At 42.3% G+C, this 129,564-nt stretch overlaps 2 protein-coding genes across 4 annotated transcripts; both read left to right on the top strand.

Moving 5' to 3' along the window:
- The first annotated feature begins 2,428 nt into the window (after nucleotides 1-2,428).
- Nucleotides 2,429-3,948, top strand: LOC107129719 (tyrosine-protein phosphatase non-receptor type 11-like). Its single transcript, XM_045392412.2, has one exon. It carries the CDS (start codon nucleotides 2,779-2,781, stop codon nucleotides 3,628-3,630), a length of 852 nt encoding a protein of 283 aa, XP_045248347.2. The 5' UTR covers nucleotides 2,429-2,778; the 3' UTR covers nucleotides 3,631-3,948.
- A 17,166-nt stretch (nucleotides 3,949-21,114) lies between these two features.
- On the top strand, nucleotides 21,115-109,018 carry TMEM150C (transmembrane protein 150C). 3 transcript variants are annotated; one of them, XM_005554935.4, is made up of 8 exons: nucleotides 21,115-21,205; nucleotides 86,870-86,959; nucleotides 88,100-88,153; nucleotides 88,285-88,317; nucleotides 88,418-88,485; nucleotides 95,022-95,149; nucleotides 101,646-101,823; nucleotides 106,448-109,018. In XM_005554935.4, exons 1-8 carry the CDS (start codon nucleotides 21,126-21,128, stop codon nucleotides 106,654-106,656), a joined length of 840 nt encoding a protein of 279 aa, XP_005554992.1. In that variant the 5' UTR covers nucleotides 21,115-21,125; the 3' UTR covers nucleotides 106,657-109,018. The 3 variants fall into 3 exon arrangements, with proteins under 3 accessions (XP_005554992.1, XP_073895927.1, XP_005554993.1); XM_074039826.1 differs by lacking the exon at nucleotides 106,448-109,018 and adding an exon at nucleotides 105,974-106,099; XM_005554936.5 differs by lacking the exon at nucleotides 21,115-21,205 and adding an exon at nucleotides 21,377-21,473.
- The last annotated feature ends 20,546 nt before the right edge of the window (nucleotides 109,019-129,564 follow it).

Raw genomic sequence — 129,564 nt, forward strand, 5'->3', positions numbered from 1 at the left:
CCCCGTCTCTACTAAAAATACAAAAAACTAGCCGGGCGTGGTGGCGGGCGCCTGTAGTCTCAGCTACTTGGGAGGCTGAGGCAGGAGAATGGCGTGAACCCGGGAGGCGGAGCTTGCAGTGAGCCGAGATCACGCCACTGCACTCCAGCCTGGGAGACACAGCGAGACTCCGTCTCAAAAAAAAAAAAAAAAAAAAAAAAAAAAGTGCTGGCATAATAATTAATCAAACTGCATAAAAACTAAGTTAGTTAGATCCCTACCTTGTAACAGAAATTTAAAAATTCTAAATAAGGCCAGGTGCAGTGGCTTACACCTGTAATCCCAGCACTTGGGGAGACCAAGGTGGGTGGATCACCTGAGGTCAGGAGTTTGAGACTAGCCTGGCCAACATGGTGAAACCCCATCTCTACTAAAAATACAAAAATTAGCTGGGCGTAGTGGCAGGCGCCTGCAATCCCAGCTACTTTGGAGACTGAGGCAGGCAAATCGCTTGAATCCAGGAGGTGAAGGTTGCAGTGAGCCAAGATCTCACCATTGCACTCCAGCCTCATCAACAAGAGCGAAACTCTGTCTCAAAAATAAATAAATAAATAATAAAATAAAATAATAATAGAAATTCTAAATGTATCGGAGCATTAAAAGAAATAAAACGAAACCACACACACATACACTAAAAACATTAGAAGAAAATTGAAAGAATGTTTGAATAATATTGGGTTGGAAAATACCTTTCCAAGTAAGCCTAGAAACCCAGAAGCCAAGAGAGAGAGAGAGAGAGAAAGAGAGATAGAGAGAGATAGAGAGAGATAGAGAGAGAGAGATAGAAAGAGAGATAGAGACAGAGATAGAGAGAGAGAGATAGAGAGAGAGAGAGAGAGAGAGAGAGAGATAGAGAGAGAGATGGAGAGAGATAGAGAGATAGAGAGATTGAGAGAGAGATAGAGAGAGAGATTGAGAGAGAGAGATAGAGAGAGATACAGAGAGAGAGATAGAGAGAGAGAGATAGAGAGATAGAGAGAGATTGAGAGAGAGGGATAGAGAGAGAGTTAGAGAGAGAGAGAGAGTGAGAGAGAGATAGAGAGAGAGAGAGAGATAGAGAGAGAGATAGAGATAGAGAGAGAGTGAGAGAGAGATAGAGAGAGAGATAGAGAGAGATAGAGAGATAGAGAGAGAGATTGAGAGAGAGAGGGATAGAGAGAGAGTTAGAGAGAGAGAGAGAGAGATAGAGAGAGATAGAGAGATAGAGATAGAGAGAGAGATAGAGAGTGAGAGAGAGAGATAGAGAGATAGAGAGAAAGATAGAGAGAGATAGAGATAGAGAGATAGAGAGAGATAGAGATAGAGAGAGAGAGAGAGATAGAAAGAGAGATAGTGAGAGAGATAGAGAGAGAGAGAGCTAGAGAGAGAGCTAGAGAGAGATAGAGATAGAGAGAGATAGAGATAGAGAGAGATAGAGAGATAGAGAGAGATAGAGAGAGAGATATATAGAGATAGAGAGATAGAGAGAGAGAGAGATAGAGAGAGAGAGATAGAGAGATATATAGAGATAGAGAGATAGAGAGAGAGAGAGATAGAGAGAGAGAGATAGAGAGAGATAGAGAGAGAGATAGAGAGAGAGAGATAGAGAGAGAGAGAGAAATATTTAACCTTAAACAGTTAAAAATACTTTTATGTCAAAAACATCAAAACCAAAGTCAAAAGGAAAGTAATAAACTGAAAAAAATTTTGTAAAATATATAGCAGAAAAGGGATTCTCGTCCCTGATATATAAAGACCTAAATTTTTTCCAATAGAAAAATAGTAGTCAGGGAAATGAAAAGAAAATATCAACGTGGCAATGTAAAAAGCTTTAAAAATAATGATAACAATCAGTCTTGGTGGGGTGTAGAGAAACTAGTATTTTCATATATTGCTGGTAGTGGTACAAATTGTTACCACCTTTTTAGAAAGATATCTGAAAATATATATGAACACTAAAAATATTTACCTTTGGCTGGGCGTGGTGGCTCATGCCTGTAACCCCAGCACTTTGGGAGACCAAGGCAGGCAGATCACTTGAGGTCAGGATCACTGGCCAACATGGTGAAACCCCATCTCTACTAAAAATACAAAAATTAGCTGGGTGTGGTGGCTATAATCCCAGCGCCTGTAACCCCAGCTACTCAGGAGGCTGAGGCATGGCATGAGAATTGCTTGAACCTGGGACGTAAAGGTTGCAGTGAGCCGAGATTATGCCACTGCACTCCAGCCTGGGCGACAGAGCGAGACTCCGTCCCCCTAAAAAAGAAAAATATCTACCTTTTGAATCAGAATCTCACATTTAGGAATTTTTTCGGAAATAAATGATTTTTGAATAAATGATTCGCTGTCAGGAACTGAAATACAACACTGGTGGAGGAGAACGGTTTGATTATTTGACAGATCTTGCGGAACATTACAAGAAGAATCCTATGGTGGAAACATTGGGTACAGTACTACAACTCAAGCAGCCCCTTAACATGACTTGTATAAATGCTGCTGAAATAGAAAGCAGAGTTCGAGAACTAAGCAAATTAGCTGAGACCACAGATAAAGTCAAACAAGGCTTTTGGAAAGAATTTCAGACACTGCAACAACAGGAGTGCAAACTTCTTTACAGCTGAAAAGAGGGTTAAAGGTAAGAAAACAAAAACAAAAATAGATATTAAAAACATCCTGCCCTTTGATCATACCCGGGTTGTTGTTCTTGACGGTGATCCCAATGAGCCTGTTTCAGATTACATCAATGCAAATATCATCATGCCTGAATTTGAAACCAAGTGCAACAATTCGAAGCCCAAAAAGAGTTACACTGCCACACAAGGCTGCCTGCAAAACACAGTGAGTGACTTTTGGTGGATGGTGTTCCAAGAAAACTCCAGAGTGATTATCATGACAATGAAAGAAGTGGAGAGAGGAAAGAGTAAACGTGTCAAATACTGGCCTGATGAGTATGCTCTAAAAGAATATGGCGTCATGCCTGTTAGGAACATCAAAGAAAGCACCACTCATGACTATACGCTAAGAGAACTTAAACTTTCAAAAGTTGGACAAGGGAATATGGAGAGAACAGTCTGGCAATACCACTTTCGGACCTGGCCGGATCACGGAGTGCTCAGCAGCCCCGGGGGCGTGCTGGACCTCCTGGAGAAGGTGCACCATAAGCAGGAGAGCATCATGGATGCAGGGCCGGTCGTGGTGCACTGCAGTGCTGGAATTGGCCGGACAGGGACTTTCATTGTGATCGATAGTCTTATCGACATCATCAGAGATGAAGGTGTTGACTGCAACATTGATGTTCCCCAAACCATCCAGATGGTGTGGTCCAAGAGGTCAGGGATGGTCCAGACAGAAGCACGGTACCGATTTATCTATATGGCAGTCCAGCGTTATATTGAAACACTACAGCGCAGGATTGAACAAAAGCAGAAAAGCAAGAGGAAAGGGAACGAATATACGAATATTAAGTATTCTCTAGCAGACCAGACGAGTGGAGACCAGAACCCCCTCCTGCCTTGTACTCCAATGCCACCCTGTGCAGAAATGAGAAAAGACAGGGCTAGAATCTATGAAAACGTGGGCCTGATGCAACAGCAGAAAAGTTTCAGATGAGAAAACCTACCAAAACTTCAGCACAGAAATAGATGTGGACTTTCACCCTCTCCCTAGAAAGATCAAGAACAGACAGAAAAAAGTTGATGTGAAGACAGAATTTGGATTTGGAAGGCTTGCATTGTGGTTGACTACTTTTTGATAAGCAAAATTTGAAACCATTTAAAGACCACTGTATTTTAACTCAACAATACCTGCTTCCCAATTACTCATTTCCTCAGATAAGAAGAAATCATCTCCACAATGTAGACAACATTGTATTTTATAGAATTTCATTTTAAAGTGAGGAAGCAGTTAAATTGTGCACTATATTTTGCAGATTATGGGGATTCAAATTCTAGTTATAGGCTTTTTTTTCTTTTTATAACCTTAACCAGTTTAATTTTTTTTCCTCATTGTGGGGGATGATAAGAAGAAGAAAAGATTTGGGAAAATTAAGTATCAACATCCTAGAAAAGTGAGAACAATCTCATTTACCATCATGTATCCAGTAGTTGATAATTCATTTTGATGGCTTCTCTTTTTGGCCAAATGAGAATTAGGCCAGTGCCTGAGACTGTCAGAAGCTGACTGTTCTACCTTTGCATTGGCATTAAATAGTCATAGAAAAAGAATCACAGATATTTATGAATTAAGAGGTGTAGCTTTTTTTTTCCCCAGCCGATAGTTTAGCTGTTGACTGAGAAGGTTGTGGTGGGAAAACATTTGCCATATTTTCTTTGCATTTGAGTAATTGTCTTGTACTTAGAAAAAAGGCATCTATGAATGACCAGTGTTTTTGGTTGTCAAATGTTGCCAACAAGCTTACCCCAAAACTTTATTGGCTTAAAAAATGCCCCACCCCCAACTGTTCTTCAGGCTGAGCTGGGCTCAGCTGGGCTCAGCTGGGCTGTTCTTCTACCAACCGGCAGGTGGCCACTCATGTGGTCAGCAGGTCGGTGGAGAGACTGGGGTGGCTGGGCTTCTCTCTCTGCCTGCACTCCTGCATCTGTCCTTCTCTGTGTAATCTCTCTAAGTGGCCTTGCTGGCAGGGTAGCTAGACCTCTCACATGCAGCTCAGAGTTCCCAAGAGCTTGAAAGAAGTGGCCAGGCCTTCTGAAGGCTTAAGTCCAGAATTGTCGCAGCATCCTTTCTACTGCCCTCTATTGATGATGATGATGATGATGATGATGATGATGATGATTTTTTCTAATCAGAAGAGAGCTGGAGTATTACCTCTACTTACTAAACAAGTTATAAGCCCAGCCCAGATTCAAGAAAAGGGTGTGAAGTGGAGGTGCAGTTAATGGGGGGGCCACTAGTCTAACAGACGGTCACAACCCCTGCCATGGAAAACCAAGGATATTAGCAAAAGTAGAAGTTGCTAGTGACCTTGGGAAGCTGAAGCTGTTTACAGTAGCTGGGACAAGTTGAAAGTCAGACTAAGAAATAAAGAGAGGGCCTTCAAGAAGCTTCCTGAATGATTTCTGCCAGCCCTGAGCCTATTTTTAGAACCAGCATTTGGGGAAACTGATTTTGTGAGGATGGATATGTTTAGGGACACAGGGCTTTTGAAAGCAGCACCACCTGACTGGGGCACCCCCAGACTTGGGAAATGTGACTCTTTTAATGCCACTGGCTTTTAGTCAGGCCACAGTGAGAAGGAACAGCCCTAACAGGCCTCCAGTTGGGTTGAATGAACTCATTTTTGTTTTAGCCAACCGGTAAGATTTGCTAATGTTCTACCTTAAGAGCCTTCTCCAAAGACATCCCTCTTTGTCTCATGTGTTGAAACATCATTCAGTGTGGATATTTCAATGAAAATATCATTGGTTGACTTTTGTAATGGTAACAGTAATAAAATCTTTGCCGTGAAGTTAGGGTCTCTTTGGATTCTTCTGACTTTGGCTGCTGCAAGGAAGGCCGAGATCCAACCCTGATAGTATTTCCTTTCTGAGGTCTCTCAGTCCCTTGAGACCCTGAGGTAGTTTGGCTGCCATTCTCACAGAAAAAATGTATATTAGACCCCACCCCCACCCCCAATATTCATTGAACATTGAATTGCTTCAGAACACAGGTTGACCTGAAGGTATTGCCTTATTAGGGAAGTGTCATGACTGCTGTCTTCTAGTCAAATTTGTAAAGAAAAAGATTCCAGTTCAGTATTTGTAGCAAGAAGCTTGAATCCTGTTCTTTTTATTGCATTGTGACATTGACTCATTCTCCATTTTGCTTTGGTTTTGTCTTGACTTGACTTTGCGGGTAAAGTCTTTCACCAGCACACAAGAGTTTGATTGTACAAATATATCTCCTGCATTAACATCTCTGCCTGTTGCTTAAGATCAATTGTTTTTATACTCAGAATGGAAATACCTGATCTTGGCTAGCTTTGTTTGTTACATTGATTTCATTTAGATTTCCCTCCACAAGGTCAGCAAACTATCACGTTCTTGTGTAAACTCAGGCCAAGGCCAGAGTTATCATAGTCCCTAGGCTGCTAAGGCTTATCGTGTGTTTGGTAAAAGGTGATTGCAGGTTCTCAGATGAGGTTACTTTAAATGGGATAGAATCAGGCAGAGTGACTGGGATGATGGAGAAAGCTCAAGCTGCAGGTTTTAAAAAAAGTTGTAGAAATGAATAGTTCCAAAGACGTGGTTTCTGAGGAAGTCAGAGAACCGAGGGCCAGAGCAGTCCTTAATGGGTGAATCAGGTTATTTGGAAAGTCGGTGTGACAGACACATGGATGCCATCTACTTCTAGGTTGCTAGTAGGTATTAAATACGCACAATATTCCACAGCTCACTGAGAATTTTAAAATTATAAGCAAAGGATTTTATATTTTGGGGTGAAAGAGTTATCTGGCACGTGGTATTGGGGTTTTTTAAAAAAGCTACATTTCACAGTGTTAATAACTTTTTAAAAAAAATAACTAAAAGGCACTTCATGTCTAGTGTGTGGCCTTTCTGAAACTTATGGTCATCTCTCCCACTGAAATCAAGGTCTTTTCAAATGTGGCTAAATGGGGATGAGAAAACATGGGTAGGACTTTCTTGGTGTGTGTGCATTCTTTAAAGAGCCCAGTTGCTTCAGGGAAACAGCTAAGAAAATGGTCAAGATTATTTTTAGAGGTTATTTTATTGGGGATTTTAAGAACTAATGACATCTTGAGTTATTTTTAGTTCAGGGGGATGTGGAAAGGCTTGCAATTATGAAGTGTTTTGTTGTAACCTAGTATCCATAAGGGAAACTTAAGACTGTAGACATAACTACAAAGCCAGTGCAGCTTTTGGTTTCTGTATGTGGTTGGGGGAATCAAGTTTTACATTTGGCAAGCACATGGCCTCCCTGATGTCACGATGCCTTGGTTAGGATCTGTATTTACTCTCAATTTTGTTGAAATCTTTTTTCCTTCTTCCTCTTGGAAAGTTCCAAAATACAGTTTATTGGATCATTCATCACTAAAAATGTGTTCCTTTTTCACTACAGGCAGTTCACACAAGGCAAAAACTATTAAACAGTTGGTTTTAGTGTGTCGTATAACTTTGCTGTATATTAAACTAATTTTGACAGGTTTTCATCCTAAGCCTCAAATCGTGTAATTAATAATTTGCCTGTTTATTTATGACCTAATTGTGATTCTTTTATTAATAAAAGCTAATGGGAAAAGGATCCCTGATTAATAAATAAATAAATAATAAATAAACCATACACACGTAAGAGTGTGTGTGTGTGTGTGTGTGTGTATATATGTATATACTATACATCGTTACATTGTTAATAGTGGCAAAAAACGGAAACAGGTATTTACCAGTAGGGCTATGGCTAAATAAATTGTGACACAACCAAATTATGGAATATTATTCAGCTGGTAGAAATGACTGCTCAGCTCATTTTTTGAGGCCCCGATACCAAAACCAGACAGAAACATCAGAAGAAAAGAAAACTACAGACTGGTATTTCTTAGGAATATAGATAAAAAAATCTTCAACAACATGTTAGCAATCCAAGTCCAGCAGTATATTGAAAAGATTATACATCATGACCAACCAGAATTTATTCCAGGAATGCAAAATTGATTTAACGTCTGAAAATCAATCCATGTAACACATGAAATTAACCCATTTATGCCTGAAGTTGCAATTTTTTTAATTTTTGCAATCAGACCTTGGCAATGACCTTAAGCAGTAGGATATAAATAACTCCCACATGCTTAGGGTTCCAATAATGGAACACCAGGCATCAGTAGGCTAATAGAATTAAGGACAAAAGTATGATCATCTCAATAAACACAGAAGAAAGAATTGACAAAATCCAACACTGCTTCATGACAAAAGCACTCAACAACTAGACTAGAAGAGTATTTGTGAAACTTGATAAAGGCCACCTACAAAAATCCCCACGGCTAACATAATATTCAATGATGAAAGGCTGAATGCTTCCCCCCAAGATCAGGAACAAAATAAAGATGTCCATTCTTGTCACTTCTATTCAACATTGTGCTGGAGGTTCTAGCCAGGGCAGTTAGGCAAGAAAAAGAAGTATCAGCATCCAAATTGAAAAAGGAAGGTGTAAAACTATCTCTATTTGCAGATGACATAATCCTGAATATAGGAAATCTTAGGGAATGCACGCTCACACACACAATACCAGAACTAACGAATAAGTTTAGCAAAATTGCAGGTTGCAAGATCAACATACAAAATCAATTGTGTTTCTGGCCAGGCACAGTGCCTCACGCCTGCAATCCCAGCACTTTGGGAGGCTGAGGTGGGCGGATCACTTGAGGTCAGGAGTTCGAGACCAGCCTGGCCAACATGGCAGAACCCTGTCTCTACTAAAAATACAAAAATTAGCCAGGCGTGGTGGTACACACCTGTAGTCCCAACTACTGAGGCAGGAGAATCTCTTGAACCTGAGAGGTGGAGGTTGCAGTGAGCCGAGATTGTGCCACTGCGCTCTACCTTGGGCGACAGAGTGAATAAGACTCTGTCTCAAAGAAAAAAAAAAAATTCAATTGTGTTTCTATACACTAGCAACAAACAATCTGAAAACAAAATTATAAAAAACGATGTATTTATAATAGCATCAAAAATAATAAAATACTTAGGAATAAATTTAACAAAACAAGTGCAAAACTTATATCTGAAAACTTCAAAACATTGTTGAAAGAAATTAAAGAAGACTTAGATAAACGGAAAAAAATTTCATGTTCATGAATTGGAAGACAAATATTGTTAAGATGGCAATATTCAATACAATCCCTAGCAAAACAACAGCTAGCTCCTTTGCCAAAACTGACAAGTTGATTTAATAATTCATATGTAAATGGGAGGGACACAGAATAATCAAAATAATTTTGAAAGAGAATAAAGTCAGAGAATGTCTTAGTCTGTTTTGTGCTGCTATAACAGGGTAGCACATGCTGGGTATTCTGTGAACAGAAATTTATTGGTTCACTGTTCTGGAGGCTAGGAAGCCCAAGATCAAGGAGCCAGCATCTGACAAGGGCCTTCTTGCTGCATCATCCTATGGCAGAAGGGCAAAGAGAGGGCAAGAGGGGCAAAAAGATGGGACAGAAAAAGAGTGCAAAAGCGAGCAAGAGAGAAAGAGTGCATGTGAGCAGGAGAGCAAGAGGGGCAGAGCCCTCTTAGCCTAATCACCTACCATTAGGCCCTACCTCCCAACAATGCTGGGTTGGGGATTAAGTTTCTAATACATGCTCTTTCAGGGACACATTCAAACCATAGTGGAGGACACAGACCTCCTAATTTTAAAACTTACCACATTTATCAAGGCAGTGTGGTGCTGGCATAAGGTAAACAGATAAATCACAGAATAGAATTGAGAGTCCAGACACAAACCCTCACATTTATGGTCAATTGATTGTCAACAAGGGTGCCAAGACAGTCCAATGGGGAAAGGAAAATCTTTTCAACAAATGGTGCTGAGCCAACTGGATAACTTCATGCAAAAGAATAAATTTGCACCCTTTCCTCATGTCCTACACAAAAAATAACCTAAAATGGATCAAAGGCCTAAACGTAAGAGTTAAAACTATAAAACTCTTGGAAGAAAGTATAGGAGTAAATCTGGCGGCCTTAGGTTAGGCAAAGTCTTCTTAGATATGACACCAAAGACATTAGCAACAAAAGAAAAAATGTAGCTAATTTGGACTTCATCAAAATAAAAAACTTCTGTACTTTAAAGGATATCATTACAAAAGTGAAAAGACAACCAGAATAATAGGCTGTCATACATACATACATACATACTTATTTATTTATTTATTTATTTATTTTGAGTCAGCGTCTCACTCTGTCACCCAGGCTGGAGTGCAGTGACCCAATCTCAGCTCACTGCAACCTCCGCCTCCCGGGTTCAAGTGATTCTCCTGCCTCAGCCTCCTGAGTAGCTGGGACTACAGGCGCCCGCCACCATGCCCGGCTAATTTTTTTGTATTTTTAGTAGAGACGGGGTTTCACCGTGTGAGCCAGGATGGTCTCGATCTCCTGACCTCGTGATCTGCCTACCTCGGCCTCCTAAAGTGCTGGGATTACAGGCGTGAGCCACCTCGCCTGGCCAGGTTGTCATGTATTTAATAAGAGACTTGTATGAAGAACCATCAGAACTCAATAGTCAAAAGATAACTCAATTAAAAATGGGCAAAAAATCTGAGTAAACTTTTCTTCAAAGAAGATATATGAATGGCCAGTAAGCACATGAAAAGGTGTTCAGTATCATAGCCCTCAGGAAAATGCAAATCAAAACCACAATGAGATACCACTTCACTCATTAGTATGGCTATAATTTAAAAAAGACTTAATGGACAATCACAATTGTTGGCAACTATATGGAGAAATAGAAATTCTCATACACTGCTGATGTTAATTTAAAATGGAGCCTCCAGGACAGTGAGCCAATAAATTTCTATTCACAGAATACCCAGTCTGTGCTATTCTGTTAGAGCAGCACAAAACGGACTAAGACATTCTCTGACTTTGGCAATTCTTCAAAAGGTTAAATATAGGGTTCTTGAATGACCCAAAAATTTCACTACTATATATATAACCAAAAGAAATGAAAATGTATATCCACATGAAAACATGTACATGAATGTTCACAGCAGCATTATTTCTAATAGTCAAATGACGGAAACAACTCACGTGTCTACCAACAGATGAATGGATAAACAAAACGTGGTACATTCTTTCAATAGACTCTACTATTTGGCAAGAAAGCAATTAAGTACTGATGCATGCTACAATGTGCATGAATAAGTTAAAGAATCCAGAAACAAAAGATCATATATCATACAATTCTATTTATATGAAATATTAAGAATGGGAAAATCCATGGATACAAAAATTAGTTTAGTGGTTGTCCCTTGCAACCTTAATCTACTTTGGGGGGAAGCGGGAAATAATGGGTATAGCATAACAGGACTGATAATAGGTATAGAATTTCTTTTTGAGGCAATGAAAATGTTCTAAAATTGATAGGGGTCATAATTGCCCAGTTGTGTACATATACTAAATATCATTGAATATACCATTAAATGGTATATTGTATGGTATATGAATTATATCTTAATAAAGCTGTGATTTTTTAAAAATAAATGAGTTAAATTTCTATGTATTGACTTGGAGGGATGTCCATGGTATACTTTTAAGACAGAAAAGAGAGTTCTATAGTAATATACATACCGTAATCCCACTTTTTGTTTTAAAATGTGAATATATATATGTACGTGAACAAATTTTCAAAGGATGCATACCAGACTGTTTGTTCACACTGGAAGTAGGAAGGAAGGGGGAGGCAGCAAGGGGAGATTATTAACTTTTTATTAGACATATTTGGATTTTTTTCACTTTTTTTTTTTTGAGACAGAGTCTTACTCTGTCACCCGAGTCATCTTGGCTTGCTGCAAACTCCGCTTCCTGGGTTCAAGTGAATCTCATGCCTCAGCCTCCTGGGTAGCTGGGATTACAGGCACGTGCCACCACGCCCAGCTTATTTTTGTAGTTTTTGGTAAAGAAGGGGTTTCACCGTATTGGTCAGGCTGGTCTCGAACTCCTGACCTCAAGTGATCCACCTGCCTCGGCCTTCCAAAGTGCTGAGATTACAGGTGTAAGCCACCACACCTGGCCTTTTCACTATTTTTTTAGAAAAAAACTTTAGGAAGTTGATTAATTTATAAAAGTTTTGGTATACTTGTTGAAAATAAATGCCTTTGGCCGGGAGCGGTGGCTCAAGCCTGTAATCCCAGCACTTTGGGAGGCCAAGATGGGTGGATCACGAGGTCAGGAGATCGAGACCATCCTGGCTAACACGGTGAAACCCCATCTCTACTAAAAAATACAAAAAACTAGCCGGGTGAGGTGGCGGGCGCCTGTAGTCCCAGCTACTCAGGAGAATGGCGTGAACCCGGGAGGCGGAGCTTGCAGTGAGCTGAGATCTGGCCACTGCACTCCAGCCTGGGCGACAGAGCAAGACTCCGTCTCAAAAAAAAAAAAAAAAAAAAAAAGAAAATAAATGCCTTTGACCAAAGATATTTAAAACCCAAGAAAGGATCCACCAGCATTCATGTAAGATTGTAACAACCGAATTTCTCCCTGTGAGTGACATTCATACAAGGTAACTCTGTTGCTTCCTACAGTTGCAAACACTAATGGATCTCCTTTTTTACCGTGCCAGTTAAACTGAACTCCAAACAATGGTTGGTTATGATGTTCCTCGAGATTGTTTATATATTTGAAAGAATATTTGCATTTCTTTGACTTCCATTTTCCCTTTCCCCAGCTTTTCCTTTCAGTTGCCTTTGGTGTGTTTGTAGGTGGATCAGGGCATTCAGTGTTTGTTAACACTTTCTATACTGACGGCGTCATCATTCTCATCTCCAAAGAGGTCCAGGTTGCTGTTCCGTCACTGCTTAGCTTCTCAGTTTCACTTTTTAATTGGGCATGTAGGATATGTATTTTTTAAAAGTGAAATAAAGAAAGAAAATCAAATCATTGAAAAAGAGAGTGGGGACAGAAAGAAAGGGAGATTGGAGCAGGGGAGAGAGTGGAGGCTGAGGGAAGGAAGTAGGGCAATTAAGCATACTAAAGGTGACCAGGACTTGCCCTAAAAGAGTAGAAATAAAAAGCAGACAGACTCCCAGGATGCTGTAAAAGTACGATTAAGAAATAGGACTTAATTCCTGAGTGAAGATGAGATGGTTTGAAGAGAAAAGGAGTTGTTGCTAACTCCCAGATTTCAGGCTGGTCTATGAATAAGGAGGCTTCCTAGAGTGTGGTTTTGAATTGGAGGTGCTGGCTGGCTGATCACATAAAGACACAGGATGGATGAGTGGTTTGCAAAGAGATACCATTAGACGGAGGGAGAGACCAGTGGTAGAAGAGACAGGACCACACGTAGGATGCTGAGGACCACGTCTGCACAAGAGGAGCTTCTTGTGAAGGAATATGTGAGAAGCAGAGAGGAAGAAGGATATCCAGGAGATTGCAATGACATCCCAGGAACAAAAGGATGGGTGAGTTTCGAGGAGGACAACAAGGAGTCTGCAGCAGTTAGCTGAACTTGTGACCAAACGGTCATTCACTGTAAAGCTACAAGGAGCATTTTTGACAGAGGAGGTGTGGAATTGAAAGACTAGTGGGGGCTGAAAGTAAAGCAAGGACTGAAAGTAAAGGGGAGGTAGCAAGTGAAAACTATACTTTTGAGAATGTTCTCATCGAAGGGAATGGAAGTGATGAAATTGGAGCTTGATTAAAAAGGCAGAATCTACGGAAGGTGTTTTTAGGATGGAGGAAATACCCATATGTTTGTAGGCTAAGTGGAATGACCACTTGAGAGGGAGGGATCAGGTACCAAAAGAGAGAGTATTAGGAGACGACAGAATGAAGAATAACAGCTGATAGAGTTTGGCTTGGGAATAAACGCTTCTTCTTTATTCTTCTAAGAGGGTGGAGAGAGAAAAAGAGATGAAAAAAAGACACTTTTTGGTGGAGAGAAGTTGAGAATATTTTCCAAGAGCCCCCAATCAGGGATGATATTTAAAATATGTAACAACCAGTGCAGAAAAGACACCAGCCTGTCAGACACTGGCTGCCCACCTCAGCAGATCCAGGAGGCCTCCTTCTCCATTTGCTGTTAACTCTTTAGTTGCCGGATCATAGCAAGGTCTCAGGGTAAAGACTGGGCAGTTGAGCGGCAGACAGCAGAGTGGGACAATAAAACAATCAGGCTGAAGCAAGAGCACTTGCTTAGAACTTTAAAAAACTGAATAAGAATTACTAAAAGTCCTCAAAAAAAGATATCATACTGCAAAATAATTAGTAATCAGCTCTCTAATTTAGGAGGTTTTTTTAAATCAATAGAGAATGGATGACTTCCATAAGCTTAATGCATGTTGGCAAAAAGTCCAAAGAGGGGACTGATTAAAATCAAAATTGCTTGCTCTTTTGGCTTATTCTCTTGTAGCAGACAAGAATCTCCTAGCTAAAATAGGGAAAATGGAGTAAGATAGGGAAATTTTCAGAACACAGGATCTGGTTTTCATTTGCAGCTCTCCCTCTGAACACCAGTCGCAGATGGCTTTGCAACTCTGTTTCTCACCGAAGGAGGATGGCAGGAGTGATACAGGAATTCAGAGAATAAAGGAAAATGCTCCGGAATTCCCAGATCACAATTGCCAAGTGCATAATATGGAAACTGCCACCAAGGTAACATGTCACCTCCAAAGGAAGGCATCACTGTGCTTGTCAGTACCTCATTTTGGAAATACTTCTTCCTTATCATTCCAAACCACTGCAGCGATCTCACGCCAGATATGCTGGTCTGACGGCTGCTCACCTGTGGAACGGTCTGAAAACTTTGTCCTTGATCTGTGGTGTGCTGTAGCCTTTCCAAATAGAATTTTCTTACGGAAAGAGGCCTTGACAATCATCTTATCCAGGCCCTTTAGAGATGAGGAAACTACAGCAGATGCTTATTTAATAGAAGGTTAAGTAACATATAGATTCCTGACTCTTTTAATCCAGTATCCTTATTTCTAACTTAGTTGTTGGAAAGCTTAAACTATAATTTATATACATACAAAGGGAATTTCTTGACACATATGACATGCTAATAATTCAGGTAAGATGCCAGAATGAGACATCCTCAGAGGTTTTAAGATATAATATGGAGTGCATTGTATTTGAATGAATAGCTGATATGCTGACCCAGCTGGGCTCATGGGTACAGTCAGAATGCAGCTGTATTCTCTTCCATTACATCTGCTCTATGGGGCCTGTTTTCCTGTCCTTCAGATGACTGAATACACAGGCCCTGTGACATTTTAGGCTACTCCCAAATAATTAAAAGACCTCTGATTACTTTTAGCCAAAAATATACTCTCATTTCAGTAATTAATATGCATAGTACAGGTCGAGCGTGGTGGCTCATGCCTGTAATCCCAACACTTTGGGAGGTCAAAGTGTGCGGATCACTTGAAGTCAGGAGTTTGAGACCAGCCTGGCCAACATGGTGAAACCTCATCTCTACCAAAAATATTAAAAATTAACTGGGCATGATGGCACACACCTGTGATCCCAGCGATTTGGGAGGCTGAGGTTGGAGGATCACTTGAACCGGGAGGCAGAGGTTGTGGTCAACAGAGATTGTGCCACTGCACTCCAGCCTGGGTGATAGAGTGAGACTCCGTCTCAAAACAAGGGAAAAAAAAGGTTGTTAGAAGAGATAAGATACAGGCATACCTTGGAGATATTATAGGTTCGATTCCAAACTACTGTAATAAGGAGAATATTTCAATAAAGCAAGTGTCTCTCTATCTCTCACACACGCACAAATATATATGCATAGTACAATTTTAGCCAGAAATTCATTTTTAGGTATGTACCCAAAGGAATATAAATCATTCTACCATAAAAACACATGGACCTGTAGGTTCATTGCAGCACTATTCACAATAGCAAAGTCAGGGAATCAACCTAAATGCCCATCAACAGTAGACTGGGATGGGCATGGCGGCTCAAGCCTATAATCCCAGCATTTTGGGAGGCCGAGGCAAGCGGATCACTTGAGCTCAGGAGTTTGAGACCAGCCTGGCCAACGTGGCGAAACCCTGTCTCTACTAACAGCACAAAAAATTAGCTGGGCATGGTGGTGCACGCCTGTAATCCCAGCAACACAACAGGCTGAGGCAGTGCTTGAACCCAGGAGGCGGAGGTAGTGGTGAGCCAAGATTGTGCCACTGCACTCCAGCCTGGGCGACAGAGTGAAACTGTCTCAAAAAAAAAAAAAAAAAAAAAGAAAAGAAAAAGAAAAAAAATAGACTGGATAAAGAAAATACGGTACATATACACCATGGAATATTATGCAGCCATAAAAAAGAATAAGATCATGTCCTTTGCAGCAACATAGGTGGAGCTGGAGGCCATAATCCTAAACAAATTAACGCAAGAACAGAAAACCAGACACCGCATATTCTCACTTAGAAGTGTAAGCTAAACATTGAATACACATAGACAGAAAGAAGTGAACAACAGACATGGAGCCTACTTGAGTGTGGCAGGTGCGAGGAGGGACAGGATTGAAAAACTCCCTATTGAATACTATGCTTTTACCTGGGTGACAAAATAATCTGTACATCAAACCCCTGTGACACACCGTTTACCTATATAACAAACCTGCATGTGTACCCCTGAACCTAGAAGTGTTTTTAAAAATGTGTGGTACAGTAAAATAATCTTAAAAATTCCACACTTCAGTGGGAAAAGGTGAGTAATGGTAGGCTTCCTGTGTTCTCCTTCCAGCCTAGTGCTTCCACCTCTTTCTACTCTCACTGGCTACCCGGTTCCTCCAGGATGGAAGAGGGGAAGAAAGAGCTGAGGAGTCGGAAAGGTGTTGGATGGCTCTGGCTACCATGGCTACCTCTGGCCATGGCAGATGTTTCCAGCTGACGGTTTCTCTTATGAGCCCTGTGGTGGGTTTGTTGGACATCACTTACCACAGCCACCCTGCTGGGGAGCTTCTTACCACCCATTCATCCCCTTGGCATGAGCAGGTTCATTTTGCCTTTGCTTCGTTGCTTTAGAGTTTTACCCTGGACCCTGAACATTTGGAGGCAAACCTCTGGCCTCTTGCTGCAGAGACCCCTGCCTTTCCAAGCAATCCTCTTGGGTACAATCAAGGCCAATCCTGCCCTGAGTCACTCTCTTAGACTTGTCTTCTGTGAGAGTAAATTACTTCCCTGACCACAGTCTCTACCTGATATTCAGGCCACTTTTGCTAACTCTGGTCCTTTAGGTTTCTCAGGCATGAGCCAGGCACCAGTCCGTGGTACTCCCCAAACTGCAGGGGACATCCACGGAGCTCTCCAAGAGGTCTTCCTGAAGTCTTTCTCACCAGACTTAAGGTGAGAGAAAAACCCCGTTCCCCTCCCTGTGGTAAGTGCAGAGAAAGGACCTCTTAGAATGCCTATGACAGGGTAAACGAGAAATTCAGGAACACTCCTTTGGAAATCCTACATAGTAGTCCAGAACTTTGTTTGGAATGTGAGTGTGGTTGACAACTATTATCTGAGCCCTCTCTCAAAATGGGACTAAAATAAAGGCTTCCATTTAACATCCTGTGACCAGATGTATTCTCACGATCATTCCAATTGCTCTTACAAGGTTTTGTGTAATAGACAGTTTTGATAACAATAAAATGCCATTCCAATGATGGAGTCTCACTCTGTCCCCAGGTTGGAGTACAGTGGTGTGATCTCGGCCCACTGCAACCTCCCACTCCCTGGTTCAAGCGATTCTCCTGCCTCAGCCTCCTGAGTAGCTGGGATTACAGGCATGCACCATCACACCCAGCTAATTTTTTGTATTTTTAGTGGAGACAGGTTTCACCATGTTGGCTAGGATGGTCTCGATCTTCTGACCTCGTGATCCGCCTGCCTCAGCCTCCCAAAGTGCTGGGATTACAGGTGTGAGCCACCGCGCCCTGCTGACTTTATTGTTTATCAGAGACTACTTGGATTACCAGTTGTTGGATAAGGTTTGACAATAACTTTGTTATACAGAGATTTTTATTATAACGAGAGTCATTGCAATTGGACCAGCAGCAGGGATTTACAGAATCCCTGAGAGCGTTATTTATGAGCTGTGCTTCTCAATTCTGTTTTTTCAAATGAATTAGGGAAGTGATTTGAATCATAAAACAACAAAAACAAATTGACTGCCCAAGAGAAAGAAAATGAGCAAGAATATAAAATTTCTTTGTAATTCTAAATGTTGTGTAGTGGTTTCAGTTAGATGATAAATTCATTTATATCAGGAAAAACTACTCCCCTCCTCCCAACTCAGATAGATGGATGTTTGTGTTGTTCACCACAGTTAGGACATCAACCCTGTAGAACAACACGGTGTCGAAATCAGGATGCCTCATTGTGGTTCTGTAGAATGTTGATGTCTCTGAGTGTGAATCTCCATTTGACACAAAATTTTACAAAGTTTGTGGCTGGCAACTCTTTCTGGGGCTTACACTCTATTTCTTTAATGCCCCAGTCTCTAACTCTGTGCTTGGCTCTTTCCTCACAGCCGGAATCATTTTGGAACATATCAACAGATTATTTAAAGGTACAAAATGAACATTTGTATGTATTTTTTAAAAAGACAGCCAGTTGTGATCAAACTCCTTACCATCGGTAGGACACACACGAGAGTTCTGAGATCAGAGGAAGAGAGTTCACATATGAGAAGGCAGAACCAAGCTCAGTGGTGTAGGGGTTCTTGGGAACAGGGGGAGTGCTGCAGGTGTTAGACAGAGAACCTGAATCCTTCACCACCAATAGCTATTCCAGAGACGGTCTTTGAATTGGAGGCGGAAGTGGACAGAACCTTTATTCAATGTCACATTTTACAATGGATCAATGTGACAACCTCCCAAGTGATGCCAAGGAACAGCACATCCTCCGAGAGCTAGCTTCCTATAAAAAGGAGTAAGAAGAGGATGTAGGAAGATCCTCACAAATATGTGCTTACCTCATCAACACAACAATTCCTAACTCTCACTCCCCAAATACTCAGGACCAAGCTGCCTTGGGGCCTTTACTGGTCTTTGTGAGGTAGAAGCAAGTGCTGGCTGGAAGCCTTCAGAGATTCATTTAAAATTCATCCCCCCAAAAAAATACTCAAAAGAAAAAAGAGACAACCAGTTCTGGAAAAGTATTTCAGTCTTACACCCATATGTGATTTAAAATATCCAAGGTCATATTGAGTACATGGTGGACAACAAATTTTAACAGATGGAATACCAAGAAAAAGGCACAGAGAAACCCGTGTTTTGCTTGTACTCTCGAAGCTTCACTCGAACTCTCATGACATTCACAGAATCTGCTTATAGCAACCAACTCTCCTTCATGGCCAGCATTTTAACATACAATTTCAGCTGGAAATATCACTGTCAGGAATGTAATTCATTCCTGACTTTTTGGGTTTATTTGGAGATGAAGGCGGCGGTGATTTAGTGGTGCTGAGGCATGGCACTGAGCCTGCGATCCTCACAAACTCAAGTTGGTTTTTTTTTTAGGAAACACAGGCCTGGCTCTAAATGAAAATGAAAATGTTGAAATAAATTAAACCTGGTGCAAAGGCTCTCAATCCTTCCACAAAAAAATGGGGGAGGGGAAAGTAAGGGCATTTTACAAATTGGGAGCCCTATTCCCAAGAAAGGCAGTGACATGGCATGGCCATGTCAGAATCACCTACAGTTCTTTGTCAGAATACCTATGTTCTGGTTTCCCCCACCATCACCTCCAATCAGGTTTTGACTCTGGGTCTGAGGTGAACCCAGGCATCTCTATTTTTTCTAAAGCCTCCACTGGTGATTCTGATGTAAAAACAGAATACCGCTTCTGTGTTTGAGGGACAGCTAATAATATTTGGCTGGATCTAGTTCCAAAAGAATGAATTGGAAGGTCTAGCTAGAGGACTCTTTCTATTATTGCAGAGAGAAATGAATGGCATGGGGACAGGGAGTAGACGTATTATCAGAGGTGGGGTTCATGGATGGGCCTCAAGCAATTCTTAACTTTGGGGGAGTCAGACCACTTTGAGGGTCTGATTCATGTGTAGTTACTCTCCTCAGAAAAATACTCATAAGCTAATCCCCAAAAAATAATAAATTCATTTATATCAGGAAAAACCACCCCCCACCCTCCAACTCAAATAGATGGATGTTTGTGCTGTTCACACAAACTGTTCCCACAAAATTGAGCATATACTTTCAAGAGAGTCTAGACTCTCTTGAAGTTTTTGCTTTTGCTGTTTTAATTGAATGGATAACTGTCTCACTCATTAAAATAAGGAAAACAAGAGAAGGCAAGATCCCTGGTCTCAGGAAGCTTACAGTCTAGTAGCCAGGAGAAAACAAGAAATCAATATACAGAAAAAACAACAACAAAAAAAATCAATATACACATAGTAGACGATAATCACAAGAATTGTGGGAAAGGGAGAGTTCTGGAACCGAACATTAATTGCAGAATTTGAACATGCCGAATTGGAGAAGATTCTTAGAAACACCTGGTTGGGCCTGGCGCGGTGGCTCACTCCTGTAATCCCAGCACTTTGGAAGGCTGAGGCGGGCGGAGCACTTGAGGCCAGGAGTTTTGAGACCAGCCTGGCCAACGTGGCGAAACCCCGCCTCTACTGAAAATACAAAAATTAATTGGGCATGGTGGCGGTCGTCTGTAATCCCAACTACTCAGGAGGCTGAGGCGACAGAATCGCTTGAACCCCAGAGGCAGAGGTTACAGTGAGCCGACATTGCGCCTCTACTCCAGCCTGGGCGACAGAGCAAGACTCCGTCAAAAAAAAAAAAAAAAAAAGGAAAAAGAAAAAAGGGAATGCCTACTTGGAGAGACAGCAGTTTAAAGGACACAAGTGTGGTACGGAAGCCCCCAGAAGAATGGAGGGCAGACTGACAAAGGCGGGTTGATAAAGGAGAGCCCCCTGTGGGAGGGGCCTGTGTTTGGAACCTAGGCTCATGATGAGCCTGAGATAAAAGTGGCATTGATCCATGCTGCTGCAAGAGGTCACTGACATGGTGCCATGGGGTCCCATGGTAGGTTGGGGGTCTGGGGTGGGGGAAGCTGTCAAAACGCTGATTAACATAGTTTATGACGGACTCAGACGAGACCCGGGGAGGAAAGCTGCAAGCTGGCGCTGGGAGGGCGGCCTTGGTGTCTGCTGTTCATTGCCAGGGTCAGAAGTTGGCTCTGTGTTTGTTCAACAGGATGGTAAAACAAAAACAAAACAAACAAACAAACAAAAAAACGCGGGACAGCGCTGAGTGGAGGAGAACTACATTCAGCCAATGGGCATGAAAACGAATTTTAGCTGCTTTGTGCAAAAACCCTAGGTGTGCGGACGAAAGGGAGCCAGGCAGAAGGTTACAACAGGTCAGGAATAAATAACCACCAGGCGGAGGATCCCAGATTCCGTCCTTCCTTTTGTTGGATGAGGAGTGCCAGGCAAACGCGTCCACAAAGGCTTCGGAAGGAAGCGGCTCGCCTGTCCACACCCGGCTCCTGCCCCGGGTGACTATTAGGGGCCCCGGGGGGTGGCATAAGCCTGAGACCCAGGGGATCAACTCTCCCCGAAGGCCTAGCAGCGGGGACCCCAGAATAAGTCGGGGGCGGGCCCCGGCGCGGCAGGAGGGGGCCGGGCGGGCGGGCGAGCAGATCCCACCCCTTCCTGAAGGAAGCGCCCTCCCCGCCGCGACTGCTGCCGCCGCCGCCACCGCCACCGCCACCGCCGCAGGTCACAGCCCCTCGAGGCGATAGCGGCCCCGCCGCACCAGAGCAGGTAGGCGCGGCGCCCCCTCCCCTGCCCGGGCCCGTCGCGCAGCCGGGGGCGTCCGGCCCGGCCCCGCGCGCAGCCCGCAGGCGGAGACCGGGGACGGCGGGGGCTGCAGCGCGGCTGGGGCGGCTGGGTCCGCCCGGCTGCGGGGCCCTGCTCGGCTGCGGCCCCCTCCCATAGCGTCCTGGGCGCGGGGCCTCGCGCTCGAGCCCTCCGCGGGCGCACGCTTCCCGGCGAGTCCCGGAGTCTGTGTCGGCTCTGCCCCGCGCGCTGCGAACGCCCGAGCCGGCGCGCCTTGGTCCCAGCAGCCGCAGTGCTGCCAGCCCGCTCGCCCGCTCGCCAGCTGCGTCCCCGGCCCCGGCCCCGGCCCCGTCCTTTGACAGGTGTCCCCACCCCATCATCTCGTTATTGGGTGGACTCGGGTGAGAAGCGACCCCAAGTTTGACCTCCCGGTCCCTGCACTTTGCCGTTAGCCAGGTCAGGCTGGCTCGGAAAGCAGGGGATCCGGGAAGGAGGCACTAACTTGCTTTGCCCTGTGTACCGCCCTCCACTCTAAATGCACAGTCTTCTTTCCTTTCCTGGGTGCACACTTGGGAAGAAATGGGAGTTTTGATTTTTCGGCGGGAGGCGGTGGTAGGTGGGTTACCTAGGCTCTTTGGTAATCCGCTGCAATGAAAAGTGATTAGCTTTGGGTTCTGGAGAGAGTCCTTGAGTGGTTTTCCCCTCCTTAAATGAATCAAATGGAGAATGAGAGGGTTTTCCCATTTTAAATTCATACTCCTTTTCTCTCTACTCATTCCTTTCCTCCACCCCTACCCCTGCAGCACTTTATGATGTCCCAAACATTTCACTGATCCTTTTGGTCAGATTTAATCCGGACACACCGCCTTTCACGGTCGGGCCAGGATTGTGACTGCATGTGGGAACATAGCTCAGGTAGAATGGAAGTGCATCTTCCCGAGTGAACCCATTCCGATGTCCTACATGCGAGGTCCTATTGGGGAACCAGATATACTAATGCCATGTTGAAAAATAAAACCAAACAGTTATTGGATCTAAAACAATAACAAAGCCTAAATGGCAAGATCAGTTTCTGCTTCTTTCTCTGCTTGAACCAAAGACATTTTAATAGTGCAGGGCTTTAACTCCATTCTGGGCAGCAGTTCATCGAAAGGATAGTTGAGTGTGGATGTATAAACTCCATCGTAGCAGTCATTAAACTGGCCTGCTTAAAGTTTTCTATCAAGGAAGAATTGTTAGGCTCATATATGTGACCTATCAAAGAATTTTAGTCTCAGCTCTCATGTATCAAATCCCAAACTTTTTCTTGTATGTGTTCTAGAGACTCCATATTTCCAGGATTAACTATAGTTGTCATCTATTAATGAGCTAGAAATGTGAGTTTAGTCTTCAAGGCATAAGCATAGGAATTTTAATGGTGCGTTCTTTATACATTATTTAATAAATGTTGCAAGTCCCCCAAGTTGGAAGCTTACAAACTGGACATGGTAAATAAAAGGGTAAAGAAGTTTTGCTAACAATAATGACTAGTTGATAGATGTTATGACATTCGCAAATATATTAACGTATTTGAAAAACACTTTAATGCATGTTTATTATAATCTGCCATTAGCTGAATGCAATCTGTTTGGATTATTTAAATCGGCATTTAAGTCTTCAGAGCAATTGCTTAATTCATGCATTTCTCACAAATGCCTTTTCCCTGTTGCTTTGTGGGGGGATAATTTGCTCTATGGAGTAATTTTTTTTTTTTTTTTTTTTTTGCGTGAACACAATAATGCGTTATATTTAGGCTTTGTTGTAGATCTACCACAATCATGTTCACAATGACCTTGCAGGGGTTTTTGTGCTCACCTTACCTGCTTTGCAGTTGTCAAGAGGGAAGGCCCTTTGCTTTACACTCTTGTCTATCTTCCTGCATTGTCTCCCTTGTGACCCACACCTCTTTAGTACAGTGGGTCAGATTAGCAAGGCAGCCTGGAGTCATGAGAGAGGAAAAACTAGCTGGCCCCTGCAATCTCAGCCATTTGGTTTCACTGTAATCTGGCCATTTGGGATCAGTTCAGTAACCAATTAAGCAAAACAAACACTGACAAGATAATGTATTACTTCTCAGTCATCCGCTTTCACAGAAGAATCGGTAGCGCTCAGAATCAGCAATACAGTGTGATTAGGTTCTGGTTAGGGTCAAATGATACGTATGCTGAAGTTCCCAAAACATTGTACAAAGTCCAAGTGTTATTGAATCTGGATCTAAGTTCATGAAAAGAGTAGGACTAGACACAGGTGTGTAATAAGTGTGTCCCTACTTTTTTGTTTGTTTTTGAGACAGAGTCTCACTCTCTCACCCAGGCTGGAGTGCGGTGGCACAATCTCAGCTCACTGCAACTTCTGCCTCCCGGGTTCAAGCGATTCTCCTGCCTCAGTCTCCCAAGTAGCTGGGATTACAGGCGTCCGCCACCATGCCTGACTTTTTTTGTTTGTTTGTTTTTCTTTTTTTTTTGTATTTTTAGTAGAGATGGAGTTTCACCATGTTGGTCAGGCTGGTCTTGAATTCCTGACCTCAATGGAACCACCCACCCTGGCCCCCCAAAGTGCTGGGAATACAGCCATGAGCCACCGTGCCCAGCCCCTGTCACACACGTCCCTGTGAAGAGAGTCCACCAACAGGCTTTGTGTGAGCAACAAGGCTGTTTATTTCACCTGGGTGCAGACGGGCTGAGTCCGAAAAAGGAGTCAGCAAAGGGTGGTGGGATTGTCATTAGTTCTTACAGGTTTTGGGATAGGTGGTGGAGTTAGGAGCAATGTTTTGTGGGCAGGGGGTACATTCTCAAGGGTGGGGAGAATTACAAAGAACCTTCTTAAGAGTGGGGGAGTGCAAAGAACCTTCTTAAGGGTGGGGGAGATTGCAAAGTACATTGATCAGTTAGGGTGGGGCAAAAATAAATCACAATGGTGGAATGTCATCAGTTAAGGCTATTTTCACTTCTTTTGTGGATCTTCAGTTGCTTCAGGCCATCTGGATGTATACGTGCAGGTCACAGGGGATAAGATGGCTTAGCTTGGACTCAGAGGCCTGACAGCCCTTACTTATTTTAACTATAAATTTTTACTCCTGGAGCTGATGGTGCCATGTATCCTTATATTTTTTCATAGTTGTTTAACTATTTTCGAACTTATTCATAAATTATTGGAACTTTAAGTTATTGTTATCACCAAATATCATTTCCTGGTATGTTTAAAAAAATTTTTTTTTCTGGTGTGTTTAGATTTTGAAAGACAACTTGTGGCAATGGAAAATCAATCATCATGCAAAGAGATTTTAGATCAGCTATTTGGAATATTTTGAGATAATTGTGAAATCTTTGGCAGTAGCCTTCAAATTCAGCCCCAAACTGTTCTGAGTCAAACCAGCTCTGGTAGGTAGGGCTTGAAGCTCTTTTACCAAGTGAGAAATGAATATTTTCCTTTTTGGCATCTATAAACAGCCTGTTCCAGATCAGTGCTGTCCAAAAGAACTTTCTGCACTGATGGATGTGTTCTATAATCCGTCCAGTATGATAGCCATGAGCCACATGTGGCTATTGAACACCTGAAATGTGGGCTAGTGTAATTGAGGAACTGAATTTTAAATTTTATTTAGCCTTAATTAATTTAAATAGCCACATGGGGCTAGTGGCTACCATATTGGACAGTATAGTTCTAAATTTTCTCCCCACATTTCCTAGAGAGATAGCACTTAAGGGCAATTATCTTTTAATTAGAAAAAAAAAGTGGCAGTTGGCATTGATAATACTAGAATTGAGATTTGACTGCATAATCCTATTGCTATGAAAAACCACTTGTGAGGCCACGTGCAGTGTCTCACACTTGTAATCCCAGCACTTCGGGAGGCTGAGGCGGGTGGATCATGAGGTCAGGAGTTCGAGACCAGCCTGTCCAATACAGTGAAACCCGTCTCTACCAAAGATACAAAAAAAATTAGCTGGGCATGATGGCAGGCACCCGTAATCCAAGCTACTTGGGAGGGTGAGACAGGAGAATGGTTGGACCCGGGAGGCGGAGGTTGCAGTGAGCCAAGATCATGCCACTGCACTCCAGCCTGGGTGACAGAGCTAGACTCCATATCAAAAAAAAAAAAAAGAAGAGGAGGAAGAAGAAAAGAAAAACCACTTGCACTTGCTCTGAAGAAGATATTTTGTGGTGAAGTTCAACTCTACTCTAAAAACAGTTTCTCTTTTTAATTTCTATATGTCTGCTAGCCCCAATAATAAGCATCACCCAGAGTTGTTTAGATGCTTGGCCCCTCATGTTAATGTTCATGAACTGGAGCTTATTTGCTCTTTTGCACATTATAGATCATGTATTCTTAGAGTCAGTTTTTTTACGTTTCAATTTTTCAAGGGAGAGGAGGTTCAGGGAAAGGTAGGAAGTAGGTAGTGATGCACATCTCTCGCGTTCTTCCCTTGATTACAATCACAGAGACCCTGTGAAAAGTCTGACAAATGGGTACTCCTGGCTCCAGGAGCAGCTGAAGTCTCTGCCTCTGTTGGGCCCTTCTTGTCTGGTTTCTTTCTCTTGGGTTTCAAACCCAGATCCTCTTGCTCAAGTCCAGCCTGTGGAGATTACCAAATCCACTTAAGGTATAACCTACCATTATTTTTAGTAAAACCATAAAAATGGGATTTGATTTAGCATCAACCATGTTGTTGCCATTTTTAAACTAATTTGCTCTGATTAAAGCCATTATTTTGATCATGGAGAGGGACATGTTGTTCATTAGACTGTTTTACAAGACGCTGCCTCTCATGTTTCTTGGGTGAGTGATGCCCCTCACCCAGCATAGGTATCTAGGGTACTTCTCTCCAGGCCAGAGCTCAGGGTCCTGGGGGTTCCCCTCCTCTGGAAGGGACTCTCCCTCAATCAACTATTTAAACATTTATTGACTGTGTTTGTGTCAACTAAAGTATAGATTGAAATAACCCCCAAATTTTCCCTGTCTTGAAGGTATTAACACCCCGTGATAACATTTCCCAGATTAGTGTCCATCCCGTAGCGTGATGGGGATGCTTGAATAAATGCTCCATGTATTCTTATTTATTTATTTTTTTTGGAGATTTACAATGCACAATAGCATGGTAAAGCCTCTGAGATGAGATACATATACTTATTTAACTTTTTATTATTAGTGTTTTCTGTTCTTTTCTTTTCTCTTTTAGTAGAGACAGAGTCAGGCCAGGTGCGGTGGCTCACGCCTATAATCCCAGCACTTTGGGAGGCCGAGGCGGGTGGATCACAAGGTCAGGAGATCGAGACCATCCTGGTGAACATGGTGAAACCCCGTCTCTACTAAAAATACAAAAAAATTAGCCATGAGTGGTGGTGGGCACCTGTAGTCCCAGCTACTCGGGAGACTGAGGCAGGAGAATGGTATGAACCCGGGGGGTGGAGCTTGCAGTGAGCGGAGATTGCGCCACTGCACTCCAGCCTGGGTGACAGAGTGAGACTCTGTCTCAAAAAAAAAACAAATAGAGACAGAGTCTCACTCTGTCACCCAGGCTACAGTGCTGTGATATGATCATATCTCACTGCATTCTTGAACTCCTGGCCTCAAGGGATCCTCCCACCTCAGTCCCCCAACAGCCCCCCAAGTAGCTGGGACTACAGGCGTGTGCCACCATGCCTGGCTGTTAGTGTTTTCTTTTTTTTTTTTTTTTTTTTTTTTTTTTTTTTTTTTTTTTGAGACGGAGTCTGGCTCTGTCACCTAGGCTGGAGTGCAGTGGCGCGATCTCGGCTCACTGCAAGCTCCGCCTCCCGGGTTTACGCCATTCTCCTGCCTCAGCCTCCCGAGTAGCTGGGACTACAGGCGCCCGCCACCTCGCCCGGCTAGTTTTTTGTATTTTTTAGTAGAGACGGGGTTTCACCGTGTTAGCCAGGATGGTCTTGATCTCCTGACCTCGTGATCCACCCGTCTCGGCCTCCCAAAGTGCTGGGATTACAGGCTTGAGCCACCGCGCCCGGCCTGTTAGTGTTTTCAAAACAATTTTTCTTACAACACTTACTGTAGTATTTTTCAAATTACGTTTCTTGGGTCATAAAATCAATTGAACAGGTTAGGATCAGCATTTTTCTTGATGAAATAAAATGTGTAATAGAAGTGGTCACTGTGCATCCTTCTTAGTGAGGGTTACTAGTGTTTGATGAAACTTTGGCTCCTCCATGTATAACAAGTACCAGGCCACAAGGCAGTGGAGAGTAGTGGTTAAGAGCACTAGAGAGGCCAGGCACGTTGGCTCACGCCTTAATCCCAACACTTTGGGAGGCTGAGGCAGGTGGATCACTTGAGGTCAGGAGTTCAAGACCAGCCTGGCCAACATGGCAAAATCCCATCTCTACTAAAAATACAATATTTGCCAGGCGTGGTGATGTGTGCCTGTTATCCCTCCTCCAAGGAAAAAAAAAAAAAAACACTAGAAAAACAGGGCCCTGAACCCTTAGGTTCAAATCCTAACTCTGCGTCACTCAGTCCATATGTAATAAGCAGCATATATGCATATTTATTATTTGTATTATTATTACATAAGTGTATATGTGTATACTGGTTCATGATGTAAAATATTGCCTATGAAACTAGGCTTGGGATCCACTTCAGGAAACACTGACCTAATACAAAAATAATAGCTAACAGTGAGTAACATTATTGCGTGCTTACCAAGTCCTCCATGCTGAATGCTTTGCGTCTGTTATCTTGTCTCTCACAACAGTCCTTTGATGTAGGTATTGCCATTATCCTGCAGTACCTACATCCCAGTAAGTAGTGAAGGCAAAATAGGAACCCCGGCAGTCTGGTGACGGCCCAAGCGTTCAACCACCTCACCTGCCATCTTACCATGTGATAGTGATACATAGATGGACATCTACAAAACTGTGAGGTTCAAAAATTGTAGAGCATTGTACAAGTACAGAAATAAGCTGATGCCAGTTATTTTCTGTATAAGAGGAGGCCTGATGGGTGACAGGGGAGTCACTTGCACATTTAGGCAGGAAGAGACCTCACTGCTGCCTGCCTGTGGTCTCTGAAGGTTAATGTCCTTGAAAAAGCAGCCGTATGCCCAAAGAAATGTGCTTGTCCCAGAGACTGACTACAGATTGTGTCTCCAGAGCTGTCTTCCTTCCCTCCTAACCACTTCCTAACTTCTGCACACATTTGTTTGTACAAATAGGACAAATGGTCTAAATAGATACGTCCATCTTATAAATCTACTACTATTTACTATATCCTAAGTTGTCTTTTCAAAATCACCTCCTGCCCACAAGTGCCTCGTGACATAGTTTTCATAAAATAAATAGAAAACAATGTTGTTTTAAGAATTTCACATGACAAGAGAAGTCTTGAAAGTGAGGCTGGAAATATTTTTTCTCCAGTGCAATCTAGAAAGTAAAACTGATTTCATTTTGGAAGTAGATTTCAGTTTTCCTTAAAGGTCAAACTTAATGTAATTGGATCACTTGAAGTCCATAAACTTTGTCAGGTAGACTAGAAGAGGCAACAGCTTGCCATCATGCTTACTTTCCTTTAAAAAGCACAGAAGCTGTGTCTAACATGTGAAAAATTCTAAAGCTATTCAGATTTTGTTCAAGGCTGTAGAATCGTCCATCTCTGAGGACAGTGATCCAGACTCTATCTGTGGAATACAAAGGAGCAAGATGAACTGCCTTTGAGAAAACATTGAGAGTTGGGGAATACTTTTAGACAAGTGTAGACAAAGCTTAAGAAGTAACTGTGCTTAACTATGGCAGTATAGGAAATTAGCCCATTGTTTAAATGATGTTATTTAACTCTGAAGCAATTATAATGAATTATAATGACAATCAACTGAATATAAACATAAAAATCTCCAAAAATAGCATAGCTTTACTATTCATCAAACATTTCATTTATTAACAAAGTAGATTCTTACTCTTTTTTTACACTTATGATGACTTGACTGCCAAAGAAATATTTAAATGGCAATAAGTGGAAGTTTTAAAGCATAAATTAAAACTGTATGTAGCTAAAATTAACATTATGTATTTTTTACACTGTGCTGGTTGATAAAATAGTCTTTCAAGTTATTTTCATTCTGTTGATTCATGAGTGAATAGTGTTAATTAAGAAATGTTGATACCATTGTAATGCAATCCAAATAGAAATAGTATTTTTTTTTTACTGAACTTGGAGTATTTGCAAGTTAAAATTAGAATTCTGTAATATAATCATCCTGGAATTTCTAATGGAAATATATCTCCTGGAATTTCTCCTGGAATTTCTAAACTCTAGTTTGCACTAAAACTTAAAAGTATATTTATATAGAAACACTGATAACTAAAATATACCTATATGTAGTAGCAGGAATATTAACTTGTGGGTGACATTTTTTTCTGCCTTTGTGGTAGTATGTTCCCACATACCATAGACTTCAAATGTATGGCATTTTGAAACATTTTCCAGTCTTGTCATTGACAGCACAGTGTTCACAAAAACCATATTTATCTCCTGTATTTTTCGCAGCTAATAGAATTGTTCTTGAGAAAGCTGATTATCTTTTCTATGACATTTTGATTGGTGTTTCCCCATTTTAATTTCAGCTTACATGTGGCATAAAATTGATTTATATGAAAAGGAGTGGCTTGCCATTTTATAACAAAATTTTCATTGTATATGTATGCACATAAAAATAAAGACGAAAATTCTCCATTAACTGATTCGCAGAACGATATAGTTATGATCAAATAGTGGCACATCGTGATCTTTTAAGATCAAGCCACTGACCCAAATCACTTACAGAGCCATAAATGCAGCAATTCAGAAATGTTGCTTTTTATTAGCTATCGGACAATATTTGTGAATTCCCTAGCCACAGACTCTGGCTCAAAGTAACTTTTTTTTTTCACTCTTCTTTCTTGTTCATAACACAGGTTCTAACTTATTTTATCACATGGGAAATTAAAGAGGATTGTTCTGGATGATAACTTCTCCCCTGTTCAGTGTCTCAGAGTTAGAAAATGCCTTTGGAAGGCACGCAATTTATTTCTTAGAGTCTTGGCTTGACCACAGCCATCACGGAAGGATGAGACTCCATTCCACTTTGGCCTATGAATGTTTTATATTAGTTCTCGACATAATGTTTGCCCAGGCCAACTTAACATGACTCTGATGTTTTACCTTAAGGCTTACTTTAGTTTCATCTGGCTTCTATTTTGCTTGCTTGTTGCATATTTACCTTGCCTTTCCAAATAAATCATTATCTCTTTGTGTTTAGAAATTTTATTAAGTAAATGTTTTTGTCTTAGGGCATTTGATGGTTTTTCGATAGGAGTCAGCTATTCTGTAAATAAAGTCCAATTGGAACACAGCCATACCCATTGTTTACATGTTACCTGTGATTGCCACTACATGGACACTGAAGAGTTGAGTAACTGGAACAGAGATCATGTGACCCATAAAGGTGACAATACACTGGCTAGCCTGTTATTGACTGAATTTTTAATTTTGATTTATTCAAATTTTAATAGCCTCTGTGGCTACTGGACAGCAGTTTCAGATGGAACACAAAGGTGTGCTTTCCTCCAGGCCAGTTAACTATGTGATTTGGCTTCTTGTGCTGCCCTAAGATGCAGCACGCTTCCACTGGGTTCTTCAGACAGACCATTGACCTTTGCCCATGGCTGGCTTGGGCAGACCCTGGAGTGAAGAAGTTCTTGATGAGGTGCTACCTTGGACAGCACCACAAACCCGGAAGAGATGGCAAGCGAGGCAGGGGGCAGAGGTTCTCAACCATGGCTGCACAGTAAAATCATCTGAAGAACTCTACAATTCCAGCTGCGCCCCAAATCTATTAAATCAGAATCTCTGGGTGGGTCAGGGAGCTCAGACACCAAACTTTTTTTTTTTAAAGCTTCCCAAGTGGTTTCATTGTGCTCTACTGGCTGGGCAACATCACAGGTGAGCAAGGTAGCCCGTGTACGTCAGAATTCCACCATGTTATCACAGGCATGCGTATGGGCAGATGGGCAGGGAAATGGACACATGAAGGCCAGTGGACCCCTAGCTTAGCTTAACAGGAAGGCTGTGGTGGGGACTGAGCTGTTTTCCCACCTGGTTTCTCTAGCACCAGGGCCTATTTGCTCAGTAGGGCCAAAGTGTAGATTTGTGTGTGACAGGGGTGAGCTTCAAAGAAGGAAAAATGTAGGATCTTCCAACTCACACATCCAGTGCTTTCCACTTATATATTCAAAAACATTTATAGAACATGTTTTAATCCATTTTTGTGTTGCTATAAAGGAATACCCGAGGCTGGGTAATTTATAAAGAAAAGAGGTTTATTTGGCTCCTAGTTCTGCAGGCTGTACGAGAAGCATGGCGCCGGTATCTGGTTCTGGTGCGGGCTTCAGGCTGTTTCCACTCATGGTGGAAGGTGTGGGGGAGCCAGTGTGTGCAGAAATCACATACCGAGAAAGGAGGCAACCAGAGAGAAGGGAAGGAGGGGCCAGGCTCTTTTTAACAGCCAGCTTTCTTGGGAACTCATAGAATGAAAACTTACTACTGTGAGGATGCTACCAAGACATTTATGAAGGATCAGCCCCCATTACCTAAACCCCTCCCATTAGTCCCCACCACTAACATTGGGTATCAAATTTCAACATGAGGTTTGGAGGGATCAAATATCCAAACTATACCAGAGTGCCTACTGCAAGTTTAAGATATGCCACACTTATTCAGTCTAGTGGGGTGACCGCCATGTAAACATTTACCATACAGTGGAGTAAGCATGCTGATTGAGAGGCATCCTAGGGTACCATGAGAACACGAGGGGCAGCCGCCCTGGATAGATAAAGGGAGAGACATCATGTCGTGCTTTCCAGAGGTGGTGACACCCAAGCTGAGTCTTTTAGGATCAAAAAGAGTAGTCACGTGAAAAGGGGAAAATAAAAAGCAGATGCGCACTGGGATGAGGCCGTGACTGACTTTTCTGTCCCTCTAAGTCTGAACACTATAAGATAGCTCCTTCCTAAGGAAGACTCTCCCTGCTATTTTAGCAAACCTCATGAGTGTCCTTATTTTAACTGGCCTTTACGATTTACTCATTCATTCATTCATTCATTCATTCAAATATGATTTACTGAAGCATTGATATGTGTAGACATAATCTAGGTATTGGTGGTAGAGCGCTGAACAAAATGGACATTTCTGTCCTCGGGGAGCTTCATATTATAGTGGAGAAGACAGACCGTAGAAAAATAAATAGTATAGTGTATGCTGTATGTGCTATGGAGAAAATAAATCATGGTAAAGAATTTAGGGTTGCTGGAGAATGTACTCTAAGTCTCATTGCTGAATGAGGCAACCCCCTTCCACCCTTTCTCATCCCAACTCTTCATTCAACTCCCAGTCACTCCTGTTTATTTCTTAAAGAACTGACGATCTGGCTCCATGTCTTCCTGTACCTCCCTTTCTCTCCCAACTCTTGCAGTAACCTATGGCAATGACATCATCCTAGAGGGTCTGACCAATGAATTCAGCCTCAAACTCCATTGGACCTTCTTAACGTCTTCACCCCCACTAAACCATACCTCCTCACTCTCAACCCTCCACCCAAACTCTTGTCTGGCTGCTATTTTTTTCACCGCAGAAATCTTAACCCCACTATCCCATTCTCTGAACATAACTGTGCATCCTTCCAGCTCTTTCATACCCTACTTCCTCAATCTCTTTTTTCATTGAGACGTCTAGTCTCTTGACTTCCCTCAGCTGCCCAAACTCTTTCTTATATATTCATCTGTATCTCTGTTTTCACAGGCTATAAAGAACTGCCAACAGTGGGTAATTTATCAAGGAAAGAGATTTCTTTGACTCATAGTTCTGCATGGCTGGGGCCTCAGTAAACTTAAAATCATGGCAGAAGGGGAAGCAGGCACGTCCACATGGCGGCAGGTGAGAGAGCGAGAGAGTTTATGAGAGAGAGCATGTGAAGGTGGAACTGTTAAACACATATAAAACCATCAGATATTGTAAGAACTCACTCACTACCATGAGAACAGCATGGGGGAACTGCGCTCTTGATCTAATCACCTCCCACCAGGCCCCTCCCCCAACACATGGGGATTATGGGGATTACAATTCTAGATGAGATTTGGGTGGGGACACAGAGCTAAACCATATCAGCCTCCTTTCCTCAGAGGATATGATATCCATTTTTCTTTGTGTTGAAGACCAGTGCATCACCTGAACCTCTAATACCATCTCCTCTCACCTCCTTTGGGTCCGGGGCTTTTGCTCTATTATTATATTCCTCTCTTCTGTGGTCCTGTACCTCTCTCTGCTCTTTGCTAGCTCCTTCCCATCAGACAAGCATTTGCAAGTTTCTTCCATTCTAAAAAATAATTCTCCTGGGTTAAATAAATTAAGGTAGATCTCTACAATAGAATACTATACAGTCATCTGAAATATTGACGGAGTTGTATGTATCTCCAATAAAGAGACGATTACAAAAAGAAGTGAAAAAGTTTAAAGAGCTTTGTTAAGTGATTTCCTTTTTAAATTTTATTTACTTACATGTTTAATCCTTACTTGTAGTAAAATCCACATAACAGAATTGACCACCTTCACTATTTTTAAGTGTACAGTTCAGTAGTCCTAAGTATATTAACATTGCTATACATCCAATCTCCAAAACTTCTTTCGTCTTATAGAACTGAAACTCTATACCCATTAAACAACTCCCTATATCCTTCTACCCCTAGCCCCTGGCAACCATTGTTCTACTTTTCTCTATGAATTTAATTTCTCTAGATACCTCATGTAAGTGGAATCATAAGGTATAGTATTTGTCTTTTTGTGGCTGGCTTATTTCACCTAGCATAATGTCCTCATGATTCATCCATGTTGTAGTATGTGTCATAATTTCTTTCATTTTTTTAAGGCTGAATAATATTCCATAGTATATATACCACATTTTAAATCATTTTATTTTTGAAGAAAAATATTTTTGTTAGTATATGTAAATGTATATATTCATATGAATATATTACATGCAAACATGCACACATATATATTTGTGCAAAGGATGGCACATCAAATGTAACAGTGGTTATCTCTAAATTGGGGATTTTTTTTTAGTACTTCCCATCTTCTTCTTTATCACCATCTCTACCTTGTGAAGTATTTCCAATGAACACATTTTCCTGTAGTGAAAGCCAAATGAGACTACCCCTCCATGGGTCTTCATTGGCTGCAACGCCATTACCCCCGGGATGGGTCACTTGCCCACCTCTCTAGCTCACCTGTCACCACTCTCTGCCTTACTCATGATTCCCTGAGTGTCACAAACTCTGTTTCCTGCACACACAAGTGGTTGGGTGCCTTGTAGCCCTGCCCATGCCCTGGTATCTGCATGCAGTGCTTCCTTACCAGCTTAAAGCCTTCACATCCCTGAAGATCCAGCCCAGGGCCATTGCCTCCTCGCTTGCCCACCACCTGCCCCAGTGCTGGGTTAGTTTCCTCTCTTTGGAGCTCCCTGGTTTCCTGTACCAATTTCCAGCTGCTGCACTTGTTTCCTAATTAATTATCTATGAGTTGCATGGGAGTGGGACTGTGTCTTCGTATTCACACCATCTAGCACAGAGCCCAGCCAACAAGCTCAGCAATTTGGGGAGCCACTTTTGGTTGAGAGGGACTGAATTGCAGCATGCTCAGAAAGGCAGCTGGGAAAGGAGACGGAAGACTTGCTCTGGGGCCCTTCATTCCACAACACCCTGCTGCCCCTTGCATGAACAATGTAAATATTTTAAAATGTATTACATTTTATTAAAAATAAATGAGATGTTATTGAAAATAAATTTGATATTTAAATGATTGAAAAACTACGTTTTAATTTTTTAAGTAATTTCAGCTGTTTAGGAGGTACATGTCCAAGTTTGTTACCTAAATATATTGCATGATACTGAAGTTTGGGATACAATTGTTCTCGTCATCCAGTTAGTAAGCATAGTACCCAATAGTTAGTTTTTCAGTCCTTGCTATCCTCCCTCCCCTCTCTGGCAGTCCTCATGTTTATGTCCATGAGTACCCATTGTTTAGCTCCCACTTATGAGAATATACGGTATTTGTTTTTCTGTTTCTTCATTAATTCACTGAGGATAATGGCCTCCAGCTGCATCCATGTTGTTGCAAAGGACATGATTTCATTCTTTTTTATGACTGTATAGTATTCCATGGGGTATATGTACCACATTTTCTTTAACCAGTTCCCCACTGATGGGTACCTAGGTTGATTCCATGTCTTTGCTATTGTGAATAGTGCTGTGATGAACATGAGTGCATGTGTCTTTTTGGTAGAAAGATATATTTTCTTTTGGCTATATATCCAATAAGAGGACTGCTGGGTTGAATGGCAGTTCTGTTTCAAGTTCTTTGAGAAATCTCCAAACTGCTTTCCACTGTGACTGGACTAATTTATATTCCCACCAACAGTTCCTAAGCATTCCCTTTTTTCTGCAGCCTTGCCAACATTTGTTGTTTTTGGACATTTTGGTAATAGCCATTCTGACTGGTGGGAGATGGTATCACATCGTGGTTTTGATTTGCATTTCTCTGATAATTAAACCTTTTTTTTTAAATTTATTTTTTGAGACAGAGTCTCGCTACAATGCCCAGGCTGGAGTGAAATGGCACAATCTCAGCTCCCTGTAACCTCTGCCTCCCTGGTTCAAGCTATTCTCTTGCCCCAGTCTCCCAAGTAGCTGGGACTACAGGCACGTGCCACCATGTCCAGCTGATTTTAGTATTTTTAGTAGAGATGGGGTTTCACCATATTGGCCAGACTGGTCTTGAACGCCTGACCTCAAGTGATCCACCCACCTTGGCCTCCCAAAGTGCTGGTATTACAGGCATGAGCCACTGCACACAACTGATTAAACCTTTTTTCTTTTTTTCATGTTTGTTGGCTGCTTGTATGTCTTTTTTTGAGAAGTGTCTGTTCCTGTCGTTTGCTCATTTTTTATTTGGGTTATTGTTTTTTGCTTGCTTGTTTCTTATAAATTCTGGATATTAGACCTTAGTTGCATGCATAGTTTACCAACATTTTCTTCTTCCATTCTGTAGGTTGTCTGTTTACTTTGTTGATAGTTCCTTTGCTGTGCAGAAACTCTTTAGCTTAATTAGGTCCCACTTGTCAATTTTTGTTTTTGTTGCAATTGCTTTTGAGAACTAAGTCATAAATTCTTTTCCAAGGTGTTCCTGAATGGTGTTTCCTAGGTTTTCTTCTAGGATTCTTATAGTTCGAAATCTTACATTTAAATATTTAATCCATCTTGGTTAATTTTTGTATATGGTAAAAGGTAGAAGTCCATTTTTATTTTATTTTATTTATTTATTTATTTTTGAGATGGAGTCTCACTCTGTTGCCCAGGCTGGAGCGCAGTGATGCAATCTTGGCTCACTGCAACCTCCACCTCCCGGGTTCACACTTGGGAGGCTTCCAAGTAGCTGGGACAACAGGCACCCACCAGCACGCCTGGCTAATTTTTTGTATTTTTAGTATAGACGAGATTTCATTGTGTTAGCCAGGATGATCTCGATCTCCTGACCTCATAATCTGCCCGCCTCAGCCTCCCAAAGTGCTGCGATTACAGACTTGAGCCACTGCACCCGGCCCCAGTTTTATAGTTTTATTTTTCTGCATATGGCTAGCCAGCTATCCCACCACCATTTACTGAGTAGGGAGTCCTTTCCCCATTGCTTATTTTTTGTCAATTTTGTCAAAGATCAGATGGCTGCTGGTGTGTGGCATTAATTCTGGGTTTATTCTGTTCCACTAGTCTGTCTGTTTTTTTACCAGTATTATGCTGTTTTGGTTACTGTAATCTTATAGTATAGTCCGAAGTTGGGTAATGTGATACCTCTGGTTTTGTTCTTTATGCTTAGGATTGCTTTGACTATTCCAGCTCTTGTTTGGCTCCATGTGAATTTTAGAATAGGTTTTTTCTAGTTCTGTGGGAAATGACATTGGTAGTTTAATAGGAATAGTGTTGAATTTGTAGATTGTTTTAGGAAGAACGGCCATTTTAATAATATTGATTCTTCCAATCTGTGAGCATAGAATGTTTCCATTCGGTTGTGTCATTTGTAATTTCTTTCAGCATTATTTTGTAGTTCTCCTTGCAGAGATCTTTCACCTCCTTGGTTAGATATATTCCTAGATTTTTTTGTTTTGTTTTGTTTTTTTGCAGCTGTTGCAAATGGGATTGTGTTCTTGATTTGGCTCTTAGCTTTTTTTTTCTTTTTTTCTTTTTTTTGAGACAGAGTCTTGCTCTGTCATCCAGGCTGGAGTGCAATGGTACAATCTCAGCTCACTGCAACCTCCGCCTCGTGGGTTCAAGCAATTCCCATGCCTCAACCCCCCAAGTAGCTGGGAGGTGTGTACCACCATGCCCAGCTAATTTTTGTACTTTTAGTAGAGATAGGGTTTTGCCATGTTGGCCAGGCCGTTCTCAAACTCCTGGCCTCAAGTGATCTGCCAGCCTCAGCCTCCCAATGTACTGGGATTACAGGCATTAGCCACTGTACCTGGCCAAGTTTATAGGATTTTCTAAGTATAGATTCATACCATCCACAAAGAGAGATAGTTTGACTTTTTCTTTTCCTATTTATTATTTTCTTTCCCTTGCCTGATTACTGTGGCAAAGATTTCCGGTACTGGGTCAAATGGGAGTGGTGAGAGTGGGCATCCTTGTCTTGCTCCAGTTCTCAAGGGGAACGCTTCCAGGTTTTGCCCATTCAGTATAATGTTGGCTGTAGGTTTATCCTAGATGGCTCTTATTATTTTGAGGTATGTTCCTTCAATGCCTAGCTTCTTGATTTTTATCATGAAAGAATGTTGGATTGTATTGAAAGCTTTTTCCACATCTGTTGAGATGATCATATGGTTTTTGTTTTTAATTCTGTTTATGTTGTGAATCACATTTACTGATTTGCATATGTTGAACCAGCCTTGCATTCCAAAAGTGAAGCCTACGCGATCATGGGGAGTTAACTTTTTGATGTGCTGCTGGATTCGATTTGCTGGTATTTTGTTGAGGACTTTTGTGTCTATGGTCATCAGGGATATTGGCCTGTAGTTTTCTTTTTTTGTTGCATCTTTACCAGATTTTGTTATCAAGGTGATGCTGGCTTCATAGAATGAGTGAGGGAGGAGTCCCTCCTCCTTGATTTTTTGACTAGTTCCAATAGAATTGGTACCAGCTCTTTCTTGTACATCTGGTAGAATTTGGCTGTGAATACATCTGGTCTGGGGCTTTTTTGATCGGTAGATTTTTTTTTTAATTACTGCTTCAATTTCAGAACTTGATATTGGTCTCTCCAGAGCTTCACTTCCTGATTCAATCTTGGAAGCCTGAAAAAAAACACTACATTTCAATCTTTTTTTTTTTTTTTTTTTTGAGGCATAGTCTTACTCTGTCACCCAGACTGGAATACAGTGGTACAAACATGGCTCACTGCAGCCTCGACCTGCCTTGCTCAAGCCATCATCCCACCTCAGTCTCCCAAGTAGCTGGGACCACAAGTGTTCACCTCCACACTTGGCTAATTTTTGTATATTTTTGTAGAGTTGAGGTTTTGCCATGTTGCCCAGGCTGGTCTCAAACCCCTGGGCTCAAGGAATCCACCTGCCTGGGCCTCCCAAAGTGCTGGGATTACAGGCATAAGCCACTGTGCTCGGCCCTACATTTCAATCTTAATGATACTGGTCAATTCTGGTGCTTATGCTGGGTCGGGTGGGCAGGGCCTTCTATTGTGTTGGGCCCATCAGGCGTGTTCAATAAATATCTGTTAACTTCCTTAATAACCCTGCTAGTTCCCTATGATCAAACTTCTCTTCCTTAAATTCATCCACTTTGACAGGCTGGGACAAGAAATATTTAAGGGCAAAGGAGGCCTCTATTATCCTCCAAGTCATGCGATAGTGACTAGCTGCTCACACTTACATGTATGTTTGACCTCGAACAGGACCTTTATGGGAAATAAAAAGAAGTCAAAAGATCTGCTACTGACATGGCACCTACGGTGTTTAAGCACCTTAGTAAGTGAAAACTTAATGAATATTTGCTGCCCTTGATGTTGCCAGCTACGTCTGGTGAGGGGCAGTTAATATCCAATCGTTCATAATAGTGGTTCACACTGACAAACTCAGAAAGGCCATCAAAATTTGATAAAACAAATCTTGCAAGATGGTGTAGTTAGGTAGTTTGAGAACATTTTCTGATGTATCAAAGGAAGATCTGTAGGCCTCCCTTAAGGGGCATTGAAGGGATAGAAGGAAAAATAGAAAACAGTTTTAATTACTGTAGAAGTGAACTGACTGGAGTGGTCTTCAGCTTCTCAGCCCACAAGGGTTTCTCTTGATTTTCCTTGAAAGAAGTGGCCCTATGTGAATGATTTACCTAGAGCATCTGAAATAATTTTAGGAAAAATATTGATTGATGACAGGACATTTCATGTTTGAAATGATACATTTTTTTAGCTCTTGAATGAGTATGTGGTATATTGGCATAGGTAACCTGTACTCTTTGCACCAGAGTCACAGCCTCTTCATTCAACGTTGTCTTCATCCAAGATCAGGCCCTTTTTGTAGAAATCTGGCTAGTTAGTTCTGTTTTTTATATTGTTGTTTTCTTTCATTTTTGTCTAGTAGGCCAGAAAAAGAAGTAACAACGTTACTTGGAATAAGCATTAGACTTGCAGATGTAATATCAGCATTCAAGTCCTGGCCTAATCACCTGCTATATTGGCTGTGTGTTTGGACAAGTTATTTATTTAAGCTTAGATTTCCATTTTTCAGCAGTAAAATGTGGATATACTTGTCTTTCTGGCTCTCTAAACTGTATGTGGTTGAAAGTAGGGATCATGGCTCATCCACCATTGGAAACTCAATATATGGGATAGATCCTTGCAAGTAAGAACTCTGTAAATATTTGTTGAACAAGTAAGATTGATCTTACCTACTTTACAGGTTGTTTTGAAGAGGAAGTAGAATGAGAAGCAGCAGAGTGTAGTGTTAAGAGCACAGGTCCTGGAGTTAGACCCCCTGGGCCCAATTCTGGTTCCAGCATTGCCAGCAATGTGATGTTGGACAGGTTATTACTTTTGTGCATCTGTAAAAGTGGATCCTAGTACCTACCTCCTAGGGTTGTTGTATTAGTTGTGCCTGGCACATGGTAAGTGATATATATATATATATCAGTCATTAATATAGTGCATAAAACGTTTTGCAAAGTGCTATTCACATAAAGGTAATATTTATTCCATGTGGTCTTGCCACTATTGGACACACCGTGAAGTACTTTCAGTACTGTGTCTTTCCCAGTCTTAACTAGTGGTAATTCCTTTCAGTTTCCCATTTTCTTCAGTCCAGCTAGTGTGTCTTTCACCTGGATCCATTTAATGACACTGATGATCACCTCGATGCAAAGTATGAGGTTCCAAGAAGGACTGAGCTTGAACTGACCTGCCTGGAACTTCTACCTACTCTCTTCTTCCACCACTTGCTATTTAGAAATAAGTCTGATAACGCCATGCATTACAAATTTTTAAGAAAATGTTAAATAACCATGGCTTGATGTGTGAAAACCCTGCAGTAGTTTCCACATTGGTTTCCCTACCTCCTGTCTTTTGGCCACTGGAGCCTCGTGCGTAGGTCCTGCTTACCTTATCTTCCCTAAACTTCACTTTCACAAGGTTTCCCTGCATCCGGGAGCCCTCTTGAGTGACTACTTGTTTACAGGACCAAATCCAAGCTACAGGGATTGGCATTCAGGGCCACGTATAATCTGAACCCATTTTATTTGACCACATTTTTCTTCCAGTTCCTCGCTTATGTAGACTCTTACTGCCCACTGATGTGAACCATGTCCTGTCTTCTTCTGTTTTCATGGTTCCCACATTGAAATGCCCTCCCTGGCCCATTCTATTTATTTACATTTGTCCACAGCTTTAAGGCCCACTTATTCCATAAACCTTACCTTTTCCTAAACATTGACTGGCTTCCTCCTATATTTTTGCATTTGGTTATATTTAAGAGCTTTATTAGATGCCATTTTGTATTAATATCTTCTTGTTAAAGACTCTGACCAGGTTGATAATATTAAAATTATTATAAGCTTTCCAGTTAGGCATTTAGGAAAACTGTCCTTGTTTTGTATGTGTAAGTAAAAAAATAAATGAATAACATTTTTCTCTTGGCAGCTGTATTTCCACCTCACTGCGTGTTAAGTATAGCCCTAGAGTCCAGACCATATGCAGTAAAACAAAATAATATTATAGAGCAAGGCAGGGCTGTTACTATTATAGGAACCATAAGTATATATTTCTTGACTTTTTATGGGACCCATAAGTATATATTTCTTGACTTTTTAGAATACATGAGACTTGGGCTGTTTTAATATATCAACATTTCATCACTATTAAACCATGGATAGACTATTGAATTAAGAGCCAGAACCCCACCGTCATTTAAGTACATAGTGGGAATTCAGTATTTAAATACATAGTGGGAATTCAGTAAATGTGTACAGATTGAGTTGTGGCTTGTTTTGGGCTCCTCCCTGATTTAGTCCGATTTGTACATTTCAAGTCATTTCTTTGTACTAATTTAGAATATCATCTAATACTGAGGTTTTATTAAATTTAAGAAATAATGAAATAAAATGTTGTTGCTAGAGTACAAACATATACATCCATCATTATAATCAACATCCTTTTCCTTTTCTTTCCCCCTCTCTGTTCCTTCTTTGTCTTCAGTTTTTTCACATCGATGGTTATTTGAAATGAAGACAGCAATGAGCTAGGAGCTGTATAGATGTGTAGATGAATGAAACATTGCCTCCTCTCTCTAAGAAATTACAGCTGAGCATAGCAGACATACATGTAAACAATTATGATCTACCCATATTATAAGACTGAATCAAATCAGGGTTAAATATTTACATAAGAAAACTTTGGGGAAATACAGAGAAAGGAATAGAAAGTTAGAAAGTATATAACTTATAATAAATCATCCTTACTAAGCTTCTAGTATGTGCCAAACCCTGCACTAGATAATAATTATGTGACTGCATTCCCATAGCAAGTATTTGAGGTAGGTACATTAATCTGCTTTTCAAAAATAAATAAATTGGAATGCACTGTGATTAAATAAATTGCTTAAATTCAAACAGCTAGTAGAGACAGAGCTGGGATTCAAATCAACCTGTCTTAGAAGAATAAGTTCACAAGATCTATTGTACATCATGGTGACTAGAGCTAATGACAATATATCGTATACTTGAGCATTGCTAAGAGAGTAGATTTTAAGTGTTCTCACCACAGAAAAATAAGTATGTGAGATAATGCATATATTAATTAGTTTGATTTATCCATTCCACAGTGCATACATATATCAAAACATCATGTTGTACACCATAAATATACGTAACTTTTATTTGTCAATTAAAAAACAGCACACAACAATAAATCAACCTGTCTTTATGTCAGGATAAAAATATAGTAATTATGTAAATAAAAATGTTTCAATGGGTGCTTCTTTTAAATAACCACAGAGCTTTGCCTCTCCCTAGAAGGCAAAGCTTCTAGGTTTGCATTTCCCTAGAAGGACTTAGCCAGGATAAAAAGGAATAAGATGCAAAATATTAATATAAATAATAATAATGCTTAGAGGGAAAAAAGCAAAACCTTTTTAAGAAAACACCCTTCAGTTCTGAAGCTTTCCAGGTAGTGAAACACTAATTAAAAGAATAGGTAATAGCCAGGCGTGGTTGTTCACACTGTATTCCTAGCACGTTAGGAGGCCGAGGTGTGGGGAGGATTGCTTGAACTCAGGAGTTTGAGACCAATCTGGGCCACATAGTGAGACCCCATCTCAACAAAAACATCAATAAATTAGCCAGGCATGGTGGCATGCACCTGTAGTTCCAGCTACTCAGGAGACTGAAATGGGAGGATTACTTGAGCCCAGAAGGTTAAGGCTGCAGTGAGCCATGATCACACCACCACACTTCAGCCTGGGCAACAGAGCAAGACCTTGTCTCACAAAAAAAAAAAAAAAAGTAGAAACATTGAATGACTATGACTTATTTGGGCTTAGACACCAATTTTATGTGCAGGTGTTTGCCTCAACAATTCCTTCTTCCAGATGAACATTAGAAACATTGTCAAATTCCAAATTAATCTCCTTAAGTTTTTCTATTGGATTCTCTGATATCTCTAAATTTGGCAAGAGAGTTTTCTTCACAGTATTCTATTAATAATTTACCATCCGGCCGGGCGCGGTGGCTTAAGCCTGTAATCCCAGCACTTTGGGAGGCCGAGACGGGCGGATCACAAGGTCAGGAGATCGAGACCATCCTGGCTAACCCGGTGAAACCCCGTCTCTACTAAAAAATACAAAAAATTAGCCGGGCGAGGTGGCCGGCGCCTGTAGTCCCAGCTACTCGGGAGGCTGAGGCAGGAGAATGGCGTGAACCCGGGAGGCGGAGCTTGCAGTGAGCTGAGATCCGGCCACTGTACTCCAGCCTGGGCGACAGAGCGAGACTCCGTCTCAAAAAATAAAATAAAAAATAATAATAATAATAATAATAATAACCTTCCAGGAACATTTATACAAGTTTTTGTGTCTCTTAGTAGTTTTGTGGGGTTTGTTCATGTACATTTCTTATAGGTAGTCCTCAATATTTTATGGGTTTTGTTGATACTGTAAATCTGTTTCCATTTTTTTCTGTATATTTAAAAGTTGTTTGAATTTTTTATCCTTTATCCAATTCATTATATGAACAGTCATTAATTCCAATAATATTTTAATCAATTCTCTGGTCTTGCTCTTGCAGATAATAATTCTATGTTATTGTAATTAGACCCCTTATTTTTGTTTCTCATCTTACTGAATTGGTAAAAATTGCCAGAATAGTGTTAATGATCACAGTAATAGTATTCATTCATCCTAATTTTGTTTAATAGGAAAGCTCCCCTTTCACCCCAAAGAATGATACTGGATGATAGTTTAAAAAAGAGAGATACTCGGCCGACTGCAGTGGCTCACGCCTGTAATCCCAGCACTTTGGGAGGCTGAGGCGGGTGGATCACGAGGTCAGGAGATTGAGACCAGCCTGGCTAACACGGTGAAACCCCATCTCTACTAAAAATACAAAAAAAAAATTAGCCGGGCATGGTGACAGGCGCCTATAGTCCCAGCTACCCAGGAGGCTGAGGCAGGACAATGGCGTGAACCCAGGAGGCAGAGCTTGCAGTGAGCCGAGATCGCGCCACTGCACTCCAGCCTGGGCGACAGATCGAGACTCCGTCTCAAAAAAGGAAAAAAAAGAAAAAGAGAGATACTCATTATAGAATCTTTCTATTCCTCGTTTTCTTAGCTATTTTGTAAGGAATGATCACTGAATTTTATCAAATGTCTTTTGTGTTTGTTTGTTTGAGACAGGGTCTAGCTCTGTTCCCCAGGCTGGAGTGCAGTGGCCTGATCTCAGCCCACTGCAGCTTTGACCTCCCAGGCTCAAGTGATCCTCCCACCTTAGCCTTCTGAGTAGCTAGGACTACAGGTGTGCAACACCACACCTGGCTAATTTTTGTATAATATTTTTTGTAAGGTTGAGGTTTCACCATGTTGCCCAGTGTGGTCTCAAATTCCTGAGCTCAAGTAATCTGCCCATCTCAGCCTCCCAAAGTGCTGGGATTGCAGGCGTGAGCCACTGCACCTGGCCCCTCAAATGTCTTTTTAACATCCTTTGAGTTGATTCTAAGGCTTTGACTCATTAATATATTATATGTTGATAATAACAACTATAAATTTTCTGGGATAAACTCTCCTGGGTCATGGTTTGTTTTTCTTCTAGTATATTGTTGACATATGCTATTTTCTATTTCAGATTTTTTTTTACCCATCTTATTTATCAGGGCAATAAGAATATATCATATGTAATTACATTTGAGGATCACATTGTACATCCACTTTTATATCCTGAATTTTCTGCACATATAAGCATTTTCCTATGGCATTAGAAATTCTTCAAAAACATATTTGAATGGCTGCGAATTAATTATAGGTACATTATAACTTACTCCTTCCTCTGTTTTTCATTGCTTCAAGTTTTTTTCTAACTTTCTGCTGTTATAAAATAATGCATAGGCCAGGTGCGGTGGCTCATGCCTGTAATCCCAGTGCTTTGGGAGGCTGAGGTGGGTGGATCATTTGACGTCAGGAGTTTGAGATCAGCCTGGCCAACATGGTGAAACCCTGCCTCTATTAAAAACACAAAAATTAGCCAGGTGTGGTGGTGGGTGCCTGTAGTGCCAGCTACTCAGGAGGCTGAAGCAGGAGAATCGCTTGAACATGGGAGGCAGACGTTTCAGTGAGCCAGGATTATGCTACTGCACACCAACCTGGGTGACAGAGTGAGACTCTGTCTCAAATAAAATAAAATAAAATAAAAATAATGCAGAGATGAACATCTTTATATATAAACCTTTGTTCACATCTTGGATTGTTTCCTTAGTGTATTAGTTTCCAAGGGCTGCCACAACAAATTACCACAGACTTTGTGGCTTAAAACAACAGAAATTTACTCTCTCACAGTCCTGGAGGCCAGAAATCCAAAACCAAGTTGTCAGCAGCGCCTTGCTCCTATTGAAGGTTCTAGGGGAGGATCCTTCCTTGCCTCTTCCAGCTTCTGATGGCTCCTGGCTTTCCCTGGCAGCATTATTCCAATCTCTGCCTCTGTCTTCATGTGTGCTCCTTCCCTGTGTGTGTCTGTTTCCTCTCCTCTTTTGTATAAGGACATCAGTCATTGGACTTAGGTCCCACCCTAAATCCAGGAAGCTCGCTTCTGAAGATCCTTAACTAATTGCACCTGCAAAGCCTCTATTTCCAAAGAAGGTGACGCTCACATGTAATGGGGATTAGGCTTGGACACATCTTGTGGAGGGACATGATTCAGTCCAGTACACTTACTGTGAATTTGTGTGAGCAGAAATACGAAGTCAAGGATGGGAGCATTTTTAAGCTGCCTGATACTTATTACCCAGTTGTTTTCCAAAGTGTGTAAAAGCACCTGCTCATTTATCATCAATGGTATGGAGAATACCCATTTGTCTACCTCTTTACCTGCATTAAGTATTACCATTTAAGAAAAATATCTTTTCTTCTTGGTTAGAGTTAAAAATGGAAATTCATTATTTTAAAATGTCTTTAATAATTGGTGAAGTTGAACAAAATTTTTGTGTACTATGAACATTTGTAGTTCTTCTGTAAAATCTTTGTTATATCTCTTGCCCATTTTTCTTTTGATGCATTAGTGCTCTTCTTATGGATACTACCATTATATATGAAGAATATTAGCCAGTTGTTTGTCATATTGCTTATAAGTATTTTTCTGGTTTGTCATTTACCTTTTAATTTTGCAGAATTTTAGCCTTCTGTGGTCAAACATATCAATATTTCATTGTTTTTTTAATGGGGTCTTGCTATGTTGCTCAGGCTGGTCTCCAGCTCCTGGGCTTAAGCGATCCTCCCACCTCTGCCTCCTGAGGAGCTGGGACTACAGGCATGCATCATCATGCTTAGCTATTCTTTCTTTATTTTTTAACCTAGAAAATGCTTCCCTATCCAGACATTAGCTAAATATTTGCCTAAGTTTTCTAGCCATGTTATAGTTTTACACTTTGACTCTTTATTTCACCTATAATGTGAAATAATAATTTCACATAAGGTGAAATAATTTCACCTGTAATGTGTGTGATATGAGTATCTAAATAGGTGGGTCATTTTTTCCCCCGTTTAAAAATTGATTTTCCCAGTACATTTATTAAATAATTCTTTTTTTTTTTTTTTAAGACGGAGTCTCGCTCTATTGCCAGGCTGGAGTGCAGTGGCGCTATTTCAGCTCACTGCAACCTCTGCCTACCAGGTTCAAGCGATTCTCCTGCCTCAGCCTCCTGAGTAGCTGGGATTATAGACGCATGCCACCACATCCAGCTAATTTTTGTATTTTTAGTAGAGATGGGGTTTCACCATGTTGGCCAGATGGTCTCAATCTCTTGACCTCGTGATCTGCCTGCCTCGGCCTCCCAAAATGCTGGGATTACAGGCGTGAGCCACCACGCCCAGCCTAAATAATTCCTACATTCCTCACTGATTCCTTTAAAGCAGTTGTTTTCAACCAGAGGTGATTTTTGCCCCTCCCCACAACACTCCCAACCCTGCCCGGAACATTTGACAATGTCAGGAGATATTTTTGGTTGTTGCAGCAGGGATGGGGGTGCTACAAACATCTAATGCGTAGAGGCAGGTATGGTGCTAAACACCTTAGGGTAAACAAGTCAGCCCCCACAACGAGGGATTATTCAGCTAAAAATGTTAATAGCTCCTCTTCTGAGAAACCCTATTTTAAAGATTAACTTACACTAGCAACCTTCCCCATATTAGATATTCTTTAATACTCAAACCACTGCTGCTACCCAGTCTAGAACCTACTACAAAGAGTTGCTCATGTGAGAAACAACTCAATCGCAAGTCAATGCCTACCTTTCCTTGAGTGTTCCCTTTTTTCTTCCAACTTAAAGGCCCTTTTAGATGTTTTATTACATATTTATACATATGGGCCACATATCCTGACTGCGAATTGCACGGTTTCTCCTTGTCACTGTACCTCTGAGGTGTACCTGTGGCCTCCCCACCTGAATTGCTTCTATACCATTGCTACAGTTTGAATCTCCCCTCCAAATCTCATGCCAAAACTTAATTGCCATTGTGATTGTTTTGAAAGGTAGGACCTTTAAGAATGATTAGGTCATGAGAGCTTCACCCTAATAAATGGATTAATGCTGTTATTGAGAGAGTGGGTTAGTTGTCATGGGAGTTCAGCCCTGTTTTTTTCCATCTTGTGCTTGCCCTTCCCCACCATTTGACGCCTTCTGCTGTATTCCGTCCCAGCAAGAAAGCCCTCACAAGATGCAGCCCCTTGATCATGGACTTCTCAGCCTCCAGGACTATGAGCCAAATCAACTCCTATTCTTTATAAATTACCCAGTTTGTGGTATGCTGTTACAGCAACAGAAAATGGACTAAAACAACCATGTAGCATCAGATTCAAACTGAGTGAAAAAGATGCAGCAGTTCTCTGGTGAATGCAAGAATTGACACAGAAACAATTTTACTTCTGTAACTTAATGTAGGAGTCTGTCTTGGTGCTGTTTATTCAGTTCTGTTGATTTGTTTGCTGGTTTTTTTACAAAACCACATTATCTTTATTACTAAAGTTTATGATATACTTTCTTTAAATGCTTTGTGTTTAAGTGTATTATACACTTTAACATATGTTAGGCCAGCCCCCTTCATGGCTCTCATTCTAGATGAAGTTGGAATGTTCGTGGAATTTTATGAAACCTACATAAAGCTGTGGTTTCTAAATTTTAATGTGTATTACAATCACTTGGGGAGCATGTTACGAAGACAAGTTTCTTGAAAGTTTACCCTCCCTCTGCTCCGATTCTGTAAGCTGGGCATCTGTAAACCAGAAATCTGCATTCTAATCAGCATCTGAGGTGATTTTTGAGGCAGTAATCCTTGGACCCCATTTAGAGATACACTGCTGTAAAGTAATCTGCACCAGAATTGGTAACTTTTTACTATCTCTCCATTTATTTGGGATGTCTTTTTATCTTTTAGCAAAGTTTTCCCTTTATAGGTTACATCTTGCACATTGTACAGGCTTTTTTCTATTATATCTTGTAATTATTTTTGCAAGTACACAGAAAAACTGTTGATTTTTAGATGTTTATGTTGTATTCAGCCACTTTGCTAAGCTCTATTGTTAAATGTAATAGTTTTTCAGTTAAATCTTTTGCAGGGGTGAGGTGAGGGGCTTGGTTGGTAAATAAGCCTATCACGTGGAAACAAATTATTTTTGCCTCCTCCTTTACAGAATTATACCTAGTATTTCTAGCTGTTCACATTCTCCAAGCTTCCAGAACATTGCAAAATAAACGGTAATAGAATCCACCCATAATTTGTTCCCAATTTTAAAGGGAATGCCTCTATTAAGGTTTCATAGTTAAGAATGGTGCTATTTTAGATAGGACTTTAAAAAAATTACATCAAGGAAGTAGCCTTCTAGACCCAATCTTCTTAAAGCTGCTTTTAAAAAAAGAGTATGTATATACTCTTACTCAATGCCTTTTTAGTATATGTGACATTTTCCGTTTTTTTTTTTTTTTTGAGATGGAGTCTCGCCCTGTCGCTCAGGCTGGAGTGCAGTGGCACAATCTCAGCTCACTGCAACCTCCGCCTCCTGGGTTCAAGTGATTCTCCTGCCTCAGCCTCCTGAGTAGCTGGGACTATAGGCACGCGCCACCACGCCCAGTCAATTTTTGTATTTTTAGTAGAAATGAGATTTCACTATGTTGGCCAGGATGGTCTCCATCTCCTGACCTCGTGATCTGCCTGCCTTGGCCTCCCAAAGTGCTGGGATTACAGGCGTGAGCCACCGTACCCGGCCTGACATTTTTCTTTCTTTAAAAAATGCATGTATTAATAAAATTCCTAACTCATCCTCACCCTTATGAAATAACTTATAGTAAGTTGTGGCGGCTTACTCTTGTTGTATATTCTTTTTTTTTTTTTTTTTTTTTGAGACGGAGTCTCGCTCTGCCGCCCAGGCTGGAGGGCAGTGGCGCTATCTCGGCTCACTGCAAGCTCCGCCTCCCAGGTTCACGCCATTCTCCTGCCTCAGCCTCCCGAGTAGCTGGGACTACGGGCACCCGCCACCACGCCCGGCTAATTTTTTGTATTTTTTAGTGAGACGGGGTTTCACCGTGTTAACCAGGATGGTCTCGATCTCCTGACCTCGTGATCCACCCGCCTCAGCCTCCCAAAGTGCTGGGATTACGTGCGTGAGCCACCGCGCCTGGCCTACTCTTTTTATATATTCTAAGTTTTATTTTCTAGAATAGCAATTTCTCACCAACTGTGAGAGGTTTTGTTCTAAAATGTAGCTTGCCTGGCAGAACTCCAGTTACCAAAACCAAGATTTCAAAGGGGATTAGGGATAAAGCACCAACTTTGGTTTTGAATATGCAGCTAAATTCAGTAATGTGAAAGTTCTAGATGGTAACCTCTTCTAAAACAAACCAAATTTGTTAGTATTGAAACCTGGGCTGATAGGTAACTTTTTTCCTGATTTACACTCTTTCATTGTGCAGAAAACATTTCTGTGGCTTTATATTTTATTGAGAGGCTGATGCTTTGGACTTAGTCTTCCTTATTTGTTTCTACAAATCTAACTAACTACTCTTTGAACTATGGTCATTTAAAAAATTATCAAAGTACTTACTGGCATGTTTGGGAAAGCTGCCTGACAATCCATATATTGGAAAGATGGAGTTAAAAGAGATCTTTCTGAAGTACCAATTGATAAAACTGCTTACAAGATCTAAGGACAGTCATAATTGATGTCTTTTTTGTCTGTTTAAGACATAAACGGTGGATATGTAAAAAAATTGATAAGTAATTGTAAAACTGCATCAGCTCAAAACTGTGAGAGTTGATATATTTTACTCAGAAATAAAATTGGCCTGTAGTTTTCTTTTGTTGGAGATATGCTTATCAGTTTTTTGGCATTGGAAATAGTCTATAAAAAAGTTTGAGTAGCTTTCCATAATTTTCCATATTCGAGCATAATTGATTTAGCATTAAAATTAGCTTTTCCCTAAAAGTTTGCAACTGTTAAAGGATAGCTGTCAGAAAAAGATAAATTCATGGCTCTCATACAAATATATAAATGAACGCATTACTTTATGGTGTACGTTAATCAGTGAGGGAATCAGGCAGATGTTATAACCAGTTCAAAAGAGAATTCAGAAAGTGGACACATCTATGGACCACCAACATTGATTCATAAACAAATATTGAAATAAATTGCAAATGGAAGCAAAAGTGGTTGTTTTGTGGGAAGGTGGGAGAAAGAAGAGTCAATTAAATGTTTACTTGACAGAACAGAATTTGCATGTCTATAGACAAGAATTATTTTGCATTGCTGTTACCTGTAACTTAAAGTTCTATGTATATACAATTATAGATGTATGTATATACAGACATATATACACACACATACCCCTATCAGTAGATATATATATTATAGATACTTTATAACACTACTTTGCATATCTTCCTTTTTAAGACACTTGATGTGTCAATTTTCTGTGGTGGAGATAGTGGTTTTAGAAGCAGCTCTAGGATTTCTTCATGTTAATTTTGCTGTCTTAAAAAGCTCATTGATTTTTATTTATTTATTGCTTTTACTTTGTTATTGTCACCCTTGTGGTTTCCTTATGTGTTTCTTTCTAAATTCATGAAGAGGGTGCATCTTTTTCTTTTCCTTCCCTCCTTTCTTTCTCTACTATAATGAAAATATCTAAGACCACGAATTTATCCCTGAATATAACCTGGGCTGCATCTTCCTACATATTTGACAAATCTAGAAATATTTGCATATCAATTTTTATTCTCACCAGCATTGTCCTTTTAATTAAAAGTTTGCTAACTTGATAAGCAAACATGTTATCTTGTCTTCTTCCTACTCTCTTTTCAGTTCTCCACTGGCTTCCTTTTATCAGCCTGTACAAATGCTCAGTACTAATGTGCTGTTTTACTGTAGCTCCCTCAAAAAAAAAAAAAAAATTTCTTTCTTTGATCCTGACTGATCTTTGAACTATTGCTCCATCTGTTTGTTTACAGCCAAAGTTCCTCCCATCCCTTTCTCAACTTAATTATAACCTGGTTTCTGACCCAGTGCCCTACTAAAACCTTTCATGCCAATGTCACCAGTGACCTCTGAATCCAGCAGACTCCTCTCAGTGCTAGTCCCGATTGAACTCTAAGGACATTTGACATTGTTGACCACCTCTTTGTCTTGCACCTTTCTTTCCTTGGCTTTCATGACAACATTCTTTCCTCATTTTCTTCTATTTCCATGACTTTTTTTTTTTTTTTTTTTTTTGAGACAGAGTCTCGGCTCACTGCAACCTCCACCTCCCGGGTTTAAGCAATTCTCCTGCCTCAGCCTCCCACATAGCTGGGATTGCAGATGCACGTCACCACACCCAGCTAATTTTTTGTATTTTAATAGAGATGGGGTTTCACCATATTGGCCAGGCTGGTCTCGAACTCCTGACCTCAGGTGATCCACCATGCCTGCCCCTTCCATGACCATTTTTTCAGCCTCCAGTCCTCCATTGCCCCCTAAACATGAGTGTTCTTGGCTCCATCATTTCTTCTCATTCTACATAGTCCACCTGGGTTATTGCAACAGTGACCTTTACTTGAATCAGCACCTCTGTGCAGCTGACTTCAAAACCTCTGTCTTTAACCTCTTCTGAACTACAGGTTCTATTTCTATCCTTGTACTTCTCTCCTAAATGTCTCGAAGGCAGCTCAGTGCAGCTCAACCAGACTCGGGTTTCCTCGGGCATCTTATTTTTCTTCTTGTTATTCCCATCTTAGTTACTAGAGCTTTACTCTTTACTAAGTCTCCATCTCTGCTTCTTTTTATTTTGCTTTATCTGCCCTGCCTTGGCTCCATTAGCCATTGATATGGTTTGGATCTGTGTCCCCACCCAAATCTCATGTCAAAATGTATCCCCAGTGTTGGAGGTGAGGCCTGGTGGGAGGTGATTGGATGATGGGCGTTGTTTCTAATGGTTTAGCACCATCTCCCTAGTGCTGTCTCATGATAGAGTTATCATGAGATCTGGTTATTTAAAAGTGTGCGTTACCTCCCCCTTCACTCTCTCTTGCTCCGGCCGTGTAAGATGTGCTTGCTTCCCCTTCGCCTTCCACCATGATGGTAAGTTTCCCGAGGCCTCCCCAGAAGCTACTATGCTTCCTGTACAGCCTGCAGAACTGTGAGCCAATAAAACCTCTTTTCTGTATAAATTACCCAGCCTCTGGTATTTCTTTATAGCAGTGTGAGAATGGATTCGTACAGCCATCTACCTTTTATGCCATTGTGTATTGGCTGCCGAGCACTGCTGGAGAAAAATTCTGTGGAGACAAACTTAGAAACTCCAGGCAAATTTAGGCCTTCAGTGTGGAATAGGATTTTTTTTTTTTTTTTTTTTTTTTTTTTGAGATGGAGTCTCACTCTGTCGCCCAGGCTGGAGTGCAGTGGTGTGATCTCGGCTCACTGCAAGCTCTGCCTCCCAGGTTCATGCCATTCTCCTGCCTCAGCCTCCCGAGTAGCTAGGACTACAGGTGCCCGCCACCACATCTGGCTATTTTTTTTGTATTTTTAGTAGAGACGGGTTTCACCATGTTAGCCAGGCTAGTCTCAATCTCCTGACTCCGTGATCTGCCCACCTCGGTCTCCCAAAGTGCTGGGATTACAGACGTGAGCCACCGCTCCTGACCCCTGTACAGGATGTTTTTTATAAGTCTGTTCACCCTCCTCACACCTCAGTGATTACTCCAAACTCATATCTCTTCACTCCCCTGTATCTCTCACTACCTGCTGTCTCCCTTGCTTCCTCCATCCCTCCTTTGCCCTCCCTCTGACTCCTCCTCTCTCTCAAGAGAGAGAGTTATCTTTGCGTTTTACTTTCATGGAGGAAATGGAGATTATCAGGCATGATCCAAGCCTTTCACTTTCCTGTGTCTCAGCCCTCCCCTCCTGGGCTGAGAGCCACTCTTCTGAATTCTCCTGCAGCACATGGAGCCCTGCGCATTCCCTCCCTCTCTCCATACTTTCAACCTCTACTTCTTTCCTATTGACCATAAAATATGCTCAAATCTCTATTTTTTGAAAAGCAGATTTCTCTCTTAATTTTTAGGTAGGTCTCCCTTTACTCGTGCCTGCACATCTTTCCTTTCTTTCACAGCCAAGCTTCTCTTGAAAGTAACCCACTTTCACTTTCTCTACTTCCCCACCTCCCTTTCATGTTAAATCATTGCAGTGGGACGTCTGTCTCCACAGTCCTGCTGAAACTGCTCTGATAAAGGCCATCAATGATCTACTCACTAGCCAATCCCTTGGCCTCCCTTCAGCCCTCACCTGTGGCATTTGAGACATTTGACCTCCATAACAAAACTCTCATAGGTGGGCATGGTGGCTCATACCTATAATCCCAGCACTTGGGGAGGGCAAGGCAGGAAAATCGCTTGAGCCCAGGAATTTGAGACAGCCTAGGCAACATAGTGAGACCCCATCTCTAGAAAATGTCAAAAAAATTAGCCAAGCATAGTGGCATGTGCCTGTGGTCCCAGCTACGTGGGAGGCTGAGATTGTAGGATCTCTTGAGCCCAGGAAGTTGAGGCTGGAGTGAGCTGTGATTGTGCCACTGCACTCCAGCCTGGCCAACTGAGCAAGACTCTGTGTCAAAAAAAAGAAGAAGGAAGGAAGGAAGGGTGGGAGAGAGGTGGGGAGGGAGACAAAAAACAACTCTCTCTTGTGCTTCTGCTGTCTCTCTGATCGTTCCCACTCCCCTTCCTTGGCAGCATCGCCTTTGTCCTCCCACTGCTGGTGCTTCTCTGTCTTTGGCTCTCCTGTGCTCTGTGCTCCTCTCCCCTGCCCTCCTCCTGGCTCCTCTCTCCCTTCACACACTCTCTGCGTGTGCTGACTGCCCTCTGCTTTCATGCTTCCTCTATTACCACTCTGTGTAGACTCCCAAATCAACACGTCCAGCCTGACCACTTACCTGAACTTACCTGAGACCCCGGTTATCGCCTGCCTTCTGTACATTTCCACTTTTGTGCCCCAAAGACACCATAAAACTTGATCCATCCAAGATGGTAGGTAAAGAGGACAAGGACACTTTGGGAGGCCAAGACGGGCAGGTCACGAGATCAGGAGTTCGAGACCAGCCTGGCTAATATGGTGAAACCTCGTCTCTACTAAAAATACAAAAATTAACCAGGCTTGGTGGCACACGCCTGTGGTCCCAGCTACTCAGGAGGCTGAGGTAGGAGAATCACCTGAACCCAGGAGGCAGAGGTTGCGGTGAGCCAAGATCACACCACTGCACTCCAGCCTGGGTGATAGAGTGAGACAATGTCTTAAAAAAAAAAAAAAAAAGGACAAGGAAAAGTAACTAGAAATAGTAAGAGAGAAAGAAGAATGAGAGAGGGGGCTGTGGGCAGGGGAAATACATTTCCAATGAATTTGTATGGCTGTCTCCATTTGCCCCTGCTCTGTTTGGAACACGTGCCATCTTCATCCCCACGTTTCTTTACTAGAGCTGTGGTTCTCAAAGTGTGGTCCCCAGGCCAGGAGCACATCAGCATCATCTGGGAGCTTTGTAGTACTACAAATTCTCAGGTCCCACCTGGGGCCTACTGAGCCAGAACTTCAGAGGTGGGGCCCAGCAATTTCTGTTGAAACAGCCCATGCAGGTGATTTTGATGCCTGCTAAAGTTTGAGAGCCGCTGCACTGGTGAATGGCTCATTCTTCATGGCCCAGCATCAGTGCTGCTTCACCTGCAGAGCCTTCCCTGGTCCTGTCAGTTAGAACTGACGTTCTCCTCCATGTTCCTGTAGTACTTTATTCATACCAATTATATAGCACTTATTCTATTATAGTTAGCTCTTTAAGAGTCCTCCTCCCCTGTAGATTATGAGGTCTAAGGTTAATATTAATCTTTGTATTTCTAGCACCAGGCCTGGTGCCTGTGAAAAGTGAACATATATTACATTATCACAGATTACTTTTGTTTTTCCTGCTCCTATGGCCTCTTTTCACTCTCTCCTTGCCTTTTCTTCCTTTCTTCTTTCCTTGAACCTGACTTCTGGATACAAATAAATTAGCAGAATGAGACCTTACCATGCAAAGGCAATGTTTTCACTGGATTCAAGCTTTCAACCCCTTTATATCTATCTGTGTCAGGGTTCAAAGAGAAGCCAAACCATGATGGATACACACATAGTTTACAGAGATTTGAGCTTACTTAATTGTAGAGCTGGTTAAACTGTGTGAAGCTGTTTTCTTCACTTCTGCTGCTGGAGCTAGAAGTCCACTGGGCAGAGTTGGGAAGGGAAAGATGGATGGGAAGGAGGCATGGCGGGAGAGCCCAGGGAAGCCACCTGCCACAAGCTCAGCTAGAACTCATGAGCATCAACCCAGACCCACAAGGACACTGGAACCCGGTCAGCCCTCATCAACCTTGATGGTGTGAGTGTCCTGCAGAAAGAGGGTACCTTTCGTCATGGAGCTAAACGCAGTCCTGACCCAGCAGAGAAGCCCAAGAAGCATCTAGAGGAAGGGGGAGCAGTGGCAGGCCCAGCAGATGCCCCATACCAAGTGGGGGAGCCGCAGAAAACAAGTTCGTGTTTGAGCCGCAAAGGCACCTGGCCTGATCCTCAGAGCATAAGAACAGAATGGCACTGAACATCTAAAATTATTCCACAATAAAATGGGAGCATTTTTAAAAAATGGCTGCTGCTTCACTTTCACCTCCAAATTACGTGTGAAAATGTCTCTTGTGCTCATTCTAACCAGAAACACACAGGTCAGGTGAGCCAAGGTGGCACAGTACAAAGCCACCACAATATCTCATGACTGAAGCTGAAATACCTGAGGTTTACTCTCTGAAGTAAAATAGGAGATATGGGCAATTATTTGCAAAAAAAAAAAAAAGACCCAGTATGGTCTAGGTGATGAGGGAAACCTTTCCTAGATTGGCTGACAGTGGAATCAGTTCTGGAAAGATGGGTAAGAATTACATGGGGAAGACATCCCGGGAGACAAAATCATGATTCTTAACCAAAGACCCTCGGTCATCAGTGAAAGGCATAATTATGCTCAGTATGTAGTCTTTACTGAGGTAGGATAGACTTTAGAAAGACTATCAGTAAGGATCGAAAGCAAGACTGTCGAGTCTTAATTAATTAGAAGACCATCTAAGCATTATAATTAATTGAGAAGTTTTTGTAAGTGGTGAGTGTCATAAGGGATAATAAAGTTTGGTTGTAGTGATAGTAGCTGAGGAGCTTGGATTCAACTGCTTACTAGCTGTGTCGCCCTGAGCAAGATATTAAACCTCTGTAGGCCTTTATACATTTGCATACAATTATACATTTGTAAGTTGGCAGTAAAAATAGTCTCTACCTTACAGAGTTGCTGTAAGGGATTAATAAGAGAGTCCATGTAAAGCACTTGGCAGAATGTTAGGCACAGGGCATATGAACTGCTGCCAATATCCTGTCATCATCATTGTCATCATCATTATTATTTTCATTATTATTATTTCCCAAGGAAATACTTGTTTAGGCAGGGTGATTCCAAAGACCAAATGATATGTTTGACCATTCAAAGTACCTGGCCAATTGAGCAGATAGGATCTAGCGCTGATTGCCAGAAGAAATGTGTTCTACTTGTTCTTATTGCTTACTTGGATTCAAATATAGTTGTCTTCATCTCCTCATCCACAACCCCAAAATGTTTTTCTGTACTTTCCTATCAAAGTTTTTTATCTTGGGCAGGCACAGTGGCTCACACCTGTGATCCCAGCACTTTGGGAGGCCACGGTGAGAGAATTGCTTGAGCCCAGGAGTTCGAGACCAGCCTGGGCTAAATGGTAAAACCCCATCTCTACTAAAAATACAAAAATTGGCCAGGTGTGGTGGAGTACACCTGTAGTCCCAGCTACTATGGAGGCTGAGGTGGGAGGATTACATGAGCCCAGGAGGTGGAGGCTGCTGTGAGCCATGATCATGCCACCGCAGTCCAGCCTGCATGACAGAGCAAAACACTGCCTGAAAAGCAAAAAACAAAACAAAAGAAAAGGTTCTTTTTCTTTTGCCTAAGAAATGGGCTTTGCAGCCTTTTTCCACTACCTGCTTTTATCAGGCCTTGGGCAAGGACAGTTTTACAACCCAGGGAGCAAACCACAGCCACCCTGCCGATCCAGGAGGCTGTGTGCATGTGATCATATGGTCTCCCTGTGGCAGAATTTAGGGACTTGTCTTGTGGGGGCTTGGAAAAACGGACTAATGTCCATCCACAGTCGTGGGTGTCATTTTGTAACCATATTCAGAAGCTGTGAAGCATTTTTCTGTCAGAGAGAAAGGGCTGGATATCTTTTCATCTTTGTTAAACAATGAAAAACAAAGAATGGAATGTTATCTTTTAATTAAAGAGCTATTCTACCCCCCTTTCTTTATCCTGATTATCGAGTTTTCATAAATCTTTATCTCCTGTAAATCTTCAGTCTCATCCCTCCCACCTCCCATCGTTAATTAGACTTTCTTGTTTGTAGCCACTTGAAGTGGAGAAAAATCACTGAACTAGACTTTGGAAAGAATACAGTTCTGGTTTTATTACTCGATTTCAGCATTGATCGGATCCTCAGAATGTACTTTCATTTACATGTCTACCTTTTAAAACAAAATCTACAGATCCTATCAATGCAACAATTTCTTTTCTCCTTTACCAAGCCCCAACTGACTTTATTCCAAACACAGAAATTCACTAGCAGAGTACATTTTAAAGTTTCTATTCATTGAAAGGTGCGTACTGCCGGTCTTGTCTCAGCTGGGTTTGCAAGAATGAAATGCCTCAAGCATTCTTTCTGTTGTTGCCTCCTACTTGAATTCATTGATTTCGCAATGTGTGATTCAGTATACAATGTTCTCTCTCTGAGAACATTGCGATAGGTTCCTCCTCCCCCAGTACTACAGCCATGCTGTAATCCTCCTCATCAGTAAAAATCCTTCTCATTTGGTTTGTAATCACACCACGTTTCTGTGGCTTTGTTTGAGCGGTCCCTCACCCAGAATGCCTATCTAGCTTTATCTACTTGGTGAATTCCTTCCAGACCATCTCAGTGTCACCTCCTCTAATTCATCTGTCCCAGTTTCCTCTGGTGGGATTATGCTTGCCTTACTCTGGGCTTTGTAGAACTGGTTTGCATTATCAAAGTTGCTACATTTGCATTCATGATTATGTAATTGTGTCTGTCTTCTCCTCTAGATGCTTTCAGGTCAGAGTCTGCCTTTTTCATAATTGTACCTTCCCACTGTAGCAGGACGAGCCACAGACAAAACTCCTCAGACAACGAGTTAACGAAGGACGGGGTTTATTCGGCTGGGGGCATAGACAAGACTCCTGTCTCAAGAGCCGAGCTCCCGGAGTGGGCAATTCCTGTCCCTTTTAAGAGCTCACAACTCTAAGGGGGTGCGCGTGAGAGGGTTGTGATCGATTGAGCAAGCAGGGGGTATGTGACTGAGGGCTTCATGCACCGGTAATTAGGTTGGAACAAAACAGGACAGGGATTTTCACAGTGCTTTTCTATACAATGTCTGTAATCTATAGATAACATAACCAATTAGGTCAGGGGTCGATCTTTAACTACCAGGCCCAGGGTGTGGCACCGGGCTGTCTGCCTGTGGATTTCATTTCTCCCTTTTAGTTTTTACTTTTTCTTTCTTTGGAGGCAGAAATTGGGCATAAGACAATGTGAGGGGTGGTCTCCTCCCTTACCACTACCCAACACAATACCTGACCCAGGGAAGGCAATGGGTAAATACTTGTCAAGTGAATGAAAATCTCCTTCTTCAGTGGTTATATAAATAAGAAGGAAAGACATAATAAAGACAATTACTTGAGTAATTTTCTGCCGAGACTAAAGAAAGCTGCAAGTAATTTGTTTGTGATTTAAAAGAATTGGGTTGTCATTCACAGCTAAATAATGAAGCGTGGGGGTCCCAAGACACATGTCTCTCTTTTTAGAAACGTCTACCTAAATGTACAGTGAATGTTTTTGGAAAAAGAAAAAACAGATTTTGTTTTCAACACAAAAATCAAAAACTAAAATACTTCTGAAATAAACTTAGATTCGGTAACCTAATTTTGAATTACGGTCATGTTTTAGTTGTTGTGTTTTTTTGTTTTGTTTTGTTTTTTGCGTGATCTCGGCTCACAGAAAGCGCCACCTCCTGGGTTCACGCCATTCTCCTACCTTAGCCTCCTGAGTAGCTGGAACCACAGGCATTCACCACCACGCCCAGCTAACCTTTTTTTTTTTTTTTTTTTTTTTTTTTTTTTTTTTTTTGTATTTTTAGTAGAGACAGGGTTTCACCGTGCTTGCCAGGATGGTCTCGATCTCCTGACCTCGTGATCTGCCCGCCTCAGCCTCCCGAAGTTGTTGTGTTTTAATAAAATAAGTTATTTGAGGCCGGGTATGGTGGCTCACGCCTGTAATCCCAACACTTTGGGAGACCGGGGTGGGCAGAGCAGCCTGGCCAACATAATGAAACCCCCCATCTCCACTAAAAGTACAAAAATTAGCCAGGTGTGGTAGCAGGAGCCTGTAATCCCAACTACTCAGTAGACTCTGGCAGGAGAATCGCTAGAACCCAGGAGGTGAAGGTTGCAGTGAGCTGAGATCATGCCACTGTGTTCCAGCCTGAGTTATTTTTAAAAAAAAAAGGTTATTTGTGTTGTAGGAGTTATTAAGAAATTATTTTAGGCAAATAGAGAGGAAAAGGGGTCTCTGGGAAGTTTTCATTTTTTAAAGCATTTCCGTAGAAGTTTCTTGTAAGGCCCCAGCTCTTAGAGCCAGGCTGGCAACCTTCGATATACAAATTCTGGCCATTAGAAACTGGATCCACCCAAAATGGCGATTCCTGCAGCCTTCTGGCCCTTGCCTTACATGTTCCTGGCAACATGGCCGCTCCCACATATCCCCACGTGTGTAGAGCATCATGGCCAATGTGTTTGCATATTAAAAGGCTAGGGTGAGAGGGCCAGCTTTTTTGCAGGGCTATGTAAATGACATGCCTAGTCAAACCAATCCCCTGAGCCCTATGCAAATCAAACACAGCCTCCTCCAGCCTCTGTATATATACCTGACTGGTATCCGTGACAGGTGTGGACCTTCTTTTTTGGTTTTGGAGCACCGACCCCCATCCTTCTGGCTCTGTACTGGGGAGCCTCTTCCTTCTGCCTTTCTCTTTTCGTTCTTGCCTATTAAACTCCTTAAAACTACTCCAAGTGTGTCCATGTCGTTTTACCTAAACTGGCATGAGGACCAAGAACCCTGGTGTTCCTCCACTCATCAAAGCCGTATCATTTGGACCCTACCCTCTGACAAAGATTCTTCGTGTGACTAAACTTTAGTCAGGGTTCCTGAACCTTCTACTGGGCCACCTGTGAATGCCTTGTAAAATCCAGTTTTAGCAAAAAAATCCCAGCCTTCAATACCTGATCATTCTCCATGTCAGGTTTCTATTCTCCACCATCCCCTAGGTGCCATCTGATCACCCTGGTGTCTTCGGCAAGAATCCCGTTAGGTTGGTTTAGCCAGAATCCCCTCTTACCCCTGATATTTCCTGTTAGTAATTTTCTGTCCACTGTCCCCCCCCCCCCCCCCCAGCTTCTTGGCTATAGATTCCCACTTGCCCGTGCTGTATTTGGAGTTGAGCTCAGTCTCTCTTCCTAATTGCAAATCTCATTGCAGATGTCCCTGTACCTGTCTCCATGGTCCTGAAGAAAGTCAGCCTTACTGTGCTTTAACAAGTCTTATTAAATGTTTTTTTCTGTAATATCTGTCTTTCCTTTCATTCTTTTATCATTATGCAGAACCTAAAGACCATACACCATGCTATCTGATGCCTCGCAGGGAAGTATACATTTTGATTTCATGCATTAAGCTGCTGAACTTCCTTTGTACCCAAATAAACCTACAAGCATCTCTTTTCCTTTGTAATTTTAGCATTTAACTCAGCAGGAAATAAAATTGCCAGGGCTACTGCTGGCTAACTGATTGCCAGAATGTGTTCTGCGGCGTCTTATTGGAGCTTACTCCCATCTTGTCAAAGCCATTTCAAAAGTGTCCAGTGTTTTCGTCTCTCCACATTGTTTCACTTTCGTTGCTTGTGGATTTTGGCGAGATAACCAGGATTGGCCACACTCAGTCTTACCATTTCAGACCAGAGGACTCCCAAGGCAGAGAGCTGTGGTTAGAATATGGGGGTGGTAGTTCTTCCTGTAGCCTCCTAACCTGTTTCTACTTCCCATGTTTTTATGGTTTTGGAGAATACCATAAACAAAGAGCAAACAAAGAGCAATTTTTTTTTTTTTTTAAATAAAGGTCTCACTCTGTTGTCCAGGCCTGGAGTACAGTGGTGCAATCATGGCTCACTGCAGCCTCGACCTTCCAGGCTCAAGCAATCCTCCCACCTCAGCCTCCCAAAATGCTGGTATTACAGGCGTGAGCCACTGCACCCAGCCCAAAGAGCAAATTTAATCCTCCAAGCATCACCTTCACCTTATCACTAACAAGTCAGTGCTGCCCATTGCCCAAGCATGGCCCCCTTCAGTCCCCCTCCTGAGCATTCTGTCCTGGCCCCACACAGTCTGACTGGAGATGCCTCACTAACCTCACCTCCCATGTACATCTCCTCAACCAGTTACCTGTGTGTCATCCCCTCTGCATCACCGAGTCTTCTCCACAAACATTTTGCATTTCCCGTTCACCAAGATACTCTTGCTGATAGCCTTCCATTCCCTTTCAGTATCTTACAATTCTGTTTATCATGCAAGGCCCAGCTTGAATGCTACCCTCTCCATGGACCCTGTTCTAATCCCATGGGCAGAATTAATCACTCGTACTGTGTAGACGTAAGAATTCATCTTCTATGTGTGTATGGCAATTTTCAGGCTGTCCCACATGCTATAGTTACTTGTTTACGTTTCTGTTCCCTTAGCCAAGGCTTCTGCTTTTGTTTTGCTTTTTTCAATCTTGTATTTCCCATTTTGTAGCACAGTGCCTTTCATTTATTCTTCACCAGATACTTATTGAGCACTGCTATGGGTGAGATCTTGTTTTAGAGACTGGGGAAAAACAAAGAGCAAAAGGTAAAAATCCCTACCCTCATGGAGCTTGCAATTAGTGAAAGAAGAAAGTCTGGGATTAAAATAGATAAAATGTAATATTAGGTGCAATGGAGAAAAATATAGCAGGGTGACACAGGGAATTCTAGGGGTGAGGGGATTTTCAATGGGATGCTCAGGGAAGGCCTCACCAAGAAGGTACCATTTTGGCCAAGACTTGTGGTGAGGGAGCAGCCATGTGCCTTTCTGGCGAGACAAGGGACAGTACACCATATGTGTGGCCTGTACAGGGAGGTGTCTGATGTGTTCGAGTAATGCAAGGAGACCGGAATGGCTGGAGCCAGGAGTGAGTAGTGGGTAAAGTCAGAGAGGAAGGGACAGGTGCTCTGATGTAGGGGCTTAGCCAGTTTTTGTGTGTGTTTTGTTTGTTTATTTTTAGAGACAGGGCCTCACTTTGTCACCCAGGCTGGAGTGCAGTGGTATGATCATAGTGCTTATTGTATCCTCAGTTTCCTGGACTCAAGGCTCTGCCTTCTGAGTAGCTAGGACTGCAGGCACCTGCCACTACACCTGGGTAATTTTTAAATTTTTTCATACAAACGGAGTCTCGCTATGTTGCCTAGGCTGGTGTTGAACTCTTACCTCAAACAATCCACCCACCTCTGTGCTGGTATGACAGGTGTGAACCACTGCGCCCAGCCTTAGCAGGGTATTGAGCTAAAGGATGACATGATCTGATCAGTGCTGTCATAGTATCTCCCTGGCTGCTGTAGCAAGGAGTGGTTCAGTTCAAACTCTTATTTTGGCTCAGGGTTTTGGACGCATTGAATGTGGGTTGTGGAAGAAATTGAGGTGTCTAAGATTATCTCAAGGCTTTTGGCCTGAGAAAGAGGAAGGATGGAGCCACCATTCATGGAGCAAGGCAGACTGCGGACAAAGCAGGTTTGGGGAGCAAGATCGGGAGGACACCTGTGGGTGCTGACATAGAAAGGTATCCACATTGAGGTGTCCACATTGCATGGTTAAGTAAAAAATTTCACACTTGCACATATGTGGGGGAGAACCTGGGAGGATGTATATTGAACCATTAACAGTTAACTGTTTCGGGCATGGCACTACTGGGTGTTTTTACTTTCCAATTATGAATTGCATGTCTATATAATTCACCAGTCCAGATAATATAAAGGTAACAAAAATGCCTAAGACCAGTCTGCCCAGGTCCACTGGCCAAGCCCTCAGAGTGACAGGTTTCTTTCATCATTCACTAGAAGGCACACAAACTGCAGACCACCTCACAATGACAAATTTATAAGACTTTTCTAAACCAGAATAGAAATTTACAGTAGACCCCTTTATCAGCAGTTTCACTTTCCACAGTTTCAGTTACTCATAGTCAACTGAGGTCCAAAAATATGAAGACATTTTGAAATAGATGGGGAGGAGTACATTCACATAGCTTTTATTACAGCATATTATTATAGTTGTTCTATTTTATTATTGTTGTTACTCTCTTACTCTGCCTAATTTATAAATTAAACTTTATCATATGCATGTATGTATAGAAAAAACATCGTGGCCAGACTCGGTGGCTCATGCCTGTAATCCCAGCACTTTGGGAGGCTGAGGCGGGTGGATCACTTGAGCTCAGGAGTTCAAGACCAGCCTGGCCAACATGGTAAAACCCCATCTCTACTAAAATTACAAAAATTAGCTGGGCATAGTGGTGCGTGCCTGTAATCCCAGCTACTTGGGGAGGCTGAGGCAGGAGAATAGCTTGATCCTGGGAAGCAGGGGTTGCAGTGAGCCAATTTTTGGCCACTGCACTGTATCCAGGGCAACAGAGTGAGACCCCATCTCGAAAGGAAAAGAAAAGAAAAGAAAGAAAAAACATCGTATATGTAGAGTTTGTTACTATCCAAGATTTCAGGCATCTCTTGGGGGTCATGGCATGTGTGTGTCCCTTGTGGATAAGGGGCTACTATAGCATTCACTATGGGGCTAAAGCAACAGTAGTCATTTGCTTAGGAAAATCCTTTCTGGTGAGTAACTCTGTTCAGAAAACCATATTGTAGGCCAAAAGGTGATGTGATAAATATAGATTTACAACAAAAGAAGTGAGGCTATTTCTGTCGAGCAGGTTTGGCAGATTGCTGTTCTTTACCGTCAGGTTGTTTCTTTCCAGAAGACTAACACTCGTCCTCTGAATCAAAGCAGCTTTCTCCCCCATACGGCACTGTTCAGACACACTGAGAATGCTAATGGTTCAACTTCTTCAGTCAATGAATCTGCCCTTAATTCATCCCAGGCGATGAACAATTCAAGATATTGGGGGGAGTATAACTGATTTGAGAATCCAAGTAATATGCTTTAAATAGTTTTCTAAGGAAGAGAACAGATTATCTAATAACTGATGAGCTACTTCTAAAAGAAGAATATTCTCTCAGTCCATTCTTTGTACTCTACCAAGTACCGTAGAGCTGCTTTAAAGGTAAATTAGTCAGGTTCCATTGCTGGGAAGGAAGTGGTGCAGGCAGGTGGCAAGTCCGGAAAGGTACAGCAGTGCCCATTGTCTAGAAACTGGGCAGCCAAACCCCAGTAGGGAGGAGCCTGCTGGTCTAGGAATGGTAAAGGGAACAAAAGGAGAAACCCCTTGTATGTCACAAAGGATGATTCCCGCAACCTCCGCCCTGCCCTACCCTCCCACCTAGGAGAGGAAAATGGTGTCAACATATGGTCCGCTTCATAGGGAAGTAGAGGTGGCTGAAGAAGGCAGCTGGCATAAAAAGCTGTAAAGGGACAGCCAGGAGAGGACTGCCCTGTAGAGGTAACCCAGGACCAAAGCCCAGTGCATCCTGGGTCTGGTAAGCAACACTGGAGCCTTTGGAGAGCCGCTGAGGGGCACGGTGGCCAGGGGCCAGGGCATGGAGCAGCTCATGCCGGTCACTACTTTCTTTTTGTTTTTTGAGATGGAGTCTCACTCTGTCATCCAGGCAGGAATGCAGTTGCGTGATCTCGGTCCACTGCAAGCTCCACCTCCTGGGTTCAAGCAATTCTCCTGCCTCAGTCTCCCCAGGAGCTGGGATTACAGGTGCCCACCAATACACCTGCCTAAGTTTTGTAGTTTTAGTAGAGACGGAGTTTCACCATGTTGGCCAGGTTGGTCTCCAACTCCTGACCTCAGATGATTCACCCGCCTCGGCCTCCCAAAGTGCTGGGATTATGGACATGAGCTACCACGCCCAGCCCGGTCACTACTTTCTGAGAATATTTGCTAGTCTCTGTAAGGAGAGTTGGGAAACATGTCAGTCCTCTTAGCAGTGCACTTGCAAGTTGTTGTTAGAATATGTTATTGCTCTACATGCTTCATTTTCTTGGTTGCTTCATTTTCTTGGTTAACTATGGAGCCACTTTTGCTGATGACTGTATAGTCAGAGTTTTCCAGAGAAACAGAACCAATAGGATATATGGAGATATTTAAGAGGAGATTTATTATGAGAATTGGCTTAGGCAATTATGGAGGCCAGAAGTCCTATGATGTGCCATCTGCAAGCTGGAGACCCCATAAAGCTGGTGTTACAATCCAGTCCAAGTCTGAAGGCCTGAGAGCAAGGGGAGCCAATGATGTAACTCTCAGTCCGATGCTGAAGGCCTCAGAGCCTAGGAGATGTACAGGTATGTGTCTGGTGTCCCAAGGCAGAGACTGGAGTTCTGATGTCCAAGGGCAGTAGAAGATGGGTGTTCTGGCGCAAGAAAAGAGAGAATTCATCCCTCCTCTGCCTGTTTGTTCTATTGGGGCCCTCAATGGATTGGGTGATGCCTTCCCACATTGATAAGGGTGAGTTTTCTTTACTCAGTCTACTGATTCAAATGCTGATTTTTTCCAGAAACGTCCTGACAAGCACACTCAGAAATAATGTTTTACCAGATACCTGGGCATTCTTTAGCCCAATCAAGCTGACACCTAAAATTAACCATCACAATGATCTTCCTGATTTTGCTCCTGTTTCTGAGGACACACTCTTATTCATATCCTGTAACCTTTTAAGTGCTCAAAATAAACATGAAATGTTATCATTGGTGGGAAATGAGAGAGGATTTGAGGAAGATAGGGAAGGTTGATCATTTACAAGGTCTGTTCCAGGTTGGTTTTTGTACAGGGTACTGTATGAAGTGAGAAACTGCATTGAGTCACCTTTCACAAGGTGTGTGGAGCACCAACAGGCTTTGGAAGGACAGGCATCAGGCAGTTAACTGCATTTTACAAGTCCCTGGTCTCACTGTTTTTCATTCTGGTGATGTAGTGGTCCTAAACATTCTGGGGAGTTCGGGTTCTGAGTTGTTGATTAGTTCTTCTGGCCATAGGAAGAATGCAGGATGATGTACAACCTTCCCCATCATCGGTGTGAACTCCAACAAGAAACCTATGATCTGGTATATTTCACGTGTGTTTTGTCCTTCCAAAGAAGTCATCGGCGTAAAGTAATTTCTAAGAGACTATTTGAAGGATTTGTTCCTTCTACTTCACCAAGAGGACATTAAAAGCATATTCTACATGCTCTGTCAGGTTTCTCACTGAGTTCCTAAGCAGTCATCTTTCAGCTGGACTAGATCTGCAGTTTTACCTTCTTTTCCTGGACCACAAGTGGGATGGGCATCAGTGGTACTGAGACAACCATTTATAACAATAATAGCTTCCAATTATTGAGTGCTTGCCATGTGCTTATCAAATAGTCTCATGTATGTTCACTCCCTTAATCTTCACTGCGGCCCTAGGAAATACGTACTTTTATGATCCCCATTTTATAGATGCAAAAATTGAGGCTTAAAGAAGTTTAAGCAGTTTGTGCAGCATCACCCAGCTACTAAGTGGCAGAGCCTGGATTTGAAACCAGAGATTTTGGATCCAGACTGTGTGCTCATGGTTCCTGCTCTGTTCTGAATTCCCATTAGAATGGAGCATGGAAGAATTATCATTTTGACTATCACCCTGATATAACACATCCACTGAGCAGCTGCCAGTTTGTTTGAGGAGGAGGTCCGAGTTTAGTGTTTGGGGCTTGATGGTCAGATGCATTCACCTGGCATTTCTCAGCTTTGTGTTCTACCATTAGCCACATAAGATTCAACCTGAATTTGCCTCTCAGGTTCCCATCTCTTGAGCTTTCTGGGCCTGTCTGTCCTCTGGGGATCTGGGTGGTGCATTTCTTGTTGTGCTCTGGTTTGCTTCATGTTTGGTTGTTTCTCTTCACTGAACCAGGCCTGAGGTGTTGATGTCAGAGCCTAGCAAGGAGAGCCAGCATTGTGAAGGCTCACTGTTTGTTTTGGCACTTGGAACTGTGACTGTGGGCCAGAAAGAGGGTTGCTGTGATGCTATTTCAAAGCTGTAGACCAGGGGCTTCCAGGCACAAGGATCTCATTTTCAGTTAGCTTGTGGTCAGGCTGCCCTACAGATTTGGTTTTTTGGTTTGTTTGTTTTTGCCTTAGGGATAGGAAGGCACATGAAATCACTGCATATGGCTGAAGGACTAGAAGAGATTCTTTTTTTTTTTTTTTTTTTTTTTTTTTGAGACAGAGTCTCGCTCTGTTTCCCAGGCTGGAGTGCAGTGGCACGATCTCAGCTCACTGCATCCTCCGCCTCCTGGGTTCAAGCGATTCTCCTGCCTCAGCCTCCCAAGTAGCTGGGATTACAGGTGCCCGCCACCACACCCAGCTACTTTTTTGTATTTTTAGTAGAGACAGGGTTTCACCATGTTAGCCAGGCTGGTCTCCATCTCCTGACCTCGTGATCTGCCCACCTCGGCCTCCCAAAGTACTGGGATTACAAGCGTGAGCCACTGCACCCGGCCAAGAGATTTCTTTAGAACTGCTGAGTCAGTCATATTGGGAGTAATCACCTCACTGTCATCTATAAAATGAAATTAGTCATGTTACCTATACATTCCTATACTTCTCAGGGGACTGTGCTGAGTAAAATACAGTGAAATATTTAAGGAAAATGTATGTGTGCATATTTATAAAACTTTTCTAAAAATTGTATATGTCAAAGATGGGCTACTGCTAAGTGAGGAACCCATTCCCTGGCCTTACTTCCTCCCTGTGCTGAGGGGAACCACCCAGTCACTTGGAACTCTTGGGAATCAGTGGATTCACCAGAGTAGGGTTCTGTTAAGTTAGTGTCACCTCAGAATCAATGTAACTCTCAAGTAGCTGATGAACAGAGTGACTTTGTCCTTTTTATAGAGAATAGGATGAAACATCAGGTAAGGTGTTTGGGCTTCAATTAACAGAGTATCTGAATATATTAGCTAGAGTGAAAGATTCAGCTGCTATAACAACAATAAGGCAACAATAATGTGGCTTAAAAATGAATTTTTTTTTTTTCACATAACAGTCCATGGTGGCTATTTCATATCACTGAGGGGAGAAGGGGCTCATGATAGCCAGGCTATCTGCAGCATAGCTCCTGTCTTTTGGTCATCATGTCCCAGTTCATAGGAAATGAGTACGTGCCAGGCAGGCTGACATTCCATTGGCAAGAATTAATTCAGTGGCTACTTCACAGTGCAGAGGAAAATGGGGAGAGTCATGTAGCCAGGCAGCCATGTGCCTAGCTATTCTTCTGACACAGTGGAAGAAGAGAAGAATGGGTGTTCATAGTCAGCTGGCCCTCTTTGCTGGAATCAGTGCCTCTGACTACCAAGAATCAGTGAACGCCCCAATTTCTACACATAGAACACACTTGCTTCATCCCAAGGGAGACAAACCAAAGCCCCATCCAGTGAATGCACTGCCTGAAAGTCCATGGTCACTGGGTAACATATGAATCATTTCCATTACGTTCCAGCATGGTTCCTGATGGTCTTGCAACCTGGGAACTAAAAAGCAAGTTATCGGCCAGGCACGGTGGCTCAAGCCTGTAATCCCAGCACTTTTGGGAGGCCGAGACAGGCGGATCACGAGGTCAGGAGATCGAGACCATCCTGGCTAACACAGTGAAATCCCGTCTCTACTAAAAAATACAAAAAACTACCCGGGCACGGTGGCTCACGCCTGTAGTCCCAGCACTTTGGGAGGCCGAGACGGGCGGATCACGAGGTCAGGAGATCGAGACCATCCTGGCTAACACAGTGAAACCCCGTCTCTACTAAAAAATACAAAAAACTACCCAGGCGAGGTGGCGGGCGCCTGTAGTCCCAGCTACTCCGGAGGCTGAGGCAGGAGAATGGCGTAAACCCGGGAGGCGGAGCTTGCAGTGAGCCGAGATCGCGACAGAGCCAGACTCCGTCTCAAAATAAATAAATAAATAAATAAATAAATAAATAAATAAATAAAATAAAAAGCAAGTTATCTCCCCGCTTCTGAACTCATACTCACACTCAATAAACCACGGTAGAACAGGGAGCAGAGAAAACACAATTAAAACTCCCACGGGAAAAAGAGGAGGAGGAAATGCACACAGCAGCCCCTGGTCCATAGCAGGGCTGGGATCCTGCGGCAGGCAATGGGAAGGCCCCTGCCCCGGCGGAAGAGGAGCTGCCCTGACTAGATTCTGGTACTGCTCTTCAGGAGAGCCCTTGCTCATGCTCTTGGTGTCCCTTGGCCTTGCCCTTGGGGAAGGGGCTTCTCTGTGTTCAGTTTCCTCCTTCACCAAATCTAAAGTGGGTGCTGGGGTTATCCCCTCCTTGGTGGCTGTTCAGCTTTTGCAGCCCACTGCCTGCTGGTGCCAATTTGGAAGTTTGAGAGTGCAACAGTCGTTTTACTGGCTTGGCTATGGTCCCTTTGCTAATGCAGTTCAGGTACTCAGAACTTCCAGCCAGTTCACATGCCAGCCTTCTCTCCCAACCTTCTTTCCAAGACTTGGGCTATCTGCCTGCTTTCTTTCTTTGCTTCCTTGCCCTCCATGTTTTCCTCTTACAATGTAGCGGCAGCTATATGGAGCGCTCTGAGATAGCAGACTTGGGAGGGAAGGCAGAACCCTTATTTTCATCTCCAATCTCTTGCTGTTTGAGGTATAGAAGTTATTGGCTTTTCCAACCCTTCAAGACACCAAATTTCTAAACTCTTCCTCTTCTTTTGTATCTCTCTTTGCAAATCAGTCTGGGTAGAGGCTCAATAGAATTGTACCCTGCTTTCCAAGTTAGGTCAGGTGACAGGTTTTTTTTTTTTTAAGGTCAACAGATTTTGTTGGTACACACCAGATTTTAGTCACACATTTTCCTTATGACTGTCTTTTTTTTAAACTGTGGTAAATTATCATGACATTAAATTTATGATGTTTAAGCGTGCAGTTCAGTGCAAAACTGAAACTCCATACCCATTAAACAATAACTCCTCATTCCCACTTTTCCCCCATCCCCTGACAGCCAACATTCCACTTTTGCTTCTGTGAATTTCACTGCTAATTCTGTGAATTTCACTACTTTTGTGTCTGGCTTATTTCACTTGGCACAATGACTTCAAAGTTAATCCATAATTCAGCATGTATCGGAATTTCCTTCCTTTGTAAGTCTGAATAATATTCCATTGTATGTCTAGACCACATTTTATTCACCCCTTCATCAGTTGATGAACACTTGTTTTCCACCTTTTAGCTATTGTGAATAATGGTGCTATAAACATGGGTATGCAAATATCTGTTCAAGTCCCTGCTTCCAATTTGTATGGTTATATACACAGAAGTAAAATTTATGGATCACATGGTCATTCCATTTTTAATTTTTTGAGGAACTGCCATACCATTTTCCAGCAGCTGTAACATTTTGCATTCCCAGCCACAATGCACAAGGGTTCTAATTGCTCCACATCCTTGCCAACACTTGTTACTTTTTTTTCCTTTCTTTTTTTTAATTATTCTTTAAGTTCTGGGGTACATGTGCAGAACGTTCAGGTTTGTTACATAGGTATACACGTGTCATGGTGGTTTGCTGCACCCATCAACCCGTCATCTACATTAGGTATTTCTCCTAATGCTTCCTCCTAGCCCCCCCACCCCCTGAAAGGCCCCAGTGTGTGATGTTCCCCTCGAGGTGTCCATGTGTTCTCATTGTTCAAATCCCACTTATAAGTGAGAACATGTGGTGTTTGGTTTTCTGTTCCTGTGTTAGTTTGCAGAGAATGACGGTTTCCAGCTTCATCCATGTCCCTGCAAAGGACATGAACTCATCCTTTTTTATAGCTGCATAGTATTCCATGGTGTATATGTGCCACATTTTCTTTATCCAGTCTATCATTGATGGGCATTTGGGTTGGTTCCAAGATTTTGCTATTGTGTATAGAGCTACAACAAACATATGTGTGCATTTGTCTTTCTAGTAGAATGATTTATAATCCTTTGGGTATATACCCAGTAATAGGATTGCTGGGTCAAATGTTATTTCTGGTTCTAGATCCTTGAGGAATCATCACACTGTCTTCCGCAATGGTTGAACTAATTTACACTCCCACCAGCAGTGTAAAAGCATTCCTATTTCTCCACATCCTCTCCAGCATCTGTTGTTTCCTGACTTTTTAATAATTGCCATTGTAACTGGCATGAGATGGTATCTCATTGTGGCTTTGATTTGCATGTCTTTAATGACCAGTGATACTGAGCTTTTTTCATGTTTGTTGGCTCCATAAATGTCTTCTTTTGAAAAGTGTCTGTTCATGTCCTTCGCCCACTTTTTGATGGGGTTGTTTGCTTTTTTCTTGTAGATTTGTTTAAGTTCCTTGTAGATTCTGGATATTAGCCCTTTGTCAGGTGGAAAGATTGGAAAACTTTTCTCCCATTGTATAGGTTGCTTGTTCACTCTGATGATAGTTTCTTTTGCTGTGCAGAAACTCTTTAGTTTAATTAGATCCTATTTGTCAGTTTTGGCTTTGGCTGCCATTGCTTTTGGTGTTTTAGTCATGGAGTCTTTGCCCATGCCTATGTCCTGAATGGTATTGCCTAGGTTTTCTTCTAGGGTTTTTATGGTTTTAGGTCTTACATTTAAGTCTTTAATCCATCTTGAGTTAATTTTTGTATAAGGTGTAAGGAAGGGGTATAGTTTCAGTTTTTTGCATATTGCTAGCCAGTTTTTCTAACACAGCTAATTAAATAATAATTTAATTTTTTAATAATAAAATTAAATAGGGAATCCTTTCCCCATTTCTTGCTTTTGTCAGGTTTGTCAAAGATCAGATGCTTGTAGATATGTGGCATTATTTCTGAGACCTCTGTTCTGTTCCATTGGTCTGTATATCTGTTTTGGTACTAGTACCATGCTGTTTTGGTTACTGTAGCCTTGTAGCATAGTTTGAAGTCACATCCATGTGATACCTCCTGCTTTGTTCTTTTTGCTTAGGATTGTCTTGGCTATATGGGCTCTTTTTGGGTTCCATATGAAATTTAAACTAGTTTTTTCTAATTCTGTGAAGAAAGTCAATGGTAGCTTGATGGGGATAGCATTGAATCTGTAAATTACTTTGGGCAGTATGGCCATTTTCATGATATTGATTCTTCCTATCCATGAGCATGGAATGGTTTTCCATTTGTTTGTGTCCTCTCTTATTTCCTTGAGCAGTGGGTTGTAGTTCTCCTTGAAGAGGTCCTTCACATCCCTTGTAAGTTGTATTCCTAGGTATTTTATTCTCTTTGTAGTAATTGTGAATGGGAGTTCACTCATTATTTGGCTCTCTGTTTGTCTATTATTGGTGTATAGGAAAGCTTGTGATTTTTGCACATTTATTTTGTGTCCTGAGACTTTGCTGAAGTTGCTTATCAGCTTAAGGAGATTTTGGGCTAAGACGATTGTATATTTTCTAAATGTACAATCATGTCATCTGCAAACAGAGACAATTTGACTTCCTCTCTTCCTATTTGAATACGCTTTATTTCTTTCTCTTGCCTGATTGCCCTGGCAAGAACTTCTAATACTATGTTAAATAGGAGTGGTGAGAGTGGGCATCCTTGTCTTGTGCAGGTTTTCAAAGGGAATGCTTCCAGCTTTTGCCCATTCAGTATGATATTGACTGTGGGTCTGTCATAAAAAACTCTTATTATTTTGAGATACGTTTCATCAATACCTAGTTTATTGAGAGTTTTTTGCATGGGCCGGGCGCGGTGGCTCACGCCTGTGATCTCAGCACTTTGGGAGGCCGAGGCGGGCGAATCACAAGGTCAGGAGATTGAGACTATCCTGGCTAACACGGTGAAACCCCATCTCTACTAAAAACACAAAAAATTAGCCAGGTGTGGTGACGGGCACCTGTAGTCCCAGCTACTTGGAACCCAGGAGGCGGAGCTTGCAGTGAGCCGAGATTGCGCCACTGCACTCCAGCCTGGGTAACAGAGCGAGATTCCGTCTCAAAAAAAAAAAAAAAAAAAAAAAGAAAAGAAATAAAGAAAAGAGTTTTTTGCATGAAGAGGTGTTGAATTTTACTGAAGCCTTTTTCTGCATCTATTGAGAAAATCATGTGGTTTTTGCCATTGGTCCTGTTTATGTGATGGATAATGCTTGTTGATTTGTGTAAGTTGAACCAGCCTTGCATCCTAGGGATGAAGCTCACTTGATCATGGTGGATAAGCTTTTTGATGTGCTGCTGGATTTGGTTTCCCAGTATTTTATTGAGGATTTTTGCATCAATGTTCATCAGGGATATTGGCCTGAAATTTTCTTTTTTTTGTTGTGTCTCTGCCAGGTTTTGGTATCAGGATGATGCTGGCCTCATCAAATGAGTTAGGAAGGAGTCCATCTTTTTATATTGTTTGGAATAGTTTCAGAAGGAAGGGTACCAGCTCCTCTTTGTACCTCTGGTAGAATTCGGCTGTGAATCTCTCTGGTCCTGGGCTTTTTTTAGTTGGTAGGCTATTAATTACTCCCTCAATTTTAGAACTTGTTATCAGTCTATTTAGGGATTTGACTTCTTCCTGATGTAGTCTTGGGAGGGTGCATGTGTTCAGGAATTTATCCGTTTCTTCTAGGTTTTCTAGTTTGTGTAGAGGTATTTATAGTATTCTCTGATGGTAGTTTCCATTTCTGTGGGATCAGTGGTGATATCCCCTTTATCATTTTTTATTGTGTCTATTTGATTCTTCTCTCTTTTCTTCTTTATTAGTCTGGCTAGCGGTCTATCTATTTTGTTAATTTTTTCAAAATGCCAGCTCTTGGATTCATTGATTTTTTTGAAGGGTTTTTCGTATCTCTGTCTCCTTCAGTTCTGCTCTGATCTTAGTTATTTCTTGTCTTCTGCTAACTTTTGAATTTGTTTGCTCTTGCTTCTCTAGTTCTTTTAACTGTGAGGTTACGGTGTTGATTTTAGATCTCTCCTGCTTTCTCCTGTGGGAATTTAGTGCTATAAATTTCCCTCTAAACACTGCTTTAGCTGTGTCCCAAAGATTCTGGTACGTTGTGTCTTTGTTCTCATTGGTTTCAAAGAACTTACTGATTTCTGCCTTAATTTCGTTATTTGCCCAGTTGTCATTCAGGAGCAGGTTGTTCAGTTTCTGTGTAGTTGTGCAGTTTTTAGTGAGTTTCTTTCTTTTTTTTTTTTTGAGACGGAGTCTCACTCTGTCGCCCAAGCTGGAGTGCAGTGGTGTGATCTTGGCTCACTGCAAGCTCCGCCTCCCAGGTTCATGCCATTCTCCTGCCTCAGCCTCCTGAGCAGCTGGGACCACAGGTGCACGCCACCACGCCCGGCTAATTTTTTGTATTTTTAGGAGAGATGGGGTTTCACCGTGTGAGCCAGGATGGTCTCAATCTCCTGACCTCGTGATCTGCCCACCTCGACCTCCCAAAGTGCTGGGATTACAGGCATGAACCACCACGCCCAGCCTTTAGTGAGTTTCTTAATCCTGAATTCTAATGTGATTGCACTGTGGTCTGAGAGACTGTTTGTTATGATTTCTATTCTTTACATTTGCTGAGGAGTGTTTTTTATGTGGTCAATTTTAGAATAAATTTGATGTTGTGCTGAGAAGAATGTATATTCTGTTGATTTGGGATGGTGAGTTCTGTAGATGTCTATTAGGTCTGCTTGGTCCAGAGCTGAGTTCAAGTCTTGAATATCCTTGTTAATTTTCTGTCTTGTTGAACTGTCTAATATTGACAGTGGGGTGTTAAAGTCTCCCACTGTTATTGTGTGGGAGTCTCTCTTTGTAGGTCTCTAAGAACTTGCTTTATGAATATGGGTGCTCCTGTATTGGGTGCATATATATTTAGGATAGTTAGCTCTTCTTGTTGCATTGATCCCTTTACCATTATGTAATGCCCTTCTTTGTCTTTTTTGATCTTTGTAGGTTTAAAGTCTGTTTATCTGAGACTGGGATTGCAACCCCTGCTTTTTTTTTTGCTGTCTGTTTGCTTGGTAGATCTTCGTCCATCCCTTTATTTTGAGCCTATGTGTGTCTTTGCATGTGAGATCAGTCGCCTGAATACAGCACACTGATGGGTCTTGGCTCTTTATCCAGTTCGCCAGTCTGTGTCTTTTAATTGGGGCATTTGGACCATTTACACTTACGGTTAATATTGCTATGTGTGAATTTGATACTGTCATGATGCGAGCTGGTTATTTTGACCATTAGTTGATGCAGTTTCTTCATAGTGTTGATGGTGTTCACAATTTGATATGTTTTTGCAGTGGCTGGTACTGGTTGTTCCTTCCCGTGTTTAGTGCTTCCTTCAGGAGCACTTGTAAGGCAGGCTTGGTGGTGACAAAATCTCTCAGCATTTGCTTGTCTGTAAAGGATTTTATTTCTACTTCACTTATGAAGCTTAGTTTGGCTGGATATGAAATTCTGGGTTGTAAATTCTTTTCTTTAAGAATGTTGAATGTTGGCCCCCACTCTCTTCTGGCTTGTAGGGTTTCTGCAGAGAGATCTGCTGTTAGTCTGATGGGCTTCCCTTTGTGGATAACCCAACCTTTCTCTATGGCTGCCCTTAATATTTTTTCCTTCATTTCAACCTTGGTGAATCTGACAATTATGTATCTTGGGGTTGCTCCTCTTGAGGAGTATCTTTGTGGTGTTCTCTGTATTTCTTGAGTTTGAATGTTGGCCTGTCTTGCTAGGTTGGGGAAGTTCTCCTGGATAATATCCTGAAGAGTGTTTTCCAACTTGGTTCCATTCTCCCTGTCACTTTTAGTTACACCAATCAAGGTTTGATCTTTTCACATAGTCCCATATTTCTTGGAGGCTTTGTTTGTTCGTTTTCATTCTTTTTTCTCTAATCTTGTCTTCATACTTTATTTCATTAAGTTGATCTTCAGTCTCTGATATCCTTTCTTCCACATGATTGATTCAGCTATTGATACTTGTGTATCCTTCATGAAGTTCTCGTACTGTGTTTTTCAGCTCCATCAGGTCATTTATGTTCTTCTCTAAACTGGTTATTCTAGTTAGCAGTTCCTCTAACCTTTTTTCAAGGTCCTTAGCTTCCTTGTGTTGGGTTAGAACATGTTCCTTTAGCTCAGAGGAGTTTATTTTTACCCACCTTCTGAAGCCTACTTATGTCAATTCATCAGACTTATTCTCCATCCAGTTTTGTTCCCTTGCTAGCGAGGAGTTGTGATCCCTTGGAGGAAAAGAGACGTTCTGATTTTTGGAATTTTCAGCCTTTTTGCACTGGTTTTTCCTCATCTTTGTGGATTTATCTATCTTTGGCCTTTGGTATTGGTGACCTCCAGATAGGGTTTTTGTGTGGACGTCCTTTTGTTGATGTTGTTGCTATTCCTTTTTGTTTGTTAGTTTTCCTTCTAACAGTCGGGGCCCTCTGCTGTAGGTCTGTTGGAGTTTGCTGGAGGTTCACTCCAGACCCTGTTTGCCTGGGTATTACCAGTGGAGGCTGCAGAACAGCAAAGATTGCTGCCTGTTCCTTCCTCTGGAAGCTTTGTCCCAGAGGGGCACCCACCAGATGTCAACCAGAGCTCTCCTGTATGAGGTGTCTGTCGACCCCTGCCGGGAAGTGTCTCCCCATCAGGAGGCACGGGGGTCAAGGACCCACTTAAGGAGGCAGTCGGTCCCTTAGCAGAGCTTGAGCACTGTGCCGGGAGATCTGCTTCTCTCTTCAGAGCTGGCAGGCAGGAACATTTAAGTCTGCTGAAGCTGCACCCACAGCTGCCCTTTCCTCAAGGTGCCCTTCCCAGGGAGATGGGAGTTTTATCCATAAGCCCCTGACTGGGGCTGCTGCCTTTCTTTCGGAGATGCCCTGCCCAGAGAGCACTTTTTGTTTTTTGATAATAGCTATCCTAATGGGTGAGGTGGTACTTCATCTTTTTTGAAATGGCTTTTTAAACTTCTAAAAATTTTGGTGAAATATATATAACAAAAACTGCCATTGTGACCATTGCTAAGTGTATAATTCAGTGGCATTAATTATATTCACAGTGTTGTACAACCATCACCACTGTGTCTCTAAAACTTTTTAATTACCCCATTGATGAAAATATTAAGTGAATTTTAGACATTATGACATTTGGCTGCTAAATACTTCAGTATACTCCTCTAGAAAATGGACATTTTCCTGTATAATACAATCCTGTTATCATATGAGGCTTCAGTTATTTTCCATTGGAGAGAACTTACAGGGCCACACTTGTTGCAAAGGAGGCTGCGAAGTATAATGTAGGTGAGCAGCCGCTTACCAAATTATAATGGAAGGAGAGAGAGTGGATTTTGGTGCTCTACCACCCTAAAGTAATAAAGCAATAATGACTTTTTTTTACTAGTTTGGAGGTAGGTGATATTGAGCATTTGGTAGTGTCTTAATGATGTTATCAAGGACTCAGTTCTTCCTATCGTCTAATCTGCCATTCTTCATGTGTTGACTTTGGGTCTTCATGTTTTTTTGTCTCGTGGTTTCATTATGGCTGCCATAGCACTAGGTGCCATGTTTTCACTATAGCATCCCACGTGGGAGAGAAGTAGGGTGGGCAGAAAAGAAACAATCCACTATCAGGGATGCAAACCCTTCCCATTTGCTACTCAGTAGACTTCCTCTTGCATCTCATGGGCCAGGTTAAAAGGAGTCTGGAAAGGTACTTGTTAAAGGAAAATGAGATCACTATGACTGGCTTAACAACTCATGACCTTGGGCTGAGCACATTTCTGTCCCTAATAAAATTAGACTTCTATTAGCTAAGAAAAAGAGGAGAAATGACTGTTGGGTTGGCAGTTACATCTGCCACATGTGGGCAATATTTTTATTATTATTAAAGATATAAACGGACTCTGAAGAGGATCTTGGCATAGAAACTCTAAGACAGTATTATTGAATTAAAGTGCCGGTAGAAGGGAATTCCTTCTGGGATTATTCTGTCAATAGTGTAGGGACAGGCCAGGTTCAGTGGCTCATGCCTGTAATTGTAACACTTTGGGAGTCCGAGGCAGGTGGATCGCTTGAGCCCAGAAATTCAAGACCAGCCTGGCCAATATGACGAGACCCTGTCTCTACAAAAATTAACTGGGCATAGTGGCACATGCCTGTTGTCCCAGCTACTTAGGAAGCTGAAGTGGGAGGATCACCTGAGCCTGGGGAGATTGAGGCTGCAGTGAGCCATGATCATGCCACTGCACTCCAGCCTGAGTGACAGAGAGAGACCCTATCTCAAAAAAAAAAAAAAAATAGTGTTGGGACAATGTGCTCCATTGATTTCTGAGAAAAAGAATCCTTAGGTCACTGGCATGAAAGGTTCCCTATAGTCATCTGTCAGTTGAATGAAGGTGATTGCTTTTAGAAATCAAGACAGCATTGGAGAAAAACTAGTTGCCATTGGTTCTACTTAGGAATCATCATATTCTTTTGGGAATGATAATGTTTAATAGAAATCCTTTACTATGTGTTGTTTCTTGCCAGCACTTATGAAAAATGTTGTGGGAACAGGGGGATTGACCTCATTAATTGAATAATATTGTTTATATCTGTGGATGGAGGGAAGTCATATACTCTTAAGGTGACACCAGGTCACCTGACTATTATGCCTTCCCAAACTTAGGATTCAGTGAAAACAAAATTTTAATTGTTAGCAGAACAAGTGTGACATTCGTTGGTTGTATTGCATATCTCCCCAGGCTGATTTATATCCGAGAGCCTGCAAACATTTTAGGGGAAAAACAAAAGAAACAGTCCTCATCATTACCCCTTATAATTACAAATGAATGATAAGATAATACAAGCCCTTCACACTTGCCCATGACACAAAAGAGAAATAAGATTTACAGGATGCTCTTGGTTCATGGACACTGTGACAGTCGTGGTCATGATGGGCAACTCGTTCATCATTTCTGCTTCATTCCAGTTGGCCCTGAGAGCAGAATGAAAAATTACTGTAGCAGGGAGCTCATTTCCTGATAAATTACAAGACAAAAAAAGAGAACCAAAGACCCCCAACAGCACTTTCAGCATCATACAGTTAACATTTATTGAAATGCTGGCTAACATTTATTGTATGCCAGCCACAGTTCTGAGTGCTTTAAACATATTTTAGATCCTCATAAAAACCCTATAAGGTAGATACCATTATTATTTCCACTTTGCTGGTGAAGAAACTGAGGCACAGAGAAGACTTAACCAAGGACACAAAACTAGTAAGAGGCAGAGCTGGATTCCAAGCCCTGGTAGCCTGGCTCCAGAGTCTGTGAACTATAGCTGCCTCTCTCCATTTCCCCAGGCAGGACAAAGTCCTTCTGTTTATAATAAGCAAGTCCTTTCCAGCCCTTGGAAATATAAACTACAATGACACTTCACAGTCATTGTTGTAACTGGTTCTCACTAATCAAGTTGTTTTTTTGTTTTTTGTTTTTTGTTGTTGAGATAGAGTCTTGCTTTGTCCCCCAGACTGGAGTGCAGTGGTGCGATCTCGGCTCACTGCAACCTCCGCCTCCCGGGTTCAAGTGATTCTTCTGCCTCAGCCTCCCAAGTAGCTAGGACTACAGGCGTGCGCCACCACGCTGGGCTAATTTTTTTGTATTGTTAGTAGAGATGGAGTTTGACCATGTTAGCTAGGATGGTCTTGGCCTCCTGACCCCATGATCCGCTGGCCTCGGCCTCCCAAAGTGTTGGGTTTACAAGCATGAGCCACTGCGCCCGGCCCTAATAAAGTTTTTAAAGCTGTAAATGAAGATTGGGCTTTACTTTTCCATTTGTAGCTTCCATTTCCATTTGCGGCTTGAAAAAATAGAAAGTTTGTCTTCAAGGATTAGCATGGGTGACAGTATGCTATGTTCTTTCACTCCGTAGCTTCAGTAGCTAATAATGTACAAACTATCTGTTTTGAATTTGATGATAAAAGTATGAATAATCATGTGACTTTGACTTTTTATTTATTTATTTGTTTATTTTTTTAGAAAGAGTCTCACTCTGTCACCCAGGCTGGAGTGCAGTAGAGCAGTCTCAGCTCACTGCAACCTCTGCCTCCTAGGCTCAAGCGATTCTCTTGCCTTAGCCTCCTGCATAGTTGGGACTACAGGTACATGCCACCACACCCCGCTAATTTTTGTATTTTTACTAGAGATGGGTTTCACCATGTTGGCCAGGCTGGTCTCAAATTCCTGACCTCAGATGATTTGCCCACCTCAGCCTCCCAAAGCACTGGGATTTCAGGCATGAGCCACCCCACCTGGCCATGACTTTGACTTTATAAACACCCCCTTTTCAAACGAACGAAAGGAGTTAGAGTCTTAAATAATAAATTAATATGGGCTTATAGTAACACTCTGTTCAATTCCACAAAATCGTACACTTTCAAGCGGCCAGGTGTTCTCTGGGATATTTGCAGCTTGAAGACTTCCAGAGCAACAAAAATGTCAACAGTGGGAGCCTCTGAAAATGACCTCATGCTACAGGTCATTTTCTCTCAGAGGAACAAAGAGAACTGCAGGGATGTCAGGTCACAAAGCGAGCATAGAAGGTGGGGATTTTCATCATCTGACTCATAGTGTTCAGGAGCCCCACTGTGCAGTCTCACTCACACCACAGACTGAGTAAAAGAGAGTGAAGATAACTCAGACTTAGGGAATGACATTTATTGTAAGAAAAGAACATGCGACAGAAATATACAGAGTTTGCAGTATTGGCTCTCTAGGAAGATTTGGCCATCTGGATGACAGCTTTGCAAATCATTTGGATAAATGATACCATTCGGAGGAGAGTCTTCCAAAGCAAATCTAAATGCCAGAACCCTTTCAAGAAAGTTTATGCAATTCTGGCTTTTTTCCTCCACTTTTTAGAAGCTCATGAGGTGACGTTATCCTAGATATAATTAACCATTTAGGACATAGGAAGAATTATCTTTAATTTTTTTTACTGTGAAGTATTATTGAAAGATTAATATAAATAGAGTAAATATTATGTAGAATATAAAAGAAGTATGGGCCAGGCGCGTTGACTTACGCCTGTAATCCCAGCACTTTGGGAGGCCGAGGCAGGCAGATCACGAGGTCAAGAGATCAAGACCATCTGGCCAACATGGTGAAACCCCATCTCTACTAAAAATACAAAAATTAGCCGGGTGTGGTGGCGGGTGCCTGTAATCCCAGCTACTCAGGGGGCTGAGGTGGGAGAACCACTTGAACCCAGGAGACAGAGGTTGCAGTGAGCCGAGATTGAACCCCTGCATTCCAGCCTAGGCAACAGAGTGAGACCCCATCTCAAAAAAAAAAAAAAAGTATAATTCAGAATGTAAAGATACAACAAACCAGGTGTGGTAGTGCATGCCTGTAGTCCCAGCTACTAGGGAGGCTGAAGTGGGAGGATCTCTTGAGCCCAAGAGTTTGAGTTCAGCCTGGACAACATAGCGAGATGCCATCTCTTTAAAAAAGAAAAAAAAAAATGCTGGCCAGGTGCGGTGGCTCACACCTGTAATCCCAGCACTTTGGGAGGCTGAGGTAGGCGGATCACGAAGTCAGGAGTTCAAGACCAGCTTGATCAATATGGTGAAGCCTTGTCTCTACTAAAAATACAAAAATTAGCAGGGGCGTGGTGACGGGGTGCCTGTGGTCCCAGCTACTCAGGAGGCTGAAGCAGGAGAAGCGCTTGAACCTGGGAGGTGGAGGTTGCAGTGAGCCAAGATTGTGCCACCACGCTCCAGCTTGGGCAACAGAGTGAGACTCCTTCTCAAAAAAATAAAATAAAATAAAATAAAATAAAGAAAATTTTAAAAAATAAAAATAAAAAGGAATGCAAAGATAAAACTATTTTAGGAGTATGGAATATTCCATTCTTCTCTCCCTCTTTCCTTTAAGAGGCGAGGGGAAAATGTACTCTTCTAGATGGAAGGAAACTGGTTGATTTAGCTCAGGGAAAGAGTGGAACTTATTCTTGCTAGGAAATATAAGTAAAGTTTGGGTGACACTTTCTAATGTGACTAGAAGCAATGGATCCGTTTATTTTCATGGTGTCTGGAAGGATGCAAGAAAGAGATCCATCTCCTACTTTTAACTTTAATTCTCAGGCAGCAATAAGGCAAAGTTAACAGAGTTAAGTTGGCCATGGGCAGTGGCTCACATGGGTGGATCACTTGAGTTCAGGAGTTCCAGACTAGCTTGGGCAACATAGTGAAACCTTGTCTCTACAAAAAATACAAAAAATTAGCCAGGTGTGGTGGCGTGCAGCTGTAGTCCCAGCTACTTGGGGGCTGAGGTGGGAGGATCGCTTGAGCCCAGGAGGTTGAGGCAGCAGTGAGCTGTGATCGCGTCACTGCACCCCATCCAACCTGGGTGACAAAGCGAGATCGTGTCTCAAAAAAAATAAAAAGAGAGAGAGTTAATTTAATAGATTGTTTATCCTTTGCATAAAGGTACTTTCAGTCAAGTATCTGAACTTGTCAAGCCAAGGCAGCTCAGAGAGCTGTGAAACTAAACCAAATTAAACATTCATCTCCAGGAACCTCCTGGAATCCTTCCCCAGTACCTGGAGCAGAGCGCACATCAGAGTCATTTCTCTATTGCAAATTCTTTAGTCACAACATTAGCTGACAAGTGCAGGTAAATGAGAATCAGTGGCTAAATGGGACATCCCAGTACCTCGGGCCAGGAAATTAGTATATAAAGGTATTGTAGCTTGATGCCATGGTCTTAGAATTATCTTGTTAACCCTCTTCACTCTACCTCCCTGCTTGAAAGTTTCAATTTCCCACACAGACATTCCTAAAAGGGGAGCCAGCATGAGTATTTGTCCATTTGACAGTTGTGCCTCTCATTGTACATTAATAAGTTGTCATTCTGATTTATTCACCAATCTGTTGTAACGATAGTTAACATTTTCTCTGGGGCTGATAATTTTGAGTACATTGGATCATTCTGTTTTTGCAAAGGTGTAAAATACCAGACTTGGCTTAACCTCCAAGGTACTGCCACTCTGTCCTTGATGTCCTTCTCCCTCTCTTTGCATTCAATAGTGTTCATTTAGTTGAATCTCACAATCTAGGAGCTGAAAGACATTTCAGCTGAAATGTCTTTCAGCTCCTAGATTCTGTAAAACCATAAGAAAATGGTGTTACAGATTTAAGTAACGACCCAGACCCGATTAGTCAGTTATTGGGAAAGCCGAGGTTGGGAACCAGATCTCCTAAGCATCTTGGCTATACTTATCCTATTAGAGGGCCCTATTTCAGTGGCAGACCTAGAATAATTGGTTTACATACTCAACCATCACTCTTATTTTCTGTGCTCCCTCTACATTTGACTACTTATGGAATTATTTTTGTTAGCATAATGGAGAGCTTTATTATGAGCCCACAACTTTTTGGACATAAATAAATGAATAGAGACTGACTAGCAATGTTGTGTATGCTTAAAATGTTCACTCTTCTTCCATATTATATAAACTAGACAGCCATGGACCACTAATTCATACAATAGTTTTTATATATTGCATAGAATGTTACGTATAAATAGTCATATTCATTAGACCTCGCCTCAGTATTTCCACCACCTGGTATAGTACCTGGCACAGGTAGGGTGTCAATAATTTTGAGTTGGATTGTATTGGATTAGATTCATTGCAAATTAAATTATTGAAAGTGGCTCTAATGTCTTTCAACTCCTAGATTCTGTAATTTATTTAATACCACTGCCCAGGTATGTGTTTAGACTAAGGCACAACTGTTGAAAGACACTTTATTAGGCCCAGTGTCTATCTCCTAGTCCGAAAGATCTACGTAATCAGGTAGACCAGTTCAGGGAACTAAGACCTCCTGAGATGTTGCAGAAGGGATTGTTTTGCCATCCCGAAGTGACCATCATGTTCCCTCTCTTGTCTCAACACTTGGAGGGTCCAGGGAGTCCCAGCATATGAAAGCAGTTGTCTCGGAGGTATTCACAAATCGGGCAGTGCTGGTTCAAACCCAGTAAACAAACTTGCTTTAACTGCAAAAACTTGTAAAAAAATATTTTAAAAAATTGTAAAAAACTTGTTTTAATTGTAAAACTCAAAATAAAGAGCACTGATATCTCCCTAGAGGTGCCATTTAATCACATTATTCTTCTGATTGTCAGGTCTCCAGTGTAAGTTACTAGGGCACTTAATTTTCTTAGAACAGGTGTTTTTGCCATAAGGATTATGTTGGCATCCAGTGTCTCAGATAGATTTTGTCTGGCAGTTAAGACATAAAGTGATAGTTATTTCTTTATGTTTAATACTGATAATTTTTCATAGACACTTCTGGAGCTTCTAGTTTTCACTTCATTTGTGTGGGGGGGATTTTTTATTTATATATTTTTGTTACATCCAAAATGCCAGACATATGTATTTTTTCATTGTGTTTATTAGCACTAATTTAAAGTTATACACAATGCATTGTTTTACAGAGCATTCATCTTTAGTCTCCTGAGATTGCTGCTCAATAACATGTCATGAGAAAAGTTCAGATTTGCAAAGCATTTGTCATTTCCTCCTGATAAGTGCTGATTTATTTAGTAACCATTTGTTTTTAACACCTTCGTCTGCCAGCCTATAGATTTATGTACATGTCAGATCCATAAATACATAAATGTTAATATTAGCACTAAAAGTAGGTTGAAGTATACCTTTGGTACTTAGCTCTTCTAGCGAAAGTCCTAACCTAACCCAAACTCTTTTGTCTTTTCTTAAATGTGTCAATACTTATACAAGGATAAATGTTTTTATGAAAAATTTTCTGGCCAGGCACTGAGGCTCATGCCTGTGAGGCTTTGGAAGGCCGAGGTAGGAGGATCACTTGGGGCCAGGAGTTCAAGCCCAGCTTGGGCAACATAGCTAGACCCCATCTATACAAAAAAAAAAAAATTTTTTTTAAATAAATTTTCTATTAGTTCTCAACTAAAACTCTGGAATATTTAAGCTAGATAACAATCATCCATGGTAACTGTTTCAGGGATTTCCCACGTGAGTAGGTGGGAATGATGATACCAATTTGAATCATGGTTTCATAAAATACACTTTTTTTTCAGTTAGACTAAACTTTCTATCTTGAAAGAGTGAAGTAAATGTTTTGCCTTAATTATTAATACATGTCTATTTTATTTCAGTGGTACAGGCATGGATGGGAAGAAATGCAGCGTATGGATGTTCCTACCTCTTGTATTTACTTTGTTTACTTCAGCTGGATTATGGATAGTGTGAGTATTTGCTCATTTAATTATTTAAGGATTCAGGTGCAATGTAGATAAAAATGTGAACCTTAATAGTATATGGCGGCCAGGCACAATGGCTCATGCCTGTAATCCCAGCACTTTGGGAGGCCAAGGCGGGCAGATCACTTGAGGTCAGGAGTTTGAGACCAGCTTGGCCAACATGGCGAAACCCTGTGTCTACTGAAAATACAGAAATTAGCCAGGCGTGCTGGTGCATGCCTGTAATCCCAGCTACTCAGGAGACTGAGGCATGAGAATCACTTGAACCCTGGAGGCAGAGGTTGCAGTGAGCTGAGATCGTGCCACTGCACTCCAGACTGGGCAACAGAGCAAGACACTATCCCTGCCCTGAAAAAATAGTAGATGGCATATCTATATGACTGTATTTATAAATACTTCAAAATAATATATTTTACTAATTCAACCTTGCTGAAGTCCTCATTTCTTTCCCATTTTCTGTTAACCAAAGTAACAAGAGTGAGTAATAGTTATGCAAAGCAGGTGGTGAAGAATACGAGTTTATTTTGTGTTCATGTGTTCTTGTTGTGATGAACATTTTGTAAACTGGTTATTTGAATTAATTATTTACAAGATTTTCGAATTTGATGCTAATATGCCGTGGATTCCATCTGCAGTCCAGTTCATAGTCAAGTTATTCACGACTGGGTCTGATATGTTTATAAAATGAATATCATTACATCAGAAGTCCTGGCTTACCACAAAATGTTCCCACGCTTGCTTATTTTAGGTAATATTCACCTTAAGAAAATTATTTTAGTTCCTTAAAGTTTGTTAGGAAAGGTAGGACACATATTCCTGAGAAGTTAGAAACTGAACCCTAATTTTAGTTTGCTCAAAGTTATAAGGTCTATTTCCTTGTTTTCTAGTTTCCAGTTTATAAGCATGGCCATCAATTTGGGGGATGTTTTGAAAATTAAGGAAATATTACTAATAATGACATTTGAGCTTCAAAGAACTAGATGAGCTATGGGTAAAGAATTGTAAAAGAGCATTTCTCAGTTAGAAAAAGTGAATATGAATTAGTGCAATTAGTTTAATAAAACTGGGAAACAAATGATTCTTTTTTCAATTTATTTGTTCTATAAACTTACTCTTTTTTGATAGATACTTCATAGCTGTGGAAGATGACAAAATTTTACCATTGAATTCAGCTGAAAGGTAAAGTTTATCTGTGGGTATTTCATTGTTCATCAATAGATTTAGCAAAAACTTTCCCACTGGGAAGGTTAAACTGCACAAATGACAGTGCTTTAACCTGAGCTTCTGTGGTTTTTTTTTTTGTTATCCAGGAAACCTGGTGTGAAGCATGCACCATATATAAGGTAACCCAGCAATTCTCTTCTGTTCTGTGGGACCATAGGAAAAGTTAGGAGGATCATAGATTTTGATATAGTAACTATAAAACATTTCATCTTTTTCAAGCATTGCAGGTGATGATCCTCCTGCAAGCTGTGTGTTTAGTCAAGTTATGAACATGGCAGCCTTCCTAGGTAAGAAGAGTATAAAGAATGCTTTATGTGCTTTGGTACATTTCTTTTTTATTTTAAATTCTCCCAAACCCTTATCGAAACAATAGGGGGCTTAGTTGATCATTTAGTATCACATCACATCAGTATGCTGAAGCCAGCTCTTTGTCTTAAAGGTCTTTTTCTCTCATACATCCATTTATATTCACCCTGCTGTCCTTACATTTTCTCTTCCCTTTACCATCTTTATCATTCAGATACTCTTGACTTGATTTATTTTGCTGCATAAAATAATATATTTCATGGTATAAAATCCTGCATGAGAATGTAATATTGTATAATACGTTTGCTTTGAAAAGAATGCTTTATTTATTCCGTCGCTAGCAAAGATGAAAAAAATGCATGGGCTTTGTGATATTTGTTGATGTGTGTAGATACTGTCTTTAAACCTAAAGGTCAACATTAGCATTAAGATTACACTCTCTCCTGTGCCTGTAGACATAGTAAGCTGGCAAATGGAGAAGTAGGCTTAAAAAGAAGAAGAAGAAACCTTTGGTACTCATATCTAGCCCCAGTTCCTCACTTTTTCTTTGGGGTCCAAGACCCTCATGTAATATTCTGTCCCTCTGTGAGTGCATCCACGACCCTGCATAGTCCTCCGGAGATGGTGGGAACCAGCCATGCACTCTATCCCTTTTCAGATCTACCTTGTATACCATCTCCTCAATGCCAGGCTTTCCCAGTGTCTCTCCAAGAGTCAACTGGCTGTCACTGTCAGCATGCTGTTAGAAAGGACCAGAGACAGCCCACCCTTCCCACAATGGTGTTCTGGAAGTAGTTCTTTTGATGGTGAGACTTTCACTCCAAGTAAAAGGTAGTAGTGTTACTGAGGGAATATTCAACCTTTGTGGGACATGTCCCCCAAAGAAGTAACCTGTTATTTCACCTCCCCCCCAAAATTCCTACTCATTCTTAATGTGTTCTTTTTTAATGTTTGCTATAAGAATGGGAAGACCTTTAGAAGTCAGTGGAAAATCAAGGGAGATGGGTGGTCCCACATGCAACACAGGCAGAAACTAGTTGGTTCAGAAAGCCCAGAACATGAGAAACATGGAGAATGTTTCCCATCAGGCCCATCAGGCCTCTCTTGAATCTGTAAGCTTCAAAAAGAAGTACACAGGGGAGCTTCTGTACAGTTAACACGATTCTTCCCTAGAGCTAACCACCTTTCCGTCAAAGCCCTCCCCAGCCTTCCCCAAAGCATATCCCATTTGCCAAAGCAGGAAGCATCTGGAAGGCATGGGCTGCTATACTACCACTAAGGAGAAAGTTAAATATACCCTGATGCTGGAGTTGCTGAGTCTTTAAAAAAGCTCTCCTCTTTATGCCCCTGGCAGTCAGGATTTTCACATCCTAGATATTTACAAGTATCAAGATGGATGGCACCTGCAGCATCTAGTGCACCCGTGGGCACCAGGGCCAGTCCTGGGCAGTCAGGTTTGTTTGTCACTGCTTTCAGCCTCAGAGCTGCCAGGACCTTTATATGTGCTCCTTTTTTCTACTCTTGACACCATTCTTCTGAAAAGACCTAATAAACTTATTCATCCCAAGACATAAATAGCTGCTAAAGAACATTCACATTTAACAGAGCACAAAGCCCCAAGAGTGAACCTTGAATGGCAGGGTCAGGGACGTTTCCTGGCCCCTCTGCCATCATAGCACTTAGGCTTGCAGGCTGCCATCTATTCGTATGATCATCCCACAGGAGGCAGCAACAATAATTAATAGCCATCATTTCTATTCCAGGAACAATGCAAAGCGCTTTGCAAATACTACCTCATTTAAGCGTGATACTCAAGTCTGGAATATAAAAAAGCTATCACCAGCTGTCTGTCCTCCACTGGGCTTTAAACAAACCAGTGAGCACATTGGAAACCACATATTGTTTCCTTTGTATGCTTAAGACAAATTGATATTTCCCAGTAGTCTTTACGTGTATAATTTTTAAAAACCCAGTTTGTATCACTCACAAGTTTATCCAGTTATAAGGCTTATAATTGACTAATTACAAAAGCATTTCCAAAAACAAAGCAATGAAAGCAAGATCCCCTCTTCCAGATGACATTTGTCATCATCTTATTCTCCAGTCCTTCCTGCTCCACCAAGAAGCAATTAAGCTTTTGCTAGCTCTTGCTCTAAGGTATTACAACATCCAGTGTTTATTCTGTATTATCGTTCATCATTTTTAGTACCATCTGGTAGACATAAAATTGATTAAGATTAGTGTTCAATGGGAGCAAACCAACAAGTATTTATTTATCAACTCTGAGAGTGAAAAAGAATCAGTTTACTAATGATTCCTTCTCTAAACTGTGGATACCTTCATCTCCCCACGCCTGCCCTTGTTAGACTTCAGACTATTATTTTAGTCTACATAACTGACTTTAAGAAATAACCCACACCGCCTATCAGTCACTGCTTTTTAGCAGCCGTATAGATTACAATTTACAATCTAAAACTGAGTCAATGTAGCATGTATTAAAATTAGCAAAGATATTTTATCTTTTTTGGCAGACTAATCAAAGATTGAATGCTCAATTATTTTCTTTAGAGAATTAGTTATGCTCTTTGTCTTGAAACTGCATTTCTTTCCATGGGGTGGGAGAGAAAAAGACCTAAGACAAATGTCTTCAAAGGAATATAATTTCCTGCCCTGGGGAGGTTGTGAGGATAAAGCTAATAACTGAATGATTTCAGTCACCTAATAGCAGCCACTCTCCCTTCAGGCAAAACATATTGATGGTTGTGTTCTACTGCAGTCATAAATAGGAATTATTGATGCATAAAGAGTAAAACTAAACAAAACAAAACAAAACAAAAATTTGGCTAGGTACCAGTTTAGAACTGCAAGGAAGAGACGTTATTTTGAGTTTTGAACTTTAAAAACCCAGTCAGACTCAAAATTTAAAATGTAGTTAGAAAACTCAGCCATTATTTGATTTGCACTCTTTTAAAAATAGACAGGAAAATTAAGTAGGGGACACCTCTGTATAGCAAAGGACCGTTCTAAATGCCAAAAACCACAGAAGGATGAGTTTTTAAAATCTTTTCTGAAACTGTTAGTGAAATCTAAAACTTTTAATGAAATACATTTATTGATCAGAACGTGAATGTGGTAAAAGCTAGCATATATAAAGATGGCTTTGAAATGGCCCGTAAGTCTTTTTCAAGAAGGTATAATTAAATCACTACTTGGTTGAAAATGGACTTCGTAACAGTCCAAATCTGCCTCCATTCATACCTAAGTGTTAGTAAAACTGTTACGGGGCAAAATCTTTATTAGATCCATCGTTCTAAAAATTCAGCCAGACTCTATTTTAAAAGGAAAGCTTGCCTCCCCTGATCTGATTAATAATGGAGTTAAGAGGTAAAAAAGGGCAAAGTGTGGTGTTTAGAATGCAATTCTGGAAGTTAGGAGTGTTGGGTTAAATCCCTGTCTTCAAATTGGTTTCTGTTTCCTGCTGAATTTCATCATTTGTTCATGATAAGATGACTTACCATTCATATTACAAATAGGACAGCTAGCAACGCAGGGACCAGGAGATGTTGCATGTCCTGTGTTTACTGGACAGAAATAGATAATGAAGAGAGCGGCCATCACCTCTGTTCCCCTGGGCATAAAGGAACAAACTGTTTGGCTGGGTGGGTCAACATGAAGAGCCATTTCAGGAACTGGGTTTAGGACTTAGGTCAAGTTCCAGCACGATCCTATCCCACAAAATGACCAGAGAGAGTTTTCAGTGGTCATTAAAAAAAAAAAAAAAATTAGCCAGCCGGGCGTGGTGGCTCACACCTATAATCCCAGCATTTTGGGAGGCCGAAGCAGGCGGATCCCAAGGTCAGTAGATAGAGACCATCCTGGCCAACATGGTGAAACCCCATCTCTACTAAAAATACAAAAACGTTATCTGGGCATGGTGGCGTGCACCTGTAGTCCCAGCTGCTCAGGAGGCTGAGGCAGGAGAATCGCTTGAACCCAGGAGGAGGAGGTTGCAGTGAGCCAAGATGGCGCCACTGCACTCCAGCCTGGTGACAGAGAGAGACTTCGTCTATATTATAGGCTCATGCCTGTAATCCCAGCAACTTGGGAGGCCGAGGTGGTCAGATCACCTGAGGTCAGGAGTTCAAGACCAACCTGACCAATATGGTGAAACCCTGTCTCTACTAAAAATACAAAAATTAGCTGGGTGTGGTGGCATGGGCCTGTAGTCCCAGCTACTTGGAAGGCTGAGGCAGGAGAATTGCTTGAACCCAGGAGGCAGAGGTTGCAGTGAGCTGAGATCATGCCACTGCATTCCAGCCTGGGGACAGAGTGAGACTCTGTCTCAAAAAAAAGAAAACAAAAATTAAGTGTGCTGTCTTAGTGTCTTGTTATTATGTCCTAACAGCCATACACAACTCATTAGAAGGATATCCTATGGCGCCTGTGTTGAGCTCTCTAGGCTTAATCTAATGACCTCTTTAGCTGATGACCACTTTGTGATGGAGTGCTGTGTATTGAATTACTCCTCTCCCCTGCTTCCTCCTCCTATTCTTATCCTAAAATTAATAAGACATTGTGCCTATTTTTCATCCTCTGGGATAGTTATTGTCATTGTTAAAGACTTCAGATATAATTCCTACCTAGGTCCCTCAAACCAATAGTTTGAGAAACTGTTGTCAACCCAGGTATAATGTATTAATTTTCCGATCAACAGTGGATACTAGCTGAAGCATATACTAAAATATATATCAGGGCTGAACAATTTGAGATTTTTATAAATCATGATTTATCTCTATTTTGTTTCTAAAATCCAAATATTAATCAAGTTTTATACCACTCTTTGATCAGAAGGACTTAGAACTAAAAGTCAACTTATCGAGCTTAAAGCCATAGGGTTATACTATGAAATTTAACATACTTGGGAAATGCAAATTTGTGGATAGATTTTCTTTATTAATGACCACTAATAATGGCCTGTAATCAAAGAAAAACCTTTAGCAAATAATTACCAGCTTAATTGCTGTATAAATAAGGTAATTCTTGAATTTCTAATTGTCTTTCCCGCTGAACCTTAATGTCAAAATAAATTATCTTAGTAGTAAGTTTGTTTCCTTACATGTTGATATAATTTACATTAATTGAAGGTGATTTTTCATCATTTATTGACTAACCTCTGCCAACTGTTTGTATAAATATGAAAATATCTCTGCACTAGGCAAAAAAAAAAAAAGGTCATCCTTAGATTAGGGCCTTGAGTATGGACTATCCCAAGGTTACTATTAGAAGTCAGATTTGAAATCTAAGTAACTTCCCTCATTCTCTCTTCAAATTCTCTGATACCAATTTGCTTCAAAAGATAGAGTGGACTTTTAAAATGAGTAATTAATATTATTTTCAGGAATTGAGTTTTCTTGATATCCTAGGTACCATTTTCAGCATATACCAAATCTCCCAATCTGCTGTGTTCAAATACAGGTTTCATATGTGTGAATATTGTAACTTCTCTAATTTAGATTAACTATCTTTGTTGTTTGACAGTGAACACCTCTAAGTAGAATCAAAGGGAAGTGAGAGTAAAACCAGTAATAAAGGAACTTGTACACTTTCCATTATCTTTCTTCCTCTCCCCAGGAATGGTTTATGGCACTAGCACCAGTAGTTTTGTCTAGAAGTGGTAACCTTGTCTTCTTCCCATTATGTTCCTACCCTATCATTATTTTCCACACTGTTCTAAGCTAAAGAATGACTGAGTTGGCCGGGCGCGGTGGCTCAAGCCTGTAATCCCAGCACTTTGGGAGGCAGAGACAGGCGGATCACGAGGTCAGGAGATCGAGACCATCCTGGCTAACACGGTGAAACCCCGTCTCTACTAAAAAATGCAAAAAACTAGCGGGGCGAGGTGGCAGGCGCCTGTAGTCCCAGCTACTCGGGAGGCTGAGGCAGGAGAATGGCATAAATCCGGAAGTGGAGCTTGCAGTGAGCTGAGATCCGGCCACTGTACTCCAGCCTGGGCGACAGAGTGAGACTCTGTCTCAAAAAAAAAAAAAGAATGACTGAGTCGGTCTGTCTTCATCCCATCTTATATGTTGTGTGCCAAGCCTCTGCAGTGCTCTCCTAAGCCAGTCTGTCCTGTGCTGACCTTGTTTTGAAAACTCTGAGAACACCACCATTCATAGTCCTATCATCCTTGCCTCACCTAAGTAACGTACAGCCGCTGCCTCGAGTCCTCTCTGCCTCTCTGCCTCTCTGCTTTCCCCAGATTGGGTGTAATAAAACATCTAAATAATCATAAGCATTGCATGGAAAGTTTCTCTGAAAAATTGTGGATCATTCCAGAGATGTAAAATGTACTGTGGTGAAAAGTTTAATTTTGCACATTGTGGCTTTAGATTTCTCCCTCTTACCTAAGAAAGTAGTGCAGCAGCAAAATAAAAATAATAATAATAATAGAATTCTGCCTCACAGCCTAGGTGCGTGATTTAATTTCTTTCATTTTAAGACTTTGCTTTATTCCTAGCCCTTGTGGTAGCTGTTCTGCGCTTCATACAACTGAAACCGAAGGTTTTAAACCCGTGGCTGAATATTAGTGGATTGGTGGCGCTGTGTCTGGCTTCCTTCGGAATGACCTTACTTGGTAATTTTCAGGTACTTGATTTGGCCTTTTTCACCTCCCTCTGACACTGGTAAGACCTTCACTTGTGAGATTATCAAAGCTATTGAGGTATAATCACCATATGGCCCATATAATTCTGCACAAACCTTTTTTTTAAAAAAAAAATTAGGACTCTTTTCCATGGCGCCTCGGAGGCGTTCAGCTATTTCAAGATGAAGCTGAACATCTCCTTCCCAGCCATTGGCTGCCAGAAACTCATTAAAGTGGAAGATGAACGCAAACTTCGTACTTTTTTTTTTTTTTTTTTTTTTTTTTTTTTTTGAGACGGAGTCTCACTCTGTCGCCCAAGCTTTAGTGCAGTGGCGCGATCTCGGCTCACTGCAAGCTCCGCCCCCCGGGTTCACGCCATTCTCCTGCCTCAGCCTCCCGAGTAGCTGGGACCATAGGCACCCGCCACCACGACTGGCTAATTTTTTTTTTTTTTTTTTTTTTGGTATTTTTAGTAGATACGGGGTTTCACTGTGTTAGCCAGGATGGTCTCGATCTCCTGACCTCGTGATCCACCCGTCTCGGCCTCCCAAAGTGCTGGGATTACAGGCGTGAGCCACCGCACCCGGCCAAACTTTGTACTTTTTATGAGAAGCCTGTGGCCACACAAGTTGCTGCTTAAGCTCTGGGTGAAGAATGGAAGGGTTATGTGGTCCGAATCAGTGGTGGGAATGACAAACAAGGTTTCCCTGAAGCAGGGTCATCATCTTGACCCAGAGCCGTGCCCACCTGCTACTAAGGGACATTCCTGTTACAGACCAAGGAAAGCTGGAGAAAGAAAGAGAAAATCAGTTCGTGGTTGCATCGTGGATGCCAATCTGAGCGTTCTCAACTTTGTTATTATAAAAAAAAAGACAGAAGGCTATTCCTGGACTGATACTAGGGTACATCGTTGCCTGGGGCCTAAAAGAGCTAGCAGAATCTGCAAACTTTTCTTTTTTTTTTTTTCTTTTTCTTTTTTTTTTTTTTGAGACAGAGTCTCGCTCTGTCGCCCAAGCTGGAGTGCAGTGGCGCGATCTCGGTTCACTGCAACCTCCGCCTCCCAGGTTCCAGTAATTCTCCTGCCTCTGCCTCCCGAGTAGCTGGGACCACAGGCGTCCGCCATCTCGCCCAGCTAATTTTTTGTATTTTTAGTAGAGACGGGGTTTCACCGTGTTAGCCAGGATGGTCTTGATCTCCTGACCTCGCGATCTGCCCGCCTTGGCCTCCCAAGTTGCTGGGATTATAGGCGTGAGCCACCGCGCCCGGTCAAACTTTTCAATCTCTCTAAAGAAGATGATGTCTGCCGGTATGTTGTAAGAAAGCCCTTAAACAAAGAAGGTAAGAAACCTAGGACCAAAGCACCCAAGATTCAGCGTCTTGTTACTCCATGTGTCCTGCAGCACAAACGGCAGCGTATTGCTCTGAAGAAGCAGTGTACTAAGAAAAATAGGGAACAGGCTGCAGAATATGCTAAACTTTTGGCCAAGAGAATGAAGGAGGCTAAAGAGAAGCGCAAGGAACAAATTGTGAAGAGACGCCGACTTTCCTCTCTGCGAGCTTCTACTTCTAAGTCTGAATCCAGTCAGGAAAAAGATTTTTTGAGTGACAAATAAGATCAGACTCAAAAAAAAAAAAAAAAAATTAGGAACATTGGTTCCTAATATGCACAGGTTCTCCAGAGTTCAGCCCTTCTAGTCTCTCAGGCTGGTCTTCCTGAGTTCTCTTAAACGTGCGAGGGTGTTAAATATGCCATGAAATACAGTGTGGCCACTGAGAAAAGCAGCTACTAGAACAGCTGTATATTTTCTACAGAGGATTTCCAAGTGGTTTATACTTTTTTCGTAACAAATTGGATCCTAATGTACCCTTCTAGAAAACCAATAGGATCATTGCCTTTCTATAACTAAACACCAAACATCCTTTTTGGATAAAAGCATGCTTTCAGATTAGCAAGTTTATGCGGAAGTCAAGTTTGAAAGCCCAGAATTTCTCTAGGACACTTATGGCTTGTATAAAGATATACTACTCCTAACTCTTCTTCCTAGAAATTCAGAAGCCCAAGGTCACAACCTTTAAGCATAATTTTCCTTGCCAATACCATTACCCAACTCTTGACAAGAATGATTTTATTTGTGAAATAGACAAGGAAACCTCTGTACTATGATAGTGGTTGACTGATTTCCCTCCCTCCCCACCAACCTCCAACCTATGCTATTTATACTACTGCTAGAAACTTCCTCCTTGTGGGCAAACACTGATCCTGACACTCTTCCCCCTGTCTGTTGAATGAAACCCCAAAAGGCATAGGCATTAAAGACCCTCAGCATTCTAGTGTTAATTTAGTAATGTTCCTAATGAAAATAGTAGTGGATTTTCTAAGGCCATTTCTTGTCCTACCCTCAGCACTGGCTGATTCATTCCCAAATGAATGGATCACTCATTCCCAAAGACTTCCCCTGGCACATAGTAGCAACCCAATAAGTATTTTTTGCTTGGCGAGTTGTAAATGGGCAATCCCACCAATTTCTCTAACTATTCTATCTCCCATCTATATCCAGCTAAGCAACCAGAAAACTGCATTCTTAGAATATATGGGCTGAGGCAGTGATTACCAGGAGAATATTTGAGAGTTTATCCTGTTACAATCCAAAATGTAAGGCAAGGCATGGGGCATTTTAACTGAAATTTTGGTGGGAGTCTTTCCCCACTTGCCGACCTGTGCTGAGGATACACGCATGTTGTAAAGTGCTCAATCACTATTATTTCTCTCAGCCAGGGCTTTGATGAGTTACTAAGAACACATTTTGTTCCTTACGAAAGTCCTAGAAAAATCCCCAAGATTGGGTGGCTTTGGTGAACCACAAATACTCAAGACTATGAATGTTGACACTACTTATGAAGAACGTTTGCTGAAATATAACAGAATACATGAGAAATGACAAATTAGTTTCCCATGGAGAAACCAGGTGGCTAGTATATGGGATGGGAGACAGACTTTTCAATCGATCCCTCATTATAATTTTTTTAAGTTTGAACTATGTAACTATATCATCTTGTTTTAAAGATTAAAAATAATAAATGAATAGATTTATATAGCTTGGAAAACCAATTTTCTAGAAGCAAAATTTGATTTCAGGTATCATTATTTTAAATAATTTTGAAAATGTATCTTTTGAACCGTGAGAGAAAACATGGCTTCTTCCAAAAAAGAGGTAAAAATCCTACAGCCAAAAACAATAGAAAAAGTGTAAAAGGAAAGTAATATTGATTTCATGCAACCATTATGAACAACAATGTCAAACAACAAAACATCTGAAGGCAATGGCAATTCAAAAAAATAATACTTTCACAATGGGTTTAAAAGCCATATCTTCAACAATAGATTTTACTTTCCTATATGTGCAATTAAAAAATATATGTTGAAGAAAAGGAAAAGGAAGAAAATTTTTTAAAAATATGTAAATATATAATAGTGAACTTTTATCATACCACCGTGCTCTAGCCTGGGCAACAGAGCAAGACCCCATCTCAAATACATATATATGTATTCAAACGTGTATGCTAGGTTTGATGAAGACGTGGATAGACTTTTTCTTTTTTTGAAGAAGTGGATAGTCTTGGTGAAGTATTATTCACTAAAAAAAATTATGATCTAATGGTGATAATCTGAAAAATATGTATATTTACATATTTATATATGTATATATACACATGAAAATACAAAAAGAGTTTTAAGTGATGGATATATTTTTTAAATATCAGTGGGTAATGATTTGGGGAGTTTACATCTATAACCCCCAACAGCAATAACCTAAATGGGAGTCCTCTATAAAAGCCTTGAGTATGAATCTTGAAATACTGTTGTCCTACTGTGGATCTCTATATGTGGCAAAAGCTCATAGGTGACAGTTTTTCTTATTACTATGGGAAAATAAAACTAAAAAAAAAAAATTCTCATTAACAATGAGTCAGGGCCGGGTGTGGTGACTCACGCCTGTAATCCCAGCACTTTGGGGGGCCGAGGCAGGTGGATCATCTGAGGTTGGGAGTTTGAGATCAACCTGGTCAACATGGTAAAACCCCATTTCTACTAAAATACAAAAATTAGCTGGGCATGGTGGCATATGCCTGTAATCCCAGCTACTTGGGAGGCTGAGACATGAGAATCACTTGAACCCAGGAGTCTGAGGTTGCAGTGAGTGGAGATCGCACTACTGCACTGCAGCCTGGGTGACAGAGTGAGACTCTGTGTCAAACAAACAAACAAACAATAACAACAACAAAAACAATTACTTAGGCCAGGCATCATGGTGGTTCATGCCTGTAATCCCAGCACTTTGGGAGGCTGAGGCAGGAGAATCACTTGAATCCGGGACGCAGAGATTGCAGTGAACCAAAATCATGCTGCTGCACTCCAGTCTGGGCGACAGAACACTCCATCTCAAAACAAAAAACAAAAAACAAAAAACAATGAATTAGTCACATTACATAGACGGGCCAGTTTTGTAAGAGTGAAGAACAGAGCTTAAAGGGTTTTAGTTGTCTGTGCCAATTAAATATTGACTTGCCTAGAATTGGCTGTCCTCCATCAGTAAATATATATTGGCCAGGATCGATGGCTCACGCTTGTAATCTCAGCACTTTGGGAGGCCGAGGCGGGATTACTTGAGCTCAGAAGTTCATGACCAGTCTGGGCAACGCAGGGAGACACCATCTCTATAAAAAAAATAAGATAAAAAATTAGCTCTCTCCTCCCGCTGCCAAAGGTGCTGAAAGGAAAGAAGGCCAAAGTGAAGAAGGTGGCTCCGGCCCCTGCTGTCGTGAAGAAGCAGGAGGCCAAGAAAGTGGTGAATCCCTGGTTTGAGAAAAGGCCTAAAAATTTTGGCATTGGATGGGACATCCAGCCCAAAAGTGACCTCACTCGCTTTGTGAAATTGCCCCGCTATATCAGGCTGCAACGGCAGACAGCCATCCTCTATAAGCGGCTGTGATTAACCTCTGTAAGTGTTTCCTGCAATTAACCAGTTCACCCAGGCCCTGGACCGCCAAGCAGCTACTCAGCTGCGCTCGCTAGCCCACAGGTACAGACCAGAGACAAAGCAAGAGAAGAAGCAGATGGCCGGGCGCGGTGGCTCAAGCCTGTAATCCCAGCACTTTGGGAGGCCGAGGCGGGTGGATCACGAGGTCAGGAGATCGAGACTATCCTGGCTAACATGGTGAAACCCCGTCTCTACTAAAAATACAAAAAAAAACTAGCTGGGCGTGGTGGCGGGCGCCTGTAGTCCCAGCTACTTGGGAGCCTGAGGCGGGAGAATGGCGTGAACCCGGGAGGCGGAGCTTGCAGTGAGCCCAGATCACGCCACTGCACTCCAGCCTGGGAGACACAGCGAGACTCCATCTCAAAAAAAAAAAAAAAAAAAAAGAGAGAGAAGAAGCAGAGGCTGTTGGCCTGGGCTGAGAAGAAAGCTGCTGGCAAAGAAGACGTCCCCACTAAGAGACCACTTGCCCTTCAAGCAGGAGTTAACACTGTCACCACCTTGGAGGAGAACAAAAAGGCTCAGCTGGTGGTGATTGCACACGATGTGGATCCCATTGAGCTAGTTGTCTTCCTGCCTGCCCTGTGTCGTAAAATGGGGGTCTTTTACTGCATTATCAAGGGGAAGGCAAGACTGGGACGTCTAGTCCACAGGAAGACTTGCTCCACTGTCGCCTTCACACAGGTTAACTTGGAAGACAAAGGAGCTTTGGCTAAGCTGGTGGAAGCTATCAGGACCATTTACAACAACAGATCCGATGAGATCCTCCGTCGCTGGGGAGGCAATTTCCTGGGTCCCAAGTTTGTAGCTCACATTGCCAAGCTCAAAAAGGCAAAGGCTAAAGAACTTACCACCAAGCTGGGTTAAATGTACACTGTTGAGTTTTCTGTACATAAAAAACAAAGTAATACAAATTTTCCTTCAAAACAAAAAAATTAGCCAGGCATGGTGGCGTGCACCTGTGGTCCCAGCTACTCCAGAGGCTAAGGTGGGAGGATCGCTTTGAGCCAGGGAGCCGTGATCACGCCACTGTATTTCAGCCTGGGAGACAGAGTAAAGACCCTGTCTCAAAAAAAAACAAAAACAAAAACAAAACGAAACACACACACACACACACACACACACACACAAAGCAAAAACCATGTCCAAATCCCTGGTCGCATTTTCTTAGCCTGGAAAAGTTTGGGATGTATGCTTGTAGAAACATTTCTTTTTCTGTAACTCTCCTGTGTTTTACTTTTTCTAAACAAATGTTTTTAAGGGTTGGGGCTATTGTTTATTTCCTTCATCCCCTCAGAGTTCAAACCATTTGAGAATAGAACAAAGAACTAATCTTTCTACAATCTATTATCCCATTGTTGGGATATTTCTTTTCCTATCTTTTCCCCTCATATATTCATTCAACTTGCCTGTCTTCTTTGCTGAATGGGCTTTCATGTGTCATTATCCATTCATCCCTAAGCTCACGAATGATGAAGAAATCCATAATGTTGGAACTTCCTTGACTTTTGGATTTGGCACGTTGACCTGCTGGATCCAGGCTGCGCTGACACTCAAGGTCAACATCAAGAATGAAGGACGGAAAGTTGGAATTCCACGAGTTATTCTGTCGGCGTCTATCACTCTCTGTGTGGTCCTCTGTATCCTTTGAATGTGAAAAGGTTCTTTTGCCAGTAAGATGAAAACAAGGAAGTTGTCTCTGTAGCAGAACCCAGTGGGTTAGGATATTCCGCCAGATTATCTCAGAATCTTAAGGAAAAACAGAGGTAAATGGGTATAAAAACAAAAACTCTCAGACCGATTTTTCATGCCAAAGGGGAGATGGAGAAATGAAAATGAAACAAGGTCTGCCCTCTCCAGATTGTTTCAGTCTTCAGGAATGGTGTCATACACTCTCCTTTCACTAATGATGTAAAAGTTCTTATTTGTGAAAATCAGAGAATGCATAGCCAAAAAAAGAATTGTCATTTTTCTTTCCAGCTTAAAAAAATTCATCTGTGATTTTATTAATGGCCCTGTTATTTCATTTCATTTGTAGCTCTGAAATGAATTTCAGAGGACCAATACATTTATATCTTTCCGGAAAACAATGAAGCTTTTCTGGAAGACAAATTCAAGCTCTAGATTAGCGCTGCGTGTGTAGTTTTCCTCAAATATTTGAGGCTTTGGGGTGCTATCCGTTTCCCTTCCTCCCCTCAGAGTTTGAACTAATTGAGAGTAGATGCTAGGAGCCAGATGGGGATGAAGAAATCAGCCTTTATCCTAGTAAACCTGGAAAGGAAAATGCTGCAGGTCTCCTCTCTCACACCTTGGAATTCAACTTAACCACCCAGTAACAAGCAGAGAAGCCAGGGAAAGGCAGAGGAGAGCACCTCACTCCGCTTAGCCCCACACAGATCCCAGAGAGAGTCTAGCTTAGGATGGAGTGCAGTGACCTCACCTACTGGTAGTGTGGTCCAATAGAAGCCTGCCAATTCCCATCCCACCAATCAAATCAGTCACTCATTCCATGGCGTGGAGTAATCAGAAGCGTTCAACACTTTGGGAGGTGGAGGCAGGAGGATCACTTGAAGCCAGGAGTTCAAGATCCACCTGGACAACAAAGGGAGACCCTGTCTCTACAAAAAAATATATATATATATAAAATTCAGCTGGGTGTTGTGGCAAGCACCTGTAATCCCAGCTACTGGGGAGGCTGAGGTGGGCTTGCTGGAACCCAGGAGTTTGAGGCTGCAGTGAGCTAACATCGACTCTGTCTTTAACAATCAATCAATAAAAAAGGCCTGGTGCTGTGACTCATGCTGTAATCCTAGCACTTTGGGAGGCTGAGGCAGGAGGGTTGTTTAAGTCCAGGAGTTCAAGACCAGCCTGGGCAAGATAGCAAAACCTGGTCTCTATAAAAATTTATTTTAGAAAAATTAGCAGGGAGTGGTGGTGTGCACCTGTAGTCCAAGCTACTTGGGAGGCTGGGTGGGGAGGATCGCTTGATCCCAGGAATTTGAGGCTGCAGTGAGCTGTGATCATGCCACTGCAATCCAGCCTGGGTGACAGAGTGAGACCCTGGCTCAAAAAATAAAAGGCAAAAATAAATGTTCCCTCCAATAAGGCCCTCCTCAGGAAACCAGAGAAAGGAGTCAAGGTTCCTAAAGGGTATATTGTACAGAAAACACAATTACACATCTTTAGTCATCATAATCACCAATATTTAGACACTGTGCTAGGCATTATTCTAAGTACTTTAAATGTATCAACTCTTTTTATCCTCACTTAACATGTAAGAACAGTGAATCACAGAGAAGTTTAATTTGCCTAAGATCACACAGATGATGTGTGGTGGATCAAGATTTAAACTCAGGCTCAGCTCTTGCACTCTTAACCACTACAGGACCCCAAGTTAGAGAAAGTAGCTTCAGAATGAAACAATGGCATTTGCAGCAACCTGGTTGGAATTGGAGACCATTATTCTAAGTGAAGTAACTCAAGAATGAAAAAGCAAACGTCTATGTTTTTACTCATAAGTGGGAGCTAGGCTGTGAGGACATAAAGGCATAAGAATGACACAGTGGACTTTGGGGACTCAGGGGAAAGGATGGGAGGGGGATGAAGGATAAAAGACTACAAATTGGGTACACTATACACTGCTTGGGTGGGGGGTGCACCAAAATCCCAGAAATCATCACTGAATAACTTATTCATGCAACCAAACACCACATGTTCCCCAAAATCCTATTGAAATATAAATAAATATAAATAAGTTCAAAAATAGCTAGAAAAAAACAAAGTATATCAATTCAAAAAAAAAAAAAGAGAGAGAAAGTAGCTTTAAAATATGAATAGAAGCAGACCCTAAGATGAGGGGGGAAAAGAATAAAATATGAAAACATACATAGTTCAGAGCCCAGTCTCTAGTTAGTGGAGTATTTGGACTATTTATTTCTTCTTCATTCACAAATTCCCATTTCACCATTTTGCTGATTTTTCAAAGCTCTACAGTCACGTTAGATAGAGAACATTTAAGGTCTTAAGTTCAAGCCAAAAAACGTGGTTCCTGCTAGCAACCTAATAAATACTCTATGAACAAAAAGATCAAAACTCTGCCAATATAAGATATAAGGAGATATGCTTTCTCCATTAATTTAAGTAATAAGTTAATATTGCTTTGGCAATATTTTGCACCCTTGTTCAGAAGAATGTGCAGGCTTTAAATTATTCTGAGGTGTTTTTTGTGATTTAAGACAGGGTCTCATTGTGTCGCCTAGGCTGGAGTGCAGGGGCATGATATTGGCTCACTGCAACCTCTGCCTCCCGAGTTCAAGCCATCCTCCCATCTCAGCCTCGAGAGTAGCTGGGATTACAGGCACACACCACAACACCCGGCTAATTTTTGCAGTTTTAGTAGAGACGTGGTTTCTCCATGTTGTCCAGGCTGGTCTCGAACTACTGGGCTCAAGTGATACACACCGCTCAGCCTTCCAAAGTGTTGGGATTACAGGCATGAGCCACCTTGCCCGGCCTATCCCATGTTTTGAGCTTTCACCAAATGCTTCTGTTTCATGCTCTTTCTGAACACATGGAATCTTTTTTTTTTCCCCCTTCGGTTCTCAGGTGAATGGATTAAGGCCCAGTCAGAGCAAAGTTTGGCTGAAGTAATTTCACACTCTTGCTCTCTGAAAATTTCCCGATTTCAGGTCTTGAAGATAAAACTAATTCTAAGGAGACATTTCTGATCTTTCTAAGTAAATGTATTTAGTTCCTCAGACACTTGGCCTTTCACTAAAAGCATGCTATGAACTTTTTACCCTTCTTCCCAGCTCCTCCCTCCATTTATTCGGTTGTGTATATACAGATACAGATACACACACACACACACACATTCCATATATATCCAGGCATAAAAGTCTCATCTGTTTTTCTTTTTTTAAAGATGGGGTCTTTGCCGTCACCCTAGCTAGAGAGCAGTGGTGCAGTCATAGTTCACTGCAGCCTCAAACTCCTGGGCTCAAGTGATCTTTCCACCTCAGCATTCCAAAGCACTGGGATTACAGGCGTGAGTTACCCCACCTGGCCTCATCTGTTTATCATACAAGTTTAAACATGATATGAGGAATGAAACTAGTCTATACAGTATTGTCTGAAAGACAATAGTAAAAATTAGAAGAGACAGACGGGCCAGCCACTCAGACACTGTTAGTAGCACTGCAGAGCCACACACAGCTTACATGTCAGTAGTTAGTAATTTCATATGTTCGAAATTATTTCTGCAGATATAATGATAGCTATGAATTCATAGTCATTTGCAATTTGCCGTGCTTTCTTCTTTTTTTTTTTTTTTTGAGATGGAGTCTCGCTCTGTCACCCAGCCTGAACTGCAGTGGCTGGTCTCGGCTCACCATTTGCAGTGATATTTTTAAAATTAGCTTTATTTTGGCTGGGTGCGGTGGCTCACGCCTGTAATCTCAGCACTTTGGGAGGCCGAGGTGGGTGGATCACCTGAGGTTGGGAGTTCGAGACCAGCCTGACCAACATGGAGAAACTCCATCTCTACTAAAAATGCAAAATTAGCCAGGCGTGGTGGTGCATGTCTGTAATCCCAGCTACTTGGAAGGCTGAGACAGGAGAATCGCTTGAACCCGGGAGGCAGAGGTTGCGGTGACCCGAGATCGCGCCATTGCACTCCAGCTTAGGCAACAAGAGTGAAACTCTGCCTCAAAAAAAAAAAAAAAAAATTGCTTTATTTTTCTGGCCAATTAATTACTTTGGAATTGTAATCCTTTATTTCTAATCTCCCAGTTTTGTAAGCAGCTACAGAGTAGAGCTGTTGAATATATGGCTCAGGAGTTAGAGTGCTTGTTTGAGTCCAGCTCAGCCGATTAATACCTGTGTGACCTCAGGTAAGTTACTTACCCATTTGGTCTCAGTTTCCCTGTTTTTAAACAAACTGACAATTATTTGGATAAGAGAGTATTTAAGGGCAAATAGAACATGTGAAAAAGAGAAACAAAAACAATGATAATAGGATTGTTGTGAGGATTAAGTGATACTATCCATGAAAGCACCTAAAAGCATGTCTACCACCAAATAGAAGCTCAATAATGTTAACTGTTATTATTCATATAGATTTTCCTGTTCAACAAACTCTAGCAGGCCACTAGTTTTGGTAGTGAGGAGGAGAGCCAGACTTTTCCTATAATCTGTCTCTGCCCTGAAAAGATTCCAGTTTTAATGTGGCTGATGACGGCATTTTCCTTGACTGCTTCTCCCCAGACTTCATCCTCATGGCCCAAAGCATCCACATGTACGCAGCCAGGGTCCAGTGGGGCCTGGTCATGTGCTTCCTGTCTTATTTTGGCACCTTTGCCGTGGAGTTCCGGCATTACCGCTATGAGATTGTTTGCTCTGAGTACCAGGAGAATTTCCTAAGCTTCTCAGAAAGCCTGTCAGAAGCTTCTGAGTATCAGACTGACCAGGTGTAACCCATCAGTTTTTCCTTGCTGGTGAGGTGGGTGTGATGGTGGGGGAGGGGCCAGTAGGACACACTCACGGGACTTGACACAGAACCTCATTTCTCTCTCACACACACACACACACACACACACACACACACACACACACACACACGTTCATGGCCACATTTGCCAAATGAGCTTTTCAGGGCGAGTTATTTCTTTAATGAAAAAGCACAAGCCCTTATGTGTCGAAATACACGCTGTTACACTGAAAATATATGCACGACAGAGCAAGAAGCTTGTGCATGATCACGTCTTATCCTTCCCCTTCCCAGCACTCCCTCCTCTTCCCATTCTCTCCACATGTCTCAAGCACCCTACCGAGTAGGGCAGGCCAAATGTTCCTTGGGAGTAATGCCAACTCCCGAAGTTGCCTTCAGGTCCAAAGGGCTTGGAACCAGCTCGTGAGGAAGTTCTCAATCTGGCACTAATATTCTTGAATGGATAATAGTGTATCATCGAATAGGACAGAAATTGTATTGAGATGTGACCCTGTGTCACCTATGGAAAGGCATGGTGAGTAGAACTTTCCCACGAAAGCCCCCTTCGTCGCTGTTCAGTGGTCGGCTGCGTGGATCCCAGGAGAGACATATGCCACAGACTGTGAGAGCAAAGCCCGCCACCGTGATCTGGACTTGATGCACTGTAACTGAGAATGATTTCCAAATGTGAATATGTGTAGGGACGTGGTCTGCCAGGCCTGGAACAAGAAGGGGGCAGTGAAGGTATGGTTTAGTGTTTGCTTTCATAGTATGCCATGTACAATGTTTTATATTTCATAGTTTATTTTTCTTTTAAGTAACTACCATGAGTCTCTCTAAGCCTCATGGACAAAGATGTAGACCAAATGCAAGAGCTGAGCTTGCTTTGGGTTCAACCATGATCAAAGAAAAACAGAGGTAACCGGCAGGCTTACATTGGAAGCTATGAAAATATCACAGAAAAATGGAAAGAAAGATGGATGTGCAGAGGTAATAAAAAGAGCTGCTGCTGGACATTTATCAAAGATAGGCACCTTAGAGTATCTTGTTGCAAGTCCAAATCAGGGGAGACTTTGTTAATACATATCTTTTGCTCAAATTTAGTAGGTTTTTTTTTTTTGATTAAGGGCTTTTCAAATTTGGAATTTATAGAATCCGATTAAAAGAATACCCTTCCTAAAAACCAAATGGACACAGCTGGCTCCCCTGCTAGCCAATCCGCGGTTCCCAGTTCCCACCTGCTGAGAGTTCAGAACTCAGACTGTAGGTGTGGGCTTTTGAGACTGTGCTTCATGAAGAAGAACAGAATTCCAAATTCAAACTATGTTGGAGTGAGCCAAGTGGACAGACCCTCCATGAGTGCACTTTCTTTCAAGAAATCCCCAGATTGACCCGATAGAGGTCTGGGATTACATGGAATATAATATGAAAAACATTTTTCAGGCTGGGTGTGGGGCTTATGCCTGTAATCCCAGCACTTTGGGAGGCTGAGGTGGGCGAATCGCCTGAGTCGGGAGCTCAAGACCAGCCTGACCAACGTGAAGAAACCCTGTCTCTACTAAAAAAAAACACAAAATTAGCCGGGTGTCATGGCGCATGCCTGTAATCCCAGCTACTCAGGAGGCTGAGGCAGGAGAATCACTTGAACCTGGGAGGCAGAGGTTGCGGTGAGCCGAGATCAAGCCATTGCACTCCAGCCTGGGCAACAAGAGCGAAACTCCATCTCAAAAAAAAAAAAGAAAAACATTTTTTAATTCAACCCAAGATCTGAACTTCTTGAGGAAAAGGTCAATGTCTTTTCATCTCTGTATTTTTCCCCACCTCTTAGCACAGTGCCTGGCACGTATTAGGTGCTCAATAAATGTCTGTTGAATAGAATTATTGATAATTTAAGAGTAGGAAAAAGGAGTGTCAGAGAGAGACTCAAAGATGCGTGAGGGAGCATGGAAGATGGCTGTTTCATGTGAGACAGGAATGGAAGAAGTCATGAATAGGGATAAGATGGGGGAGTGAGAATCCCTGTAAGTAAAATGTGAGGAAAGGAACAAGCTGAGAACAAGATTGTCCTGTCAAAAAGGCGTCTTACTGTAAATAGTCCAAGGTGACATTTGTTAGTTTTGAATACTGCTTTTGGGTTTCTTTTTTTCCTTTTTATATTTTAAAATTTTTATCAAAGAACAAAGACTTATGTAGTTTTCTTTTATTCTACACAATCCAAATTAAACAGCTTTTGGTGATGCAACTGTACACTTTCTTAAGAATATATCTAATACATTTTAGCAGAACCAAGCAATGACTGACATTATTCATTGGGATCTGGCCACTAAATAAAATTCTTTTATGCATAATTGTGATTTCTTTGTCTCTTACACCACTATTTCTTCTCTAATATTAAAACATGTGAAAACCCTGTCAGATATTATGTTAAAAATTAACTTACGTGTTATATTGGTAGGGTGTTTTCCAACACCATCAACCAATTCTGTGATTTTCCCGGACACCAATTGAGTATCTCCAATTCAATTCTGACACTAACTACCCGGGGTTTGTGTCAGATTCCACAGGTTTAAGGGCTGAGTCCCACAAGACTGCCTCACTTCCACTGCCAGTCACAAATACTGGGCCCACAGGTGACCCTCACTTCTGTCCAGATTGGCTACAAAGTCGAAGGGGCTCCCACACACCACCCGCTTAAGGTTCAAATAATTTGCTAGAACAGCTCACAGAACTCAGGAAAATCCTTACACTTAAGGGTTTATGATGAAGGCTACAACTTAGGACGAGCCAAACTGAAAAGAAGCAGAGAGGGCAAGGCATGGGGAGGTGTCTGGAGCTCCACGCCCGCTCAGAGCGCATCATCCTCCCAGCACCTCGCTGTGTTCATCTACCTGGGAGCTCTCCAAATGTTACCATTCAAGAGTTTATTTTATGGAGCTGGATCTCCAGATGCCCTCTCTCCCCAAAGCTCAAAGGTCAGGAGGTGTTCCTGCTGACCAGCCTGAGCCTGAGGTTATCCAGGGGCCCCACCCTAAGTGACCTCATTAGCATAAACTCAAGTGTGATCAAAAGGGACTCATTATGTAGAACAAAAGATACCTCTCTCAGTAAACTTCAAAGGTTTTAGAAGTTCTGTGCAGGAACTGGGGACAAAGACCAAATATAGCCATGCACCCATAGCAATGTTTCAGTCAAAAACGCACTGAATATAAGACAGTGGTCCCATAAGATTATAATACCGGCTAGACGTGGTGGCTCACGCCTGTAATACCAGCACTTTGAGAAGCCGAGGCAAACGGATCACCTGAGGTCACAAGTTCGAGACCAGCCTGGTCAACATGGTGAAACCCTGTCTACTAAAACATACAAAATCAGCCAGGCGTGATAGTGCGTGCCTGGCATCCCAGCTACTTGGGAGGCTGAGGCAGGAGAATTGCTTGAACCCAGGAGGTGGGGGTTGCAGTGAACCGGGATCACACTATTGGCAGCACTCCAGCCTGGGAGAGAGAGCAAGACTCCATCTCAAAAAAAAAAAAAAGCAAACTTACAATGAGGCCACGTTTTATCATCTATGTTATTTGCTGGATTTTCTCTACCCCTGGTGTGGAAAAGTAAAATTTTTGTATCCTGAAATGTATAATCTACTGGTTATCAATGGACACTGGATACCACTGTTTATATTATTTTTGTATTCAGGCATTGCTTCCTCGGGATAGGTTAAGTTTTGCTGTCCCAACATAAAACTAATAAAACTAAAGTTTATTTCTCATACTGGATGTCTATCCAAGTTCAGCAGGGGGTTCTGCTCATTGTAACAACTCCGACCTTGGCTGATAGACGTTTCCTCTTGGCACATGTTCCCACAGTTGCTCACAGCCAAGGAAATGTGGCAGACTGCTCCCTGGCTCTCAGAGCTCCTGCCAGGAATGGCAAACGTTACTTAGCTTACATTTCACTGGCTAAGGAAACCGAGTGGCCTTCTCTATGCATGGCACTCCTACCATGTGCCCACAATGGGAGATGCATTTGTGAACAGCCCAGTGACCACAGGATCCTCAACTTCTTTAGTCATTGTCATTCCTTTGAGGTGCAAATTCCAAAGAATCATTAGAGAAGCCATCATAATTCAGAAATAGAGGAAAGGGACCATCTGTGGGGTTGGCACTATTCAATTCTCAGTGCTTTTCTTACGGTACCTAGATCCGTAAGCAACACTTCACAATTTGATCACCCCCTCGCCACCTCTCTGCTTAAAACTTTTTTACTTGGCTCTCAGAATATTGTGCCTTTTTAATTTGCCTCCTGCTTCCCTCTCCACCCAGCGTCCTCTGCTGGGCCACATTCTCCCTGCCATCCCAACACTGGAGTACCCCATGGCTCCGTCCTGGCAACTCGTCTTTCCTACCCACACTCAGTCTCTGAGTGACCTCACCCAGTATTCCAGTTTTAAATATTGCCATGGGCTGACGTTTCCCAAGTTCTCCAGGCCAGACCTCTATCCTCAGTACCATAGGCCTGTGTCTTCAACTACCCTTACAGCATCCTCACTTGAAAGGCATCCCAAGTTTAACACATTCTGATCTAATCTCTTTAAAAGCATTCCTCCCACCCAAGTTAGAGACAACCCATCTTTCAGTTGCTTACACTGAAACTTTGGAGCAATCCTCATGTCTTCTCTCTTGCACACCCCAAATCCTCTCTGCGCTACCTTCTATACGAGAATTCATACACTGCCACTATCTAGTCCAAACCACTGCTATCTCTCCTGGATTTTTATAATAACGTATAAAAATTAGTCTCTCTTCTTCTATCATTTGCTAAGGTGTGTCCTCAATACAGAAGTCAAAATGATCTCTCTCAAAGCTAAATTAGGCCTGACGTGGCTCATGCCTGTAATCCCAGCACTTTGGGAGGCTTAGGAGGGAGGATCACTTGAGCCCAGAAGTTCAAGACCAGCCTGGGCAACATGGTGATACCCTGTCTCTACCAAAAAATTAGCCAGGCATGGTGGCACACACCTGTAGTCCCAGCTACCCAGGAGGCTGAGGAGGTAAGATCACCTGAGCCTGGAAGGTCAAGGCTGCAGGGAGCCAAGATTGTGCCACTGCACTGTAGCCTGGGCAACAGAGTGAGACCCTGTCTCAAAAAAAAAAAAAAGCTTAGATCATCATCTCTCCTCTGCTTAAAACCCTCCAGCACTCATCACTCGGCACTCAGAACTCATTGAACTCAGAGTAAAAACCCCAATCATTAAAATGCTCTACAAGGCCTAACAAGGTCTGCCTTTACACGTTTCCTTCTCTCTGTTTCAGTCCCTCTGCCTCCTTGTGTTCTTCCAACAGTCAGGCATGCTGTGGCCACAGGGCCTGATGTGGTCTGGCTGTGTTCCCACCCAAATCTCATCTTGAACTGTAGTTCCCATAACGCCCATGTGTCATGGGAGGGACCCAGTGGGAGGTAATTGAATCATGGTGTTACTGAGGGTCCTCGTTCTTAAAGTTCCAAATATGGTGGCGGGCAGCTTCCAAAATGACAGCAAGCCTCTTGTTCTCTGACCTGGGGTTCTTGGCTTCACGGATTCCAAGGAATGGAATCTTGGACCTTACGGTGAGTGTTACAGCTCTATTCAGCTCGATTAGGACGAACCCCAGGCACTTAGCCCACGCAGGAACAATGGCGAGCCTCCAGCCCAATTGGGAGCAGCAATGGGCACCTCCTCACAGGATCAGAAGTGCAGGGGACACCCTGCGGGATCCGGAGGGGTGGAATTTAGTGGTGGTGTCTGCAACGACAGCAATCAGCAGTGGCGGACGGCGAGCAAAAGCTCAGTTCGAATGGGAACAAACACGGACCAGAGAGTGTGCAGTTGCAAGATGTAATACAGTGAAAACAGAGCTCCCATACGACGGGAGGGGACCCACAGCGGGTAGCCATTGAGGGCTCAAATGCTTGGGTTTATATCCCGATCATTGTCCCTCCCCTGTGCTCTCAGGCGATAGATGATTGGCTATTTCTTTACCTCCTGTTTTTGTCTAATTAGTATTTTAGTGAGCTCTCTTTACTACCTATTTGTTGGATGTGAGCTAAGTTGCAATCCCTGTGTTTAAAGGTGGATGCTGTCACCTTCCCAGCTAGGCTTAGGGATTCTTAGTTGGCCTAGAAAATCCAACTAGTTCCGTCTCTCAGTCCCTCCTCTCAACAGGAAAACCAAGTGCTGTTGGGGAGGTTGGCTGACCACCACTGTAACTGCTTCCTGCTGAATTGGGGCATAGTAGGGGTCGTGCACTTGAGATTCCCTCAGGAGGGGTGCCTTCGATGTCATCAACATTGGAGCATGGGCTAGCAGGCTGGTCCAAGGGTCTGCAGTAGATTTTAGTCATGGACTGCATCTGGGGCTCCATTTGAAGAAACATTTGTAGCTTTACAGCTTCGATTCTGGAAGAGACAAATTTAACAAGGAGGTTAAAGATGCAGGGTCCAAAGAGAAGTAACAATATTATAGCTGCTAGCGGTCCGAAGAAGGTGAAAATCCAGGACATCCATTGACTGAGGAGGTCCCAGGGTCCGGTGTTTTGAAGCTCCTCTGCTCTACGTTGTGTTCAATCTCGAATTTCTTTAACTTTCTCCCTGAGGATTCCGGATTGATTAACATAATAACACCATTCTTCCCCTAAAAATAAACAGGCTCCAACCCCTCTTTTGGCGGTTAGCAAGTCTAAAGCGCTTCGATTTTGAAGGACTACTGCTGCTGGGAAGTTAGGTTGTTCTTGCAAGGTGACAAGTGAGTCGGCAACCTGTTCCATGTCACCATTTAGTTCTTGAGATGGTTTATAGTAGAACTGAGTAGAGGCTGTGATACCGCCAATGCCAGTACCTACTCTGCCTAGCACTCCCGCTCCGGTAACAAAAGGAAGAATGGGTACTCTTTTGTTGTGGGACTTAGGTAGGACATGATGGTATAAATCTTGTTCAGTGTAGATGGTCATGGGGGCACTAAGAATGAGAGGAAGCACATAGATTCTGAAGAGTCATTTAAACGATAGGCTGAGGTACCACAGACAAAAAATATTTCTGAGGGTAGGCAGACTATTCGTGTGGGAGGAGTTGCCCACCTGATGCATTGGGAGTTGTGTCTGTAGTATTGCTAACATTTACACAGGTGAGGTTTGAGGTATGGGTTATCTCCAGATTGGAAACAAGAGGTCCTTAACAATCTTTTGGAGTCCTTGTTGGGCCTCGGGTCTAAGAGGGTACTGCCTTTGGTAGGGAAAGGAGGCGGAATCCTTTAGTTTAACTTGAACAGGACAGGCATTCTTTGCTCGTCCATATTGCCCTTCTGTTGCCCAGACTTCAGGATTAATTCCTTCCTCAAGCAGGGGACATCAAACGGATGTTCCTTCTCCTACGTTCAGGTATATAATGGTCCCTGCTTTTGCTTGAATGTCTCTCCCTAACAAGGGAGTGGGGCTTTCAGGCATAATTAGAAAAGCATGTGAAAAGAGGCGGGTGCGGTGGCTCAAGCCTCTAATCCCAGCACTTTGAGAGGCTGAGGTGGGTGGATCACGAGGTCAGGAGATTGAGACCTTCCTGGCCAACATGGTGAAACCCCGTCTCTACTAGAAATACAAAAAATTAGCCTGGCGTGGTGGCAGGCATCTGTAGTCCCAGCTACTCGGAGGCTGAGGCAGGAGAATGGCGTGAACCCGGGAGGCGGAGGTTGCAGTGAGCTGAGATCGCAGCACTGCACTCCAGCCTGAAAAGAGAAAAAGCATGTGAAAAGAGTAAAGTTCCTCAGTCACAACTTAGTGGCTGGGAGAAGTATCTAGTGACTGGCGGTCCTAGGACCCCTCGGATAGTTACAGATCTGGAGGACAGTTGTCCAGGACAGGAGAGTAAGACTGAGAAGGCCACACCAGTGTCCAGGAGACAGGTAACTTCTTGGCCCTCAATGGTCAGGCATACCCGGGGCTCTGTGAGGGTGATGGCATGGGCTGGCACTTGTCCCGGGCAACCTCAGTCCTGCTGCTGTATCATCTGGTTAGTAGTTTCTGATCCAGAGGACCTTCATCCCCTCGGGCAGTAGGCCTTCCAGTGATTCCCCTGACATAAGGGGCATGGACGAGGGGGCGGCTTATTTCTATTTGGACAGTCTTTTTTAAAGTGTCCTTGTAGACCGCACTGGAAGCAAGCCTTCTTAGGCATTCGATTTGCCCAACTTTTCCTTTTTCCGAGCCTCCAAAGTCTATTTTTATTTTAATCTGGTTTGTCCCGTTCCACCTGCTCCTCCTCATTCTATTATAAAAACCCAAGGTTGCCAAGTTCAATAGGGTTTCTAAGTTTTGCTCCGGGCCTAAGGTGCACTTTTGAAGTTTTTTTCTAATGTCTGCAGCTGACTGAGTGATAAACTTATCCTTTAAGATTAGTTGGTCTTCAGTAGAGTCAGGTGACAGAGAGGTATACTTTCTTTTCTTTTCTTTTTCTTTGACGGAATCGCGCTGGTCACCCAGGCTGGAGTGCAGTGGCGCGATCTTGGCTCACTGCAAGCTCCGCCTCCCGGGTACACGCCATTCTCCTGCCTCAGCCTCCGAGTAGCTGGGACTGCAGGCGCCCGCCAGCACGCCTGGCTAATTTTTTGTATTTTTAGTAGAGACAGGGTTTCACCGTGTTAGCCAGGATGATCTCAATCTTCTGACCTCGTGATCCGCCTGCCTCAGCCTCCCCAAGTGCTGGGATTACAGGCATGAGCCACCGCGCCCGGCCCAGAGAGGTATACTTTTTCAATGCCTCCCTTAGTCTCTCCAGAAAGGCAGTAGGATTTTCTTCCTTTCCCTGTGCTATAGTGGACATCATTGAATAATTCATAGGCTTCTTCCTAGTTTTCCTTAATCCTTCTAGCATGCGAGTTAACAAATGTCTGCAGCACCAATCTCCGTGTTCTGAGTCTGTGTCCCAGCAAACTGCCTGCTGGCCTGTGGGCAATCAGTCTCTTTCCTCTGTTGTCATCCTATCATTGACCTGACTGAGATACCAGAGATCACCAAACTCTCAGGCTGCAGTTATGGAGGCACTTCTCTCATTTGGGGTTAGTGTCTGATCTAGCAGTAACATTATATCTCTCCACGTCAGATCAAAGGATAGTCCTAACCCTTGTAAAACATCAATAAAGCCATCAGGGTTATCTGAGAATTTACCTAGGTCTGTTTTAATTTGCTTCAAGTCAGAGAAATAAAAAGGTACATGCATTCTGGCTGGGCCAAATTCTCCTCCTCCCACCGCTTGGAGGGGACATAATCAGGGAATATTGGCATTCTTTGGTTCATTGTTTACCCCTTTGTCTATCTCCTTTGGGACCGTTTGCGTTGAAGGGGGGTTCTTATTAGTTGGGGAAGGAGTGGGCGGGCGGAGGGGGACACTGGGGTAGGGAGGTAGACTCTGAGGGCTTCCTGTAGGGCATAAATCACACTTTTTACATAATTGCCAGTTGTCTCTTAATGAAAAGAAAGTTTCTACATATGGCACTTTACTCCATTTGCCTTCTTTTCTACAAAAGAGGTCTAGCTGTAAGATGGTGTTATAATTTATACTTCCCTCAGGAGGCCAGGTTTCTCACCCTTGAAGAGGATATCGTGGCCAGGCAGTACTGCAGAAAAATTTAAGTTGCTTCTTTCTTAGCATCTGAGGGTCAAATTGGTCCCAATTCTCCAGAATACATCTTAGGGGCATTTTTGCCTTGGGGGGAATGTTTCCCATCTGAAAAAAGAACATAGGGATGCCAGCACCCCTAGCCATTTTCCGATGAGCATTAGTCCTAGAGTGTCCTCTATGGTCCTAATGCTTATTCCTTTCCAGGGTGCGTCACCACCCATGGACTTCTGCTTATTGGATTAGTTATGCTCACTGATGTAGCAGTCCTGCACCCCTTTTCCCATCTTTCTTGACCACAAAGAAAGGGGTCCAGACTGCGTGATTCTAGTGGTCCTTCATGAGTAAGCCCAACATTGCCTTTGCGCTCAGGGGTGAGTTCTAGAGCTGGGCTGGGTTCCTGAGTATTTCCTAACAACCCAGTTGCGCCATCAAGATGCATTCCCACAAACAACAGTTCTTACGCAAATTCATTTCAGAGTGGGTGTGGGTAACCTTTTGAGTCAGGATTGAGAGTTTTTTGATTCTGTAAGTACTTTAAGGCTTGGCTGAGTGCAAACAGCTCCCACGTTTGAGCAGACCAATTATTAGGCAATTTTCCTAACTCTGCTTCTACAAGAGTTTCCCTCAATTACTGAATACCCACTGTGTTTTTTTTTCTCAATCACCTGGGAGGAACCATCTATCACCCCGTCCTGAAGCGGGTTCCTCCTAGGTCTGGTCGGACCTTTGTACGGTAATTAAGATTTAAATCCACTGTTAGGAAATCTGCTGGGTTAAGAGAATTTTCAGTGGTTAATGTTAAATTATCTTTTTTTTTTTTTAACAGAATAGTCCTAAACTTTAAGATTTTTGAGTTAGTAAGCTACCCTTTTTGCTTTTTTTTTTTTTTTTGACTTAGTATAGTTTTGAATTGTGAGGTGTGCTCACAATGAGGTTTCCTCTAAAGGCTAATTTTCTACTTTCTTTTGTTAGCAAAGAAGTTGCTACTACTGGGATCTCTTTCTTTCTCTCTTTGACTTTCTGTCTCTCTCTCCCTCTTTGAATCCCTCTTTTTTTCTCTCTCTCTCCTTCCCTTTTCTTTGTAGATAGATTTTGGGAACACAGCGGAAGGACGTTCACTCGTTGCCCCCATTTGCCACTATAAGAATATGCACCTCCCTTTTAATTTACTCTATTCACTTTCATCCTGATCTATTATGTTGTTGTAGACCTAGTTCCAGTTGTTAAAGTACTGGGCCATCAGTTCTAAGGCCCTGGCCAAGGAGCCAAGGCTTGGAGATTGTATTGCAGAGGGGTAAGCTGGGTAGAAATTGGGGGAGGAGAGCATCCTACACAATGGGAGAGCAATCCTCCTAGCCATTTACAAACTTGAGGACCTGTCAAGGGTGGTGGGGGAAGGGGTCTCACATAACTGCCCATGTTGAGAGCTGTATACCTAAATTGGGAGGGGCACCAGGGACAAGACTCCCTGGGTTCATAGCCTAGATGCCTAAGGACACAGGGTAGAGCTTCACTAGAACCTTTTGGAGACACAACTTGCTCTAATGCTTGGGAGAGGAAGTGAAAGTCTGAAGTATTAGTACCTAGGAGGCAGGGATTGGAGGAAGTAGATTCAGAGGTAAGCAGAATTTTGGGGCTACACTTTCAAGAAAGTCGTGGTCGGGACCCTGGAGGTATGGGTCAGAAGGAAAGGTAGGGGCGCATGCATGGGCGACTGTTGAGTAGAGACTTCTGGCGCAGCCAGGAGATTTGGGGATGACAGCTTTCTGCCTCTAGTCAGCCCTCAGCTTCCCCAGGAAAATTGAAAGCAGAAGCTGGTTCCAGGCAGACCAATGCTCTCAACCCCAAAGGGTTGGGGGTTGTTAGAAAGCCCTTTCCCAGACAGCCTCACACCTGCGTCTTAAGTCCGGCAGCCACGCTAATGGTTTTTTTAACTGGCCGACAGGTGCCTGGTATTTTCCTCCGATTCTAAGGAAGGATAGAACAGAATAGCAAGTGAAAGTGGCCCAATATTATTCACCACTTTGGAGAGTACCATCTGGGTCGCCAAAATGTTATGGGGCACGTCCTTGGTCCTTGTTCTTAGAGCTCCCAAGATGGTGGTGGGCTGCTTACAAGATGGCGGCAAGCCTCTTGTTCTCTGACCTGGGGTTCTTGGCCTCACAGATCCCAAGGAATGGAATCTCAGGCCATGCGGTGAGTGTTATAGCTCTATTCAGCTCGATTAGGATAAACCCCGGGCACTTAGCCCATGCAGGAACAATGGTGAGCCTCTAGCCCGATTGGGAGCAGCAATGGGCACCACCTCGCTGGATCAGAAGTGCAGCAGACACCCTGCCGGATCCGGAGGGGTGGAAGTCAGCAACAGCATCTGCGAAGACAGCAATCCGCAGCTGTGGATGGCAAGCAAACGCTCAGTTCGAACCGAAAAACACGGACCAGAGAGAGTGCAGTTGCAAGATTTAATAGAGTGAAAACAGAACTCCCATACAACAGGAGGGGACCCAAAGCAGGTAGCCCTTGCTGGCTCAAATGCCTGGGTTTATATCCCAATCATGGTCCCGCCCCCTGTGCTCTCAGGCGATAGATGATTGGCTATTTCTTTACCTCCTGTTTTTGACCAATTAGCATTTCAGTGAGCTCTCTTTACTACCTGATTGGTCAGGTGTGAGCTAAGTTGCAAGCTCTATGTTTAAAGGTGGATGCTGTCACCTTTCCCAGCTAGGCTTAGGGATTCTTTGTCAGCCTAGGAAATCCAGCTAGTCCTGTCACTCAGTGGGGGTGGTTCTCTCATGCCGTTCTCATGACAGTGAGTTCTCACGAGATGTGATGGATTTATAAAGGGCTTTTCCCCACCTTCGCTCTGCATTTCTCCTTGCTGCCACCATGTGAAGAAGGACGTGTTTGCTTCCCCTTCTGCCATGACTGAAAGTTTCCTGAGGCCACCCCTGCCATGTGGAACTGTGAGTCAATTAAACCTCTTTCCTTTATAAATTAGCCAGTCTCAGGCAATTCTTTATAGCAGTGTGAGAAGGAACTAATACAGTGCCTTTGCTGTGACCTCTGCCCTGGGCAATCTTCTCCTAGATATTTAAATCTCTCACCTTGTTCACCTACTCAAATGTTACATTCTCACTGAGGCCCCTGACCTCTCTAAAATTCAACCCCTGTACAATCTATTCCTCTTTCCAGTTTTATTTTGCTCTATAGCACTTTTTTTTTTTTTTTTTTTTTAACAGGGTCTTGCTCACCCAGGCTGCAGTGCAGTGGCACCATCTTAGCTTACTATTGCCTTGATCTCCTGGGTATAGCATTTTTTAAACATGGTCCTGTAATCAGTTAAAATTCTAACATCCACAATACTGAGACATTTTATTATTTTTGTTATTATCTGACTCTCTCTACTCCTAAAATATAAACTCCAGGAGGACAGAGATTTGTGTCTGCCATATACCCAGCCAGTACTTAGAACCAGTGGTTGGCACATAGGTAAGTACTTACTATTTCTAAAATAAATGACTGTTAGCTGCCAACCCCCAACCCCAGAGTTTTTTAAATATTTGGTCTATTAGATATGAGCTGCTCAGTCATTCAAGGCATTTAAGAAACAGTGCTCACGCCTGTAATCCCAGCACTTTGGGAGGCTGAGGCGGGCAGATCACGAGATCCGGAGATTGAGACCATCCTGGCTAACACGGTGAAACCCCGTCTCTACTAAAAATACAAAAAAATTAGCCAGGCGTGGTGGCGGGCACCTGTAGTCCCAGCTGCCCAGGAGGCTGAGGCAGGAGAATGGCGTGAACCCAGGAGGTGGAGCTTGCAGTGAGCCAAGATCGCACCACTGCACTCCAGCCTGGGCGACAGAGCGAGACTCTGTCTCAAAAAAAAAAAAAAAGAGAAACAGTACTATTGTAATCAGTTTTGGAGGATACAATTGTCCTTGTGCTAGTCCCATCAAACAGCTTTCTAGGTCTCGAGGAAGTTCTAGATTATAGTTTGTTTTTGTTTTTTTTGAGACAGGGTCTCGCTCTGTTAGCCAGGATGGTATCGATCTCCTGACCTCGTGGTCTGCCCGCGTTGGCCTCCCAAAGTGCTGGGATTACAGGCATGAGCCACTGCACCCACTTAATTATAGTTATTTTTTATGATGTCTGCAGCAAATAGTACATGTTAAATACCCAAATTCTAAATAAGACTTGAAATATCCTTATGCAAACTCTGTGTTAGTACCTGATTGCCTCTCATGTAGCTTCAAAATAAAATATTAAGGATAACTAAGTCCTTACTCGAGAAAATTAAATGTGTTTCATGTTTTTAAGACAAGAAACTACTGGGCACAGTAGCTCATGCCTGTAATACCAGCACTTTGGGAGGCCGAGGCAGGAGGATCATTCAAGCCCAAGAATTTGAGACCAGCCTGGGCAACATGGCAAGGCCCCCTCTCTATCAAAATACAAAAAAAAATTAGCTGGGTATGGTGGTGTGCACCTGTAGTCCCAGCTACTTGGGAAGCTGAGGCAGGAGGATTGCTTGAGCGTGGGAGGTCAAGGTTGCAGTGAGTCAAGATTGTACCACTGCACTCCAGCCTGGGTGAAAAAGTGAGACCCTGTCTCAAAAAAAAAAAAAAAAAAAAAAAAAAAAAAAAAAAAGGCTGAGCTGACTCTGTAGGTCATACTCAGATTTTAAAATTTAACTCATCAAAAACTCTCCCCACAGGTCAGGCGCGGTGGCTCATGCCTGTAATCCCAACACTTTGAAAGGCTGAAGTGGGTGGATCACTTGAGATCAGCAATTCAAGAGCAGCCTGGCCAATGTGGTGAAACCTCATCTCTACTAAAAATACAAAAATTAGCTGGGTGTGGTGGTGCATGCCTGTAATCCCAGCTACTCAGGAGGCTGAGGCAGGAGAATGGCTTGAGCTCAGGAGGTGGAGGTTGTGGTGAGCCGAGATCGTGCCACTGTGCTCCAGCCTGGGTGACAGAGGGAGACTCCATCTCAACAACAACAACAACTACTCTACCCACAAATGCTATCTGGGCCAGAATAAAGAAAAGATGTAAGGTATTCAATGAATATTTCTGTATAAAGCAGAACTAAGGGATTTATTTACCAGTCAATATTAGAATAACATCTAAGATGAGTAGATTTTTGTAAACCATATTTAGATTTGTAGCCAGGAATAATTAAGAGCACTGGGGGGAAAGGGCTTTGACCAGACACAGGAACAAGTGGGTTCAGTGACTAGAAGTACTCCAGATAGAGACTAGCTGGTGATTTGCTTTTTGCATTGTCCTAGGAGACAGCTTTCTCAAAGTACATTTGATTTCCTTATCATATCCATAAACATTATCATTACTTGCCCTTGGAAGGTTTTAAGCAGTACCCTTTTCTAGTATAAAGCTGAAAGCACTATGTCTATTATTGGCAGTCTTTTTCTATTGTGGCATTTTATTGTGTAGGAATAACCACTGGAGCTTCAAGCACAGGCTGCTGGGAATGGGAAGAAAACGCATTTGAGAGACACTGTGCAAAAGACAGCAGGTGTGACTTGCTGCCTGTGGAGGAGGGTGAAGGGGAAGAAAGCGTCAGAGACATTCTGAAGGTTCAAGCCTGCATGACTGGGAAGATGGGGACACTTGCAAAATGTAGGAAGATAAGAGATGCCACCATTTGGAAGGAGAGAGGGAGAGAATGATGAGACAATCTTGATGTTCCTAACTGCATACCCCAGCACAGGCCTTTTAAAAGCCTCGCTGTGCTGAAAGGGATGAAAAAGCCTGTCCACTGCTTAGTACTATTCGATTTATGTTGGCTGCCAAACAGATTATCACAAAATGTAGTGGCATAAAGCCACCATTTATTACACTCACAGATTCTGTGGGTCAGGAATTCAGAGAGGGCACAGCAGGGACAGCTTTTCTCTGAAGTCTGGGGTCTTTACCCCAGAGCCTGAAGGCTGGAAGCTGGAAGCATCTGAAGGTCAGCCTATTCTTGTGTCTGCAGGTCAAGGCTGGCTGTCAGGTAGAGGCCTTAGTTCTTCTCCATATGGGTGAATCTGGGCTTCTCACAGCATAGTAGCTGACTTCCCCAGAGCAATTGTCTAACCCAGCTCTTGAAAAAAGTGAGTCAGCTAGAAGCTGTATCATAACCTAGCTTAGAAAGTTACAAAGCATGGCCTCTGTTGTCCTTTTTTGGTTGGAGCCGTCAAAAGTCCTACCCAGACTCATGGAATGGAACATAGGCCCCACTTCTTGGTTAGAGGAGTGTCAAAGTCACATTGTAAGAAGAGCATGTGGTGTGACATCTGTGAAAATGGAAGAATAAGGAACATCAAAAGTCATTCCAAAAAAGCAACAAATAAACTGATAAAAACTGCCAGAATCAACTTTTTCAGAATTCTAGAACCTAAGCAAAAGCTTACAGCAACCAGGAGGACTTAATCAAGAAAGTCTGAAACTACTTTTGCAAAAATTATGACAGTGAGGGAAATCTAACATAACTGACCCCACCTTCCTTCTAACCTCACAAGCTGTCTTTGGTCATTCCAGGCTAACGATAAGAGGAATTTAGTATTTACTTTTATTTTTATTTTTTGAGACAGGGTTTCACTCCGTCACCCAGGCTGGAGTGCAGTGACACACTCATGGCTCACTGCAGCTTTGACCTCCCAACCTCAAACAATCCTGCTGTCTCAGCCTCCTGCATAGCTGGGACTACAGGCACATAACCACCATGCCCGGCTAATTTTTGTTTTGTTTTGGTAGACAGGGTTTCATCATGTTGCTCAGGCTGGTCTTGAACTCCTGGTCTTGAGTGATCCTCCCACCTCTGCCTCCCAAAGTGCTGGGATTACAGGTGCGAGCCACCGTGCCTGGCCTACAAATTTATAGTTTAATTTTAAAACAAAGATGAAAATAGTTCCATCTCATAACTAACCCCCTCCTTGCTCAGGACCAAAACTGCCTTTGTAAAACTAATCAAAGGCCACAAGCTTAGAAGTGTGATAGGGCCCTGAATTCTGCTAAGATGTAGGCACAAACTCTAATCAGCCATTGTGTCTTCTGCTAAGATGTAGGCATAAACTCTAACCAGTTGTTTTATAACTTGCCTTTTAAAAACTCTTTACTACTCAGAAGTCACATAGCCACTGGTCACAAGATTTGTAACTTCCCCAAATGCCCCTGTGGATAACATCACTGTTGTAAAACCTAAGACTGATGTTTGAGATATTTTTCAGATTTGAATTCTGTATGGACCAACTGGCACCACCCAATCAAAAAAGTTGCACCCAGGGCCGGGCGCAGTGGCTCAAGCCTGTAATCCCAGCACTTTGGGAGGCCGAGACGGGTAGATCACAAGGTCAGGAGATCGAGACCATCCTGGCTAACCCCGTGAAACCCCGTCTCTACTAAAAAATACAAAAAACTAGCCGGGCGAGGTGGCGGGCGCCTGTAGTCCCAGCTACTCGGGAGGCTGAGGCAGGAGAATGGCGTGAACCCGGGAGGCGGAGCTTGCAGTGAGCTGAGATCTGGCCACTGCACTCCAGCCTGGGTGACAGAGCGAGACCCCGTCTCAAAAAAAAAAAAAAAAAAAAACAGTTGCACCCAGATATCAGCTCAGCAAAAGACAATATCGACCCCCTGATTTCATCCTTGACCCAACCCATCAGCGTTCCCTAGCCTCCTGCCCACCAAACTGTCCTTGAAAAACCTTAGTCCCCGAATTCTCAGGGAGGTGGATTTGAGAATTATTTCCTGTCCATCGGCTTGGTGGGTCCTGTCATAATGAAATTATTTGCTGCAACACTCCTGCTGCTCTTAGTGCATTAGCTTTTCTGGGCAGTGGGCAAGAACTCAATTGGGTAATTACAAAACTACCTGAATCTCAGCAAAAGCTCAGGAAGCTCTGTGGTGTTTTAAGTTACCCTCCTTCTACCTCCCCACTCCTGTGCTCAGTGATGATGGCCTTGAAGGTAAAAGCCCAGGTTTCTAGTACAGGTAAGAATGCCAGAAGGAGCTGAATAATGGATTTCATTCACAAAGAACTGTGGTCATTCGTTTTGAGCTGTGCGTTTGTCTGCTTGGGCTGCTGTAACAAAGTGCTACAGACTGGGTGGCTTAAACGACAGAAGTGTTATTTTCTCACAGTTTTGGAAGCTAAAAGTCCATGATCAAGGTTCTGGCAGATTTGGCTTTTAGTGAAGGCTCTTTCTGGCTTGTAGATGTCACCTTCTCAGTGTGTCCTCACATGGTGGAGAGTTCTCTGGTGTCTCCTCCTTTTATAAGGCCACCAATCCATTGGATTAGGGCCCATCCTTATGACCTCATTTAATCTTAATTGCCTCCCAAAGGCCTTATCTCTGAATATAGTCACATTGGGGCTTAGCTAGGGCCTCAATATATGAATTTGTGGGAACACAATTAAGTCCACAGCAACTTATCTGGTGGCTCCCTAGCTGAATGGGCTTACCATTATCTTGCCTAACTTGGAACTCTGCCAGTTCTGAGGCAGCTACCAGGGTCCTTTGATAAAAACAGTTAAAGGCAAATGTATTAATCACAACCCTGGAACAATGGATAACAGGTGGAGCAAACAGCAGTCTCACCAAAACACTTAACAGAAAAGGCTAGTGATGCTTTGGTGAACAAGGGCTTTGAAAAGCTCTGACATTCTTGGTGTTATGGGTTGAAATATGTCCCCTCCACCACAAAGATATGCTGCATCCTAATTCCCAGTATATCAGAATGCAACCTTATTTGGAAATAGAATCATTGCAGATTTAGTTAGTTGAGATCACACTGGATTAGGGTAGGCCCTTCCTCTAATATGATTGGTGTGCTCATAAGATAGCTTTGTGAAGACATAGACACACAGGAAAAAATGCCATGTGAAGACAGAAGTAGAAATTGGAGTCATGCATTTATGACCCAAGCAATGGCATGGATTGTCAGCTGTCACCAGAAGCTAGGTGGAATGCAACAGATTCTCGCTTAGTCCCTCCATAGGACACTAACTCTGCCAACACCTTGATTTCAGACTTCTAGCATCTAGAACTTAGGGAGAGTAAGTTTCTGTTGCTTTAAGCCACTCAATTTGTAGTACTTTGCAGCCCTAGGAAACTAATACAATAGTTAAATATTAAAAGACAGTATAAATGTATTTGTTGTTTGCTACTCCTTTTTCTCCTATCTGATTTAAAATACAACTGTATAAAGCAATAGTAATAAATCTATGTTATGGGTACACAATATATACATGTGTAATTTGTGACAATAACAACATAAATTGTTGGGAATGGAGTTATGTGGCAGCAAAGTTTTGTATACTATTCAAACTAAAGTGGTACTGGCCAGGCACGGTGGCTCTTGCCTGTAATCCCAGCTACTAGGGAGATTGAGGCGCAAGAATCGCCCGAACCCGGGAGGCAGAGGCTGCAGTGAGCTGAGATCATGCCACTGTGCTCCAGCCTGGGGGACAGAGTGAGATTCCGTCTCAAAACAAACAAACAAACAAACACAAAAACTAGGGTGGTATTAATCAGAACTAGAATGTTATAAATATATGTTAATTGTACCCTCAGGGGAAATCACTTAAGAAATAACTCAAAAATATATATTAAAAAAGATGACAGTGCTGCACATGGTAGCTCACGCCTGTAATCCCAGCACTCCGAGGCCGAGGCAGGCAGACCACCTGAGGTCAGGAGTTCAAGACCAGCCTGGCCAAGATGGCAAAACCCTGTCTCTACTAAAATTATACAAAAATTAGTCAGGTGTGGTGGTGCACACCTGTAGCCCCAGCTACTTGGGAGGCTGAAGCACGAGACTTGCCTGAACCTGGGAGGTGGAGGTTGCGGTGAGCCGAGATTGTGCCACTCTCCTCCAGCCTGGGTGACAGAGCGAGACTCCGTCTCAAAAAAGAAATGACAAGGAAATTAAAGTAGTATGCTAGAAAATATCTAGTTAACACAGAAAATGGCAGCAATGGAAGAAGTGAGGAACCAAAAAGATACACAAAATATAGAAATCAAATAGCAAAATGGCAGAATTTTTTTTTTTTTTTTTTTCTTTGAGACGGAGTCTCGCTCTGTCACCCAGGCTGGAGTGCAGTGGCCGGATCTCAGCTCACTGCAAGCTCCGCCTCCCGGGTTTACGCCATTCTCCTGCCTCAGCCTCCCGAGTAGCTGGGACTACAGGCGCCCGCCACCTCGCCCGGCTAGTTTTTTGTTTTTCTTAATAGAGACGGGGTTTCACCGGGTTAGCCAGGATGGTCTCGATCTCCTGACCTCGTGATCCGCCCGTCTCGGCCTCCCAAAGTGCTGGGATTACAGGCTTGAGCCACCGCGCCCGGCCAAAATGGCAGAATTAAGTGCTTGTCAGTAATTATATGTCAATGCTTTAACCTCTTCAATTCAAAGGCGGAAGCTGGCATCATGAATTAAAACATAATCCACTACATACTATCTACAAAAGACATATTTTGGATTCAGGACAGAAATAAATAGAGGATGGTAAAAGAAATTCGGCTGGGCTGTAATCCCAACACTTTGGGAGACCAAGGCAGGCAGATAGCTTGAACCCAGGAGTTCGAGACCAGCCGGGGCAATAGAGTGAGACCTCATCTCTACAAAAATACAAAAATTGGCTAGGTGCGAGGTCACACACCTGTGGTCCCAGCTACTCAGGAGGCTAAGGTGGGAGGCTCGCTTGAGCCTGGGAGATTAAAGCAGTAAGCTATGATCTTGCCACCACACTCCAGCCTGGGGCCACGGAGTGAGACCCTGTCTCCAAAAAAAAAAGATATTCCATGTAAACAGAGGGTGAAGTGGCTACAGTTATACCAGACAAAATAGACTTTAAGACAAAAACCATTACAAGAGACAAAGGACATTATAATATTAAAGAAGCTAGCAAGAAGCTATAACAATTATAAACATATATACACCTTACAATAGGGCAGCAAAATAGATGAAGCTAAAGAGAATTGAAGAAAAGAATAGACAATTTAACAATAAGAGAGGGCGCGTTCAATACTTCACATTCAATAATAGAGTAACTGGACAGAATATAAACAAGGAAACAGAAGATTCAAACACTATAAACCAACTAGACCTAATAGATATACACACAGAACACTCCACCCAACAACAGCAGAATTTAAATTCTTCTCCAGTGCACAAAGAATATTCTCCAGAATAAACTATGTGTTAGGCCACGAAAAGTCTTGTTAAATTTTAAAAGATCAAAATCATACAAAGTATGGTCTCCAAAGTATAGGGGAATGATATTAGAAATCAGTAACAGAAGGAAATTTGGAAAATTCACAAATATGTGGAAATTAAACACTTAAACCACCAACGGGTGAAGGAAGAAATCACAAGGGAAATTAGAAAATATACTGAGACACATGAAAACAAAAACACAACATACCTCAACCTATGGGATACAGTGAAAATAATGCTCAGAGGGAAATGTAGAGCTGTAAATGCCTACATTTAAAAAAAAAAAGAAAATGGCTGGGCACAGTGGCTCACGCCTGTAATCCCAGCACTTTGGGAGGCCGAGGCAAGCTGATCACTTGAGATCGGGAGTTCAAGACCAGCCTGGCCAACATGGCAAAACCCTGTCTCTACTAAAAATACAAAAATTAGCCAGGCCTGGTGACAGGTGCCTGTAGTTCCAGCTACTTGGGAGGCTGAGGCAGGAGAATCGCTTGAACCTAGGAGGCGGAGGTTGCAGTGAGCTGAGATTGAGCTACTGCAATCCAGCCTGGGCAACAGAGCGAGATTCCGTCTCAAAAAAAGAAAAAAAAAAAAAAAACTCGCAAAACAATTACGTCAGTTTCCACATTAAGGAACTAGAAAAAGAAATGCAAACTAAACCCAAAGCAAGCAGAAGGAAATACAATTCCAGTGGAAATAAACAAAACAGAGAATCAACAAAACCAAATGTTCTTCTTTAAAAAGATCAACAAAATGGATAAATTTTTAGCTAGAACTCATAGGCCCTCCTCACCTCCTCAACTTAATCTTACTTCTGTTCCCACCACTCCACTTAGACTGCACTTGAATAACTCAAGGGCCACTGCTATTCTCAACTGAATTCTTAGCAGCAATTGATAAATTTGAGGAGTTCCCCCTTCAATGGACTCCCCTGCCACTCTCCTGGTTCTCCTTCCTCAATGCTCAGTACTTTCCCATCTCCTTTGCTGGCTTCTTTGCTTGGCTTGACCTCTAGAGTTGGAGCCTATGGACTGTTTAGGCTCTCTTCTCTATCAACAGACGCTTCCTAAGCGACCCCATCCCATGGCTTTTAATAGCATCTCTATGCCAGTGAACTCTCAAATCTGATCTCCAGCCAGGCCAGCATTCTGAACTCTAGATTATATCCAACTGCTCTTCGGTCATGTTGACATCAGTATCTACATCGGCTTTACGTTATATGAGCAGCACCGCTATTTTTCCTGTAGTATCATCTAACCAGTTGCTTAAGCTAAAAATGTAAGAGTTACACTTTTAAATCCAATCAATCAATAAGTGGTCACTGTCATGTCTAAACCCTATTTTGAATGTTTCCACTTCTATTTCTGCTATTACCACCCTAAGGCAAGCCACCACCATCCCTTACCTTCATTACAACAGCCTTCTTAGACCCAGCAGATTGACTCTCTCAAGTGCCAACTTTACCCCCTAATTGGAAAAGTTGGAAAATTATTATTATTATTATTTTTGAGGCAGGGTCTCACTCTGTCACCCAGGCTGGAGTGCAGTGGCACAATCTCAGCTCATTGCAACCTATACCTCCTGTGTACAAGCAATTCTCCCACCTCAGTCTCCTGAGTAGCTGGGATTGCAGGCGCCCACCACCACGCCCAGCTAATTTTTTGTTTTTGGTAGAGATGGGGTTTTGCTATGTTGGCCAGGCTGGTCTTGAACTCCTGATCTCAAGTGATCTGCCCACCTCAGCCTCTCAAAGTGCTGGGATTACAGGCATGAGCCACCGCACTCACCCAGAAGTTGGAAAATTAAAAGCACTTCCCAGACACCCTTACATGTAGTTTGGGGTCAGAATTAGACATTGTCAATTAAATGCACTAGCACAAAGTTTGTCAAGAGAAGCAAGAAAGAGGCAATCTTCCTATTGCTATTGCTGCTGGTAAGCAAGGTCAGAGATGGAAGTGTTCTGTGTGGAGAGGTTGCAACAATGGGACCTGGCATTCCAGAGTCTGGCCAGCGTCGTGGGCATGAGCTGCA

Source organism: Macaca fascicularis, chromosome 5 (genome assembly GCF_037993035.2).
Source record: "Macaca fascicularis isolate 582-1 chromosome 5, T2T-MFA8v1.1".
Taxonomy (NCBI): Eukaryota; Metazoa; Chordata; class Mammalia; order Primates; family Cercopithecidae; genus Macaca; species Macaca fascicularis.

Excerpts from the sequence above, each read along its gene's own strand:
- LOC107129719 (XM_045392412.2), top strand. The coding sequence starts at position 2,779 with ATGCCTGAATTTGAAACCAAGTGCAACAATTCGAAGCCCAAAAAGAGT.
- TMEM150C (XM_005554935.4), top strand. The coding sequence starts at position 21,126 with ATGAGGAGTGCCAGGCAAACGCGTCCACAAAGGCTTCGGAAGGAAGCG. Across the intron at positions 86,960-88,099 it reads TCAGCTGGATTATGGATAGT|ATACTTCATAGCTGTGGAAG; the intron begins GTGAGTATTTGC and ends CTTTTTTGATAG. Across the intron at positions 88,154-88,284 it reads CCATTGAATTCAGCTGAAAG|GAAACCTGGTGTGAAGCATG; the intron begins GTAAAGTTTATC and ends TTTGTTATCCAG.